The 119,277-nt window shown below is 53.6% G+C and overlaps 1 protein-coding gene across 2 annotated transcripts; it reads left to right on the top strand.

Moving 5' to 3' along the window:
* Positions 1 to 9,610: 9,610 nt before the first annotated feature.
* Positions 9,611 to 105,566, top strand: PTK7 (protein tyrosine kinase 7 (inactive)). Of its 2 annotated transcripts, none has more exons than XM_084624476.1 (20): positions 9,611 to 9,768; positions 85,185 to 85,478; positions 87,078 to 87,180; positions 87,597 to 87,787; positions 88,943 to 89,093; positions 91,776 to 91,906; positions 92,196 to 92,462; positions 92,986 to 93,119; positions 93,621 to 93,756; positions 94,187 to 94,306; positions 94,588 to 94,737; positions 95,310 to 95,460; positions 96,963 to 97,090; positions 98,601 to 98,804; positions 99,714 to 99,869; positions 102,093 to 102,325; positions 102,931 to 103,011; positions 103,201 to 103,352; positions 103,444 to 103,622; positions 104,571 to 105,566. In XM_084624476.1, the coding sequence occupies exons 1-20, from the start codon at positions 9,729 to 9,731 to the stop codon at positions 104,729 to 104,731; spliced, it is 3,162 nt and encodes a 1,053-aa protein (XP_084480602.1). In that variant the 5' UTR covers positions 9,611 to 9,728; the 3' UTR covers positions 104,732 to 105,566. The 2 variants fall into 2 exon arrangements, with proteins under 2 accessions (XP_084480602.1, XP_084480603.1); XM_084624477.1 differs by lacking the exon at positions 9,611 to 9,768 and adding an exon at positions 54,839 to 54,866.
* Positions 105,567 to 119,277: the final 13,711 nt, after the last annotated feature.

The following is a 119,277-nucleotide window of genomic DNA, read 5'->3' as shown; positions in this document are numbered from 1 at the left end:
GCTCTGGTCGCTCTGGTCCCTACCCTCAGGTGTCCCTTGGGGGCTGGCAGGACCTTACCCCTCCCTCAGCCTCGTTGCCCTGGGTGCTCTGTGCCAAGCAGCAGCAAGCCCTGCACGGAGCACAGCAAGGGGCTGGTGGGCTGTGCGGACAGGGTGCGGAGCTGGAGCGGTGCTGGGCACAGAGAGGATGGCAGGTCTGGTTGGGGTGGGCGAGGTGCTGTGATGTTCCTATTGCCATCCCCACAGGGGCAGAGTTAAGGGGGTGTGGTTGCGTTGTGCAGAGAGAGGGTTGAGAAGCTGCCCTTTTCCCGGCCCAGCGCTCCCCCATCAGGGTAGAACTCCGGGAACACAGCTACTGTGTCTGATATTGGTATTAGATTCATAGACTTTAAGGCCAGAAGGGACCATCATGATCATCTCGTCTGACCTGCACATTGCAGGCCACCGACCCTCACCTGCCCGCTCCTGTAATAGACCCCTAACCTCTGGCTGAGTTACTGAAGTCCTCAAATCATGATTTAAATTCACGTTACAGAGAATCTTCCATTTACACAGCTCCCCTTGGAAGACTGTTCCAGAACTTCACTCCTCTGATAGTTAGAAACCTTCGCCTAATTTCAAGCCTAAACTTGTTGATGGCCAGTTTATAGCCCCTTGGTTTTGTGTCCACATTTGCCCTTAAGTTAAATAACTCCTCTCCCTCCCTCGCATTTATCCCTCTGATGTATTTATAGAGAGCAATCGTATCTCCCCTTGGCCTTCGTTTGGTTACAGTAAACAAGCCAAGCTCTTTGAGTCTCCTCTTATAAGGTTAGTTTTCCATTCCTTGATCATCCTAGTAGCCCTTCTCTGCACCTGTTTCAGTTTGAATTTGTCTTTCTTAAACCTGGGAGACCAGAATTGCACAGAGTATTCCAGATGAGGTCTCACCTTGTACAGTGGTACTAACAATTCCCTGTCTCTACTGGAAATATCTCGCCTGACGCATCCTAGGCCTGCATTAGCCTTTTCCACGGCTGCATCACACTGGCAGCTCAGTCATCCTGTGATCAACCCATACACCCAGGTCTTTCTTCTCTGTCACTTCCAGCCGATATGTCCCCAGCTTGTAACAAAAATTCTTGTTGTTGGTCCCTAAGTGCATGACCTTGGACTCTGCACTATTAAATTTCATCCCATTTCTATTACTCCAGTTTTAAAGGTCTTTCAGATCTTTTTGTATGGTATTTCCATCCTCCTCCACATGGGCCATACCTCCCACTTTGTGTCATCTGCAGATTTTTATTAGCGCACTCCCACTTTTTGTGCCAAGGTCATTCATGAAGATATTAAATAAGATTGGTCCCAAGACAGGTCCCTGAGGAACTCCTCTAGTAACCTCCCTCCAGCCTGACAGTTCACCTTTCAGTATGATCATTGTAATCTCCCTTTAACTGGTTCCTTATCCTTTCAATGCTCATATTAATCCCCATCTTCTCTAATGTAACTAATAATTTCCTGTGTGGAACTGTATCCATTGCCTTACTGAAATCCAGGTGGATTAGATCTATTGCATTTCCTTTGTCTAAAAAATCAGTTATCTGCTCAAAGAAAGAGATCAGGTTGGTCAGGCATGATCTACCCTTTGTAAAACCATATTGTGTTTTATTCCAGTTATTATTTACCACTATGACCTTAACTACCTTCTCTTTCAAAATTTGTTCCAAGACATTGCATGCAATTGAGGTCAAACTAACAGGCCTGCAGTTTGGCCCACTACTAGATGGAAATGGTAGAATCATCCAGGATAAGGCAGCAGAGGTGTTCAATAAATATTTTTGTTCTGTATCTGGGAAAAATATGATGTAGACATATCATATGATAATGCTCTTTCTGTTCCACTAGTATCTCAGGAGGTTGTTAAACAGCAGCTATACAGTTAGACATTTTCAAATCAGCAGGTCCAGACAACTTGCATCAAAGAGTTTTAAAGGAGCTGGCTGAGGAGCTTGCTAGACTGTTATTGTTGTTTTGGAACACTAAGGAAGATTCAGAACACTGGAAGAAAGCTAACACGTGGCATTATTTAAAATGGGATTACATTGATCCTGGGCAAGATAATGGAGCGGCTGATAGGGGACTTGATTAATAAAGAATTAAAGGAGCGTAAGATAACTCATGCCAATCAACTGGGGTTTATGGAAAGTAGATCCTGTCAAACTAACTGGATATCTTTTTTGATGAGATTACAAGCTTGGTTGATAAAGGTAATAGTGTTGATGTAAGCTAGTTAGACTTCTGTAAGGCATTTGACTTGCTGCCGCATGACATTTTGATTGAAACAACTAGAAAGATATACAATTAACAGAGAACACATTAAATGGATTAAAAACTGGCTAACTGGTAGGTTGCAAAATGTAACTGTAAATGGGGAATCATCAGTGAATGGGTCTGTTTCTAGTGGGGTCCTGCAGGGATCGGTTCTTGGCCCTGTGTTATTTAACAATACTATCAATGACTTGGAAGAAAACAAAAATCACCACAGAGGAAGTTTGTAGATGGCCCAAAACTTGGGGGAGTGGTAAAGAATGAAGAGGACAGGTCACGGATTCAGAGTGAACTGGATCACTTGGTAAGCTGGGTGCAAGCGAACAATCTGTGTTTTCATACAGCTAATTGTAAATGTCTACATCTGGGAACAAAGGCTGTTGGTCACACTTGCAGGATGAGGGCCTCTATCCTGGGAAGCAGTGACGGGAAAAAATGTGAGAGTTGTGATGGATAATCAGCTAAACATGAGCTCCCAGTGTGACACTGTAGCCAAAAGGGCTAATGGGATCCTGGGCTGCGTAAACAGGGGATTTGGAGTAGGAGCAGAGAGGATCTATTGCCTTTGTATTTGGCACGGCTGTGATGGCTGCTGTGCAGTCTCTCTGTGACCTTCCCTGCAGAAAGGGAAGGCAGATAGTTAGACATGGTTACTAGTAGAAGTGAAGGGTACAGACATGTTAGCAGCAGCCTGTGGAAGCTGAGACTTGCACTCATATATCTCTGGCTCCCAGCCCGGTGCACCTTCCCCTCGGCTACCTTGTGAGGGAAGGGCTCTCTCTCTCCCCCTCTTTCTGTCTGCTTGCAGCAATCCAGCAAACCAAAAAAAGGATGAGCTCCGGCACTTTTGAGTTCTCCAGTGTTGCACTAAATCTCAGCTGTGGCATCCCAGGAACGTCCCTTTTACAGGGATCTTGCCTATCGCTTTCTACATTTTTGTGCAAAAAGCATTTTGAGGTTAATATTTTCAAATGCCGTTTTTGGAATACTGTATCTCAAGAACCCCTTGATTGAGTGGTCCCAGATTTTTCCCATAGACTCTACCCCAGACCGCAAACTGGTATATCCATTTTTAGATAGATCTGACTCTGCCTGTGGATTTTCAAGCCATTTGAAGATTTGTCCTTAAGCAGAAATGCAGATGCAGCCTTCACTTCTGAGTGGCTCTGTGTTGCTCCATAAAACACAATAAGTAAAGGAGAACAGGACAGTGCCGTGTGCTATGAAATGAAGAACAGGGAAATGGGCACAATGACATGAGACTAGCAGGTTATGGCAAGAGGAAAGCTCCCATGCTAACAATCCAGCAAGGAACCCTCCTGCTCTGGGCCCTGGGGGGTGGCCCCACAGCATCTTTCCCAGCTCGATTTTCTAGGCTTTGTTTAAGCTCCCATATTCGTAACCAGACCTGAGGTAGCTTGGGTACTCACTCTGTTTGGGTAGTTAGCTCCGCACCCTGGTAATAAGCCTGTGGCATACTATGCTACTGACAGGTGTGGTATAAAACCCAGCTTAGAGAGGAGATCTAGTTGCTCCATCATGAAGATTGCAACAGCATTTCTCTTCAAAGCCCAATTGTCCAACTTCTCTACGTGCTCAGTCAGATCTGCTTGAAATCTGGCATGCCGGTTGAAGGCCCGTTTGTGGTGAAAAATTGGCAGCATTGGGTCAAAAAGTTCCCGAGATACAAATCCCCCAAATGACTTTTTGTTGTTTACATTTTCAATTGCTTACAGTGGTTTTTGCTCCAACATGGAAAATCTACTTGAAACCTACATCCCTAAGCTGCTCCGACGGAGATCTAGGTCTGGTACGCAGGCGGCAGGTCTAGTACTTTGGTTCTTATCCTCCAGAGCAGTGTCTTGGACGGCTCCCCGCCTTCTCCAACTTCTAGTGCTGGGACTCACAGACGTGATCACGGCAGCTGCCAGTGGTGCCAACTCTCATGATTCTGTCCTGAGTCTCATAATAATTATTGCTTTCCTTAAAGCCCCAGCTCCTGGAGTCAAGTGGAGATGTGATGATTTCAACCTTCGTTTTTAAAGAAAAAGTACATTTCTAGCCCTCGTGGCTGTGGAGAAAGCCTCAAAACGTGACCCCCGTGCACCCGAAAGGCTCCAAAAGCAGAAGGCCAATAAAAACACCACCAAAGCTTTTATTTTTACATAATCTCATGCTTTTAAAGCCAACCTCCTGATTTCTGGTGAGCCTGACTCATGCTTTTTGAACATTTGGGGTTGTCAGTACTGCATCTCTGACTGTCACAGAAAGACGAACAGCAGTTTTAGGAAGAAGATGGGTGCTATAGCCACCAACGAAACAGGCCACCACTGCCCTGCTCCACTGACTGGGGCTGGGGGAGAGGAGTGTGTGGTGCATGGGGCGTACTCTGATACTTCCTCCGAGTTTATAGGAGACAACTAAACTTTGTGTTTACTCTCTTATGTTTGCAGTGATCTCGGACACGCCAGCCAGGCACGAAAGGGTGCCCAAGAGGGCCCAGAGCGGACTGTGGGGAGGAAAGGGTACTATCAGTTACTGCACTGAGGGGGGAAGGTGGGCATGAGGCAGTGAGAGCCAGTGGGGGAGGAGTTGATGGAGGGGCCACAATGAGGTTTTTGCCCCCAGGTGGAATGCCTTTGCACTTTTGTTGGGTGGATGCGTAGGTGGGGGTGGGGGGACAAAGTCAGGAATGGTGTGGAGAAAGTGGGCAATGAGGCAGAGCTGTTCCAGGCTGGGTGCTCAGGTCAAGCACAGTCTTTTGCTCACTGGGAAATCTCTAGGAGGAGGTGAATGGAAATTCACCCCCACAGCTCCCTTGTTATGCAAAAACCAAGCCTTTGGAAGCTATGCCTTGGAGAAGGGACCATTGTCTAGTCCTTACCTGTTCCCACAGTGTAAAGATCAAAGGTCCAAGCTGAATAAAGGAAAGACTAAGTGTGTATATAAAGTCTGCTGCAGTTTCCACGGCATGCATCCGATGAAGTAAGCTGTAGCTCACGAAAGCTCATGCTCAAATAAATTGGTTAGTCTCTAAGGTGCCACAAGTCCTCCTTTTCTTTTTGCGAATACAGACTAACACGGCTGTTACTCTGAAACCTATTCAGGGGTGTACTTGTGCAGTGACCTAGCCCTTGGCTAGGCAATGCCTACTATATGGAGAGGCAGAGACACTGGAGACACTGGAGATAACCTTAAATTGTTAAACTTTACAAAGGACACCCCAGAAATTTGGCAAAAACATAAACCATATGAAGTAACATCAACTCTTTCCTTAGGAAAATAATCAACCGTAAATTACCCTCATACAAATGTTACTGTGACACGCTGAGCATCTTTCCCAGCCCTGAAGTAAAGCTCTGTGTGGAAGGAAAGTTTGTCTCTCTCACCAACAGAAGCTGGTCCAATAAAAGATATTCTCTCCCCCACATTGTCTAGCACAATAAAAGAAACCTGTCAACACGGCGTTGTGCCACCCCAAGAAGGAATCAGGTCCTGCTCTCCCTGGCTGCAAAGTCCAGCTTTACACCTGCTGTCCCGCCTTCGTCCCTCTCTGGCCTACACCTCTGTCCAGCAGTCCCCGCCGTGAGTAACAGCTCCTCACCCGTTCACCGGGCGCCAAAACGGTATTTCCTCTGTCAGTGCCTCAGTGGTGAACCTCCCTGGTGATACGCTTTGTGCTCCTTGCGGCCAGGCTGCATGCACACAGCACTTCACAGCCCAGCTTCCTCTGTCCAAACCCCTTTTTAGCCAGCACTACCTTCTTTTGCCTCTTTCTGTAACTGCCGTCCAGCTTCCCCTATGGGCAGTTCCTGAGCCTCCCCCCAGCTCCAGCCGCCCTCTCACCTTTCTCTCTCCCCCCGGCAGCATTCTGAGTTGCTGCACTACGGCTGCAGGCCCTGTCACCTACCCCTCTTGGTCACAAGTACAGCAGGGGCTAGTGCTGGGGCCAGGGTAATTAGACTTACTCTGCGCCAAGGTGGTTATGAACGTGCAATCATTGGGAGAACCCCTGTGTGGGGTTTGAAGGACTGACTCCTACGTGAGCCCCTGGGACGTCTGGTAAGTCTTCCACCATAGGCGTCGGTTCTCTGATTGTTTTAATAGGTTTTCCCTGTAATGCTTTCACCGTTCGAATACGTGTGCTTGCTTAGAAAGAGCTAGTTATCACTCACCTATCGGTAACAATGCAGTTCCCAGCCTCGGAGGGGACAGCGGAGTGCAGACCCTGGCCTGCTTAGGCCGTCTGGCTTACTGGGGTACCAGAAGATCTGTGCAGCCTTGACATACCCTGGTCAGGAGGGCACGAGCTGCAGGCCTCTGCACCAGGGAGGTGAAGGCTGGGAGCCAGGAGCCCAGGGTAGGTGCCCTCCAGGGAGCAAGTGGGTGCTGTTGCCCTGCCCGTGGGCATGTGGGGAAGGGGTGGTGGTGGTTGGGGGTGTCGGTGCATCCAGCCAGGGCAGGGTAAGTGGGGGTGTCTGTCACTTAGGGTGGGGCCCGCGGGGAGGTGTCAGTTGCTAAGGGGGGAACTGGGGGGCAAGTCACTGGGGGCAGGGCCCCATGGGAGGAGGAGGAGTTACTAAGGGGCAGGGCAGGACCCCACTGGGTCAGTCGCTAAGGGGTGGGGCCGGAGGTGAAGCGGGGGGGGGGGTCAGTTGCTAGGAGTGGGGCTGGGGAGGGGGTCAATAGCTAAGGGGCAGGGTTGGGGGCAGGGTCAGTTGCTAGGGGAGGAGCTGGGGCAGGGGCCAGTAGCCAAAGGGCAGGGTTGGGGGGCGGGGTCAGTTGCTAGGGGAGGAGCCGGGGCGGGGGCCAGCAGCCAAAGGGCAGGGTTGGGGGGCGGGGTGAGTTGCTAGGGGAGGAGCCGAGGCTGGGGCCAGCAGCCAAGGGGCAGGGTTGGGGGGCGGGGTCAGTTGCTAGGGGAGGAGCCGGGGCGGGGGCCAGTAGCCAAAGGGCAGGATTGGAGGGCGGGGTCAGTTGCTAGGGGAGGAGCCGGGGCTGGGGCCAGCAGCCAAGGGGCAGGGTTGGGGGGCGGGGTCAGTTGCTAGGGGAGGAGCCGGGGCTGGGGCCAGCAGCCAAGGGGCAGGGTTGGAGGGCGGGGTCAGTTGCTAGGGGAGGAGCCGGGGCGGGGGCCAGTAGCCAAAGGGCAGGGTTGGGGGGGCGGGGTCAGTTGCTAGGGGAGGAGCCGGGGCTGGGGCCAGCAGCCAAGGGGCAGGGTTGGGGGGCGGGGTCAGTTGCTACGGGAGGAGCCGGGGCGGGGGCCAGTAGCCAAAGGGTAGGGTTGGGGGGGCGGGGTCAGTTGCTAGGGGTGGAGCCGGGGCTGGGGCCAGCAGCCAAGGGGCAGGGTTGGGGGGCGGGGTCAGTGGCCAGGGGAGGAGCCGGGGCGGGTGCCAGTAGCCAAAGGGCAGGGTTGGGGGGCGGGGTCAGTGGCCAGGGGAGGAGCCGGGGCGGGGGCCAGTAGCCAAAGGGCAGGGTTGGGGGCGGGGTCAGTTGCTAGGGGAGGAGCCGGGGCAGGGGCCAGCAGCCAAGGGGCAGGGTTGGGGGACGGGGTCAGTTGGTGGGTGGGAGCCAGGGCAGGGGCCAGCAGCCAAGGGGCAGGGTTGGGGGGCGGGGTCAGTTGCTAGGGGTGGGGCTGGGGAGGGGGTCAATAGCTAAGGGGCAGGGTTGGGGGCGGGGTCAGTGGCTAGGGGAGGAGCCGGGGCGGGGGCCAGTAGCCAAAGGGCAGGGTTGGGGGGCGGGGTCAGTTGCTACGGGAGGAGCCGGGGCGGGGGCCAGTAGCCAAAGGGCAGGGTTGGGGGGCGGGGTCAGTGGCCAGGGGAGGAGCCGGGGCGGGGGCCAGTAGCCAAAGGGCAGGGTTGGGGGCGGGGTCAGTTGCTAGGGGAGGAGCCGGGGCAGGGGCCAGCAGCCAAGGGGCAGGGTTGGGGGGCGGGGTCAGTTGCTAGGGGTGGAGCCGGGGCTGGGGCCAGCAGCCAAGGGGCAGGGTTGGGGGGCGGGGTCAGTTGCTAGGGGAGGAGCCGGGGCGGGGGCCAGCAGCCAAGGGGCAGGGTTGGGGGGCGGGGTCAGTTGCTAGGGGTGGAGCCGGGGCTGGGGCCAGTAGCCAAAGGGCAGGGTTGGGGGCGGGGTCAGTGGCTAGGGGAGGAGCCGGGGCTGGGGCCAGCAGCCAAGGGGCAGGGTTGGGGGGCGGGGTCAGTGGCTAGGGGAGGAGCCGGGGCGGGGGCCAGCAGCCAAGGGGCAGGGTTGGGGGGCGGGGTCAGTTGCTAGGGGAGGAGCCGGGGCGGGGGCCAGTAGCCAAAGGGCAGGGTTGGGGGGGCGGGGTCAGTTGCTAGGGGAGGAGCCGGGGCTGGGGCCAGCAGCCAAGGGGCAGGGTTGGGGGGCGGGGTCAGTTGCTACGGGAGGAGCCGGGGCGGGGGCCAGTAGCCAAAGGGCAGGGTTGGGGGGCGGGGTCAGTGGCTAGGGGAGGAGCCGGGGCGGGGGCCAGTAGCCAAAGGGCAGGGTTGGGGGGCGGGGTCAGTGGCTAGGGGAGGAGCCGGGGCAGGGGCCAGCAGCCAAGGGGCAGGGTTGGGGGGCGGGGTCAGTTGCTAGGGGTGGGGCTGGGGAGGGGGTCAATAGCTAAGGGGCAGGGTTGGGGGCGGGGTCAGTGGCTAGGGGAGGAGCCGGGGCGGGGGCCAGTAGCCAAAGGGCAGGGTTGGGGGCGGGGTCAGTGGCTAGGGGAGGAGCCGGGGCTGGGGCCAGCAGCCAAGGGGCAGGGTTGGGGGGCGGGGTCAGTGGCCAGGGGAGGAGCCGGGGCGGGGGCCAGCAGCCAAGGGGCAGGGTTGGGGGGCGGGGTCAGTTGCTAGGGGTGGAGCCGGGGCGGGGGCCAGCAGCCAAGGGGCAGGGTTGGGGGCGGGGTCAGTGGCTAGGGGAGGAGCCGGGGCGGGGGCCAGCAGCCAAGGGGCAGGGTTGGGGGGCGGGGTCAGTTGCTAGGGGAGGAGCCGGGGCTGGGGCCAGCAGCCAAGGGGCAGGGTTGGGGGCGGGGTCAGTTGCTAGGGGAGGAGCCGGGGCAGGGGCCAGCAGCCAAGGGGCAGGGTTGGGGGGCGGGGTCAGTTGCTAGGGGAGGAGCCGGGGAAGGGGGTTGTGTCAGTTGCTAGGGGAGGGACGAGGTCAGTCGCTAAGGGGCGGGGCCGGGGCGGGGCCGAAGGTCCGTTGCTAGGTGACGGCCCCGCGGTGGCAGTGGGGGAGGGGGTCCGCGTTCCAGAGGGGGTCGCGGCGCCTCCCCGGGGTCAGAGGTCGTGGCGCTGCTCAGGGCGGTTTCCGGTGCGGACCCCCCTCCCGCCGGAAGCCCCTCCTGTGTGTGGCGGGGCGGGGCCGGTGGGCGGAGCCGGCGGCCGGGTCGGAGCGCGGCGGCATGGAGTGAGCGCGGCGGCGGCGGGGACCCAGGGGCTGCGATGGAGGCGGCGCGCGGAGTCGGGCTCCTGCTGCTGCTCGGTGAGTGCGGGGCGGCCGGGCCCAGCGCCCCCCGGGGGCCATGGCGCCTGCTCCCCCCCCCCACGGCGCGCGGGTCACGCGGGCCCCGGAGGAGCTGCGGGGTCCGGGCAGCAGGGGACCGGAGCCCCCCCCCCCCCCGGGCGGGTCTGGACTGATCCCGGGCGGTCCGTCCTCCCCCCCCCGCCGCCCGGGGCTTCGGAGAGACTCTGAGACCTGCCCGGGACCCGCCTGCGGAGCGCGCCGCCGGGAGCCGGGCCGCCCGACGGAGGGGTCAGGGATTCCTGGCGGGGAGGGGGGCAGGAAAGACCCTCCCGGTCCGGCCGGCCGGGCCAGAGGGCTCGCCCGGCGGGTCCTGCTGCAGGCTCGGGGGCTGGGGTGGGCCCCCCCCAGGCCTGGGTCGGCTCTTCCCCCGGCTGTGTGCCTCTGTTCCCTTCGGACTGGGAGTGGGGTGGACCTGCCCCCCGGTTTCAGTCCCCGGCCGTCGCTTGTTCCGTTAAAGAACTTTTAATGATCAAGTCGCCTTTGACTTTTCGTTTGGGTAAATGCAGCTGACGGTGCTCTTGAAGTTTCTCATGATGAGGTGTGTTTTCTGGGCTGTGACTCATTCTTGTGGCTCTTTTCAGTTTTTCAGCCTCCTTTTGGAAGTGTGGACACCAGAACTGGACACTGTATTTATTCCAGCCACTTGTTCCCTACCTCATGTACAGAGATAACACCTCCCTAGGCTGTTCTTTGTTCCCTGTTAGGTCATGCATGCAGGGATCACCTTAACCCTTTTGGCCACAACACTGCCGGGGGAGCACGAGTTCAGCTGGTTTTCACCAGTCCTTTTCCGTACCAGCTTTCCAAATGATGTACTCCTGCCTGCTCATTTCTCTCTGTCACAGCCCTCCCCATTAATGGGGGATTCCTTCAGGTGAGGAGGAAGCAGTAGGAGGAGCACAGGGCCTGCAAAGCAGTGAGAACCCATGTGCATGGAATGGTCCATAGTAGCACTAGGCTAAAGACTGAAAGGAAGCCTTGTGGCCACTTGTGAAAAAGACTTGCTTTTTATCCACTTCACTGAGTGTTACTACTTGATGCCGGATGGCTGCATGCCGTGTAAACCTTAATGCCCTCTCTAGGGAACACCATCATATGAAGCTGTAACAACTTTAATAATAATCTTTTAGATCTTGCAATTTGGAACTTTGTTCTAAACTAGCAAGGCCTGAAGTGAGAGTAGAGGGAGTTGGGTTTAGCTGGCATGTTTTTAGGATTTGAAATATGTATTACGGTCAGGTAACTCTCCCGGCTTGAATTTTGCCCCCTTGGATCCCTACCCTCTCATGTTCATGAGAGAGATGACAGCATCTTACTTTCCTTTAGTGTCTGTGTAAAGTGTGATCTCTGCAAACCAGCAGCAAGTACTCCCTGGGTCAGAGGTGCTGTGCATAGCTCACTAAGAGTCCGGTTGGCTATGTGAATAGGAGTGCGGTGTTGGACTGGCGTGGGTATAGAGAATGGGGTGGTAAGGTACTGGATATTACCAGGTCCTGTTGCCATTTCCCTGAGGGCAGCAGTAAAGGTGGTGTGATTGTGGTATTTAGGAAGTGTCACCTAGCTCTACGTTTTCTAACAATTTTGGTTTGCTTTTCCTTGTAAGGGGACCTTAACTCAGGGTTTTCCAGCATTTAAGTTTTGGGAAGGAAATTCTAATATTCTGGAAGGGCTTGAGGAGCACAGGGCTGTGTTGACTGGCAGCAAATTTAATTCCACACTGGCTAAGCTTTTTTGCTTGTGACGCTTAGTTATAACTACAACCATAGTTTTGAAAGTGAGGAAATTAGAAGGCTGTTGGCGGGGGGAGGGAATCTAAGAATAAGTCTGGAAATACTTAGTTTTATAAAGCATGTGGGGTTCCTGGCAGAGTATTTCCAGACTCTTCAGTGCTTACGTTATTTGGATGACTCAGACAGCATTTGTTTTTTTAATATCTACAGCGTTCTAATGTGTGAGGTAAGACATCAAATTATTTATTTTACCATACTGTGACATGTGCATTGGAGAGAAATGTTTCCAATACCAATGATATAACTTATTTGTGCTTTCCAGTGAGGCTTTGGCAGAGTCAATCACAAGAGTCCATTAAGGAAATTAAGTAGTCCCAGGGTGAGAGGCAAGAAGAAACTTCCTCTGTGGACAGGTCATTCCACAGTTACCCAGCTGGAGAGTAGTGTTGTACCTTCCTCTAACTAAAGCATCTGGTAAAGACCACTGTTGGAGACAGGGCAGATGGGCCCTGACAGTGCCTTTTTTTTTTTTTAAATTAATTGGTAATTAAGATCTGATGAACACTCCATTCTGTAAAAATGGGAGCAACCAGATGTGAGCGGAGAGACCAGAAGCTGGAGCCCTTGGAAATGTCAGGACTCCAGCAACCGCCAGTGCTTTTAAATGCTTAATAGGAAAAGTTTAGTAACCACCTCCTGTTGCTGGTTTTAAATCTTACTTTAAGAGCTGCTATTTACATTCTTCTAGTAAGTAGCTAATACCTAATGCAGCCCCACAATGTATCTGAAATATTTAAATACTATGCTCCTTCTTAAAACAGGAAAGAGTGGCAAGAAGCCGTGCATGCAACAGGATAACTGCTACAAGAGTGTAGTGAAGATTCAGCTGGTATGATTAGTTACATTACAATACAGCAACCTGAGCATTGTGGGTGGAATACCAGAGGCTTCCGAAATAAATGAGCTGTTAAATTGTAAAGCAGCCCTTCTCCCTGCAGGAACTTGTACTGGGTTGAGGCTTGAGTATATTGCCTACTTGTTAGTGCAAATTGCATTCTTTGTGTGGTGGTCCTTTTGTTGTCTGGTAAGGTAGAGCCTGTGTCTTTATTTGATCAGTAAAGCACCCATCACACTTGTGAGCGCTGTACATATAGTAAAAAGGGTGACATTAAACCGTCTGCTGCAGTTACGCACTGAAGCGCTCCCTCTGTAGCTGGCACTTCATGGCTCAAATTTGTATTGATGTATCAAGTTTAGCAGAAGGAATTGAAAAGAGTTACTAAGGATGCATGATAGGCAGGTGCCTAAAACATTGATTAACACAATCCTCCTTGTGCTGTCCCCAAGCCTTGTGCTTTGCAGAGACCTCTGTGTGCTTCAAGAATAAAAGTTACTTCATACATGGGGTCTCAGAAAGCAGCGTCTTCATGTTGCTGGAGAATTTGATTTGTTAGTGAAATGCAAGGCACGCATAATGCAAAAATAGTATCCATGCAATGATAAGATTATGCAGTTAAAATCAGACCGAAAATATGGCAGTTAAGGCAACAGCTGCATTACTTTGATCCCATAAGACATACGGTGTGTTTTCAGGTATGTGTTCCATAGCATAAATAAGAACGTATTTATATATTTAACAAGAAATATAGTAATAGAAATTTCGCCTTTGTAGTGGGACCAAGTTAGTGTAACTGGTGGGTCTCTTAACTCTTGCATTTACTGGCTGTTTTGTGACTTACCTGCATGTTTAGCATGATATTACCATGGAGTTTTTTTGCATTTAATTTTGTTTTCATCGATCCTTAAGGCCCGAAGGGGCTATGGTGACCATCTAGTCTGACCTCTTGTGAAATATAGGTCATAGAATTTTATCAAGTGGCTCCCATGGCAAGCCCTGAACTCGTAGTGAAGGCTGGGCTAGAGTTTGCTCTGATTTCAAGCAAGGGTGAGTGTCTGTGGTGCAGACTGTGGCTTTATCTGGTCATACTAGGGGAGTGAACTGGGCTGCAGCTCTGAGGGTGGCTGTCATGGGGGCACATCCCTTGCACAGACAAGGCCTAGCTCTCCGTCCTTGAAATTGGCCCAGTACCAGCCCCTGACTTGAGGCCCTGCTTAGGCTGATGAGGGAGTACTTGTGATGTCAGGAAGAGGAGGAGCTTCACTGGGCTCCGCTAGGTCTTAGCTGAGTGTGTGGAGAGGGTCAGATTCTATTTTTGGTTAGCAGTTACAAACTGTGTAGGGGCGGTACAGGTTGGGGCGGGTCAGGTCCACCTACCCAAGCCTTAACAGCCTGGAAATAACAAGGGGGAAGACTTGTGTGTTCTAGCTTCGTCCAACATGTCCTGTCCAGTAAGGCATTAACCGATCTAAACAGATCAGCACGTCTGACGGTCACGTAGCGTGTGCATTTGGAGAGTTATTCTGCCTTAACGTTGCTGAGGTGACTGTTAAGGTTTTATGTGAGTCTTTACAGCTTCTGCTGAAAAGCCAGGCTCTCAGGTTAAGAGCTGTCAGACTCTCATCCTCTGTGGATTGGTGACAGAGGGGCTCACCACACAGGTACTGACTTAACGCCCAAGGGTTGTGGACGTAACACGCTATGTATTAGTCAGCAGTGGAACAGTGGTGATCATGAACCCTGTCCCTGGTTATGAGAGAGGGCTGTGGGTAATAGTAGCTAGGAATGGGATAATCCAAATGGGTTTAGTCTCTCTGGAAGGCATTTGGTGCAGTGGATATGACTGGAATTTGTTGTGTTAGGAAAAACTTTTTAACTCTAAGGATGGTTAGACACTGGAACAGGTTACCATGGACTTGGAGAGCGTGGAATTCCCATCATTGGAGTTGTTTAAGAACAGGTTGGACCAAACACCTGTCAAGGGTTGTCTAGGTTTACTTGGTCCTGTCACAGTGCACAGGGTCTTGTCAAGATGACGTCTTGAGATCTCTTCCAGACCTGCCTTTGTATGATTCTGTGTTAGAGACCTGGGTTGTGGGCCTGAAGTGATCTTGCACAAGCTCACGGCTAGCTTCCTTTTAAAGTGGTGCTCTGTGGCATTTCTAGTGTGGCCATAGCCTAGTCAGCAGTAAAGGGAGTAAATTGCTTGGGAATTTAAACAGAAGAGGTGAGATTTGAATGCCTGGTTTGATGATGATTGTCCTGCAGCTTGTCATCAGATTCTGCGGGTTTGCTTTGCCTCTGTGTCTAAAAAGTTTCAGAATGCTCTGTAGGTGCTCTTGATGTATGAGTGATATTGTAGGTCTCATTGAACCATCCTGAAAACTTCAAATAATGCTCAGTGTTTATTTCGTGTGATTTGGCTTGTGCCATTAAAAACCTTTTCAATGAAAATCTCATTGAAAGTTGCTGTTAAATTGAACTTTAGGTAACACAACCTTAAGTGTGGAGTTGGGACCAGCGCCTCCATAATCCCATGGACTGGGGTATAAATTTAGGCCTGTGTACGATCTTCAGTCAATCACAGATCCCCACTGTGATGTCAGTGGGAAGTTTGCCCAAACCTCAAGGATAGAATCTGGTCCTTAACTAAAAATGCAGTCAATATGTACCATTATTTATTCAGCACCTGATTGTCTAACTTGGCAGCATCACTGTTCACCTGTCCTTTGCTTGTCCTTTGTCTCCTCTTTTGTTCACTCTGCATCTTCGTATTTTCTTCCTCACGGCCCCTCCCAATTTCTGTCCCTGTTCGTTTTCCTCCCGCTCCCTTCCTGTTTTCATCGGCTCGGGTGCTCAGGGCTTGTGAGATGAATGGGGTGGAGGGAGTTCCTGCCTTAGAGAAGAAGGATGGGGTACTGGCCAGGGAGTGGGAAGACCTGAGTTTGGTTTCCTGCTCCACAGCAGGCTGCCTGTGTGATCTTGGGAAATCTCTGTGCCTTGGTCCCTGTTCGAGAGATGGGAACGGGACACAGCCCTCCGAGGTTGTGGAGGGTAAATGCATTAAAGGTTGAGATGCTCAGATGCTGTGGTGATGGGGGATGGAGAGATTGTTGCCCTTCTGTGAGCCAGTATTTCAGCCTCTCTATAGATCTGGGAAATCAACGCTGATGTGGGGCACTTGGATCTCGCGTTTTGAAGGCTTTACTTACAACCAGGAGGCACAGAAGCTGACCCTTTGAAATGAAAGCTCAGATTCTGTAGCTCCTGGACACGCCATATGGCTCTCAGATCCGTGAATCCCTCCTTATTTAAATTTTGCTTCTCTGGTGAAGCCATTCAGGGAAAACCCACCACAGATAAACATTTTGGGTAAAAAACAAAAACATAACCCCACTGAAACTTAAATTCTACCCTGTGTTGTTTCAACAGCCAAAAAAATATGTCTACACGGCAAACACAGCTGCTTTGTGACAGCGAGTGTCAGAGCCCAGGTCAGCTGTCTCGGGCTTGCTCTATGGGGCTAAAAATCACAGTGCAGTTGTTCCCACTTGGGCTGGAGCCCAGGCTCTGAGGCCCCCCAACCCCTTCACTGGATTTCAAAGCCCAGGCTCCAGCCCCAAACATCTACACTGTGATTTTTAGCCCCTTAGTGTGAGCCCAAGTCAGTTGATCTGGGCTCTAAGACTTCTGCAGTGTAGACATACCGTAGACGAGGGTACCTTTTCTATGGGGCTCCCAGTCTGAGCTCAGCCCTGGCAAACCGTAAGGAAGATGTGTGGGGAGTAAGGACAAGGGTCCCAGGATGATAATCATGCAGTCATTTGGGTCAAGGCATGGGGGCGGGGTTTAAAATATAAAAATAAGTCCCAAGTTACAAGTAGTAAAATGATTTTTGTAGCCATCACCACGGATGAGCACTTCAGCAGGGACTTAGCAAGTGAGCTTGGGCCTTTGCCTGTGTGCACCAGTTCTCCTGGCCTCCTGTTGATTTGGATTTGTGTGTCTGCTCTCTGACTTGTCGCTCTCACAGTGAAAGCTCCATGGGATGAGCGTGGGGAGGGCACAGACAGACTGCTTTCCTTACTGGAATGTGCAATGCCTAAGCTAGCTGTTAGCATTGGCCAGTGAGCAGCAATTCCACCCCCAACTCCATCAACAGCTGTCTGCCATCCTGCAACACCCTGCCAACCTGATGGAGCTGGGGGAGGCTGCCCGGAGAAATGCAGCGAAACTGAGAAGCTCAGTAGCACGTTATAAAAGCCTCTGCAATTCACAATGCTGTGAGAAGCCTCCAGTGTTAGGAATTGAAAGCAGGTTTTGTGTCTTTCCCTGGAGGATGCTTGCAGTGCCCACTCCGTGTTTCCCTCTCCCCTTTGGCTGGGCATCTCTTCTCTTGGTGCTGCTCTCTTCTTGAAGCCAATGGAGCCTCCCTTTCCTGTTCCGTTCCCACCCCACCCCTCCCCCCACCTCTTGAGGGGCCCTCTTGCCATGTCGAGAGCTAAACAGTACCAATCACCTGACTGGTAAGTGCCTCTCTGGGCAGGTCCTGGATAAAGGAGCCACCTAATGACTAGGAGCATGGAGCGCTTCTTACGCCCAGCTGCCTCTTCCTTCCCTACAGGTGCATGATCCCAGGCACCCTTCTTTCCCTCTGCCAGGACGCAATGGGAGTCTGCCCCACCTGCCAGTAGTTCCTGCGGTGGGTGAGCCTGTCGGGCCTACTTCACAAGGCGCCTGTGCATGCACTTTGTGCCGAAGTGTTTTGTTACCCTCTCAAACAGCTCTGAATTTTTGTTGCAAGATAATCAACTCCTTTCAATACTGCCTTTGGGAAATAGGCACTCTGTGGCGCTTTCTTTTCATCTGTTCCTTGAAGAGGAAATACGTTAAGATACGGGAGTCCTGGCCTGTTTATGCTACAGAGCTCAGTGTTTGTGTAAAGCTAAACGTCTCAGAGGCAAGTAACATTGCATGTCTGATGGAATGGTATTCAGCGCTCCAGCTTTACTCTTCACGTGTAAGGAGCTGGGATTGGGCGCTGCTATTGGACTGGAAATAACATCCAGTTTGGAAGCCGTGTGCACAAAATGCAGCTTTTGTTTAACTAATTAGCACCGGAATTGCTGACTGGCTCACAGCATCCTGGGAATCTGGTTTTAGAGCTCAGAACTTGACAAAGCTCTGACTAGTAGCTCTTCATTCTCCTATGTGTATTCTTAAGAACATAAGAACGGCCGTGCTGGGTCAGAACAATGGTCCAGCTAGCCCAGTATCCTGTCTTCCGACAGTGGCCAGTGTCAGATGCTTCACAGGGAATGAACAGAACAGAATTACTGTGTGATCCATCCCCTGTCATCCAGACCCCAATTCTGGCAGTCAGGGGCTTAGGAACACCCAGAGCATGAGGGTGCATCCCTGACAATCTTGACTAATAAGGTCCATCAGTGGCTATCCTCCATGAACTTATCTAATTGTTTTTTGAACACAGTTATACTTTTGTCGCTCCAACATGAGTTGGAGCTTTCCTGGCAAGGAGTTCCACAGAATGACTGTACTTTGTGTGAAGGAGTACTTCCTTTTGTTTGTTTGTTAAACCCGCTGCCTATGAATTTAATTGGGTGGCCCCTGGTTCATGTGTTACATGAAGGAGTAAATATCACTTTCCTATTCACTTTCTCCACATTATTCATGATTTTATAGACCTCTCTCATATGCCCCCTTAGTCGTCTCTCTTCCAAGCTGTGTAGTCCCAGTTTTTTTAATCTCTCTTCATATAGAAGCTGCTCAATACCCCTCATCATTTTTGTTGCCTTTGTACCAGTTCTGATATCTTTTTTTGAGACTGGGTGACGAGAACTGCACGCAGTATTCAAGGTGTGGGTGTACCATGGATTTTTATAGTGGCATTATGATATTTTCTGTCTTATCTGTCCCTTTCCCAATGGTTCCTAACATAGTTAGCTTTTTTGACTGCTGCTACATATTGAGTAGGTGTTTTCAGAAAACTATCCATGATGATTCCAAGATCTTTGAGTGGTAACAGCTATTTTAGACCCCATTGTTTTGTATGTGTAGTTGGGATTATGTTTTCCAGTGTGCATTATTTTGCATTTATCAACACTGAATTTCATTTGCCATTTTGTTGCCCCATCATTTAGTGTTGTGAGATCCCCCTGTAACTCTTCACAGCCTGCTTTGGATTTAACTATCTTGAGTAATTTTGTGTCGTCTGCAAATTTTGCCATCTCACTGTTTACCCCTTTTTCCAGATCATTTATGAATATGTTGAACAGCACTGGTCCCCATACAGATCCCTGGTGGACCCTGCTATTTACCTTTCTCCAGTCTGAAAACTAATAATTTTTTTCCTTCCCTTTTTCCTTCCTTTTAACCAGTTACTGATCCATGAGAGGACCTTCCCTCTCATCCCATGACAGCTTACTTTGCTGAAGAGCCTTTGGTGAGAGACTTTGTCAAAGGCTCTTTGAAAGTCCAAGTACACTATATCGATGTGATATCCTTGTCCACGTGTTTGCTGATCGTCTGCAAACAATTCTAGTAGATTAGTGAGGCATGATTTCTCTTTACAAAAGCCGTGTTGTCTCTTCCCCGACAAACTTGCAAAATGTCTTGTAAACAGGCCTCAGTATTTCATCAACTTGCTCATAAATCTTGTTCTGTTGTAAGCCCAGACCCGCTGCATTTCCAGGTTGGGCTTTTTTTCCCTCATTTTGGGCCAGAGGAGACAATTATTGTTGTTTCTGTGTTACTCTGCTAAAGTTCTGTTTTAAATGTATTCTTTGTATATGTCTGTGCTGCCTGCTCGCTAATTGCAGTATTTGTGAGATTGTCCCATGTGCACACTTGAAGCCATTGTAAATGTAGATCTAAACTTTAACTTTGACTGACCGCTTTAACAGAAAGGTTTCAGAGTAGCAGCCGTGTTAGTCTGTGTCCGCAAAAAGAAAAGGAGTACTTGTCTCTAAGGTGCCACAAGTACTCCTTTTCTTTTTAATAGAAAGGTTGACCTTAAATGTAGAATTTATTTGGTGATCAGTCTCATAGGTCCCAGAGGGAGGGTTTCTCCATTGTTCCTTTCCTGACTGAAGAGCTGTCATCCGACAGCAGTTGAGCGTGCTCAGTAAAATGGGACTGTCGTTTTGGAGGAAGTGTTGTATTGGTCCAATTTACACAGATCATTTCACCTTGCCCTCTTTTAGTTACTGAAGCAACTTGTATCTGACCTGCCAGTCTATCCTCTTTGGTTAGATCTTGTAGTGAAGTTACAGTCTTTCCCACGATGGCAGACTCTGGCATTCCAGATATGCGCTGACCAATATTGAAATACGCAGCTGAAATTACAAAGCAAAGGAATTATGGGCCAAGTCAATTTCTTCTGTAAATTTTCCAGTTTGCATCAGTGTGCAAGTCCTGCTCTTACCTATGTGGTGAATTGTCTGTTTGGTGGTGATGGCACCCTCTAGGTGATTCATCCCACCTATCAGGATCATGGTTTGTCCTCCATTTCACAGGACTTTTCTTGTTCATAGAGTCCTAGGCCATTGAGATCCTATAGTCTGACCTTCTGTATAAAACAGGCCAGAGAACGGCCCTGAATTAATTCCTTGAGCAGATCTTTTAGAAAAACATCCAATATTGATTTTAAAGACATCAGGATGGAGACTCCACCACGACCCTTTTAAATTGTTCCAATGGTTAATTACTCTCACTGTTAAAGTTACCTTATTTATAGTCTTTATCTAGTTTCAACTTCCAGCCATTGGATTTTACCTTTCTCTGCTAGATTGAGGACCCATCATCAAAGGTGTTCTCTGTGAATGGTACAGACTTTGTACCAACCATTTAAATGTTTTAAGCTGAGCAAAAATCCCTCTGGGCTCTGAATAGCTATTTTGTTCACAACTCAGTTGACGTGAAATTAAAAAATAAATCCACCTCATACTCCTGTGGGCTGCTCTGAACTGATGAGACCCCACTTCTGGCTTTGCAGCAGCACTGAACTGACCACCATCCAAGAGCTGAGTTGTGGATTATACAAACAAGGAATTAAACCAAGCAGCATTAAATCCCTCGTCAAAGGTGAATACCTAGTTTTGCTATGATGAGGAAGAATCAAAACCTGATGATTCATAGAAACCTATCTGAAGAATGGATGTTGGAAGAAATTCACATGCCTACACCTCCTGTAAATAATGGGCTCTTTTTTTTTTAAGGGTTAAACGCAACCCCCCCTGAGTTGAAGAAACATGCTGGGACATGCACTGAAGATACAGTGGGGGGGAAGCGTGTCTGAAGTTGGGAATTATTAATTTTTTCAGGGATTTTAAATCAAATGAACAACTTCCATAATGTTGCATCTCACTCAACCTCTTTTAGCTTTAAATTGTTAGTATTTTCAGGCAATTTTTTTTAAAAACACAAACTAAAAAATATGTAAACCTGCTCATCAAATTGGCTTAATTGTAAACAACTAAGAACCGATTCAGGACACTGCATGTTGCAGCTTTCTAGGAATACACACCCCAATGTGGAGTCATGTCTTCCTCCTAGATCTTGTGCAGCTTGGGTGTGAAGCATTCTGGCACGCTTTGCGTGTGTCTGTTAGCTCAGCCCGGCCTGATCCTTGCAGGATAAAGCAGAGTATATGTAACATCCAGATCTCTGGGGTATTTCTTCAGGCGAATAAAACTCTTCCTTCACTTATCAAAGCAGGCAGGGAGAAGGGTTCTGGCTCTATATAGTATCTGGATCTCTGTACGCTGACTCTACGTAGTACCATGTTCTGCATCCTTGGACCTCGCAGGTCACCAGTGTTTCAGAGCAGAGTGCCCAGTGGGCTTTTTGTGGAGAAGTCTGAATAAAGGCCATAAAACACCCCCCCCCCCTTGCAGGATCTGAATCGGAAACAATTAATTCCTTATCCCCAGCTTGCAGCTCAGTTCTAGGGGCTAGATCCATTTGGTGGCCGTTCTGGTCAACTTGGAGGGTAACTGTGTTTTGTCCTAGCCTGTGTGATGATCTCACCCCCAGAGATGGAGGCTTTGGTGGCCACTAATCTGACCTCCAGGTTTCTGTACGAAAGCCTATTGGCTACTCCCTCCTTTGTTCGGTACCGGCATGACGTGCATTGCTAGAGTTAAACTGACGTGTCTGACTGTATGCCTTGTGCCTCATTTGTGTGATCTGCTTTGCATTTGAGCCCCTGCTTGTAGAACATGGCTGCATGGGTAGGCATCCCAGAGTTCCTGGCACTGCTCTCAGGCTTGCTGAATTTCTCATGCCAGGAGTCCAGAGGAACTGTGGGAAGAAGGGCTGAGACTCCCCCCGCCCCTTGTGCTGTACCACAGAGCTCAGCTAGCTGCTAGTGCCAGTTCCAAACGAATCTCCATCCGTGTGGAGGAGGCCCAGGGGAGCCCTGCCCTGCAGCAGGAATCTTGAGAGTCACTCAAGGACCCAGAGGTGGAATGGGCACAGTCTGCTGAAATGTATGGTGTCGTTCTCTGTGCCCAGTGGTTATGGCATTAGCTTGGCACTCAGAAGACCAGGTTCAAGTTCCAGCTGCACACGGTGTGTGTGGGCAAGTCCCTTAGTGTATGTCTACACTGCATGTAAGCCCAGGCTCAAGCCTCGCCCCCTTCCATTACCCTAAAATCACACTGACCCAGGGTTTGAGCCCTGTTGCTTTGCAGTGTAGACACAATCTCCCCTGACTTGGGTGCTGGGAGTCCTCCAAAAAGTATCCCACAATCCTATGGGCCAACTCCTTTGTCCTTTCTAGCCCAAGAACTTCGCATCTACTCAGCTGAAAATGGCAGCAGCCCTTTCATTGGCTTCTGACCACCAAGCTGCAAATGCACCACCGGAGCCTTCTGTGTTTGCGATGGTGACTGAACAGAACAAGCCTTTTACAAATCGTGCTGCCCCATGGTCAGGGGAGCACAGCCAGAGTTTGGAACATTTCTGGCAGAAGGCCAGCAAAACTGCAGACTTCAGTAAGAGTAACAGGAGTGGCCACACAACCAGCAAATAGCTCAGCAGCTGGCACCTGCAAACTTACTGGACCTGTGACCAGCCCAGACAGTGGGATCAGCAGCTGAATAGCAAGTACTGGAAAACCAGGGACCACGCTGTGGGCAACTTGCCGACATTGTGCCCATTTGATGAGGTGTTTGGCTGCTAACCAAGTGGGGACAACAAAGTCACTCTGTTACTGACGGCAGTCCCAGAGCAGGCTCTGGACCACGGGTCCATGCTTGGAGGAGCTGTTTGGTGCCCCTCCCAGGAACAGGCAGTAGTGGAGCAGGCAGCAGCCACAGAAGGGACAGAAGCCGCCCCTGAGCCTGGTAAGGTTCTGGCTTATTAATATAGGAATGGGCGGGATTTCCGCTCTAGGAACAAATGCAAAAATTATGAGAAGCCCTGGCTAGCGGTGTGTATCTGCTAATGGGGAATTGTATGCCAATGCCTTGGTGTCCTCCCTCTACCTCCCTCGCCACCATGTAGAATTCAAAATGGCAACTGAGACATGCAAACAGTAAGGAACACCTTTACAGGGAACTTTTACTGGAAAGGTGCAGATTTTTGCTAGGGCCATTCCTGTTTCTTAAAGACAACCACACATTGCTTATAGGTATGCTGCTCTGTAACCAGTCAGTGGTCTACTGAGCGACCTGGAAACAGTGAACTGTGAGGGGTGGTAATGTGTTCCATTTACAAATCTAGTCCATTTCGGTTCAAGATAGTCCATGCAGTCCACAGGTGACAAAATCACTTGTCCCAAATATGACTGGGGTTTGTAATTTTGCCCAGAATTGTACCATGGGCAGGAAGGAGTTTTGTGTGTTTGCATGCAGCCATAGCAGGGTAAGCCACATGGAAGGTAGTGCTGAGCAGCATCCTGTTGATTCCCTCATGAATTCTGGCCCACTCCTGGGTGCTGATAGCTGCACACTTTTCCTGAAGCAGGAACTCTAGGTCAGTTGTTTTCAACCTTTTTTCATGTGTGGACCCTTTAAAAATTTGGCAGTGCGGACCCCTTTGGAAATTTTAGATAAAGTCTGGGGACCCCCGGGGGTCCACGGATAATAGGTGGAAAACCACTGTTCTATGGTAACAACAATCTTTTGTGAACCCCCAGGGTCTGCGAACCACAGGTTGAAAACCACTGCTCTAGTTAGGTAGTCACATCTCAGGGCACATTCCTTGGTAGCTGACCAGCCCACTCCACTCATTGATGTGCTGCTTAGCCACGTTTGAATACTTCGCAGGTTTCCCATCAGCAGCTTGGCATAACCTCTCTCTTTGCCAGTCAGGCACCACAAGAACTGTTATGTCCTCCAAAATGTGGAAGGCCTGAAATTATAGAAAAAGCTTTTATAGCACAGCCACTGATGGCAGCCTTCCTTTCCCCAAACCCAAGTAGCTTTGCAGTTTTCTCAAATGAAAAATGCAGCTTTGCATGGAATTAACCAGGCTGTGTCCAGGGAGCACCTGTGGTCTGAAGCATCCTCCTCACAATGTACTGAAATTCATTTTGGAGCAGTATCATTTTATGTCCTTGAAATTCCACAAGGATTTTTTCTGTGTTCTTGCAATGAGCTGTTGGACACTATAACTCTCTGGGTCTTGTCCTGTTCCAGGCTCCTTGCTCTCTACTGGCTACAGCACTTACACAGCAGAAGCCTGGACCAACACACCTGCATGGACTGTTCCAGGAGGAATTGTTTCGGTGATGAACTTACAGTTGAAGTTCTGGAGGTCCAGAACCAAAAGAGACAGAGGGACATGCAGCTAGAGAAGAGGCATTCTGCAAGGCAAGAGGAAAGTCTCAGGCTGGCTGCATAGCTTGAGGACAGGGTTTCAGCGCAGGAGCAGTTACTTGCTTCGCAGTCCCCGAAACAGGAACGGCAGCTAAGGAAGGAGGACAGAGCTGAGTGGAAAGAGCTGTTTGAGTGGCTTATATCACTAATGACTGCAAGAATGGAGGCTCGTGCTGCATCACCCAGACCACAACCCGAGTTCCTTGCGCGCTACCCTGAGCTGCAGTCCGGAAGCAGCTTGGAAGACTCCATGGTTAGGTGGCCCATGTAGTTAGGCCCCATGAGTGGCTGGCCAGGGCAACCTTGCTCCATGTAGCCCTCCATACTGACCCCTTTCCACAGTGCCATCTGTGCAGGGAATGAAGGGAGAGGAGACTGGGGGGGCCAGGGCCATGCCTCGGTAGGGGTTTTCTGTCTTGTACATGGTTTCACTGTTTGCACTTGTTCATGCACTTTGTTTTTCTGTAAAGGTCTGATGTTACTGGCGTTTAGGTCTGGTAATGGCAGCTGGCCTGCCTGGCAGTGGGTGAATGTTGTAATATGTTTACAAATAAAGACTTTTTTATTTTATCTGGAAAGTTTATTTCTATCACTGCTTCACATCACATGATGTGTGTTCAAAATAATAAAGGTAAACAACTGATTGTGGACAATTAGGAATTAGTATGCAAAGACTATCCCTCAGTACAGTTATCTATAGCATGTCACATTTCAGTCCCTTCCTTACGTCAGTCCACAGTGTGAATAACCCCTCTCCCCATTTCAAAAGTATCCTGTCCTTCATAAGTACGTTGCCTGAGACTAACATTCCCCACCCCTCTCAGAAGCACATTCACAAAGATACTATATCCCCTCTTCTATTGGGCCATGCATGTCTATTATGGGAGCACACAGCAACCCTGACTCTGTTGCCAGTTCCGGCAGTGGGAGGTGCCCTTTCTGGCTGAGTTTACCGGTTCTGCGACCCCCTTGCAGTCACAGGTCCATTCAGGGGGAAATGACTAACCTCTGGCTTTACAAAGACTGTAAGGGCACAGCAAACGAACAGCATTGATGCCACTGGCATCCAAACGGGTCTGTACACACCCCAAGTAGGATTTCAATCTGCCAAAAGCACATTCAGCTACCATTCTGGAGTCGCTGAGAGTGTAATTAAACTGTCTTTTGCCAAGGCATCTGAAATCAGGGTATGGTACGTGGGGTCCCCCAGAATACTGGTGGAGACAGTAACTCCATTTATGACCATGTCATTTGGTGGGAATCGTGTCCCAGCCTGTCTATGAATGTAGATTGCTGATCGGTGGAAAACCCTGGCATCGTGAACTTTCCCAGTGCAACCCATGTTGTCATTCATAAATCTCCCTCTGTGGTGCGCGAGGGCCTGCATAAATGTAGCAGTGTCTTCATGATCTATGTATTCATTGAGGAGGGCAAACTATGAGCACATGACTCCATCAGTGGCCTCAACATAGTTTGGAAACCCCATTCCTTCAAAGCCAGTAGTTTCTTCAAGAATATAAATCTATGGTACGCCCGCATCTTGAATACTGCATGCAGATGTGGTCCCCCCATCTCAAAAAAGGTTCAGAAAAAGGCAACAAAAATGATTAGGGGTATGGAACGGCTGCCATAGGAGGAGAGATTAATAAGACTGGGGCTTTTCAGCTTGGAAAAGAGACGGCTAAGGGGAGATATGGTTGAGGTCTATAAAATCATGACTGGTGCAGAGAGAGTAGATAAGGAAGTGTTATTTACTCCTCCTCATAACACAAGAACTAGGGGTCACCAAATGAAATTAATAGGCAGCAAGTTTAAAACAAACAAAAGGAAGTATTTCTTCACACAATGCACAGTCAACCTGCGGAACTCCTTGCCAAAGGATGTTGTGAAGGCCAGGACCATAATAGGGTTAAAAAAAGAACTAGATAGCCATTGATGGACCTATCCTCCATGTATTTATCAGCCAGGATGGACAGGAATGGTGTCCCTAGCCTATGTTTCCCAGAAGCTGGGAATGGGCGACAGGGGATGGATCACTTGATGATTACCTGTTCTGTTCATTCCCTCTGGAGCACCTGGCACTGGCTACTGTCGGAAGACAGGATACTGGGCTAGACGGACCATTGGTCTGACCCAGTAGGGCCATTCTTATGTAATATCTTTTATGTCCGCTACCTTGGAGCAAATCACACACCTGATTGCCTCAGAAACCTCCACCACTGCCGTCAATGTTTCATCACCAAACTGGTTTGCACCGGACTTGTAGCAGTCTGGGGGTAGCCAGTTTCCAGACCGTAGTAGCAACCTGCTTCTTGATTGGCAAAGGTAGTCTCATGCGTGTATCTTTATGCTGGAGGGAGGGGGCAGACTGCTCAGAAAGCTTCAGCAATGTAAGAGTGCTGGTCATCCGAGGTGTGCATGACTGTGTGATCCTACCAGTCTGTGCTCGTGGCTCTGCTCCAGACATGCTGGGCTACGTAGGGGGCATCCGTGGGTATAGGGAGTGTAATGAGCCGCACCAGCTAGTTCGAGCCTCCATGTCTGGGTACGCCTCTTCTGCTGCTGCCTCCTCCTGCTGATGGGCCAGAAAACACCGCATAAATGTCCACTGGTGTCTCATGGATGCTCTGCCTGTTTCCTGACCCAAGCAAGAGAAGTTCTTCAGAAGGTGCCTCCTCCATGTGGCTGGCTCCGGTAGCTGGGAGCACACACAGCAAAATGGCCACTTGGCGGGATTTGGTGGCAGGCTGTTCGTGACACCTGCCGGGTTGGGCAGTCAGGTTTTCCCACTGTGCACCGCGGTTAGAAGTCTAGCTCGGCCACATTTCAGGTGGACGCAGGGAGTCTGGGGTATGGCTGGTCTGGCTCAGGTCTGCATTCTGCAGTGTTGACACGAGCTGTGGGTTTGAGCCAGGGTTAGAAAATTCTTAACCTAGCGTTAAGAATCCGTGTTGATGCCCAGGCCAGGACTGGCTGATCTGAGTCCCACAGACGTTGCAGGGTAGACATACCCTTTCTCTCTGCCTCAGTTCCCCCACCTGTCCAATGGTGATAAGAATAGTGCCCTGCCCTCTGCTTCACAGATTTGAAGGCCTGAAGGGACCCTTCTGGGGATCTAATCTGACATGCCTAACACAGACATTAGGACTTCCCGGCATTCGGTCCTGTTGGAGCTCGTACTGCAGGCAGCATCCAGTGATGAGTGCACTGCAGTATGTTCTGTAGTATTCTCCATTACCCTTCCTTGATGCCCCTGAACATCTGCTTCCTTGACTGGAGCGGCACATTGCGCTGAGCCCTCCATTAAGCCTAATGGCTGGAATGGAGAGCAATTACGCTGGACCCCAATTACAATTAGGGTCCGTCAGTACGTTCTGGGAGGGCCTGTGGAATTGTAGGCCACAAGAAAAAACACAACTAAGAGCCCTCTTTTCTCTGAGGCAGTAGGAGAAAGTTCAGGGCTCCATCCAGGCATAACTGACAGCACCTTTCTGTAAATTGAGCTGAAAAGCAGCAAGATATCAGTGACAGATATTTAGTGGTGGAGCTGTACATGGCTTTTTCCTACTCTGCTTACAATTCATTTGCTACTTGAATCACCAAGATCAAAGCAGGACTCCACCAAGTACACATGGGCATAAGTAAATACCCTGATCTTTACCTCCAGCCCATGAATAAACACTCCTGCCTCTCTCCAGCCTTTGAAGCCTGGCTCTTGGTGCTGGAATGTGAAATATTTCATGTTAGCTGTGGGCTTGGGCTTTGGGTATTCATAAACTCCACACAGATGCTCATTGAGCAGCAGACAGACCTGGTCACAGATGTGTTCTTTGTTGATACTGAATCTGCCACATGTATTTGTAGAGAAATTCTACTGCAATTTTTGATGGTGTGGCCAGGCTGTTCGTTAGACCCCGAACCAGCTTCTCTTCTAAGAGCTGCCTTGAGTGCTGATGCCAGTCCTGCTGCGTTCTCAGGCGGGGCGCACCTTCAGGCCTCCCCTTGGGCCTTTGGAACTTCTGTAGGATCTTGTCAACTTACTGATGACCCTCAGGAGTGATTTTCAGCTGTGTAGAGGCTTCTGGTCTAGGGGCCATTGCTTTTTTTGTATGCAGCCCCTTCATTTGTTTTATTACTGGTAGCTGGTCACTTGCCGTTCTCAGCCTGTTCCACATGGTGTTTCCGTGTTGGTGGGGAGGAGGGATAGTGTGCATGCAAGATGTTTCTCCTCTTCATAAAAAATATCAGGGTTGGAAGGGACCTCAGGAGGTCATCTAGTCCAACCCCCTGCTCAAAGCAGGACCAATCCCCAATTAAATCATCCCACCCAGGGCTTTCTCAAGCCTGACCTTAAAAACTTCTAAAGGAGGAGATTCTACCACCTCCCTAATGTAACGCATTCCAGTGTTTCACCACCCTCCTAGTGAAAAAGTTTTTCCTAATATCCAACCTAAACCTCCCCCACTGCAACTTGAGACCATTACTCCTTGTCCTGTCCTCTTCTACCACTGAGAATAGTCTAGAACCATCCTCTCTGGAACCACCTCTCAGGTAGTTGAAAGCAGCTATCAAATCCCCCCTCATTCTTTCTCTTGATGAGGAGCAGATTTGGCTGCGTTCATATTTAAAATGGAATTTTTCAATTCATAATTGGTTTGAAACAACCTTCATAGTTTTGCAGTTGGTCTCATTTGACAAGTGACCACTCTCTATTTAAATAGCCTATCAGAATATCTTGACCAGTAATGTATGCCTTTTTGCCATAGTTACACTGTCTGTATGAAACTGAATATAACGATTGGTTTATACATTTCTGAGGGGCGTGGTGATCTGGGCTGGAAATAAGCAAGGTCAGTTCTTCTTTATTCTTGGAGAAAAGGAGGCACAAAACTACCCTGGCTCTTATAGGAGATCGAATAGGGTGTGGTGAAAAGGAGTGGGGGAAAAAATGCAGTGATAAAACCCTGCAGGAGGTTGCTACTAAATAATGGGCTAAGGGATCTTGTAGGCAGAGAAATAGTCACTGAATGTGTCACTCAAACTAACAGCCCAGAGCATGCAGCTGTTTGGAGCTGGGAAGGCAGCTTGTAGGCCAGTCAGTGTCAACAAGAAACTCTGGGAGAAAGGCAGAAGAAAACTTTGAGCCCTCAAGTCCTCAACTAGGGAAGTATCCAAAGATTGCATTGGAACCATGTGAGCTGGATACCAGCCAGGTGTGCAGGCGTTCCCCAACTGGGGGTCTTGACCCCTTGGGGTCACAGGGTGGTTACATGGGGGTTGTGAGCAGTCTGCTCTGTGGGGCTGACAGCCCCGAGCTCCCATTAAATTAAATGACCCCCCTCCATTTTTAATTTTTAAGGGGGGGGTTTACACTCAGAGGCTTGCTGTGTGAAAGGGGTCACCTATACGAACAGTTTGAAAATCACTCCACATGTGGAAGCATCTGGGGGCAGGAGGCCGTGTGAAAGAGGAATCCCAAGGCAGGGTGAGATGTGGGCCTCTGACTTGATGTGACTGTGCACATGAAGTGGAAAGTGAACTGGCTACGGAGGGGAAGGCAGGAGTGTAACCCAAGGAAAGCCTGACAGGTGCAAGGCTGAAGATGGGATAGAGCCTGGAAGGTGGAGCGTTACCCAAGGTGATTTAAGAGGCACTGAGAGTTCTACGGTGAGATGGATGTGAGGGGGCTTCAGACTAAAGCTGGGAGGATCTGGCTGAAGATGTGTGATTCTGGTCTTTTTTTAGGCAAGACATTGAAATCTCACTGCTTCTCAGATGGCCCTTAATTGCCATCTGCACATAGGGTTGCCACCTTTCTAATTGCTGGTAATCGAACCCCCGAGTCCCTGTCCGGCACCCTGCCCTGTCTCTTTCCTTGAGGCCCCGCCCCTTCTCCGCCTCTTCCCCCAAGGCCCCAACCCATCTATCACTCCTCTCCCTCTCCCTCTGTTGCTCACTGAATCATCTCCACCTCCCTCCCCACCCCACCCTTCAACTGGGCTCCCTCTGCTCTGGGGCTGGAATGGGAGCTGCTGCAGCCTGACCGGGGCCTGGCTGCAGATAGGAGGTGGCCCCAGTTGAGCAGGGGCTGGCAAGTTAATGGCCTGGAGTCTCCCTGCAGTAGCTGGGCTTTTGATGTCTGGTTAATACATGTGATCGGACCTTCTGGTCGAAAACTGGGCACCTAGCAACTCTAAATGGCACCTGAACACAGAAGCCAAAGACTGGGCTGTCCAGGTAAACCCCGTAGGTAGCAACCCTATTTGCACAACACATCAGAAATGTAAAATAGCTAGTGGGGGTGCACAAACCTAGAGCTTGCCAGCACCGGGCACGTTTTAGCTTAAATCGAGAACCAGGATAGTATAGCTGCTCTGAGTCCACTGCAAGAGCTCTGGACCCTGGTGGTTCCAGTACAATAGCGTCAGAAGTTGGAGGCTGAGAGCGAAGAGGCGGGATAGGTGAGGATGGGGTAGAAACAGAGAGTATATGATGGTGATGTGCCACTGGCAGTTAGAAGTGTGGGAGCTTGTCAAGAAGGCAAAGTATAGCTCAGCGCAGGCAAGGACTGGCTTTAACCCCCCCCCCCCCCCCAGGTCTGTGTGTCTGAGAGGCTGGGACCTGTGACTGTCTGTTGTATCGTGTGTCGTGGAGTTACTGGTTTGGTGGCACCAGCTTGTTTACTTTTCCAGTTGGCTTAAGGCGTCTGTGGAGCTTACTTAGTACAGTTCTGAGAAGGCTTTCTATAGTGAAGTGCTGCACACTTCAAGCACTCACTAATCTTAAATAAGCAGCCCTTCCCGAGAGGAGAAAGAGGGCAGGATCATGGGGAATGCTTTGTTGAGGAAATGTGTAGCCAAGAGCATGTGAGTTACTATTCCTACTACTTTAAGTCAAGGGGGAAGAGCAGGAAAGTAATTGCAGCCTTCCTCTTAGAGGAGGAATGTCAGGTGGGGCCACTGTCTCGCCTGGGCTGGGGGAGTGCTCTAAAGCAACATGGCAAGTCACCTGGCTTCTCACCAGGAGGTGGAGCAAAGACTAGTCATGTGGCATGTTATCATACTCCCCTGGAGCTGTGCTAAGCAATGTCGGTAGTGCTAGGAGAGGCCACCAAAGCCCAGCGAGCATTTCAGAATTGGGGGTAAACACCGCAACGTTGATTGGGCATTCTGGCCAGCTGCTAATTATGGCGGCCATTGCATCTCATTGGCCTTAACAATCTTAGCTGCTGAAACCAACAGTCTGCCCCTTGTTGTGACCCACCAAGCCGTAGACATTGGGTACGGGAAAGACAGGTGAGACAAGCCTGTCTTATCTGCCGGGGGCCAGTGCAGGTTTGGTCCCTGTGCTGGGCTTCTTTCTCAGCCTTTGTCCAGTATTAGAAGCCCCAAGTGACAGGACGTCTGCCTCTTTCCTTGGGAAGCTGCCCAATGCTCGTGCTGGGCACTGCAGTGGTGAATGCCTCCAGGTCTCCTGCCCGGCTGGCTCTAGTGGATTGGTTTTCACTTTCGTTTCAGGCAGCTTTAAAATAGCCAAATACTGTCTGTTTGTTTTAAACAGTTGTCAGCCTGTTAATCCAGTGCATTGTGGGACTGTCTGGGAAGCAGGGTTCTTGGACCTCCATTTCGTGTATATGGTGATCAAAGTGAGGGATACTTAACTCGTAAAAGCAATGATTTCTCTAAATTGTGGTGGCATCAGACCTGTATGTATCCGTCCCCTTCCCCCGTCTGCTCTCTGGAGGATCGGCTAGCAACACGTGGCTACAGACACCTTTTTCATAAAGGAAGGATAAATGGGCAGCAGTGGTTGGTTTGTTACTGACACCATCGTTGCTCTGTTCCTCTTTCTCTCCCTGATGAGCAGTACTTAGGGTAAGTGCTGGAGTGGGGGGATGTAAAACCTGTTTTATATCTCATGTCTAAGACTGACACCTAGGGCTTGACTACACTACAAAATTAGGTTGACTTAATTAAGTCCACCTGCAGCCACCACAGCAATTAAATCGGCTGTTGATGTCCACACTGCTCTCCTTCTCGTTGGTGTGCGTCCACACCAGGAGCGCTTGCACCGGCTGAAGTGGGGCATTGTGAGGCACTGACAGCTGTGCAGGGCTCACAGCTGGAGCTCCCTTGTCCCCAGGGCTGACAGTGGGAGCCCCAAACTAAATGGGAAATAATAGAAGCCCTGAAACTGACAAGAACGTCAGTTGCACTGCTGTTAGGCTCCCTGCTGTGAAATTGAGCCATGCTTGGGGCTCAGGGCTAGGTTATCAGCTATGGGGCTGAGGGCGGGTTCTCCCTCTGAGCCCTGCATGGGGCTGACAACCAACAGGTGATGTCAGTAACATAGTGTCTACATGGACACTGGTTCACCCTAACTACATCGACCTAAGGGCTACGCCTCTCATGGCTCAGTTATTAAGTTGATGTCATCAGTGACTTACATTGGCGGGAGCAATGTTGTAGTGTAGACACTTAGTTAGGTCGACATTAAATTTACGTTGACCTAACTCCATAGAGTAGTCCAGGCCTTAGATTGTAGCTTTTATTTCACCCCAACTTGGCCATACAGGCCCCCTTTGCTTGGGTCTCTGAACCAGTCTGCAGACCCCTCGGAAGTGGTGAGGATTGAAGAAAAAGGAGGATAAGGGGCCATATTCTTGCATTGATACCAGTGGACATTGTAAACCAATGACAGTGACTTTTGCGGCTGCTGGCTAAAGCTTGAAAGGAACCACACCATTGCCCATCATCTCAAAGCTGGAGCGTGGCACTTTCTGGCTGGCCATGCAGGAAACACTGCTGTTCCCCTAACCTGGAATGCCCTATTTTGGGTATCTGGTTTATTGAAAACGTTCAGCAGCTGTTTGGCACTGCATCTGTTGAAAACATTGAGCCTTATTTTTGTGGAACAGCCACTGGAATGTCTATGCCTGGGGCAACCAGCTGTGCTGCAGACGTGCGTGCTGGGTGTTTCTAGGAAAAGGGATTGATTAAGGTTCTCCAGGTTACCCCACTTAGACTAATGGGTAGCCATTTTCTTTGGCTTTAGGATGCTGATTCTATAAGAGAAGGCTATCCATCTGGGTTGGGTACCCAACCGTTGCCCACCATTGGATACAGTGGCAACTCACCAATAGTCTGAGACTTAGCAGTGTCCACACATGGGAATCTGACTCCGGCATGGGCAGTAGCATCTGCAAGTTTCCATCTTGATCAGGGCACCCTTCCCTGAGTGTCTTGGTTTCCCCTACTTTACCATGACACTTGAACGGACACTTGCATTGTGAAGGGTTCTGTAGAAAGCTGCGGGGAGATGTATCTTTGGCAGTCGTTGATCTGCTGTTCCCTGTACTTGAGGGTTTTGGTAGGTCCAAAATACTGCCTAGTGCAGCTGAGTAGTAAGGAAGGAGTTGAGAGATACTCAAAGCCAGCCTCGGAAAGCATTTGGAAGTGCATCACTAATATGTCCCTCAGAAACAGGCTGTGTCTACATTGCGGCTGTGTTGCCGGAGCGCCATACTGTAGACGCTTCCTACTTTGGCGAAAGGGTTTTTTCTATCGCTGTAATTAGTCCACCGCTCAGAGGTGGTAGCGAGGTCAATGGAAGGGTTTGTTAACAAAGGCCTTGTCTACACTGCAGCTTATGTCTCCCTGAGCGACATAAGTTTCACTGGCATAAGTGCTTGTGTGCACAGTGCTATGCTGGCAAGAAAGCGTCTCCCACCGACATAGCTACTGCCGGGCGTGGGGGTGGTTTAGTTGTGTTGATGGGAGAGCTCTCTCCCATTGGCTTAGAGCAGCTACATGAGGCATCTTACAGGGGCACAGCTGCATCAGTACCACTGTGCGACTATAAGCTCACTAGTGTGGACATGGCCGAAGTGTCACTTCCCCATTGTAAAGCAGGGAAAACCAAGATGCACGGCAAAGGATGCACTGATCAGGATGGAAACTTGCCGGGTGAGGTTGGCTTAACATAAGAATGGCCCTACTGGGTCAGACCAAACGTCCATCTAGCCCCGTATCCCGTCTTCCGACAGTGGCCAATGCCAGGTACCCCAGAGGGAATGAACAGCACAGGGAATCATCAAGTGATCCATCCCCTGTCACCCATTAACTACATCGCTCAGAGGTGGGTGAGTTTTTCACATCCCTGAGAGATGTAGGTAGGTCAGTCTAAATTTGAAGTGTAGACCAACCCATGGATTTCATACAGTCTTACCGTAAGCGGATAACTGTTCATGCACATCTCTAAAATACTCCTATGCGGAATACTGGTCAGTAAACACATGCACTTTACTTATTAGGGTTAGCATGATACAAACCAGTGTGATAGTTCAGAGAGGCACACACCAATTTACGACGACGGTGCTATGGCACTATGAAGTGTGTCATGTATTGGTGTGTTCAGCAGCCACAGCAGCTTTCATGCAAGACTTTTTTCCCCGTTTAACACACAATGGGGCACCTGCTACCTGGAGTCCTCCTCGGTAGGTGTGGAATCATTGCATCCCTACCTAGTCGTGTTTGATTCAACTTCACTATAAGCGGTCAACATGCTTTAAGGATCAGTTTCTCCTGGCTTCTCTTATCTGGAGATGCCGCTGAATCTGTGGCAGGTATTCAGGGATTAAACCCTGTGAGGAGGAGTCTGATAGTATCTTGACCACTTCTTTGTTTTACATAACAGTCCTTGGCAGCAGGGGATAGATGTTCTGCACTGACCTGTAGCTGTCTCTGTTGCCTCACTCCCAGCAGTTTGGGAAGATCTGAGAACACAAGTGGCCTTTGTCACAAAGGCATCAGTTTGAGTTGGCAGTCAAGCCCTGAGTGCATATGCTTTTCATTGAGTGCTCGCCGTTCCAGCTTCATACTTCCACTCCCTGTGCCAGCTTTTTTCTAGGTCTAATGTGAAAAAGTTTTCCCCAAGTTTACGTACAAAAAACAAGAACCCTTTAATTTAGCATTAAACGGATCCCTGAGCCATTATGGAAGTGTTCTCCCGGTCCCTGCACAGGGCAGGCCGATGCTCTCTTCTGTTTGAGAATTGCGTCTTGTGCTGATCAATTAAATTTTTTTTAGCACCTTAGTCATGAGGCTTCAAAAAGCACCATGTATACGAGATCAGTGATTGCTCCGTGTATGCCTACATTGAGGCTTAATCAAACTTATTCTTACAAAAAGGAATGTGGATTATGATCTAAAAACAATCGGTTGGGGTGGATTCTGCCGTGACTTTCAATACTGGTTCTTGAAAATGGTTTTTACTCTTGTGGCTTTGCTGCCTGGTGCTGGCTTGCTTTGATTTGAAAGTGGTCTTCCACCATCATTTTTAAAAAGCTTCCTCGGTCTACACAGGTTTCTTTCTACTAGCAACATGATTTCCTGAAGCTGTTGTCTAGACTGGTCCTTGTAAAACAGTCGGGACCCTGAAATATATTGTGGATGGTACTGAAGTGACACAGCAGCCCTGGCACTGATCTGAATGGAGTATACTGGGAGATGAGCTATGTACGGTAGAGGCGGATAAAGGGGAGCTGAGAGCTCTGTCTAGAACAGAGGTGGGCAAACTACATCCGTCCTGCGGACCGTCCTGCCTGGCCCCTGAGCTCCTGGCCAGAGAGGCCAGGCCTCGGCCCCTCCCCTGTTGTCCCCCCTCCCCCACAGCCTCAGGGGACAAGGAGCAGTGGGGGTTGGATGGGTCAGGGGTTCTGAGGGGGGGCAGTCAGGGGCTGGGAAGTGGGAGGGGGCGGATAGGGGCGGGGGGCACAGTCTTTCCTATCTGGCCCTCCATACGGTTTCTCAATGTTGATGTGGCCCTCGGGCCAAAAAGTTTGCTCACCCCTGGTCTAGAAGCTAGGTTTTCCGAATTGCATCAGGAATGTGGCTGTGGAAGGTATAACTGGCATTCCAGTTCATACAGAGGGTGACTGCTCATATTGTGATGGTGAATGAGGAATACTTGTATCTGCAGAATGAAATGCACTGTACTGTGGTCTTTTGGTCATCGTAAGAAGTTAGGGCGGAGGAGAGAGGCGACGTTGTCTTACTTCGGAAAGCAAGAAGTGAGTTGTTAGCATCTCTGGCCTATAAAGGGCTGGTGAACTGGAGGGCAGACATTGGGGCATATAGGGGAGTGTGTGGTGTGGGTTGAAAAAGTTGTAGCCCTTGTTGGAGATATATCTCTGAAGGTGGGTTCTGGTGTAAGTGGGCTTTTGGCCTGCCAGCTAGAGAGGGAATGATATTATCATGGCACCTAGGAACCCTTGTCATGGACCAAGATCCCCTTATGCTAGGGGTGGACAAACAGAACCAAAGGATGGTCCATGCCCCAGAGAGCTCACAGTCTAAGTGGGGACTACGTTGCATTGGGAGGTGTGATTGCAGCAATGTGAGTATATACCCAGGGTGGATTTGTACAGCCTGTGCTCAAACCCGGGCTGCCCCATCTTCACCGCTGGTGGTACCTGAGCTAGCCAGATTAAAGCCTACCTGAGCTGCAGTCACACCCTAAGCCAATAGACACAGCAGGCCAATGGGGGAAAACGAGAGACACTTGGTGAGCCTGGTAGGCAGTGGGCTTGGTACACCAGTGGCCTGTTAAGTTTTTATAAGCATCATGGCAGAGGAAAGTTTTAAGGGGCAGGGTGAAGCCTTTTTAACATGCAGTGTGATACTTTACACACTTCAAGAGACTGAAGTGTTGAGTGTATTTAAATCTCTCTTTATCTTCACTCGAATTCCAGGTACTAAAGGCTGACTACATTTAACTTGTTTCAGAGTAGCAGCCGTGTTAGTCTGTATTCGCAAAAAGAAAAGGAGGACTTGTGGCACCTTAGAGACTAACCAATTTATTTGAGCATGAGCTTTCGTGAGCTACAGCTGAGCTGTAGCTCACGAAAGCTCATGCTCAAATAAATTGGTTAGTCTCTAAGGTGCCACAAGTCCTCCTTTTCTTTTTACATTTAACTTGGTGGTTTTAAATCTGCAGAACAGAAATGCCCCCAAGCATTTTGCACACAGACTTCAATGCAAAACTGATAGACTGCTGCTTTCAAGATACCTTTAGAGCTAACAAATTGAATAACCATTGGATTAGTTCTGCTCCCTTTGTCATCGCTGCATCAAGTAGTTAGTTGCCCTGGCATTTATGTTCTTAGGTCTGAGTGCGAAGGTGTATATCGAAATTACAAATCCTATTGAGCCTAGAGCTCAAAATAATTAATTGCACAGACTGCTCTAATGGTGCTGGCAAATCAGATCCATTTTTGTCTGCCCAAAGGGGAAAATGAGACATGAATCCAGTTACACTAAGGATATGTCTACACAGCAAACAAAATGTGACTGTAGAACGGGGAAGCCTACCCGCGCCAGCCGTGGTCTATCCACCACTGGTAACACTTGCAGTGAAGACTGCAGCTTGGGGTGGCTGACCAAGTACGGTCAATGCCTGTGCTAGCCCATTGGGGGCCCTAAGCAGGAATATTTTGGGCTCCCCCCACAATGCATACTAATAATTAATAGGGAGGCCCCTTGAGCTGCTCGGGGCCCTAAGCAATTGCTTATGCCTAGCTCTGGCTCTGAGTACAATCCTGCTGGGGACCCTGGTTGTTAGCCTGCCTGCCTGTGCTTAATCACACCTTCATTTACTGGTAGATCTATCCAGAAGAGAAACCCAACCTCCCTAAGCTTCATCAGCTGGGAATCTGCTTGTCATCCTCTAAGCATTGACTCTCTCCTCAAAGGTGAGTGTAGACCAGTTAGCTACTGTATCCACTCTTTCAGTTTGTAATTTGCAGAGTGTTAGTCATTGCTGTTGAAAGCAGAGTTACTGTAAAGCTAATGTGTAAGCCACATACCCTATTATTTAAGATCCATCAGCAAACAGTCCTCTTTGTTAGGGGTTGTTAGTCTCTTAAGAGTACAAAGAAATGCTTTGACTTCAAAACAAGCTGCTGTTGTAAGAGATGTCACAGTTTAAAGCCAACCAGGATCTGACTGGCCAGTGTCTTTGTTGCTTTCTACACTGGGTGTGCTGTACCTTCTTTGTGCTTTATGGCTCTCTCTGGGTGTCTCTCCTCTCGGAAAAAAGGGCATGTTCTTAACTTATGTGAAAACTACAAATTGTCTTGTCTTCACGAGGGTGTTACCATGTGCCACCAACACAGGTTAAGGGGACATCCTTTTTGCCTAGTGAAGAGAGACCCTGAAAGACGTGGACTTGCAATACAATCAGCCTTCTGGCATGCTATGAAGAGTGCTCTGTTGAGAGAGCATCTGGGTTTGTTGGAAAGTGAGCATCTCAAACTAGCCCTTGTGCTGCAGGGTGTCCTCTGAGTTCTGGGCGTTCTCTAACCACCGTGAGCGTGGTGTGCACTAAGGGGCATATGAGTTGCATGGTGTTAGAATTAAGCTAGAAAATAGCTTTATGACTTCAGGTTGCTTCAAGGGAGTGATTTTTGTTGCTGAATTATGTACATTTGCTGAGAGCGGAGAAGAGTGAGGACAGCTAAGGCATCTGTATTGATTTTCTGAGTTTCCTGCCTTCAGAACTCATGAAACATTCATGTGAGCAGGATGGGGTTAGCACTGCAGAGGATGGGTCATTCAAATGCTTATTAAACTGCTGACTGCAGTGGAAAGGGGCCAGCTACTAAATATGAAAAATGTTTCCCCCAGCAGTTAAAAAGTTGTGCCAATCAGCTTAGGCCAAAGAAAACAGACGTTTCTAATCAGTTACTTTTTCTTCATTCACATTCCTGCTTTTCCTGTGACTTTTGGAATGGAATCCTGATGAAACAGGCTAGTTACCAGGCTGAGGTGCAGTGTTTAAAGTATCCTGCATGCTCCCAAGTCCTTGGAAGGTATTGATGACGAGAGAGAAGGGGGTTGGGAGTGCTGAAAGGACTCTTCGTGGGTGTGCCTATGCTTAAGTTCCCAGAAACTTTCTGCCAGGCTCTGCGCTTCATCCTGTGGGCCAAGGACAGTGGGCAAGCTGGCTGCAGGGGGACTGAAGACCTGTCTCTGGGATGTACAACAGCACATCTTAGCGAGCTCGTTAGTCTGAGTGTTTCATCTAGACTGGCTCAGGAAGGGGAGAGTGAGGATCTGTCCTTTGGGAAGGCCTCTCCATAGTCCCACTCTCTCAACAGGTCAGGGGAAGGCACTTTGTTATGGGACTCCTCGCTCAGGAGCTGTGTGGATCTGACACTGGACTGTTGGGCTTTGAGGCTCCTCTGCACAGCATCTGGAACAAGAGGGCTTCAACACATACTGACTGTCAGGCCTTTGTTAGCTCCCATAAGAGTTTTCTAGTACTCTTGCACTCCATGGGGGGAATTATATGCCAGACTCTCCAGGATGTGGCCTTTCTTGCGCTGGTTCTTGAGCCACGTGTGGGGATCCTGGGTAGAACAGAGAGAGATCTCCAGCACCAGAAGAAGCTAGCTAGGAGAGCCAGCTAGTTTCCTGGCACTCCCTGCAAGCTGCACATGGGGCCTCACTCGGCTGTAAGATTCATGACCAGAGACGCATGGCTTCTTCAGTTGGGGGTCTCAACAGAAGCACAAACTAATACTGTGGAGGTGTCCTCAGTGCAGAACCGGAGGCTCTTCCACACATATGAGGAGAAGATGTGCAGTTGCTGGGATCGACAGAAGCTCCCGCAGCTCAGGAGCTTTCCTTTCAACTCAGGATTTGGGTGCCAAGTCAGATCTCTGGCTGCCTCACCCTGCCGTCACGAAGAACTAGTCTTGGCCCCAGCTGCCACAGGCCAGGAGAGAATAAGGGTAAAAAGGCATTGGGTCATCTCTGGTCATTTGTGCTCCAGTCCTTAGATATGACTCATGGAGGCCACAGAACCAGCCTTCAGTTTCCCCTTTCAGCAACCACTTGCTTTGTGGACTGGCCAGTTCCATGCTGGTCCAAAGAGTGTGGGAGTGGTGCTGTGTGTAAAGGGCGGACTCTGGGGAATCTAGTGAGATTAAAACCTGAGTGGAGACAACGATGCAGTTGAATCTAGATGGGGTGAATCCCACAGTGTAGGCATGTGAATGTATTAGCAGACTTACACGCTCAGCTGCCCAAGGAAACTGGGTGCGTGAGGTCAAAGAGGCAGCAAAATCTACCAAAATGATAAGGAGAGACTTCAGCTGTCCACCTAGAAGCTGTCCCATTGGGCTGTCCCACCAGTTGCTAGTTTCAGTTGCTCACTGCTTTTCAGCTTCTTAGAATCGTTATTTCTAGGACACCAAGGAGGAGAGGTTTCAACTTAGCTCCTGTGTGTTGTCTAAGACGAATGCAAGAAGTGACTGTAGCTGAGCCAGTAAGTATCGTAGTAGTGACCACAAGGGTCACCATCCTAGGGGCAGGTGCCTACTAAAAAGTGACACTTGAGAAAGGGTGATTTCAGTAAAATGAAGAGCCTCCTGAAAAAGGCCCTGAGTTAAAAGTAAAAAGCAAAATCCTTTATTATGTGGCTTGAATGCTACTTGAAAAAACAATAATAGTCTCACAAGACCTGCGTCCGACTGAGCTAAAGGGAAACAGGAGGGCAAGGAGTAAGCCAGTATGGTTACATGGCAGGCTCCAGGAGAGGTATTTAAGCCACACAGAAATCATTCAGAACTTGGAAATCTGACTCTAGTGAAGCCAATAAACAGATGCATAAATATAATGTATTATTGCTGAGAAGCTAATGGATTTCTTTGCCTCACTCTTCACTGCTGAGAACATTGGAGAGATTCTTCTGCCAGAACCTCTTGTTCCCGATAACACAGATGAGGTGCTGTGAGGGACTGAGGTGACAGAAGAGGAGGTGCTGGAGCAAATTGATCATTTTAAAGTGCAGTAAGTCACCTGGCCTTCCTGATCCATCCCTGAGCTTTGAAGGAGCTCAAGTGTGAAATATCTGAGCCAACACCAAAAGTGTGCAATCACATTAAGAACAGCCACTGTTCCAGAGGCCTGGAGGGTACCAAATGTACCTTTATTTAAAAAGGGCTCTAGGAATGCTCTGGGGAATTAGACCTGTATGTGGCAGATTGATTGAAATTATAATTAAAAACAGAACAACAAAATACCTGGAAGATGATGATATGATAGGGTCTAACCAGTTCTGCAAAAATAGGGCCTCACTAATCTTAAGAGTTCTTTGACTGTGTCAGTACAGTGCGGGATAAAGCAGAAGAGGCTGTCATAGTTTATTTAGACTTCCTAAAGGTCTAGATAAGTTCCCAGACAAGAACTACTACTTGATAAGTTCCCACACAAGGCTACTAAAGAAGCTAAGCGGTTAACGGAAGAGGCAAAGAATTTTCCAGGATCAATAACTGGGTAAGAGACAGAACGCAATGAGTAGGATTAAATGGTCAGCTTTCATCCCATGGCAAAAAGTTGACACACTAATTCCTCTGTTACTTATTGGTCTGGTAAGGGGAGTGAGAGAGAGAAAAATTTGCAGAGGACATATAGTTTGTTAGTCAGGACCAGAGCACTGTGAGGAACTTCCAAGAGCCCTAACCAACCTGGGTGAATGGACAGCACAGTGGTAAATGAAATACAATGTCAACAATATGAAGTAATGGATATAAGAGGGAAAATGCAAAGTACTCTTAAACCTGGCAGGGTTCTAAATTTCCTGCATCAACTCACAAAGGGAGCTGGGTGTCACTGGAGACTGCTCAGTGGAGACCCTTGTTCAGTGCCCAGCTGAGATCAAAAAGCAAACATTCTGATGCATAAAGAATGTGATCAGATGCGCCGACTTCCCCAATTTCCCCTGGGTGCTTGACCCCTCCTCTGCCCCCGGCCCCACCCCCACGCCACCCCTTCCGTGCGGCCCCGCCCCCATTCCAACCCCTTCCCCAAAGTCCCTGCCCCAACTCCATCCAACTCCTTCCCCAAATCCCCGCCCTGGCCCCGCCTCTTCTCCTGAGTGCACCAAGTTCCCACTCCTCCCCCTCCCTCCCTCCCAGGGGGAAGCGCTGGGAGGTAGGTGGAGGAGTGGGGACGCGGTGCGCTTAGGGGGTGGGGGGAGGAGGAGGAGGTGGGGCGGGGGATTAGGGGAGCTTGGCTGCCAGTGGGTGCTAATTTTTCCCTGTGGGTGCTCCAGCCCCGGAGCACCCACGGAGTCGGCACCTATGAATGTGATAGCATCATCATGTTCTTTGTACTATTCACTGTTCTATAAGTCAGCTGTGAGGCCTCTTCTGGACACAGTGCAGTACTGACCACCCCATCTCCAAATGGTTATTGCAGAACGAGAGGGATTCAGAGAAAAGCGACAAAAACAATCAGAGGCCTGGAAAGCTCTCCTGTAAAGGCAGATTGAAGAGGCGAACAAGTGGGGGGGAGGACATGCTAAAAGTATCTGAAATTACACACAAACTCCATTGCAAGAACATTATTCAGATTGCAGAGTCAAGCACTCAAAAATAAGTACATGGCAGAATTAGGGTTGGCTGTGCAGCCTCCGTCCCCTTGTCCATATGCATAATGATACAGTCTCTAATTACTACAATCAAGTACAGGTTTTCTACAAGCCTGTGCCTCATTCAGTGCGTGGAGTGGATGGTGCTCGCTTGATGAGCAGCCAGTCAATATTTTGTTCTGTTCTTATTGTTCCGTGTGTGATCCCGGCCTTATTTACTGTTACTTTTTAGCCTCTGCTCTGAAGACCGAGTTATTAATTCCCTCATGGGCTTTTCTCTGGTGCTCATCACTCTTACACTGAGTACGTCACAAACATGACTTAGGAGGAGGGGCATTATCCTTGTTTTACAGGTGGGGTACTGAGGTACGGAGCAAAAAAGGCTTATGGAGAAGGGGAGCTGGCAGTCACTTTCAGGTCGGGGCAGGTTGGGCCAACACATTCACAGGAGGGGCAGTAGAAGGAGGGAACAAAGCTGTCCCTGAGCTAGGCTTGTCTTCCTTCTCCCTTCCCTTCTAAGTGCATCTCCTCAGGACCCTGTGGAGGGGTAAATAAGCAAAAGGGAGGGAGGGGCACGGAAGAGAGGAAAAAGCAGGAATGTCGAGAACAAAGCAGCCTTTGGCCAGCTGCTCGCTTGGTGCTGAGACCATTGTGGGTCATTAGAAGTACCTGGCAGGAGTGAGCGGAAGAGGAAGTAGAGAGACAGGGCCCATGGAGTTGGCTGGAGCCAGGACCTGGAGGACGGGGGTTTGGAGCGGGACCCAGAATAAAGGTGGGGAACCAATGGAGATTCGGAGGTGGGAAGGGGTTGTGTTTCTGCTGCTGAGTGTACGTGAGAAGGTGGCAGCACAAGTCTGGAAAGCTGGGACATGGGGAGGCCCCAGAAGGAAGCTGTAATGTTATTTAAACATGTAGGGTCACAGGGAAGTCCCAGCTGGGGTACTGTGAGCCTCAGGCCCCCTCAGAGCTGCCTGTGAGTGGCTCTGGAGACTGGTCACACCTCTGCAGTCTGTTCACCTACCAACAAACTGCGTGTTCTGTCTGTGCACCCATACCTCACCTCCTACCAAATATCGGCAAGGTCCCCTCGTGGCCCCAGTTGTGCTGATCCAGTCTAGGTACTTTTAACCAAATGTGTGTCTGGACCAATCTGGTTGCTTTAATCAGAAGCTTCAGAAGTTGTTCCAGGAATCCTTGAATCTAAGCCAAGAGCTTGGCAATATGCCTAGAGAAAATTACAGGGAGGTCTACAAAGTGTCTGTTCTATGGGAAAGGACAGAGTTATTTCCAGCTGCCAAGAGTTGTCCAAATGCATAACAAATCTCAATACTTCTCCTGCTTGTAAATTAGTGACTGAAATAGAAATGATTAATTCTCCAGATCTCCTGGTGATCAAATGAGCTGATGCTGTAATGAGGGAAGCGCTTGTTTTTCAGGAACACTTGATTTAATGTGCATTTCTATCACTGAGAATCAGTTATTCTCGGTTCTCCTGTTAATTGGTTATTGGGCTCTCTATCAGACTGTACGGAAGTAAACATTCTGCCCACCTATTGATTTGTAAAAGCACTTCAGAAAGTGCCCTGTTTGCATATCCCAACTGCTATCTAATGGCTTTTATCCACTTTTAGAGGGGTGGAAATGCATTAATGTTTAGCAGTAGAGCATCCTTTTATTAAATATTGTATGAGCACACGAAATACTAGCTTCTCTGGCTGTTCACTAATTTTGTGGCTTTTAATATAGATTTTTAAATTTCTATATTAAAACAAACAGATTTGAAATGGCATGTCCCAACTTTCCCCTGTCCCTGTAAGCAATTGATGGATACTAAAGGTAAGTTTTGAAAGTAGAGGCCATTGACTCGCTATCCTGGCATCTGCAAGCCTGCAGAGAGAGCTTACTCCATTTGAGTGGCTGTCTGACAAGTGGCCCAAAGGTGGCCTTTCTGCTTGAGAGTTTAGTCAGCAGCTTGGGCTGGGTTTGAGCTGAGTTACTTGGTGATGCTTTTCTGGACCGTGGGTTTGGGAGCAGGCTATCACTCCCCCGGAGAATGATTTATACTAACCCACTACAAAGATTGTCTAAAGCTGTGGATGCCCTTGGTAATCTGTACACATAATTTATCGAATTATTGTAACACTCCCTCAGTAACTGCCAGATAACAATACACTAGTACAGCATTTTAGAGCTGAAACTCTCTGAAATGCCTTCAGTCTCCGCTTCCCCTTCCTCAGGGGCATGGAGAAGAGGTGGGCCCTTGTGCCCTGTGCTAAAGGCTGGAAATTTGGACTCTTCTGGACCAGCAATGAGTGAATTTCCAAAGCGCAGGACACCTGCCTCTCCTTTCTTTTGTCTGCCTGGGGTTGCTGGGAGTGGCCCAGGGAATTCTGGTCAGGATTAAAACAGAATTTTAAAACCTGGAAGTTCATGATATGATAGGGACAAACTAGCACAGCATCTGCAACGTTTGCGTTGGACTCATTGGCTAGAATCTTTGACTGTCTAGAGAAGAGAGGGGGTAAAGGAGAACTGTCTGACCATTTAATTAGGCTTTCAAAACTACGGTGACAGAGTTCCTTGCAGTAGGCTAAACCCAAAATTGTACTGCTTTAATGAAGGTGTCCTCTTAATCAATTTAAACGGTGCAAGAGCTGTATGTCGAGCAGACCTGAAGAAACAAGGTAGTCCAGGGCCAAAGGACAAAGCAGTGTCATAGATCAGAAACTGGCCAAGGCAAATCAAAAGAGTAGGAGTCATGGATCAGTTTTCATTGTGATAGGATATCACAGGGAGAGGCACTCGGTTAGGGAGGTCCCTGCTTTTAGTCTTTCAGTCTTAAGTCTTTTAGCATTTTAAGGCTTTAAGTCATAGCTAGTACCTTAGGCCTGGGCTACACTGGGGGTGGTGGTTTCGAACTAAGATACGCAACTTCAGCTGTGCTATTCGCGAGCTGAAGTCGAAGTATCTTAGTTCGACTTACCTGGCCGTCCTCACGCCGGCGAGTCGACCGCGGCGGCTCCCCCGTTGACTCCGCTTACTCCTCCTGCCAGGTGGAGTACAGGCGTTGATTCGGGGATCGATTTATCGCGTCTAGATGAGACACGATAAATTGATCCCCGATAGCTTGAGCACTACCCACCCATCCGGCAGGTAGTGAAGATGTACCCTTACACTCCACCTGGAGACCAGCAGGCAGCCAGTGTAGATCTCAAAGCATGGGGGCGTGTGTGATGGCTTCTGTGCCAGCTTCGATCTCCAGAGCCAATGGTGAAAAGCTGTCTTGGTTGGTGCTGTAATATGACCATCCAGCTGCAGCTGGATTCTGGAGTCCTCCAGTTGTGAACTTTGGTGATCAAAGGGATTGCCTCCAGCTGTTTCCTCCTCCCTCCATCCTCATCCCAGTGTAAACTTCAGCCAACTCACTCTTATCTGTGCCCCAATCTCAAGTAGACGCTGGCTGAGGCCTTGAGCCGCCCGCCCGCCCCCCCCCAGAATCGGAGGAGACGGTACAGCTGGGTGTCAGCATAGTGAAAACCTCACGCCTCCTACTGCCCCCCTATGGGGAACAGCAGGGGGACAGAACAGCTCCCTGCAGAACTCCACACTTGAGAGCTCTGAAGGAAAATGGACAATTGTTATGATCTTTCCAAGGCAAAAAGAACAGTTACTGAAACACAACCCTGTCCACTCCTGCCAAGCTCTGCAGGCACATCGGAGCATCTTGTGATCCATTGTCTCAAAAGCAGCTGATGGAGCTAATAACTTCATGGACACCTGGACTGCATCCGTTGTATTAATGATCTGGAAAAGCCAGTGAACAGTGTGGGGGAAATCTTGCAATTATGTCTAGGGTAGTTTAGACCAGGGAAGATGTGAGGAGCATCAGTGGCCCTCACTAATTTAGCAGCATCATGGTGGATGAAATTCAGTATTGACAAATGCAAAGCAATGCAGATTAGAAATTTGTAAGTTAGCTGTTAGCACTCAAGAAAGAGATCTTGGAGTCATTGTGGATAGTTCTCTGAAAACATCCACTCCATGTGCAGCAGCAGTCAAAAAAGCGAACAGAGCGTTGGGAGTCCTTAAGAAAGGGATAGATAAGAAGACACACTGCCTCTTGGTGGCCCTCTGGTCTTTCCCAGTCTGGCAGTTCCTATGTGCCCTGTGCTACTCTTTCATAGAGTCAGTTGCTAGCTAGAGTGACCAGCAGAGGGGACACCATGTTTGTGCAGCACACTGCACAGTTGGGCCCCAAATCTGCCTGAATCCTTTGGTCACTACCCCAATAGAAATGGTTAATAATGATAAACCCACATTGCCTTGGCCTTATCTGTATGACCCTTAGCCAGCTAGCTCTTATCCAGACCCTGAGCACTGCAAGGGACTGCTCTCAGGGGGCTGGACAGCTGGACTCCTCGTCTCTTCTCTAGCCCTCCCATGCAGCTACACCCCTCAGACAAGAGGGAACCTGGTAGAACCCTGCCTGATAACATGCGGACGCCCTTTAGGAAATCAGCAAGGTACCAGTGGAGAAACCCGTGGGCAGCCCCACATTTACAGAGACCTATCAAAGCTCATCTCACATGTGTGTCCACACTGGAACTCAAGCCTGGTGGTGAATGGACAGCTATTGATCCTCTCCATCACGTACTCGTATGTGGACGTGAGGATAGGTTGAGCGAGAGAATTCCTGTAATTGGGCATCTTTCTTGAACATGGGTGCCCAGATCTGTACACAGTGTTCCAGAGGAGGTCTCACCAGTGCCTTGTTTGGGAGCCTTCCAACATCCTGCTCTGCACATGCTGCCAGCACTCTCTGGTGAGGAGGGATTCCCTCCTCTAGAGCTCAAAGAAAGCCTATCAGTAGTGTTGCTTGGGTGCTTCTGTTTGAATATTGCACTCGATGAGCTGCATCCTGTCAGTCAGAATTGGACATTTCTGCCTCTCCCGTCTCTTTATCAAGTGAAAGCGTGGTCCCAAGTTCCCCCGGGGATTGGGGCAGGTGGCACTGACCGATGAGATCAGGGTCTTCCCAGATTTGTTGTAGAAAGGTTTTGTTTGGTCTCTTGTGCTGTAGGGACTGAGGCCCAGATCCTCAAAGGTATTTAGATGCCTGCCTTCCATAAGGCACCTAAATATCTTTTAGGATCTGAGTCGTAGTCCAAGCAAGGGAAAGAAACCGTGGGGTGGGGGAACCGTGAAAAGTGTAGTGAATTTGTAAAGAGGCGGGTGGCACATTTGGCTGCATCTCTTCCCTCTGTGTCCCAAGCACTTCCCGGGTTCAACTCGAACAGTGTTTCTATCCTCCAGCCTAGCGTCCCATGCTGGAACTGCTTCCGGCATCTCGTGTCTGTTGCAAATGGTGCTTCTTGCTTAAATGTGGGACGTAGACTTTCCGTGGCAAGTGTTGTCATGTGTATCCTGCAAAATAACCAGGGACAGGAAATAGGGCCTGGTAAATACTCAAGAGACTTGCAGGCATCCTGGCCTGGAGTTGAGCAAAGGTCATTCACCAGAACAATATGCACACTGGCAGTTGGTCTCAGAGCTTAGCGAGCATGGCTCTGCAAAACAGCATGCCCACTAGTCAGAGCAGCAACAAGCTGTTCTTAATTGCCTCCCCTAGCCTGGAGTTTTAGAAGCGAGGGCAGTGGGTAAAAGCAGCCAGCTAGTTAATCTGGGAGTTGATCTCCCCTGGATTTTGAGTTTGGTAAGCAGAGAACAGGCAGTTGCTCTCAGCCAAGTGTGATACAGAAGGGCCAGGGAGCAGCGGGAGAGTGCTAGAGGGGAAATATATAAACTCAAGGCTAATTAAGGTGTGGTTCCCTGTAGACTAGGGAAGGTGGCTGCAGGTTAATTGGAGCACCTGCAGTCAATCAAGGCCCTGTCAGAAACCTAATAAAACCTCCTGCTTCAGGCAGACATGGGGGGAGGAGGAAGGAGATCCAAAGAGAGTTTGGAGGCGTGTTGAGAGATTTAGAAGACCTGAGTACTGAAGTAAGGGAGACCCTGCCCCAGCAGGACAGGGAGACTCCCTTCCCCCCAGCATCTAAGGAGCGAGGGTAAAACCCCACCTAAGAGGGATGAGGGTAAGAAACCCGCAGAGGTTGAGAGGGGCTGGGACTCAGAGCGAGGAGCAAACCCAGACCCCTGCCCCGCTTCGCTCCTCTACCACCTTCCCGGGCTAGTAGCGGGGGCCCTCGGCACCCAAGAGCAGGGGCAAGGGGTGGCATCTTAGCTCCCCACCAAAGAAAAGCGCAGGACCCACCAGACTAATGTCCGCCATCTTGTCACACAAGTTACAATAGAGCAGCTGTGTGCAGGAATTCAATGGCGACTCCCTGCAGCTGTCACTGAGATCCAGAAGTCTCCTTTTGGAATCTCTGCAATTGGAAGAGGCTTTTCTCCAAGGCCCTGTAACCCTCTCTGAGGCGCAGCCAGATGGGTCCTTCTGGCTTCATGTTAAATCTGTCTGACCCTAGCAGGACATTTCCAGGCATGTTGTTAAATGAGAGTTACAGTTGTAAATACCTATCCATGACTTCGGGAGGGTGGGGGAGAAAGCCGTAAATAAAATATTCATTTAAAATCTGCGTTTGCGAGGTGGGGAATTGAAAACAAAGGTTACAGTTACCACCCCAACCATGGAAGAAGAAAAGGAGGACTTGTGGCACCTTAGAGACTAACCAATTTATTTGAGCATAAGCTGTAGCTCACGAAAGCTTATGCTCAAATAAATGGGTTAGGCTCTAAGGTGCCACAAGTCCTCCTTTTCTTTTTGCGAATACAGACTAACACGGCTGTTACTCTGAAACCAACCATGGAAGAGTTAGCATTGCCCTGGTGTTCTCACCAATCTGGGCCCTCCCTGTTTGACAAGTTTCACAGCTAATTGCCGTGTTTAAATTCTGAATTTCCTTGATGGCTCAACCAGGAACAGCTGGGTTATTTTAAAGGTGAGGTGCCAAATGGGGTAGGGAATTGCCCTTTTCAGCTGCGTTATGATAGCTAGAGAGAGCCTGAATGGGTTGGGGGAGGGGATTCCGCCTGTTTTTTATACTGTACTCTGGCCTTGCCTGCCCTGGAGGTCTTGACTGTAGATCTAGGAAAATGTCATCCTGAGGGTTGTGTGAAAGCTGCGGAAGGGAGTTTACTAGTTATTTAACTCAATAACTGAGTAAACGATGGGCTATTACCAGCAGGAGAGTGAGTTTGTGTGGAGGGTGAGAAAACCTGGATTTGTGCTGGAAATGGCCCAACATGATGATCACTTTAGATAAGCTATTACCAGCAGGACAGTGGGGTGGGAGGGGGTGTTGTTTCATGGTCTCTGTGTGTATATAATGTCTACTGCAGTTTCCACGGTATGCATCCGATGAAGTGAGCTGTAGCTCACGAAAGCTCATGCTCAAATAGATTGGTTAGTCTCTAAGGTGCCACAAATCCTCCTTTTCTTTTTGTTAAACTGATCCCCCTAACAAAACTGATTCTCCAGCAGAACTAGGGAAGAGCACACTTCATTCTTCAGACTTTTCCAGTGAAAACAAGCAGGAGACAGAGAAAGAAGTGAGAATGGGCACACTACTTAAGTGGTTGCTGGCCTCCTTTAACCCTTGTGTGTGCTGGCACTTGCCTACAGTTGCAGACAGCTTAAACTGTTGGGGTAGTTAATGTAAGTATTGGAGATGCAATTGGCATTGCTACAGTATTGCCTAAAGGCACTGGGCACACACGAGACAGCCCCTGCCTCCGAGCGCTTGCAGTGTAAATAGAGGGTGGCAGACTTGTGCTGTGGTAAAGGCTGAATTGCCCTTTCAGTGAGTCTGTGGCTGGGTGTGTAAGTTTCCCTAGCAAGAGGCAGGTATTGCAGCCTTCTCCAAATGCAGGCTGTGCCCCTCGACTGGGTGAAGTTAAATATTGCATTCAAAGCCAGTCAAAGCCTTTTTTTAAAAAAGTACACGCCCTCCCTGACTGTCCATGAACGCAGCTCCCTGTGCATTCCCACTGTGACCAGTCCCCCGCCATCTGTGAGCGTAACCCCTCCAAGTGCCACCCTGCCTTCTGGAGCACTTGGCTTCTCTTTCTCTCACCTTCGTTCCCCTTTGGGCCCTTGTGCGGTGAGGCTATAGGCAAGTCTACACGAGGCGCCGCAGTGTAGACACTTCCTGCCGCAACGGAAGGTGTTATTCCATGGCAGTCGTCAATCCGCCTCCCTGAGCAGCGGTAGCTAGGTTGAGGGGAGAATTCTTCCATTGACCTCACTGCGGCTGCATTGGAGTTTAGGGCGACTTAACGATGGTGCTCCTAAGTGTGCATTTTTCTCCCCTGGGAGTGATGTGGCTAGGTCGACCAAAATGTTAAGTGTAGACCAGGGCTCAGGGGGGAGAGGCTGGAAACTTGCATCCTCTTCGAGTCCAGGGAGTGGGCTGTGTGGGGAGCTCACTTGCCTGTGACCAATTATCAGTGAGTGCCCTCCGCAGCTCCTGGCACTGGGGTCTCTGGCCTGCAGAGCAGGCAGCCGGTGGCAGGCCATGTGTTTGACACCTCTGCTCTGAGTAGACAAGGCCAAGGGTGGGGGACGGGATGCAGCTCCCCAGAAGGGGGTAGGCTGCTGGGATGTGCCTGGTGTGCGTGCACAGAGCTACTGGGGTGTATGTGCAGCGTGCTGGTGGGGAGGGATGTGGTGTGGAAGGAAGGCAGAAGGAGATTAGTTAGCAGGCAGGACAAAGCAGCAGCCAGTGAAGGGAGGGTGGGAGCGATGGTGCACAGGGGGCAGGCCAGGCAGAGCACAGCTGATGGTGAGGGGACAAACAGCCACTCCATAGCAGAGGAGAAACAAGAGGGTCCAGGTGTTGGGGGAGGGGTGCCCTGGCTCTAGCTTTGCCCCCTTCCCCCCCAGCACCTGTTGGGCCCCTCCCTGGCTGCTGGGATGGTTCCAACCTGGGAGTTTCTCCTTTCCCTGGGGCCTCTTGGCTGCGGCGTCCCCAGAGAAAGAGGCTCTCAGCTGCAAGACACTGTGTTGCGTGGTTTCCGTGGCCTAGGCACACGGGTATACATCCCAGGCCTCTTGGCCATGCTGTTTGCCCTGCTAAATGAGCTGCCTGTTTTACCAAGGGGTAGCGAACGCACATGAACCACCTCAAGGAAAAAGGACAGCAGAGACCAGGCACCTTAGTAAGTTTGTATCATCTGCAGACTTTTTCCACCTCACTTGTTACCCCCTTTTCCAGATCATCTGTGGATATATTGAACAGCACTGGTCCCAGTACAGATCCCTGGGGGACCCTTCCATTGTGAAAACCTGACCATTTATTCTTACCCTCTGTTTCCTGTCTTTTAACCAGTTACTGATCCATGAGTAGACCTTCCCTCTCTTATCCCATGACTGCTTACTTTGCTGAAGAACCTTTGGTGTGAGACCTTGTCAAAGGCTTTCTGAAAGTCCAAGTACATTGTAATGATGGGCTCACCGTTGTCCACATGCTTGTTGACACCCTCAAAGAATTCTAGTAGATTGGTGAGGCGTGATTTCCCTTGACAAAAGCCAGGCTGACTCTTCCCCAACATATGGTGTTTATCTATGTGTCTGATAATGCTGTTCTTAACTATAGTTTCAAACAATTTGAATGATGCGTGTGGGGGAAACAGCTCTGTGCTGCTGTGTAGATAAACAGAAGCCTTCTTTCACCAGCATTGTATCCAGGCCATTTTTTAAGTAAGAGTTGATGGTTGTGTGTAAATTAGCCCATTAGATAATTTGCATAGAGGCTCACCTGGAGCTGCCCAAAACTCTGCAGCAGTGCTGAATGGAGATCTCGTTACCTGGGAAGCGCTTGGTTACTACAGTAATGGACATTCTAGAGTGTCTGGTCCATGGGGATGTGGTGCATCGGGGGAGGACTGTTCTTGGGGCAGCTCCCATGGAAATAGATTGAGGGTGACAGTGAATAGTAACAACAGTTGCTTAAAGGTGGGAGAAAGCTGTATGAGACACTGTATCTGGGAAATAGTATGTGATCATGTAATGAAAGACTTGCGTGGTGATGATGTACAACACACCCAGGCGGTGATAGTCTGATGGGCAATCCCCAGGGTAGCACGCCCTGTCTGAGGGTGAACTCTACAGCCTTCCGGTCGTGTTACACGGCAGTGCCATCTCTACTGGAGTTACGGTTGGGTGGACATAGCTAGCCTCTCACCTTTATCGTAGTGCAGAAAGCTGCAGTTCCACTGGGAGGTGGGTGAGTGTCAGTCACCCCCATGGGTCATGCTAGGGGCTGAGGATGGACATGGGAATTGCTGGCTGCCCGATCACCCACTCAGCCCATTAGCCTAGGCTGCTTTTCAGTGGCACGGCGTTAAAAGCTGGAGAAGTGCCGCGGATTGGTGAATGATTCTTTTCTAGTAGCTGCTCCCTTCATAGCCCCATTGGCCCCTTTGCTTGTCAGCTCTTTGTGCAGTTGACTTATCTGTGAAGCATGGAACTTGGCATGGTTACAGACCCAAATCCTAGTACTGGACCCGAGCAGCAGGGGGCTGCTGTGTCGGGGGGCTGCGAACGGACCCAGAGCGAGACTGGAAATGGGATAGTCAGCAGCCTCGTCTCTTCCTGCCTTCTCCTTCCAAGGAGATGCAGCTGCGTGTTTATTTGGTGGTGCTGTGCATGCAGCTAAACCTTCCTTCCCTAATGCACATTATAAGACTCCAGGAAGTTACTGACCTGACAGGAACACAGAGGAAACAGCCCCTTTTAATCAGTGCAAAGCTTTTACAGCGACACACAATGGTCTCAAATTAGGTTATTCTTGGCCTAGTTTCAAATGTGCCTGAGGACCAGCACCGCACTGTGTTCCCCAGAAGGCAGAGCTGGTGTAGCTAAATGGGACTGCTGCTCAGTTTGAGAAAGTTGCTGTGTTCAGATTCACTGGTCATGTGCTTTTAGACTAGAGCTCTGGACAAATGTCCTTTTCAGCACGGACAGATTTGCTAGTTATCACATTAAAAGAGTGGCTCAGGGTCCTGGCACAGATGGCTGCTGGTTCCTCTGACCATGCTTGCACTCTGTGCATGCTTTTGGTACATCCGCTCCGCTGCTGGCAGATCACAAGACAGCACAGCCAGCCAGATGAAACAGTTGGATTGATTCACATGCATTGCATTCATGCTTCCTGTCCCCTTTCTCTTCCCTTCTCTTTCCCTTTTGTCTTTACAGCCTTGTAGCAGAAGTTTCCATGCTCCAGCTGGCCACAGTTCTCATTTGCTGGAGGTAACACCTGGGCTGCTTTATTGGCTTGGTTCTGATTTTCCCATTGTCTCCTAGTGAGGCAGTTCTGCATGAACAGGAGAATGTTAAACAATTGGCCAGAACTGTGCAGTTGTGAAATTGTGTGTGTCACTGTCATTCCGTTCTGGGGTGTTCGGACTGTGCAGAGTCCGAGCTGGCTCTGAATAACCGAAAGCGTTTTCAGCGCTCATCCTTTTGTGTGAACTAAAAGGAGACAACTTAATGGGCACGTCCTGGTTTGATGTATGAGGTATTGACCTTGATTCACTTGGGTACAAACCCTGGTTTCTATACAGGCAAGTCATGTAGCTTTACCCCGTAGGCTCTGTGTTTTCTCAGCCGGCTAGGAACACTCCACAGGGAGGTTCCAGGCCAGTAGACTGCCTCACCACCAGAAGGTACATGCCTGCCCCCTCAGGCTGTGGGAGCCTTCTGTGGAGAGTGAAGTGTTCTACTCTCTCTGACTGCCCTTTGTGCAGCATCTTCCTCCACTTCCTCCATTTTCCTTTCTGGTGACTGTTTATTTCCTTAGATCATTGTAAAGTCCTTGTTTAAAACACAGGATATATGCTATCCCATCTGGATCGTTCACTCTTCTTCTGGGGCCCTCACGCAAATTCTGGTTTCACTTGGTATCCTGTCTTGTCTTTTCCTGTCACCGGTTTTTGTCTTGTTTCCTCGTCCCACTTTCAGGCTTATCCACAGCAGAGCTGAAACTGGACAGTGACTTCAGGAATCAGAGAACACAAGCAAAATGACATAAGAACAGCCATATTGGGTCAGATCAAAGGTCCATCTAGCCAAATATCCTGTTTTCTGACAGTGGCCAATGCCAGGTGCTTCAGAGGGAATGAACAGCACAGGTAATCATCAAGTGATCCATCCCGTCTCCCATTCCCAGCTTCTGACAAACAGAGGCTAGGGACACCATTCCTGCCCATCCTGGCTAGTAGCTGTTGATGGACTTATCCACCATGAATTTATCTAGTTCTTTTTTGAACCCTGTTATAGTCTTGGCCTTCACAACATCCTCTGGCAAGGAGTTCCACAGGTTGGCTGTGTGTTGTGTGAAGAAATATTTCCTTTTGTTTGTTTTTAAACCTGTTGCCTATTAATTTCATTCGGTAACCCCTAGTTCGTGTGTTATGAGAAGGAATAAATAACACTTCCTTATTTACTTTCTCCACACCAGTCATGATTTTATAGACCTCTATCATATCCCCCTTAGTTGTCTCTTTTCCAAGCTGAAAAGACCCAGTCTTATTAATCTCTCCTCCTATGGCAGCCATTCCATATGCTTTCTTAATGATGCCCAGCATTCTGTTTGCTTTTTTGACTGCTGCTGCACATTGAGTGGATGTTTTCAGAGAACTATCCACAATGACTCCAAGATCTCTTTCTTGAGAGGTAACAGCTAATTTAAACGCCATCATTTTATACGTATAGTTGGGATTATGTTTTCAGTGTGCATTACTTTGCATTTATCAACATTTAATTTAATCTACCATTTTGTTGTGAGATCCTTTTTTAGCTCTTCACAGTCTGCCTGGGACTTAACTATCTTGAGTAGTTTTGTATCATCTGCAAATTTTGCCACCTCACTGTTTACCCCTTTTTCCAGATCATTTATGAATATGTTGAATAGGACTCTCCCATTACAGACCCCTGGGGACACCACTATTTACCTCTCTCCATTCTGAAAATTGGCCGTTTATTCCTACCCTTTGTTTCTTATCTTTTAACCAGTTACCAATCTATGAGAGAACCTTCCCTCTTGTCCCATGACAGCTTACTTTACTTAAGAGCCTTTCTGAAAATCTAAGTACATTATATCCAATGGATCCCCCTTGTCCACATGCTTGTTGACCCCCTCAAAGAATTCTCGTAGATTGGTGAGGCATGATTTCCCTTTCCAAAAACTATATTGACTATTCCCCAACAAATTATGTTCATCTGCGTGTCTGACAATTTTGTTCTTTACTATAGTTTCAACCAGTTTGCCTGGTACTGAAGTCAGGCTTACCGGCCTATGATTGGTGGGGTCACCTCTGGAGCCCTTTTAAAAAATTGGCGTCACATTAGATTGACGTGCTGGCTGTAAGTTTTGCCTTGGGGAGAGAGGCGCATAGGCTCTCTGGATCTGCAGTGATCTCGTCAGGCTGTCAGGTGCTCAAGGTAGCACGTCTGGCTATACATCACCTTCTCTGCAGCAGCTTGATTTGGTTCACAAGTCAGTGCAGAAGCCCTTGGAGAAGTCCCCTTCTTTTATGCTGGGAGTAGAGCTCAAGTAGCAGAGTCGCGAGGTGTAGCAGAAATCTGCCTTGTAGTGGGGCTGGGGCAATTCCAAAGCAGCCCCTGTTTTGGGAAGGGGCACGTCTCCTGGGACTTTGTGAAGAGTCTGATGAGCTGTCCTCAGTAGCACTCTGTGTGCCCTGTGCATTGAACTGCAAAAGCTTCTTTACTGAACTGAGTCGGCTCAGAACCTCAGACCCCATGTGCGTTGGGTCAGGTGGCTTTGTCACATCCATTTGTTCTTGAGGTTTGTGTTGCAAGAGAGTCCAAGCGTCCAGTGCTTCAGCGGGTGATGTCACTCCCAGGTGCAGTGCAGTAGGTGCGCCTCGCTTGCAGGGTGCTCTGCGTGGGGAGATGTTGTCTGGAGACACTAGGCGAGTACCACCAAGAGCACTTTGAGGAGTCCAGTCCTCCCGAGACTGGAGGTTGGGGGTAGAAAGCCACAAGCCAGCACCTGAAAGACCCACGGCTCCTCATCTTAGTGACATGGAAGTAAATGTTTTAAGAGACTGCAAGGCTTGCAGCCTGGAAATGTTGGTTCTTTCCAGTCTTGCTTTGTTCATCTAAGAATCTAGACCAAATTCTGGAGGGACAGGCCACCCCAATCACTCTTAAGCAGGTAGAGTATAAGTGTCAGCCTCAGAGGGACAAAATTAACACTTTCTCCCAATCTCTCCCCAGGAGATTGGCTGCCAAAGTCCACCGGGCAGATTGTTACTGTCTGGAAGTCGTACGTTATTAAGAATGTATCAGCTACTATCAGCCCTATGTTATTATGTACCTGTACACAGTGATGAGCTGCCAAAATCTTAACAACTGGTTCCCTATAAAAAGTTCTGATTTTAGGGATGTGCCCCAATATGTATTTTTTGTACCAACAGGGTTACCATACATCCGTATTTTCCCGTATTTAAAAATTCCTCCCGGACGGCGATTTAAGAACCAAAAAGCCTGACCTGTCTGGGAAAATACGGGTGTGTGTTAACCCTGCCTAAAGTTCTTTTTTAAAAAGATGGGCCTGAGCTAGAAATGAGCTCCGTTTCACATGTGTGGGGCCCTGCCACGCCCTGGGGGTGTGCTAGGGTGACCAGATGTCCCGATTTTATAGGGACAGTCCCGATTTTGGGGTCTTTTTCTTATATTGGCTCCTATTACTCCCCACCCCCTGACCTGATTTTTCACACTTGCTGTCTGGTCACCCTAGGGTGTGCACATGCATGGGTCCCAGCTGCTCCCTGCCCCCCTCATTGAAGCAGGTGTGCAGGGTTACTGCCTTGGGAACATGAGGGCACGAGTGGACGTGGGGCCAGCTGCAGACAGGGGCGTGGGGCAGGGCTAGCTGGAGGCAGGGGGTGCAGGGCTGGCTGCGGTCAGGGCAGGGGGTGTGGAGCTGGCTGGAGACTGGAGGGTGCGGGGTTGGCTGGAGGCAAGGGGGTGTGGGGCTAGCTGGAGACAGGGCAGGGGCTGACTGGAGGTAGGGGCTGGCTGGAGACAGAGGCTGGCTGCGGGCAGGGCAGGGGGTGCGGCAGGGGCTGGCTGTGGGCAGGGCAGGGAGTGCGGGGGTGGCTGGAGACGGGCTAGCTGTGTGCAGGGCAGGGGGTGTGTGCGGCAGGGGCTGGCTGTGTGCAGGGCAGGGGGTGTGTGCGGCAGGGGCTGGCTGCGGGCAGGGCAGGGGGTATGTGCGGCAGGGGTTGGCTGGAGACAGGGCAGGGCGTGTGCGCGGCAGGGTTTGGCTGCGGGCAGGGCAGAGGGTGCGGGGGTGGCTGGAGACAGGGTCTGGCTGCAGGCAGGGGGTGCGGCAGGGGCTGGGGCTGGCTGCAGGCAGGGGGTGCGGCAGGGGCTGGTGTGGGCAGGGCAGGGGGTGCTGCAGGGGCTGGCTGCGGGGGTGGCTGGAGACAGGGGCTGGCTGCAGGCAGGGGGTGCGCCAGGGGCTGGGGCTGGCTGCGGGCAGGGCAGGGGGTGCGCCAGGGACTGGCTGCAGGCAGGGGCTGGTGCGGGCAGGGCAGGGGGTGCGCCAGGGGCTGGTGTGGGCAGAACAGGGGGTGCAGGCAGGGCAGCGTCTGGGGGGTGGCTGGAGGCAGGGGCTGGCTGTGGGCAGGGTGGTGGGTGCTCATGGGCAGAGTGGCTCGGAGCAGCCTGGGCCCAGCAGAGCAGCCGGGGACCCACCAGGCAGCAGCGGGAGCCCCAGGGGCAGGGGAGCAGCAGCAGCACCAGGGCTCGTGCCCAGGGCCAGGCGGCAGCCCATGTGGCTCCCGCAGCGCAGCGCCCACCGGTGGCAGGAGGAGGAATTACATCACTTCCCGGCCGGAGCCCATCAAAGCCTCAGCGCCCCGTGCAGGGAAGTGGGCTAACAGCTGGATCTACAACTGCTTCAAAATTTAACAACTGGTTCGCGCGAACCGGCTCCAGCTCACCACTGCCGCTACATCGGTTCTCTGCTTCCGGAAGCCAAACGCACTCGCGCTCCTTCTCTGTAGCGGGTGGGAGTCCTGGCACTCGGTTGAGGTAGAAGGCAGTAATGAGAACAGCTGTCTGGAGGAAGACACTCAGGCCTACATGCTGGAAGTCTTGGGATCTGCCGTGTGACTGAGAACCTTTTGTGGGGAGAGTAAGGCCACCCATGGGTCTCTGCAAGCTCTTAGCCCTTCTCTTGCCTTACCTGGGATGCTGAACCCTTAAGGAAGCTAGTTGTTTATAACTAACTGCTTGTTCAGCAGAGCTCTAGCGGCCTGATTTCCATTTCCATCACTGCCCCTTTACACGGCTCTGCCATTTAATGGCATCCCACTTCTGGGCCTCCCAGCACGCAGGGTGACCGTGCTCAGCTTCCCCAGGAACTGGGTGTTGGAGAAGAAGAGCAGGGTCATGCCTTGGGAATCTCTCTCCATTGCAGACACTCCTGCGCTCGAAGTACTGAAGACACGTATGGCTGAGTGTACCGGAGGTATCTCTGGGAGAACGACGACATCGACATGGGGACGCTTGGCACCTCCTTTCCTGGGTTTGGCTGACTGAGAGAGCATGGAGAGCAGGTTTGGGAGGCAGCCCTGGCCCTGGGGCAGCCCAAGCAGTAGCAGTGACCTACGCGTTCAGGATGGAGGCCAGTTGTTCTGCTTAGGCAGCTCTTCTTCTTGGCTGGTAGATCTGCAGAAGAGTTAGACTCCTGAAGGGATATTTTGCTTAACCCTCCTCTTCTCCCTGCCCCAGCACATGTTTGCAGATGACATGGTAGGGTGAAAACCATGGTTAGCAGTTCAGGCAGAGGATTGTCTGCCTGGAGCCAAGACACTTGTCCCAAGCCTGGGGTAAGATGGCTCTTTGGCTGTGTTTGAAAGAGGGTTGCCTTTTCATGGGATGCGAGCTGTGGCTGTTCTGCTGTGTAGCAGGTCCTTGGCCGTGAAACAAGCTCCCCTGTGCGGCTGGAGGTTTCTCTGGGTGTGGATCTGGGCTGTGAAATAATAATGCATTGCCCGTTAAGATTGTCTGTCTGTCTGCCGGGAGTTAGCAGTGAGCATCCCCAGCAAACGGGATCTCTTCAAGGAGGTTTGTTTAATTAGATGTTAACCCCCTGATGACCTGTTCCTTTGCCTCCCTGCTTGAGGATGCTTGAGGAAACCATCAGGAGGATGTGGGGATTAGTCATCTCTGGTCAGCTTTAGGAATGGTAACAGCGTCACAAACCCTCTGTATATTGTGGCCCTCTCACCTTGTGGGCATCACACTAAGTCCTTGTGTTGGTCCTGCACACTGTCAACGTGGGAAACATTTTCTCTGATCGTTCACACTGTTGTGAGTGGTCAGGGCTCTTGCAACTGTTCTCACCGGGCTGCCAGGCTCCGCTGCCATGCCCAGGCCGCTGCATAGTGCAGTTGCTGGCCAGTTGGTCTGGGAGACACATATGACGTCCCCTCCTTGTCGCCCTTTGGCTTTTCCCTTCGTTATGGCGGATTTGCTGTCATGTTACCTCCATAGCTCTTTGTCCTTAGGGTGCCATCCTATGTTCTGCTGCGCAACATGCATCCAGAGACAGGGAGAGAGTCCCCTGCTCAGCATTTCGTCTTGCAGACAAAGATGAGGTGCGCAGGGAGACCAAGAAATGCTCTTCTGGAAGCAACATGAGATTGAGCCGGGTTAGTCTCTGTGGCTTTTTCAGAGGAAGTGAGTCTGTAGGAGAGATCTGAATGGGGAAGGGGTCAGGGCTTGGCACACTGATTTTGGAGGTCACACCACACATGGGGTGGCATTGTTACCTGCACGCTCTAGGGCACCCCACCTTTACCCTTCCGTAGGCTCAGGGCGTAATCTTCTGCAGGTTTGCAGGGCCTTTTACCAGTGAACAAGCCTGACCCAGTAATATCCTTAACCTCTATTAACAGTTACCAGACAGAATACACATGCTAAGCGTACAATGCACACCACTCCCAATAAGGCAGATGAACCTTTCCTGGTGGCCAGTCAGGATTAGATCGTCCTGGGCTCCTCCAGCTTCTGCACAGTGTGGTTGGCAGGGTGTTGAGGTCTGGCAGCTCTGATCTTGGGGCTGTGTCCTGGAGTTCCTTTTGGACCCCAGTTTATATAGTTAAACTTGGGTCCTGCTTAGCTGTACCGTAACCAATCATTGTAAACTAAAGTCCTACAAAACAGTATTTTTCAACAATCCTAGCCCAGTACAAAGCAATTCTTTAACCAATCACATCCCACCATCTTCGTTGATTTAAATACTGTAAAAAGTTAGTTACACAACAGACAGAACCAATTAAAGAACAAGACAGACCCTACAGAAGTGAGGACCATAAAGGGCAAACAATAGAAGTAGAGATTTCACAATCACAATGGTTAATAAGTGGTTTCTTGCCAGACAGAACGCTATCAGAGTTTTCTTTAAAAATCCTAAGATCTGTCTCTTTACCTGGTGGTGGTGGGTACTATTACTACAGGAGCCTTCCTAACAGCCCAATTTAAATTTTTTATTAAAGCTAATGTTAAAAATTTGTATAGTACACAGGTTAAGAAAAGTGTCTGGACAACTGGGTATAGTGCTTAGAATATCCACAAATACAAAGTTTGTTTTTAAAAGTAATATAATACATATAGTGCATAATCAGCAATAACACAAATTTAGGTGAATAAATTTAAGAATACGTTTAGATATTTGCATCTAAGTATTCGGGTACATCACTCATGGAAAGGTGTACAAAGTGGTTGTGGAAAGGTGTACAAAGTGGTTGTGGAAAGCAAAATATAGCAATGAGTGAAGATTGTCCCCCAGGAATTCAGCATTTAGGGTAGGTTGTCCATTTAGAAAATACAATCTGTGTGGGAAGTATTTCAGTTACTTTTCCCACTGCGCTTCTCATCAGCACTCCAGCTCATCCCTCCTGGTATTGCCAATGTCCGGTGATGTGTTCTAGGTAGATGTCTCTTGACCATCTGATGGCATCCAACACCATGAGTTACCACATCAGCCGAGTGTAGCATTGACCAATTCCGCATTCCCGCAACATTTGCTTGTTATTGGAGTCCCATGTGTCCAGGGCTCCAATGATCAATGCCTCTGTCTGAACCTGGTAACCCTTAGCTCTCAAGGGGTCAGACAGAGGGACATATTTCTCTAGCTTTCGAGCTCGGGTGTTGCAGAAGGCCCAGGTCCTGTTCTCAAAGGGCACTGTGACATCCACCATGATGATTTTCTTCTGGTCCTCGTCGGCGATGACAATGTCCAGTTGCAGTTGGCTGTCGGTTCTGGGGATGGTGGAGTTCATGGCAACCTTCCCTATGGATGGTGGGATGGCTCTGACCGGGCTATCTTTGATGGCGTCATGTTGCAGCTGCCAGACTCTGGAATGGTGTTTGCAGCTACACAGGATGTGGGGTAGTGTCTCGTTGGCATAGCTGCACTTCCTGCATTGCTTGTCCCAATTCCCATGGCAGGAACAGGGTTTTGATGCAATTTAGATGGAATGTGAGAATGTGACTCTCTGCTTCTTAGCTCATGGTTGCTGGTGCCCTAATGTGACTGCTGCTGCTTACTAAAGAGAAATGCCTCAGCCCTTACAGCATGGAAGATTGCAGGGAGAAGGGAGATGAAGCGGGTAACGTTTGCGGGGAGGGAATACTACGGATCAGGTCCTGAGGGGTGACTGGAGCAGAGAGCTCTGCAAGGCAAGCGCCAGTACCTCGGATTGCACTCTCATGGTCCGGGGGGATCAGTGAGGGGGTTTCTGGAGGCTGCAATCCCTGCTCCAAGGTTCCTGCAGGGATTTTGTCTTCAGGTTGCTCTATGTAACAGGATCAGCATTTAAATGCTCTTTGGAGGCAATTGTTACAGTTGGAGGGGGAGACGTAGGAATCGGAGTTACCATGCAGCAGTGAAGGAGAGCATGTGTGAGCAGGGGCTGCCTGCTTTGTGATGTTAACCATGTGCAGTGGAGACTGCCCGTGCTTCCCTGCTGAGTGTGGTATTGAAGGAATTCCTCTAGGAACCCTTTGGGAGGCCAGCTGTTTTCATACATGTTACTGGGTGGGTTGCCTCAGCCTTGTCTTCAGCGATCAGTTTACAGGCCTGAAACTATAATTGCTTTGTTCTCTTTTTGTTGTAATGGGTAGAAATTCAGCTGAAGGCTGCACAGCTGTTCCTCGGTACAGGGCACGAGGAGGTAGAGAGACATGGAAAGCAGTTGGTTACAGCATCTCTTAATGAGCAGCTTGGAAGAGACTGATGGGAACTAAGGGCTTGTCTACACTTAAAATGCGGCTGTGCTTCACTGGACAGGCTCCCTACGCCAACAGGATGGCTTCTCCCGTTCGCGTAGCTACTCCGCTTCCCTGAGACGGGGTAGCCGTGGTGATGGGAGAATTCTCCTGTTGATCTCTCTAAACCAGGGGTTAGGCCGGTTTAACTGTTGCTCAGGGGGGTTGATTTTCACACCCCTGAGCGAAGTTGTTCTCCCGACCTAGCTCCCTGGTATAGACCAGGCCTAAAATTGTTCGGTGGTTGTGGTTTTTGTTTTGAACTCTGGCTTGAAGATGTAGCTGGCTTCTCAGCAGTACATTCGGAGCCTGTTTTTAAAAGACATTGCCCACTGGAGGCCCACAGAGCCAAAGTCTGTGATGGAGATGTCAGCCCTTTGCTCCAGCCCAGCTTCTCCTGCATGCTGCCTTCCTAGGAGGGCTGCTGCTGCGATTGTCAGACCAGCGGAGGGAGCAGAGAGGTGACAGCAGTCTCCTGAGTCTACGTATCCTCTTGGGGGATCCCTGGGACTCTGGCGAACATCGCAGCTAATACATGCAGAGAATACACCTGTTCTAAGTACTTAGAGTTTTACCAGTCCAGCCCGTTGAGAAGGGGGATTGAGTTTCAGGGCCCTCCTTTCTCTCTAGGTAGGATGTGGCCAGCGATTTTAACATTCCAGTTTCGTGACTCCTCTCACCACCTCTCAGCAATACTAGTTATCTCAAATTTCATACATCAGTGAGCATTTCTAATTCCTCTTGTTTAACCAGGCTTCCAGCATTGCTGTACCAGTGATCAAAGAATTTCTTCTGTGTCCCTTGGCACCTCGAGTCTGAGCCACAGGCTTGGGTTTGTCCTGTGTTACCCTGGTCCCCTGCCTCTTCTGTTGCTAGTCTAATGCCCGCCTGGCCTGTCTAGCTAGTCTGTCACCCAGAAGATTGGTTTCCCTACCACTGTGATGGAGCCGTCCACCTGGTGCAGCAGCCATCTCTCCCATGGTAGAGTTGTGTTGTGATCCAGTGATCCCTGGCCATAGACTAGCTAGATCAGTACGTTTCTGGGTGCAGAGAAGATTTTTGTTCCTCTTTTTCCTCCTAAAGTTCTGGTTTGGATGCAGTGTACTCTTAAAAAGTGAGCCTGACGGGCTTTAAAGGAATTTCCAGATGTTGAGGTTGATTAGAACAGGCCAGCCGCATCCAGAAATTCTTCCCTGCCTTTAAAGTAGTTCCATATGGCCTGGATGGTTAAAATGTTTTATTGTCAACTCCGCAGGTCTGAGGGGCTTTCTAAACCGGAGACCCTCGCACTGAGCAGCATGGGGGCTGGAAATCATGTTGAGTTTCACATCACTCTCAATGTTTAGTTTGGCTCCTGTCCCTGGACTAGCTGAGCATCTCTCCATCCTGCTAAGCTGTAGCATAGGCCTAGCACAGAGCAGGCTGTCATGCTCTGAGCAGTGTTCTTTATGCGGATGGGGAGACTGCCTTTCGAAGCAAGGATTCGTATTGTACTGGTAAGCATGCCAGGGATCTGCCGAACCTGCTAGCTTTCGGCACTCGCCTCCACAGCTTCCAGTAGTGAAAAACCAGGGACGTGGTTTCACATTTTTCTCAAGAGGGGAGCTAGACTCAGGAGTTTTGTGCTGTTCCTTGTCCCATCATGCTGAAAATTAGCAGCAAGAGAAGGAAGTTCATAACATCCCGCTGGCCGGTGCCAGGAAACACATGGCTCACTTGGCCGTGAATGAGAGGTCTGTGGGGGGGGGCTGGGTGTTGGACTTGCTCAGAGGTGTCCGGCGCTCATGAGCCTTACAGTCTGGGAGGGCTGGGCAGAGGTGGAGTCAGGAGGGCTGAAGTGGGGCACAGAAGTCTGCTTAAAACCGGTGGTTGAGACTGAAGAGGGTAGCGCTGAGGGTGAGTGAATGTTTCCTCCAGGCCTTTCCCTCCAGCTCTCCGCGCTGAGTGTGCTGGGCTGGGAGTCATGAGATCCGGGGTTTCGTCTGCTTTGGGCTGGCTGGGTGGCCAGGGCAAGTCACATCAATGCCCTCACCTGGGAAAATGGGGTATCTGTTTGTGGGAAGGTGGAGCAACTAATGTCTGAAGCTCTTCAGCCAGGAGGCACTAGAGAGAAGCGCTTAGTTTTTGGGTTTAGCTGGGCCGAGCCTAGCACCTCTTTTTGTTCCTCGCCGAGGGGGCGGAGGACAGCATCCATTATCTCAGCGTGACCTCTTGGGGCCCCAGGATTGACGCGCCCAGCCCTTCTGGAGGGTGGTTTACAGCACCAGCTCATCCAGCACTCCTACTACCCAACTGGCTCAGGGAGGAGGGGGCTTTGCCTCTGCTGTGCCAGAAAGAGAGCGTCTGTGATCGGGGATGCTGGCACTGTGAGGACGGCTGCTCCAGCGTTGGTTAGTTCATGTGTGTACAGGCCTTAGAGGCTTGTCAGCCATCGGACATGTGCCAAGGAAAGTATTTCCAGGCTGGGCTCTGTTTCTGCGATAGGCTCCCTTCACGTGGTGGTTTTGTTGAGCCCTCCAAGATGACCAGCTAACAGGTTGCGTTGCTGGTCATTTAACTGACAGACCTCTCTTTACCCTGCCAGTGTAACCCAAGCTGGAAACACGGAGTGCTAAAGATGCTGGGGAGAGCGTTTACCGTAAATCAGGTGACTGAATCGTTAACCTAGTTGCTCAGATTACAACCTGCTGCCGCTGTCTCCGCTGTTAGTTGGGGTTATGTAATTAGCAGATGAGCCCAAAGTTGTATTCTGTGCCTCGAAAGGTGTGGAGGTGTCTCTTAATCCTGTTCTTTAAGGATGCAAAGCTGCAAGGAGCACTTTCTATTCCTGCTTATAGGGCATGTCTGCTGCTTCTGTACTAAGTCCTCCAAAGAAAGCATTATGCTTCAGACTACAGCTTGGTGTACTGTGGAAGTGCCTAGGCTCCGGTCAGGACAGGGGCCCTGTTGTGCTGGGCACAACACAAATGACTCTGTCCTTGCCTAAGGAGCTTACAAGCTAATTTGGTCTGTAAGTATTGAAGTGTCCCACCTTTGCTGGGATAAATGGCATTCAGGATCTCTGGGCCACGGGTAAATGACTGGGTGTGAGGCAGGCCGTGGTGGTACCATGGGTCAGTTCCACGTGGTGGGATCGCACGGAGGCCATGGGCCTGCAGTCGACATTTTGTTTTCCCTGGTGGCTGAAGGCTTGTGCCGCTCTCAGGACTCTAACTGTGACATGGCTTCACAGGCCATTACTGATCCGGAGCTGTTCCTGAGACTGAGATGTGCTGACACTTCGCAATTGTGTGACTCCTGCAAAGATCTGACAGTTTTGAAATCCCTGGGGCTGTTCACTGGTCGTAGATAGCTAAAGCTTTTTGGTGTTGTTTGTAAAACTCAAACACATATCCTGTTTGAGCTGCTGGTTCGCTGTGTGCAAACTGAAAAGGAGTACTTGTGGCACCTTTTCTCCTTTTCTTTTTGCGAATACAGACTAACACGGCTGTTACTCTGAAACCTGTCATTATGTGTGCAAACTGACATTGCACCACGAGATCTGTGCATGCTTCGCAGTGCATCTCCAGAGAGAAGAGTGCCGGGGGCTGGCTCTGTCTGGGGACGACCTGGGGTTCAGTGTTATCAGCTGTCGGGAAAAGTCCAGTCTCAAGAGGAAAGTCTGTCTGTAAATGTATGGGCTGATTCAGGGCACAGAGCTCTATGGTGTTAGCATCTCTGAAACAAGTTTTCTCTGTTTAAAAACATCTCTTCGCATTTGATGTTCTTTGCCATTCACCTGATTGTATAAAGGAATTGCCCTACTTATGTCTCTTGCACTGTTGCTGTGTAAGACCTTTAGCATGTGCCCAAGGCAGGCACTGAACTTGTTTAAAATGGACCAGGCTGCAGCCAACCTTCTTAGCCCAGCAGGCAATGTGGCTTTGCTCAGGTCACAAAGGATAATCCTAAGCTAGGACCCGTAGTCCCCGCCCTGCTGCACCTCTGGCAGGGCGAATAACAATCCATGGCTTCTTCATTACAAATGAATTTTTAATTTAAATCAGATTTTTAAAATTTAAATATTTTTTAAAAAGCCTTATTTAACATTAACTTTAAAATTATGACAGCCTTTGTTAAGGCCTTAATTTACTATAGTCTATTAAAATCATTTCAGTTTAAAGCAAATAATTAATTTGCAAGCAATACATATTTTCTGTCTGATGTTTTAAAGATAATCAAACCACTGAACTGCTGGAAGTCACTGGCTCAGCACCTGCAATCCAAGTTTGAATAGCTAACCCAGATTTTGACAGCACTGTGCAAATAGAGATTTTTTTTCATTTCAGTTTATTCAACTAGTTCAGTTCAATGGCTAGTTTATTTCCATGCCTAGTCTATTCCAAGCTAAGAAACTGATTGGGAATTGAAAAAGCAGGAAAGTTTGTTTTCCTCTTCCAATCTATGAATAAGAAGTAGGTGTGAGAGGATGAGATCTGTTAGTTCTAAATTCTTGAAGGATGTGGTGACCAGAACCAATCAGTTAAACTTGTTAACTACAAATAATATTTCCTTTGTTTAATAAATCACTTGGTTTTAACATGTTTTGAAAAACTTACTTATTTGTTCTTATGTATCCAGTACATTTAAGGTTTATTTACTTTAAAATGATGGTTTTGTGCATTTTTATTGAATTTTGAATTTCCATCCAAATAGAGCATGACACAAATCATGAGTCAAAAAATAAAAAATAATCTAGTAAAAAGATTTTTCTAATGTAATAAAAAATGTAAAATTAAGAATCTGAATAAATATGTGTTAAGCTAGATATAATTGCTTAAATACATGTGTATAGCTATAGTATATCCTCCTGGTTAGCAAAATGAAACACCAAATTTAGTGTAAAGGTTATATTTAATTGCAAATCAATGTGTTTTAATGGATATACCAACTGATGAGATTCAACCTTTCTTTAAGAAAATGTACAAATGCAAAACAAGATTAAAATCTGTTATTTAAATCAAGGTTTCTTGCTTGCTGCTTTAACTCATGATGAAAATGGACTGATGATGGGTCGTCGTGGGCCATAGGTGCATTGCTCAGGTAGTTCTACCTCTGACACTTCCAATAGAACAGGGGTTCTCAAACTGGGGGTTGTGACCCCTCAGGGAATAGAGAGGTTATTACATGGGGGGTCGCGAGCTGTCAGCCTTCGCCCCACAGCCCACTTCATCTCCAGCATTTATAATAGTATTAAATATTTTGTAAGTGTTCTTAATTTATAAGGGGGTTTGCTGTGTGAAAAGGGTCACCAGTACAAAAGTTTGAGAACCACTACAACAGAACATAAGTATCGTTTGCAAGGCAGAATGGCTAGAGCCTGGACTCTGGTGTGTGTCTAGCTGGCGGGACCCCTTGGTGATCTGATGCTCTGTGAGCTTTCCTTGCACTAGAAGAGCTTTTCTTTCTTGCTGGTGTTGTCTGTGTCAAATCGGAAAGCAGCCACACTTGCTCGAATTGCTTCCTAAGCCGGGCTTCTGGAGCTAGTCCTGTGACTTTGAGAGGGAACCGTGTATGCTGAGCCCACCGTCTCTGCCGGCAGTAGAGCTCCTTGGAGAACCTGGCTCACATCAGTTTTCTCCATTAACGTCCAGGGTACGTTTATTTATGGAAAAGACATTTGTCTCAATGCTGTGGAGCCAGTTAGTCTCGGTTATTCTCATACTAACTGTGAGGAATTAGCCAGCCACTGTGCCAGCTGCTGAGCTCCTCCTCTGAACCAGAGAATGGAGGGTGCCCCATGCTCTGGGAGGAGACAGGCTTCTGTTGGCTTGTTGTGTCCTCTGCGTTCTGCAGCCTCCACACAATGGTCGTTTTCTAGTGCTTCGGATTTTATCTTCTGCGTTGGGATTGGACTAACGTTAGCTGAACTCTGCACGTGGTCCCACCCTGCCAGGGCGCACTGCGAGCCGGCACGGATTCTCTTCGCTTTGGAAGCGAGCAGCGGGACGGTAACGCTCTGGTGGCTAGGTCCAAGATGGGCTTGGGGCATCCGCTGAGCCTGTCCATTGCAACTAGTGTGTGAAAGACTCTGTACTGTTGTGAACACGCAGCCATGCCCACTTCACCCCAAGGGCTGACTGCCCGGCAGCTGGCTGAGAGACCAAGCTGTCTCATCAGTGAATAAAGCTAACGCCCTCAAGCAGTGCAATGAGCACCAGGAAACGGCAGGTAACTTCCTAACCCTGCCTTGTGGGTCACCCCCCCGGCTTGTCTAATGTGATGTGGGGAGCTATTACATCCTCTCAGCCACTAACGGAAGGAATGGGGTGACTTCCTGCTGCTCCCTTCCACACCTGTCCTGGCGCTCAGAGAGGTGTCTGACTGAGAGTCGTGGTACGGCTGCCGCGGTGCGTGGAGTCACTGCACACCTCTGATTCTGTCGATCTGGGGCACTTCTGAGGCCCCCAGCAGCATAGTGCCTGAGCACCTGGCAGTCGCTCCTGTACCTAACCCCACACCACTGGGGGAGGCAGGGCCAGGCTGTTATCCCCATGGGTAGGGCCCTACCAAAATCACCATCCAGTTTGGTATATTTCAGGGTCATAGGATTTTTAAAATCTTAAATGTCATGGATTCGGATATTTAAATCTGAAATGTCATGGTGTTGTAGCACAGGGGCTCACAGCACCACGTGGGTTTGGCCCGGAGCCCATCTGTGTGCCAGGTCACAATGCAACTCACTCAGATTTGGCTTGGCTGCCCCTTCATCATGACAGGGGCAGTTGGGCCAGGGCTGAATGGTGCTGAGTCTCTGTGTGCCAGCCTGGGGCTCAGCCCCGCGGGATGCGAACAGCTGCTGCAGGGTAGATGCAGGGGTCCAGCTCACTCTCCAGCCCTCTCACCCCTGGGGTCTCCCATCTGCACCAGACCAGCGACCCATCTAGAACCATTCTGGGTCGCCACCCACAGGCTGGGAAACACTGGGCTAGACTCCCATCTGGCTCACACCACACAGGGTCGGGACTGCTCGGGGCTCAGATCAGAGATGTGCAGGCTGCTCCAGGTGCTGGCTGGGAGTGACAATCCTCTGAATGAGCCCTGAGCTCCATGCTAGGGCTGGGGGAGGTCTCCCGCAGGCCACATGTCTCCCCGGGGGACCTTCCAGGTTTCTTGCTTGCTGATTTAACTCACTGGGGTTTAAATCATCCCTCCTGGTGGGAGGAAGGCCTGAGTCAGCATCCAGACCTGTGCTGGGCTGGGCACTGCACAAACACAAAGGCAGGCATGGTCCCGCATAGTCTGACTAGCGAGAGTGGCTGCTGCTCTCAAATGAAGCTACAGGTCAGCAAAACGTCAGCACACATTCCAACCTGGCGTGTTTCTGGCTCCGCTGAACGGCTGGAGAAATTCCGGCACCACCCTCTGGTTTGCTCTGTGTACGTGGTCACTTTAATAACATTGTACAAGTGGTATTGAAAAGTCCCCATTACTGCATCCTCTGGGGCTACAAACAAAGGCTGGGGCAGTTCCCACACAGCTTAATGTGACACTAAGTGTCTGGAAGGGGCAGCTGATCCTTGAGTGCAGCTGCAATGTCCCCTGCTCCTTCTAGTGAGAAACTGTAGGTGAGGAGGGTCCGTGCGAAGACAAAGGAGAGCCCAAGCTGTGCAGCTGTGTCTGGCTTGTGGTCAGGCTGCATTCCCCAGAGATGTCACTGAGGAAGTGGGAGAGACGGTGATTTTCAGATTGTTTCAAGCTGTTGGCGATTGTTCAGATCAGACGCAGCGGGGGGGTAGGAGAGATGCTGCCCTGCACAGAAAGAGGGTCCCTGGAGCGCCTGCAATGGGAACCCTCACTCTGCATTTGCCGATTAGCCATGCTGGGGGCAGCCAAGGAGGAGTTAAACAGTGGGTGCAGAAATAAGCATTGCCTCTTATTTTGAGCCTGAGTCTTTTTGTGCTTCTCCTTGTACAGCTGCCATGAGCAGTGCTTCTGGCCTAGCGAGTGTTTCGGAGAAGCTGGCTCTTCCCAGTGCTTACTTCTTGCTTGTTGCCCCGGTACCTGAGCCTCCACTGCCAGCCCCACCTTCTCTCTGGTACCGTGCAGCTGTGAGAGCAGCTGCTAGTGACCCAGCGGGCTGCCCTGGCCGGTGGTGTGGTCAGTGTCTGCCTAAATCGCCTTTTGGCTACTTCGTTCTACTGAACAATTCAAACAACTGCGGCTTTAGGCCCTGCTCCAGCGGCCTTATTAAACGTGGGCACTGCCTGAAGTGATGTCCCGGGGGGTAGCACTGTGACTCGATGGACACATGCAGGCAGGGAAAGCTGGGGTTAAAAGAGAAGAAATGGGCCGTAACGTGTCAGCGTTTTCCTTCCCTTCAGAGGCTCTGGCAGATTCCATGGGGCTCTTCCTTAGTTTCCTTGTGCCCTGCAGTATGGTGAGTCTTTAATACTGCTCGGGGTGACGCGGGGGAGAGTGGCCCTGTGAGGGGGAGGACGCTGCTGGGGCTGTAGGCAGAGTAGAGCCTGGAGCAGGAGGCGTGTGGGGCTCTGTGTACATGTGCTGGGATGTTCTGAATACGTGGCGGTGTTTCCCTGCTGGTGCCTCGCAGACTGGTGTTTTGTAAGCCCCCCGGTGCTGGCAGGGGGTGCTCCGGGAGAAGCCATGCGTGCGTGAGCGCCAGGGTTGGAGGAGTTCTCTGGAATGCTTTGTGGTGTCTGTTACTGCAGCACTTAAGTCAGTCGCTTCCCCGCTCCGAGCCGAGCCCTGAACCCTGGCGCCTCGGGCGCTGTCTCCAGGCCCGTGACTGGTGATGACTCGCTCCTGACTACAGCGGAGCGCTGGGTGTTTGGATGCTGAGGGCGGTGTGGATCCAAGTCCTGCTCGCTGCCAGGGGGTACCTGCAGTATCTCCACAGTGCTGGGGGCACCTGCCCTCTTCCTCTAGTGCCCATGCTCAGCTCCCTTCCCTCCTCGCGCTCTCAGGGGCCGTGGGCCAGGACCGCACCTGCTGCAAGGGGAGTCTCTGCAGCCCACTGTTAACACGCAGGCAGGCCCCACTTATCATGGCTGGGGGGCTCTGACCTTCCTCCATGGGGTCATGAGCTCCTGGGCTTCAGTTCAGTAACAGCAGCTCCCTTCTCCTGTCACCAAGGGGCAGTTACAGTGGGAGAGCTGGTGGCTTGGCCTAGGTCACTTGGCAAGTCAGGTCAGTGGCCATCACAGCAACAGAGTCCTGGTCTTCTGACCGGCAGCCTGGTGCCCTCTTTGGAGGGTTAGCACTGGGCAAGCTGCTGCTCCGTTGCCCCAGCTCCTCCTGACTCCTTCCCTGCCCTGCACTCTGCTGCAGCTGGCCATGGGGAGGCCAAGGCGAATTGCTGCAGCTGCCAGGAGCCCTCTCTTGTCCCCAGCGCCATGCCCTGAGTTATGGGCCCTAGGTTATGGCCAGTTCCAAGGAGCCAAGTCCCTTCACGCTGGCCAGTTTTTTGAGGGCTAAAACAGGCTGCCCTGCTGCACTGTATCCTGCAGCCCGCAGCACCCGAGGAGGCTGGAGGGTTAGGTGCACTCAGCACTGGCTGCCATTAACTCTGTCTGCAGAGCACACAGATGTGCTTACTTAAGCTCACACTTTTGGGATCTGTCATTACCAACCCGAAGGCCTGGACAGGTTTCCCCTGGAATAAATCCACCCACTGGGTTTGGGGTCACTCCCATCCCATAACTCAGAGGGCATCAGGCCACAATGTTCCTGCTGAGGGGAGCTCGCCAAGGCCACGGCAGCGTGGGTGGGTGGGAGAAAGGAGACCAGGCGTCCTGGGAAGGTGATGGCCATGTGGTTGGCTACTTCCCTCCCTCCTGGGGGAGCCAGGCTGGCACAGCAGATGCAGTTGGCCATTGATTTCTGGGCATGACTGCTGAGATTTCCAAAGGCCCGGAAGGCCTTTTTCCATGTGAGGGAAGTGCTGCTCCCCAGGAACAGCTGAGCCCCCCATTCCCATCTCTGCAGGAGGCTTTTGGCCTTTGCTGTTGGATTTGACTGTGTCCAGATCCCCCCCTCCTCACACCTCACCATGTGCCAGCCTCACTCGGCCAGGTGCTGCTCCTGTGTCACACCAAACAGCGTTAAAGAAATAATTCCCAGCACCAATAAACCAGTGTTATTCCTTGCTAACCCACGTGGTTAGCCAGCAGTCAATATTAGACAGCTTGAGTCCGGGTCTTGCAGTGGTTCTTATTGAGAGCTAATGCACAAGATGTTCCCATAGGAAGCCACCTCCACTGTCATCTTCTTTCTTGCCACTCTCCTGTTCAGGGTCGGTGGCTTCTATAGACTTTGCTTATGGAGGGGCCTGCTGTTGTCAGGAATGTACCAGGCCTGAAATTGCAGAACTCACCAAGCATGTGGTATAATTTCACTCTGAGCTACCAGCCACAGAACTAGATCTCCTTAACCTCAGCAGGGAGCCGGGGTCCTCCCTCAGCTGTCTCACTGCTGGTGCAGCTGGGTGAATGCTCACTCAGTTGGATACAGCTTGTATCCACACCTGTCTGCAGAAATCTTGTGAGTCCTTTTTTGCCACATGAGAGTGGGGTTTGTATTTCACTCCTCGCTGTCCCATGGACTGAAGGGACAAGGCCACTCTCCTGGCTGCTCAAGAGTAGAATGGCCCTGGCCCTCAACCTTCGCTAAGTTTCAGAGTAGCAGCCCTGTTAGTCTGTATTCGCAAAAAGAAAAGGAGTACTTGTGGCACCTTAGAGACTAACCAATTTATTTGAGCATAAGCTTTCGTGAGCGATGAAGTGAGCTGTGGCTCACGAAAGCTTATGCTCAAATAAATTGGTTAGTCTCTAAGGTGCCACAAGTACAACCTTTGTTAACTAGCTCAGTTGGAGGCTTGTACCTTTCAGTCAAACGTATTTAAAGTGAAATACCCCCATTTATTTTACAAAGCACCAGAACTTAAGGCTTGCTTCTCTGATCAGTCAGAAACTGTCCCAAAATGCATTCCTCCGGCAAGAGGCCACAGAGAAACAATTCAGGCGAAAACCAGATTTTTGAGTGGTTTTTTTGCATAACACGGGGGTGAGTTATTGTGGTACGCACACATCATAATACTGTGGGGGGAGTGTGTACGCAGGTTTAACAGAGCTGTTTTAGCACTTGTGTCCCTGGTCTTGTGGGCTGCACAGTTACATTTCACTCCTGAAATGCTTTGGAACTCAGCCTCGACTTTTAGGTTAACTCCTAATTAAGTTAATCAGCTTTTTCATGACTGTGTTTTTTCAAGCAGCCCTTTCGGTTGAAGTCAGAACAGTCATGCTATTCATCCCTCAGTTTGCCTTGGAGCTGATGCTCAGCCCCTCTCTGACTTTCTGAGAGTACCGATTGCCCAGGCCTGCCTTGCCGTCTGGGTTGTGCTGGGGAACAGTCTCCTCAAGTCACTCTGGTGAGTTCACACACTGGGCACTCATGGCAGAGTGCAGAGAGCCTGCTGTCCATTGGAAGGGATTCCCCTGGTCTGACATTGGTCAGTGTGGGGACTCAAATGCTGCTTTTCCCCAGTGCAATTATAAAGGGCTTGTCTTGTCTGAGTTGCATTACCCCTGGCCTGCAGGGAATATCCGGGCGTGATTATCTAGACAACCCCTCCTGTGCAGGGTGCTTTACAGAGAGCTGAAACTGACAGCCTGTGGTGCACAGAACATGCAGTCTACCTGACCTACCCCACAAGAGGCAGTGGCCGGAAAAGGGGGGCTGGTGTGGGAGGGGGAGAGATGGAGCATGTGGGATGCAGCTCTGGTACTAGAATTTTTCATTCCACAGGAATCCAAAGCGTCTCTCAGACCGTGTGCCTGGCTCTGCACGTGGGTCGCTGGCCGGCCATTCTGCACCCGCAGCGCTGCAGGCCGGTGAAGGACTACGAGTCAGTTCAGTGAAGTGTAACAGTGCCGTTAGAATGTGAGCAGGACGCTGCCACCTGGCGTCCAGCCGCCTGCTACGGGGTCTTTACTGGCCCGAGGAGTCAGGACTCCACCACCGTGGCACCTCTGGCAGGGCAGTGCCCTAGTGCCACACTGAGGTGTCAAGGGCTGACTTGAGGGAACCAACACCACCTCTGCAGCACCTGTGTTTCCCTACCGAGTCCCCGTTTGAGTGTGAGCCTGGGCTCAGCGGGAGAGGGACCTAAGGTGAGATGTCTGTTGCAGGAGGCCAAGGACTGGTCTCTGCAGTGCTATGCTCTGAAAGCCTCAGAGAAAGTTTCTCTGCGCAGAAACAAGCCCTGTCAAACTCAGTTTACCTTGACATTGATACTGTTGGGTCTCTATGTGGGGAGACAAAACTATTTACTAAGTAGGTGGGCTCTGATGTCCTTTACAGAATGTGATCTGAAACATTTATTTTTCTCTGTGATTAGTCCCACCCCTGCATTATCTCCTTGTATTGCTGTTTATCAGCCACAGGGTAGCAGCCACAAGTATATGGTGTCAGATACAATTGTTCATGAAACTGGAGAAGACAAAGAAATGCCTTTGGGAAGGTTTCAAGTGCTAATTGTGTCACACCAAACTGAGTGCTAAAGAAATTGTTCAAAACACATAAAAAACTAGTGTTACTCCTCCTTAGCCCAAGTGGTTAGCCAGTATTCAGGGTGTTGTAGGTTGCCTCCGCTAGGAAGAGAAATTGATACGGGGATCGTGTATTTCTTTGGTGCAGTCCTGTTTATTTTGTTTCCTTGAACATAGTAGGAATCAAACAGGAGGCTATTTCTTTGCTCACAATTCCAAGCCTCTTTCAGCCAACACTCTGCCCAAAAAGCATTCTCTCTTTACTTTCTCTCATGGCCAGACTACAAGAACTTCTCTTGTCTCCTGATTTTCTGCTTGCTTCTGGCTGACGCAGCTCCATCAGAAAAGACCCAGCCCCATGTTTGCATTCAGTCTAATCTCTGGGCTGTGGCTTCCATTGTAATTGCTCCCTTGTGTAGTCTGGATGGAAGGTAGCCAGCATGCCCATCAGCTGCAGTGAGGTTTCACTCAGGACTAGATCAAAGCTCATTAGCCAGCTGTTAATGCGTGCCAGCAGGGTCCACAGGGACAGTTAGTCCGTGGTGGGCTAGTGCGGGGTAGAGTCACACCCCAGCTTTCTGTGAACTAAATGTCTGTGTAGGCAAGCCCCAAGTCTGGCTGCTGCTAGTTCACTCTAAAATTCAGACCCTGATGAGTCCTTGCCATGAGCCCTTAGAAAATCTGTTATCCAGCTCCTGGATCCACTCAAGTTCTGGCCCGAAATTCTATCATTGAAGGAGAGCACAAGGGTTGCTGCTCCTGTTGCGTTTCACGCGGCGGGTTCCCAACGCGTCCTGGCGCTAGAGTGCTTAATCCAGCATGTCACTAGGATCTACCATGGCCCAACCAATGTTTGCCTCCATTACCCTCCAAATATACTATAAAAATAGAGGACAAGTGCGTCGTTTCCCCTGGTTCACCAGAGAGGTCCGGCCTCTGACACATCCTGGGCCCTGAGTATGTGTTTGTAAAATCCGTAGCCAGCACCTGGATCAGGCTGGCCCTAGCTCATTTTTCGCACAGACCCCTTCTGTTCAGACAGCAAGTGTATCCACCCTAGTACGTCAGAGAATCCTGTGCTCCAGAGCAGCCACAGTATCATAGAATCATAGAATATCAGGGTTGGAAGGGACCCCTGAAGGTCATCTAGTCCAACCCCCTGCTTGAAGCAGGACCAATTCCCAGTTAAATCATCCCAGCCAGGGCTTTGTCAAGCCTGACCTTAAAAACCTCTAAGGAAGGAGATTCTACCACCTCCCTAGGTAACGCATTCCAGTGTTTCACCACCCTCTTAGTGAAAAAGTTTTTCCTAATATCCAATCTAAACCTCCCCCACTGCAACTTGAGACCATTACTCCTCGTTCTGTCATCTGCTACCATTGAGAACAGTCTAGAGCCATCCTCTTTGGAACCCCCTTTCAGGTAGTTGAAAGCAGCTATCAAATCCCCCCTCATTCTTCTCTTCTGCAGGCTAAACAATCCCAGCTCCCTCAGCCTCTCCTCATAAGTCATGTGTTCTAGACCCCTAATCATTTTTGTTGCCCTTCGCTGGACTCTCTCCAATTTATCCACATCCTTCTTGTAGTGTGGGGCCCAAAACTGGACACAGTACTCCAGATGAGGCCTCACCAATGTCGAATAGAGGGGAACGATCACGTCCCTCGATCTGCTCGCTATGCCCCTACTTATACATCCCAAAATGCCATTGGCCTTCTTGGCAACAAGGGCACACTGCTGACTCATATCCAGCTTCTCGTCCACTGTCACCCCTAGGTCCTTTTCCGCAGAACTGCTGCCTAACCATTCGGTCCCTAGGCTGTAGCGGTGCATTGGATTCTTCCATCCTAAGTGCAGGACCCTGCACTTATCCTAATTGAACCTCATCAGATTTCTTTTGGCCCAATCCTCCAATTTGTCTAGGTCCTTCTGTATCCTATCCCTCCCCTCCAGCGTATCTACCACTCCTCCCAGTTTAGTATCATCCGCAAATTTGCTGAGGGTGCAATCCACACCATCCTCCAGATCATTTATGAAGATATTGATTCGAGGCCAGGATTGGAAATGGCGGCGTTCTCTTTGGATTGGGCTCCCAGAGCACGGTACCTGGGCAGATTGAGAGTGCTGAATGCTTCTGTGCCGCTTCCAGAGGCGTTGTGAGGAGAGCCAGGCCTCAGCCCGGGGAGCTCAGGATGGCCAAGGGTCTGGTTTGGATGCCTTGTAGTCCCAGCAAGCCAGACATGCAAGAGATTTTCCCCATTGCCTGTCTCAGCAAGGAGCAGCCATTCAGACGTAGAGAACTGCTGTGGGTAGGCAGTTCCACCTGGCGGACGCCCGTTAGCCCTGTGGCCGTCACAGCGCTCTGCAGAGCAGCCAGCCGCCCTGCGGGCCATCCTAACCAGGCAGTAGGGCTTAGTCTTTAAAAGGTGCTCACCCGGCGTCTGGACATAGAGAATCGTGTTCTAAAGCTCCAGCCACGGCCGGATACGGATGTGACTCGACACTGGGCACCAGGCTTTGTAGTCTTCACAGCCATTGTCCAGGCAGGGTGGGGAGGCTCCTTCTGCCTGCCCTTCAGTTGAGCTAACGAATCCCAGGCTGGGCGGGGCATGGTGGTGCAATGCCCTCTGTCCCCATGGGCTGAGGAGTCTCTTCTGGGGGATTTTCCTCTCCCTGGGCTGTGCTGGGTGTTAAGTATGCTGGTGCAGGCCCTGGCAGGCCAGCATGGCCCTTTGGGTGCTCTGGGATGGCGCGGTGACCCAGCAGAGCAGTTCCTCTCATCCCCTGCCCGTGCGAGGCTCACTCCGAGGAGTTTCTGGGAGGCTGAGCTCACTGGTCGAACGGGGCCAGCTGTAGATGAATATGAAAATGTCAAGCTCAAGCATGTGGCCATCAGGGCCTTGAGCTAAGGCGCTCCCTCCACGTTAGTGTCTGTGAAACCTTCTCTACAAGTCGGGTTTGCTTGGGTCTGGAATGTGTTCTGCTGTCTGGCATGTGCCCCCTGCAGCTATGCAGCGGGGCCGGGTGATTGCCCTCGCTGTCTCCGTGAATTCCCCTGCTCCTGGGCAGGATGGCTGCACAGCCATCCCCGCAGCTCCCAGGAAGCTGGGCCACTAGCTGCATGTGGTACGAAGAGCTGTTTGTGCAGATGTTGTGCTCCTTGTGGGGGTCCAGGAGCTCGGAGCTGGGCCTTGTGTTCTGCTCGTGTGGGCTGAGTGCAAGGAGCTGCAGTGTGGGTATCGCATGGTGACGGCGGAAGCAAGCTGTGGGCCCCACGGCTGGGCAGGGCTTGCGGTGGGAATGCAGCTGGGATGGGGCCCTGAGCCATCTCCGCCAAAGGAGTGTCCTACCCATTGTGCGTGGGCGAAGGAGGATCCCCCTGGTCTCCCTGCGGAGCAGCAGTGGGTGGGGCAGGCAGTGTCACGCTCCATCACAGCCCTGGCTTTGGTTCTCCATTTCTGTGGCCCCTTCCGAGGGGTGATCTGCGGCCAGCAGACTTCCTGTGGCCCAGATGCAAGCTGCGCTGTCTGAGGGACCCCTTGTGGGAGACACCTCTGTTCGTTGCCTCTTCTCTCAACGCTTGTGGGTGTCCGCTGTGCTGCTTCCTCCAGGCTGGGCGGGCTGGCTGGCTGCGTTTTCTCCCTAGCCCCACCCCAGCGGGTCCCTGACCACCACTTTTAGGTAGGTCTGGAGCTTGTTGCTGGAATACAGGCAGGAATCCTGTTTCTGAAGCCATTCCCCCTGCCGGAGCAGCTGGGGGAACTCGGCATCTTGGGCGCTTCGCTATTCACCTTCGATGTATAAAGTACTCAACATCTGCCTCGAGTTGGACAGCCCCCCAAGCTCTGCGCTGCCTTGGCCTCCCTCCACGTGAGAGCGGGAGGCTGGGAACGGGATCGGGTAGCGAGCAGTAAATGCTGAATTGCCCTTTGTCCGTCTCTCTTCCGATTGCCAGCTGGTAGCCTGAGCGGCGCGTACAGGCAGCTGGCTGCAGACAGGCCAGTTTGCACGCTCCTGGGTGGACAGTTAGACCGACCTTGCTTGGGGGATGTTCAGCAGTGCCTGGCCTGGCCCCGGCCAGTTCTCCAGCCACGTGGCCCGTGCCTGGCCAGTGCTCTCCTTGAGCTAGGTGGGCTGTGCTGGGGAAGACCTGCTCAGCCTGCATTGCCGGCCCTTGACACGGTCTCCTTTTCCTGTCGCGTGGCTCCAGGTGCCGCGCATTGACGCTCAGCCCCCGCAGCAGCCCCCGTGCGGTTCTGATGGCTGGACCCTGTTCAGGCTGAGAGGGCTCGCTGACTGCATCGCTGGAGGGGTGGGGAGCAGGTGCTGCTAGGCACTGGGATTCCCACAAGCTCCCCTCTAGGGAAGGGGCTTTACAGTGGCCATCCCCCCTGCACCTGTTTGCAGATGGGCTTGGGGGGGAGGGAGTCTCCCAAGCGTTGGAGCAGTGGCTATCATCTGCTGCAGGGATGCTCCCCTCTCCTCCCCCAGATGGGCCGCCACCGCTTGGGCACACCTCAGGCTGGGGTGTCCGCACTGCTTGCCCCACCCTGGCCGAGCCAGGCTGGGGTGAACAGCCCGCAGGAGAGAGCGGAGTCCTTGTTCACGCTGCTTCCCCCGTTCCTGTGTGCCCTCCTGACATGGTACCCGAGGGGCCTAGGCAGTCTCTGAGCTCTGGGACTGTTTGGCAGGGGCAAGGCAGGAGTGCCCCCTTGGTTAGCCCTGAGCAATGGGCTTTGCCCCAGAGCCTCGCAGACCCTCCCTGCTGGGGTGATCCAGCCTCTCACTGGGCCTTCGCCAGTGCTCCTGCTCCGCCTCTCCCATAGCTCTGTGCTCATCTCTCTCCTCTGGCCCGCGGCTGCCTGGTGCTGGCTGTGACCTCGCAGGGCTTCAGCTGGGATTTGAACTGGTGCCATGGTGTTTTCTTGCCTAGCTGTGCAGCCAGGTATTTGCCTCTCCTCTGAGGTGCTTTGTTCTCTTCCTGTGGCCAAAGCTCCTGCCGGGTCCTGTCCCTCTGGGCCACTCCTGTTTCAAACCAGGAGTTGTGTTTCTGGGTTAACCCCTTCCTGTCCCAGGCTGTGTCAGGTAGAGATAAAGCCGAGGTGTGGGTTGAAAACTGGCCCTCCGGGTATGTCAGAGAGAGGAGACAGTTTTTCCGAAGTGGGGGATCATTTGGGAAGGGGAGATGCTGGAGCGGAAAGCCCAAGAACAGAGCTGGTAACAGACAGACATGTCTGCTCCTGAAATGTAACCTGTGAAATCTGGGCACTTGGCAAGCAGGTTAGTGCATGCCAGGGCGGTCGGAGCCTCCCAGTGCCCTGTGTGTGGCACGGAGAGGGTGGCCTTCTCCTTTGGCCTAGTTAATGTCCTGACTGCAATTCTGGGCACAGGGCTGCTCCCACGTAGAGATGAGAAAACAACCGTGCCGCCTTTTCAGTGCGGGTTTTTTCTGGAAGTTGAGGCTCTGAGAATTCAGATTGAGGTGCTCGTTTGTAACAGGGAGGGGAGTTAATCACTGGACCAGCTTCCTTAGCGACATGGCGGATTCTCACCACTTGGAGTTGTTAAATCCAGCCTCTAGCTCCAGCGGAAGCAATGAGCTCCGTGAGGGAATCACTAGGTGAGGCTCTGTGGCCTGTGTTAGGCAGGAAGCCAGCCTAGTCCCTTTTGATGGTGAAGTCGGACTCCCCTTGAGCCAGAGCGCTGCTGGCTGTTGCATTGGCCAGGCTGAAAGCTGTTGGCTCCAGGAGCTGGATTCAGAGCCCCGGGCTCACTCCGCAGGAAATGAGCCCCAGGAGGCAACTCAGCGGGTTCTCCAGGAAACAGACACGGGCTCAGTCGCTCTGAGGATGAGGAGGAACCTGCTTGCTGGAAAACTGCAAAGCAGAACACTTCAGAGTCACCGAGAAGGGCCTGAACTCTTTGACGAGCTCCTTGGGAGACCAGGTTGGATATCCCCACCCTTTGGGGCCTTTGAGCACCCGCCCTAACACAGCTAGCCAGCTCCCCCTGCTTTCCCTCCCCAGGGTTCCCATCTTGTTCCTGGGTTGAGCAGACTCCATCCGAGCCCGTCAGCACCTGTGCAGTCCCTGGGGCGCAGCAGCTATGGCTCCCATGGGGAAGTCAAGCTACAGAGGCGGCCGTGGGCCCTTAGTTTCTTTGGCTGGGATTCAGCAGCTGGAAGGGAGAGTTACAGCCTCAGAGACCAGCCCGCTCTGGGTTAGGAGCAGCAGCCCAGACAGAGGAGCTGGTTGGAACGGCCTGGCACTGGCCTTTGATGGTGGAGGAGAAGCCAGCCGCTACCCGGCTGGGCATGTGCCGCTCTTCTGGCGCACAGAGTGGCTAGTCCTCAGCTTTGGCATGCTGCCTGCCTCTCCTGCAAACTCCCTCTGGGCCCAGGCTCTGGAGAGACTATGCCAGGGCCCTGACTGCTGCTCCCTTAGGCTCTTTTATTGACCAGATCAAAGCATTATTGATTATCTCCAGTAGGCTTCCTTCAAAGGGCACTGTTTGCTTAATTGCCTTCCCCTCCCCCGCTCAATCCCTGCCTTTGAAAGGGGCTCCCAGTGGGGGAGGATAGCACCATAAGCACAGAGGCACTGCAGGAGAGTTCCTAGTAGGGATACAGTCCCCGGACCCCAGTTGGGGCAGGGCTCCAGACTGAGCTTTGCAGGGGGAGCCATTGCGGGATAGAAGTCAACGTGCCTTCGGGGGGGATTCCAGGCTTCAGAGACTCTGACCCTCCACTCGATGTGGCTCGGAGCTGGGGTGTTCCTTTGTGACTCCTCTCAGCAGCCCAGCCCCGGGCTCTGCCCCTTCTCTGCCAGCGCTCCCCCGAGAGAAGGGAGCTTTTCCAGTTGGCCTGTGTTCAGGACAGGCCATCGGCATGCAGTTCATGGGCTCTGCAGCTTGTGTGCGCTGGGGCACGGCACCCCTAGACTGCCTGGGCGGAGCTGCAGGGAGGGCCATGGATTTGGGCGACAGACGATCCCTCTGGGGCTTCAGATGTAGTAAATCCAGACTGCTCGAAGTCCCAATTCTGAAGGAAATTGAAACCGTCTGGGCGTCTCTTACCAGACCGTGTTTAACCCTTGCTGGGCTGGACTAGATCATGGTGCAGTGGTCCCGAGGGCTGTATGGACGTCTGTAGTGTTGGGCACGGAAAGCGTGTGGGTGTGTATCTCACTTTGCACAGTGAAGCCATTGTAACAGATGTCCCAGTGCACACCGGGGGTTCCCATCACAGCAGTTCCCAGCTCCTGAGCGTTGGGATCAGGACTGTAGCGTTGAAAGTGCAGCCTTGTTCAGCTTCCGGGTTCCACCAGGGCCTGGGTGTTGGCGTCCTGGCCAGGAGGGTTCCCTGCATTCCCCCGTCGGTCAGGCCTGAGCTTGCTGCCTGTCAGCAGGACAGAGAGCAGTCGGGGCAGAAGGCGGACGTGTCCTGCACTGTGTTCCCCAGGCTCAGGCGCTGTGTGGACGGGGAAGAGCAGTGAGAAACGTCGCCTCGGGCAGTGGAGTGGCACACGGAGCTGCGTCCTGGTGCTAGCTGGGAGGCTGCTCAGAGGCTGCTTTTCACTTTGGCCTTCTCTTTTCTGAGCTGGAAGGACTTGTTCTGGCCTGGCACGAGCTAGCGCGGGGAGCCTTAGTGCTGACAGGGCAGTTTGCGGCTTAGCCCGAGCGTTTATCACGCCCTTCCGACTCGCGGGGAAGCTACAGTGTGCCCTGTCGGCACTATGGCTGCACCCCATGATGGTTGTGGAGCAGATATTGGCTAACGGGGTAAAGTCCTAGGCCGTGTCTTCACTACAGAAGGGCAGGGTTTGCAGTGAGGTGCTTACTGCGCCTTTGCTGGGCTGCTGAGCCGAAGCGCAGACGGGGGCGAGGACAAACCTGGGTGGGGAGGTAGTTCTGACCTGCTTGGGCAGTGAAGTCAAGTCACAGCCTGGTGAGCGGGGGGTCCTGGAGCCGGGCCTAGGCAGAGCTGCCCACAGGGGGCCCCCAGCACCTTTCTCCCCCACCCGTTAACCGAGCCGTTCCCCAGCCGTTCTGCCCCCAGGCCAATCTCTGCGCTCATGGGGCTGAGTCCTCTTGTCAGTCTGGCCCCAGTTGTGGGTGCTGAGCCCTGGGAATGTGGCCTGGAGCTGGGGGGAGCCCCTTGCCTGGAGTGGGAGCACCCCCTCCCTGCCCTGCTGCCCCTTAAGCGTGGCAGCCCTCTCCAGGGCGCTCTGGGTCAGAATGCTCTGAAGCGGGTGTGTAGTGAAAGAAGCAGGCTGTGTTCCCAGTGTCTCTACTGTTACTGCTCCCAGGGTGACCCCAGCACATGCCCAGTCCTGGATTCCCCCCAAAAACGTTTGTTATGCGTGTCCAGCCCTCTCCTGGGCAGCCCAGATGTGTTAGGTGTGTAGCCCCTCTCACGGGATCGGGACACAGCAGTCTGCCTCAGCTCGAGTTACCCACCCAGTTCACAACGCTGGGTTAGTTCTAATTAAAGAATAAAACGAGTGTATTTAATTGCAAGGAGAGAGCTGTTCAGGGTACAAGTAAAGAGGCACGAAAGTCAGAAATGGTTCCAAGAGAAATAAAGATAAATCGCTTCCCAAGCTGGGCTTGGCTCACGGTGAAGTCCATGAGCACGTGTCCAGTAACGCTGCTGACCAAACCCTCCGGCCAGGATCTGCTCCCAAAGCCCAATAAGCATTTCTTTCCTGGTCTTAGGTGAACAGGAGAGAGATGGGCGGGGAGAGAGAACCAGGGGGTTGCCCCTCACTTTTATAGTTCAGTCCTCTTTTGAAATGCATTGTCCTGAGGGTGACCCCTAGGTAAAGGTTTTTCTCCCTGAGAGCCAGGAGACAAGGAGTCGGGGGTGCGGGGAGAGGTTCCATGCTGCTGTTTGCTGAGATCAGATCTGTTTGTTCCTGCCCCGTCCTTGCCAACGAATGGCCACTTGGTAGTCGATGGCCCGTCAGCTTTGATGGCACCTGCCTGGCTGGGGCGACAACTTGTCCTTTGTCTTTGAGAAGCAGGTTTACCTCCCCTCCCCCAGACTTGCCTGGCAAACGCCCTTCAGTCATGAGTTCGGCTTCTGCTCAGAGCGTTACATAGAATGCTGCTCCAGCCCTGTCCCTGAGATGTCCCCAGGCGTATCTGTACACAGATTACTGCCGTGGTGTGCAGGGTGTGGCGGCGGGGGCGTTCTGTCACAGCGGGGCACTCGAGAAATGGGTCTACACTTAGAATTCACATGTCCCTCTCTAGGTGTGGAACTGTTATGCTGACCTAGACCCCGGTGTGGGTGTGGCCAGGACAGCAGCAGGATTCTCCCACCAGACTAGCTATTGCCGCTCAGGGAGGCAGCTTAACTGCAGCCATGGAAAAACCCCTAGGAAACGTCTCCGCCCCCCAGGCATGGCCTGCATCTCCCCAGGTCCTGCTGGGGCCTGTTTCACGCTGTCTTCCCCTGCTGAGAGCTGAGAGGCTGACCCCTTCCCCTGTACGCTTCCCGCGGGAGGCTGCTCTTGCTTCATCTGAGCTGCACCCCTTCCCCAGGGTACCCCTTGGCCCCACCGGTGACCTCCTTTCCTGCCTTCCTTTCAGCCGTGGGCACTCGGGCGCGGATCCTCTTCACCGAGGAGCCGTCCTCTCAGGACGCCTTGCAGGGCCGCAGCGCCATCCTGCGCTGTGAGGTGGAGGAGCTGAGCGGCGTGGAGTTCGAGTGGCTGCACGATGGGCTCTTCATCCAGGACACCGAGCGCCGCTTCCAGGAGGGCAGCAACCTGAAGTTCACCGCCGTGGATCGGCAGCAGGACGCCGGGGGCTTCCAGTGCGTGGCCAGGAGCACGGTCACGGGAGAGGAGGCCCGAACGGCCAACGCATCTTTCAACATCAAGTGTGAGTACGAGAGCAGGGCCAGTGAGCCTGCCCCAGGCACGCTCCTCCTGACCCAGACTCCCGGGGTGGGCACATGGGAGCGGGTACAGCCCTCCTTCCTGCTGCCTTTTCCTTGCCGAGACATCCCCTCAGCTGGTGTCCGCTTTCCCAGAGCTTGCTAACGGCCTGGCTCCTTCCTTTGATGTATGCTGCGGAGCGGCACGCACCACGGCCACTGGTCTCCAGGCCTGGCCCAGTCACCCCTCCCCTCCGCAGAGAGACACAGTGACCCAGTGAGTCCTCAGGGATGTGGCCGGGGTGGGGCCAGGTTGTTCTTCCCTTGGAGCTGTCAAAGTGAGTGAAGAGCTGGGCTGTACACAGAGTGGTTCCTACAAGACCCAGCAGATGTGCTGTCTGACTCCTCGGTGGGTAAGTGGGAGCAGAGGGACTGACCAGGTTAGGAGGGGCGATTTCTAGCTGGGAGCTGTGCCAGGCTGTGGGACTATGGGCTGGAGGAGTGGGTGGGAGACCTTGGCACTTTGAGCTGCCAAACTGGACCAAAGCCTAGGCAGGGATCTGCAGTGCCCACCACCCGGAGAATGGGCTGGGAGCTGGGATAGGTCTTTCCTGTGGGCGTTACCCTTCTCCTGCTCTCCGCCTTCCCTCCACCACACCAGGCACAAGCCTTCAGACATGGCTATTAGAAAAGAGCTCCCCTGTTACCATGTGAGGCCAGGCCACCCCCGACCACCTGCCAGCTCGGTGGGGAGCTATGCCCCAGCCTGGCAACACTCCCGCAGTGATGTCGGCATGGAGAGCTGCGAGCTGGAGTCTGTGCAGTGTCTGGAGTAATCTGATGCTGGTCAGTGGCCCTGAGCTCCGCCAGTCCTTAGCCCAACTCCTTTACCTCCAGCAGGCTGTTTGTCTTGGGGTGCTTGTCTCCATCTTTTGCTGACTCTCCTTATGAGTATTTGCTCCAGGCTATGCTGGACTTTTGTCCCCTTGGATGACATTGAGCACAGGCCTCGGCCCAACGTTTAAACCCTTCTCCTGTGCGCCACTCCCTGTCAACATTACAGAACACCAGAACGGCCATGCTGGGTCAGCCCAATGGTCTAGCAAGACCTTATCCAATTCCTTTATAACCTAGTTCTACTTTTGGCCTTCACAATATCCCCTGGCAGTGAGTTCCACAGGTTGACTGTGCGTTGTGTGAAGAAATACTTCCTTCTGTTTGTTTTAAACCTGCTGCCTATTAATTTCATTGGTTGACTCCTGGTTCTTATGTGATGGGATGGGATAAATTACACTTCCGTAGTCCCTTTCTCCCCACCAGTTGTGACTGTATAGCCCGCTAGTGTGTCCCCCTCAGTCCTCTATTTTCCAAGCTGAGACATCCCAGTCCCTTTCATCTCTCCTCAGACGGAAGCTGTTCCATCCCCCTGAAGGTTTTTGTTGCCCCTCTTTGCACAGTTTCCAATTCGAATGGGTCTGTGATGAGCTGGGCGACCCCCGTGGTTTGGCTGAGCCCTCTGGGTGCGGCTGATAGGGTTGCCCCTCCCCCACGTTCCCAGCGCAGCCCCCAGGCCAGGCATGGTCAAACTCCCTTTCTTTTTGCAGGGCTCGAAACGGGTGGCGTTGTCCTGAAGCACCCAGCAAGCGTGGCAGAGATCCAGCCCTCTACCTCTGTGACGCTGCGTTGCCACATCGACGGCCATCCGCGGTAAGGAGCTACTCTCGCTTCGCCAGCGTCCGGGCTGGGCTCTGCCTCGCCTTTCACCTGCGCGCTCGCTCTCTCTCTCTCTCTGTCTGTCTCTCCTGTGAAGATCCACCAAAGCCTAGGGGGAAGGTGAGAGGCAGGAGTAAGCATCGGGGGAGAGAGCAAACGGCGGGAGCACAGTAAGGGCGGGCCTAGAGCCCGAGGTCCTGGATCTGCTTGGTGTTGCTGAACGGGGTCACTGTCTGTCATTGGAACGGCTGCATGCCTCATGGCTTCCCGAGCTGTGTCTACGTGTGTCCAGGCCAGCGGGGTGCAACGAAGGGTCAGCCGAGCGGGCCATTTCCCGGCTGCTTTCCTCAGTGCATGTGCTCTCAGGCCCGCTGCTGGCCACCACACTGACATGCCTGTCTGTCTCCTAGCCCAACGGGCCAGTGGTTCCGGGATGGCAGCCAGCTCCTGGATGACCGGAGCAGCTACGGGATCAGCAATAAGGAGCGGACACTAACCCTAAAGAGCGCCAGCCCCGAGGACAACGGCATCTACTACTGCTGTGCTCGCAACGCCGTGGGCATGGTGTGCAGCAGCAACAACTTCACACTGAATATCATCGGTAAGGGGCGCTCTGCCCTCCCGGGCTGCCGGCGCGCCCCACAGGCTGGGGGGCCCAGGGAGAGGGCTGGTCAGTGCTGTGTCAACTGCCTTGTCTTTGATGTTGCAGAACATCAATGAGGCTGTGACCTCAGATCTGCCGCAGCTGGGGAAGTGTCAGGCTGGTGTGATTTCCTCCGTCCCCCAGGAGGGAGGGGAAATTGTCATTCACAGGGGCCCTGCCTGAGCTAGGGACTGGAGCAAGCACCCCACCTGCATGGCCACATTTTAGCCCTGCCTCGTCCCCGAGGCAGGCGCAGACAGTGATGTTTCTAAATACCTGCCGCACGGCCCCAGGACCCCAGCAGGGAGCTGGCGGGTTTGTCGGCCCCGCTCTGCTCTGCGCACAGTGCTTGTATCGGGCAGCAGGTGCCGTTGTATCCGTGTGTTAAACCCCTTCAGCCCCAGCGCAGTCACACTTATACCGGGATAAAGGTGCCATGTACCGGGTCCACCAATGTAGGCAGCGTGAAAGCAGCATCCACCCAAGGGGCTGGAGTGCTTTCTCCCTCCCAGTCCAGGTGAAGCGATACGCCGTGTGTGTGTGTAGACAAGGCCTTAGCCACCACTCCTGTTCCCAGTCTTGGCTGGTCCTTGCAGAGGGGCTGTAGCTGGCAGAGGGATGGCATGCCCAGAAGGGAGGTTGGGTGAAGGTACATTTCTGCCATGTGGGAAGGGAGCAAGCAGCTTGGTGCCAGACCCTGCTGTGTCGGACAGGCCCCCTCTCCGTGGCTTCTTGGAAGGCTCCCCAGCTCTGCTGGCCCTGCCCATGGCTGGGCTGGGCTGCGGCAGCAGACTGACGCTTGTGGCTCTGGCTGTGCTTTCCAGACTGGTCAGCATTCCCGAAGGGAGCTAGGAGCCAAAAAGCCAGAAGCGAGGACCCGGCAGCCTCCCCAGGAGGCAGGGCTTGTGCCGGGACAGGAGTATAAGCACCTACTGGCGCGAGGGTCCCTGTCCTGGCAGGCTCTTTGCATGCTGCAGCCCAGCCCTGTGCGGGATTCCCGCCAGCCCCTTGGCCAGGCCTCCCTGCGTCTTGTGTCTTGCTGGAGCTGAGCTGGCGTTCGGGGGAGAGGTGGGACTCCAGCCACCCTAATGTTCCTGCGGTCTCCCCTCCCAGACGAGAGCTTCCCTCGCCCGGTGATCATCCCACAGGACCTGATCGTGAGTAAGAATGAAGAGGCCATGTTCCACTGCCGGTTCACAGCAGTGCCTCCTCCCACGCAGGAGTGGGTCTTCGAGGACAACTCTCCCATCACCAACAAGACACGGTAAGTGCCCCCGCCCCCACCGCGCTGGGGAGGGCGAGAGGACCCAAACTGGCAGAGGAAAGGAAACCCGTCTCCCATTTCATCGCGTGCTCCTGAGACCTGCAAGGCTGGAGGAGCCACGAGCCCTGCGAGTGTGAGAGGATCAATCCCGCTTCCCATACTGGTGCCCTCCCTGCCCTTTCCAGCCCCAGTCCAAGGGCCAGGCTCGTTCTGGGTCGGGTCCCAATTCCCATGAGGCGCGGTCTGTGCCGGTCACTTGCCAAGGGCCTGGAAGGCGAGCAGCAGCCTGGGGGCTTGTCTCCCCGGTTGAGAGGCGGGATGAGGGAAAGCAGTCTGATTGCTGGCTAGGTCAGGTCAGGAAGGAATCAGTCGAAGCTGGCTTGACCCAAGTCACTCTTTGCCTGCAGGCAGAGCGTCCGCACTGCGCTTTGCACGGCCTTAACGACATTGGTTTAAAAACACCCCTATAGTTAAACTACTGCCAACCTGCGGGTATGCCAGGCCAGGCCAGGCCTCAGTGTGGCTTGTTACCATCCCCACCCTGTTCTTAGGGCACCTGCCTTGTGAACCGTGATCCCTCTGTTCCCTCTCTCCCCCAAGCTGGCCCAGGCTGTTGCTGCTGGCCCTTGGCCTGGTTCTCTTCTGTCATGTGGCAGCACGCTGGGTTATGGGGCAGCTTGAGAGGGGCAGGGATGGCAGGGAATCACCTGGAAGCCTGGGGTATCTCAGCGCTTGATTCAAGAGCTGAGGACATGGGCAGCCAGCCCCAGAGTGGCCGTGCTCAATGGTACTTAGCACACGCACCGTGACTGAATAGACACGTGCCTGGCCATTGCTCTGTGCCAGCATCTGGAGTGAAGAGCTGAGGGCAAGAGGGAGCCATTTGCAGCACATGGCAACAAGCCTGACCCGCCCTCCAAAGCCTAGGAATGGCACTGGAAGTTCTCGAGCACCCTCTGCTGGGCACATGCCGACAGCTCTGTGTGTTTTGTGGAGCACTGCGGTGACGCTGGGTCTGGCAGGCCTGGGCTGGGGGTGCCCAGCCAGCGCTGGTGCCTGATCTCTTGATTGGGTATCAATGGTATTGATTGCTTAAGAATCGCCAGCTGACAGATTTGCACTGTCTGGTGGGTTCTAGGCCCCAGATCAGGCTGTGGTGTTGGCATTGCTGTTAAATTGGGTATCCCGACTTGCACCTTTGGGAAAAGGCTTCTGAGTTTGCAATAGTTTTAGTAACACCAATAGCAAAATCACAAAAACTCCCACCCAGCAAGGGGGGTAGAGAGAGCGAATACAGAGTGACTGTCTGAGCAGCCATGTACTCGCACCGTTCCCCGTGCGAAAACCCGCAGGGTCAGTCATTGTCCTCACCATCATCCTGCCGTCTCCCAGGGTACACAGGCTGGGATCAGCTTTCCCAGTGTGAGACGCTGGCGCCCCTGTGCCTACTGCATATTCCGTAGGGGTTCAGCCCCTTTTCCTTATTTGAACTTCTGCCCCCCACTAATGTTGGGGTGCCCATCTCCCACAGGTTACTAGGCCTTTTACCTCAAGCTTCTTAGCATGTACGTCAGTTACCGTGGCATTGTGGTGGTCAGACGTCTGCTGATGTTCCGGACCTGGGAGATCTAAGGCTGATATCAGCTGGTATCCTGTGGTTACCTATCAGCATTTCAGTCCTCCTTGCACTACAGCACCCTCGCCCGGGCTTGCTCCTGGCCAACTGCTTATGCCCTAGCCGCTGTTAGTTTAGCTAGTGTCGCCCTGGCCCAGAGGGCGAGGTTTTCGTTGTGTTTCAGTTTGGGTTTTGTTTTATTCCCTGTTATTTCCCATTTGTGAAGACCCCAGGCTCGATCTTTGCAGCCTGGGGCACAGGGGGCTTGCCCAGAATCCCCGCTGGCATTTCACAGACCTGATGGTTCTTGCCTCCAACGGAGCTGAGTGTAGCCGCTGTGGGGCTGTCTGCAGCCAGCCCGGCCCCATGGCTCTGAGGGGTGGAAACCTCCTGGGGGCACTGGCTCCAGGTCCGAGCTGTGACACCAACAGCCCACTGGAGCCCGGGGGCTAGGAAGGGCAGAGGAGACGGCAGTGGAGGGGAAGGCTAAAGCAGTGTGGCGGGGCTTGGGCCGAGCAGGTTTCCTCACTGGGTGGTGCTGAATGTGTCAATGAGGGACCGAGTAGCTTGAGGGTCAGGTACTCACTCAAGGTGCGCTCTCCCTTCATCCCCGAGCCAGCCCCGAACCCCAGTGCCATGCACCATCCCGAAATGGGGCCCTGCTCTGCGCCCGCTCAGGATGGGCACCCACACTGCCTGCCTCAGGATCCCCTCGCAGACCTGGGGCCTGTGCGTCCGGGACCATCTCCCCCGGGATTCCCCGCCGGCAGCCCCTGAGCCATCAGAGATGCTCCTGCACAGCGCACATCCTGGGGCAGCAGCAGCTGTGAGCCACCTCCAGCCCTCCTGAGGTGGGCAGCCAGGCCTGCCCCCTGTCCCAGGTGGGGAAGAGAGCCTGCCCCCCAGCCCCTGTATTTCGTGTTCCAGTGCCCAGCAGAGGGGATGCGGGGAGGGAGCGCGTGGCCACTGAGCGTGTTGCTTAGACAGGGCCGTGCTGCGGCTTTGCACGTCTGTCCCTCCTGTCTCAGCCCCTCGCTGATGCTCGGCCACTCACTCCCTTTGTGCAGGATCACGGTGTTTGCCAATGGCTCCCTGCTGATAACCCAGGTGAGAGCGCGCAGCACGGGGATCTACAGGTGCATTGGCCACGGGCAGAGAGGGAAACCCACCGTCCTGGAGGCAAGTCTGCGGCTGGCAGGTAAGGCCCTGGGTGGCTGGCCAGGTACTCGCGTGGCCCTGGCCGTACTCTGAACCAGGCGGGCGCAGCACTGCCTCTGTCCAGTGGTTGGGGATGAGCCGTTCGTTCTCCAGGGCTGCCCGGCCATGGGAGAGCAGTCCTGTCCCACTGCCCAGCCAGGGCCAGGAGCTCTGCTCTGCTCCCTGGATCCCTGCCTGGATCTGCGCTGAGGCCCAGCGCCTGGGGCAGCAAGGCACAGGGCCTCGGGGCACGGCTGGGGGTAAGTCACCTCTCCCCCGGTTTCTCTCAGAGATCGAGGACATGGCGCCGTTCTCCCCGAAGGTTTTCATAGCGAGCCAGGAGCAGCGCGTGGCCTGCCCCGCCCCCCGCGGCATGCCCCAGCCCCGTGTCTGGTGGGAGAGGAACGGCCTCCCGATACCTGCTAGCGGCAGGGTGCACCAGGAGGCCGAGGAGCTGGTGTTCACCAGCGTTACCGGGAGTGATGCTGGCACCTACGTGTGCCACGCGGCAAACAAGGCTGGGGAGAAGAAGCAAGACCTCAGTGTCACCGTAGCCAGTAAGCATTTTCCACTGGGGGCTGGGCAGGGGGCTCTGGAGATGGGCTGTGGGGGGCTGGGCAGGGGGTGGTGGGTGCGGGGTGCTGGGCAGGGGCGGTGGGTTGAGATGGCAGACGGGCAATGCCCCGTGGGTCACTGACTCTGGAGCAAAGGCTGAACGAGGGCAGGCTGCGTAGCAGAGCCTCGCCCAGCAGACCGCCCCAGACGCAGCAGGGAGGAGGCTGTCTTGGTTGTCTTTGGGGTGGCCTCCGGCAGGTCTCCCCAGCCCGGGGGCAGTGCCCAGGTGTCCCCGTGGCTCTGGGAGGAAGTGGGGCCTTTTCCCAAAGGCCCTCTGCCCCACCCCCACATTACAGAGCAGAGCTCCTGTGGCCCCGAACGTCACGTCACCAGCAGTCCACGCTGGGCGGGCGGGTGGTGCAGTACCGCGGGTGCCCGAGCTCTCCAGGCCAGCCAGGGGCACTGCCCGGTGTGGCTGAGGCAAGCACGGCAGGAGCCCAGGTAACGCTGTGCCCTCATCCCCAGCGGTGCCCAGGTGGGTGGAGATGCCCAGGGACAGCCAGCTGGAGGAGGGGAAGCCGGGCTATCTCCACTGCCTCAGCAAGGCCTCCCTGAAACCCACTGTCACCTGGTATCGCAACGGCGTCTCCATCTCCGAGGTGAGTGTGACGCGTGAACCCCAGCCAGCCCGGCCGCAGCTCCCAGCACCCGTGCTCTTCCACCGGCCGGGCAGCCCTGGGGACCGGCTCATTCCCAGCCGCGCTCTCCCTGCTGCCTCTGGGCTGCACGTCGGTCCAGGGCAGCTGCAATCCATGGAACACTGAAATGAACCTTGCCCAGTGCTAGGACCCCCTGCATGTCTCCCCCCGCCTGCCACTGTCAGCTCCCTGGGCCCCAGGCCACTTCCCCTGGCTCTGCCCCACACCTCAGCCCCAGTCTCTACCCCCTGCCCCGCAGCCCCTCCCTGGCCTGCTCCAGTGGGCCAGGTCCCAGCCTGAGCCCTGGCAGGGGAGGTGGCAGAGCCTCAGGGGCGGCCGAGCCAGCCGCTGACTGCCCCTGCAATGGGCCTGCGGGCCAGGGCAGGGCCAGTTCCCCAGGGCCAGCAGCATGCCCGGGCAGGGGAGGGCAGCAGGACTGATGCTGCTGTTCTGGTTGGGCAGGACTCGCGCTTTGAGATCTCGGAGAACGGGACGCTGCGCATAAACAACGTGGAGGTGTACGACGGGACTGTGTATAAGTGTGTGAGCAGCACTCCGGCGGGGAGCATCGAGGGATATGCCCGCGTGCACGTCCTGGGTAGGCCGGGCGGCTGCGTGCCGCTGCGGGGACCCCCCGTGCCCCTCCTCGCCCTGCTTGGGCAGGCGCTGCACTCCTGGGTTGGGACACCAGCTGCTTTGGCCTCTCCCTCCATGGGTCCTTGGCTCTTCCAGCGTGAGCCCTGCTCCTATGTGAGTGTGCAGCAGGGCCGGGTATCCGGGCGGGGCCCCTGCTCCCTGTGTACGTGTGCAGCAGCACCCCCGGGGTCGGTGCAGGTCTCCAGGCACGGCCCCCGATGCCAGTGCGGGTCTCCAGGCTCTTCCCTTGGTGCTGGCGCGGGTCTCTAGGCATGGCCCCCGCTCCCGGCACGGGTCTCCAGGCACGGCCCCTGGTGCTGGGGCGGGTAGGCAGTGGGGTCAGTTACACTCAGGGGTCCCTGGGCTGACTGCCCCGTCTGTGTTTGTTCCAGAGAAGCTGAAATTCACACCCCCCCCGCAGCCCCTGCAGTGCATGGAATTCGACAAGGAGGTCACCGTGTCCTGCTCGGCCACTGGCCGTGAGAAGCCCACCATCCAGTGGCTCAAAACAGGTGAGGGGGGGACGTGGTCTATTTCTGGACTGCCTGGGGCTTGACTTCCTGGCGTGGCGGGGGCTGGGCTCGGCACCAGGGATCATTCTGGCCTAAGGCCTCTGGCCCGGCTGTGTAGCTCGGTGCCCTTCTTGAGCGCCGCAGCAAGGGGGAGCCCAGGCCACAGCCGTGCTGCAGGATACATGCTGCCCATGTCCTGGGCACAGCGCTGGAGCCCGCAGGGCCCAGAGCCTCCTGCTACTTTGTGTGGCTGCAGTGTAACCCCCGTTTCTGCCCTCCAGATGGGAGCAGCCTGCCGGCTCACGTCAGCCTCAACGCTGGCGCCCTGCACTTCCGCAAGGTGAGCCGGAGTGACGCTGGTAACTACACCTGCATCGCCTCCAACAGCCCCCAGGGCGAGATCCGGGCCACGGTGCAGCTCACGGTGGCAGGTGAGTGCTGCGCTCCTCCTGGGTCGGTCCCTGCTCCAGAGGGGCATTTCCTGGGCACCGCCCCTTAAACATCCGTCCTGAGGAAGGGAGCATGCTCTGGCCTCAGGATCCCAGCACCATGAGCCCTTCGCACCTACTGGTGCTGCAAGTCATGGCCTCCCAGTCAGCTGAGCTGCTGGCAGCGTCTGTTCGTCCATGTGCCGCTGGGTCAGGGCGCGAGTCACCCCAAAACCCCGTCCTGTTTGTGCAGCTCCCTCTCCCGCCCCCAGCTGTGCCAGCCCCCCGCTGCAGCCTGTGGTACTGGGAAAATGCCACCGGCAGGGAGCTGTCCTGCCCCACGCTGACCCCTCGCACAGGCCCTGCTCTGACCTTCCCCCTCGCCGGCCCCAGGACAGGTCCCCCTGGTAGTGCTGGACAAGGGGGACATCTGAGTGCTTACCTCCTGGTTTGAGGGTCCCCCCCCGGGAGCTGGGATGTCCAGGGAGCCTGTGTAGACCTGGCGGGGGGGGTGGGGAGCGGCAGTAGGAGAAGAGCTCGCATTGGCACTGAGAAGCTGTGACCTCTGTGTTCAGTTTACATCACCTTTAAGCTGGAGCCGGAGCCCACGACGGTGTACCAGGGGCACACAGCCGTGTTGCGGTGCCAGGCAGAGGGCGACCCGGTACCACACATCCAGTGGAAGGGGAAGGAGAGGATTTTAGATCCCAGCAAGCTCTCACCCAGGTACGGAGCCATCTCTCTGCCCCCCTGCCGCTGGAACCTGAGCTCTCCTGCCTTGGGCATGTGTGACGCGTGAGGCTGGCTGCCTCCAACCCATCCTGGAGCAGTGTTGGGGGGCCAGCTGGGGGCACCATCCCCAGCCTTCTGCACTCCTGTGCCAGGCCCCAGACCTGGAGACCAGACCAATCCACGGGGGGATATTAGTCATTGGGCAGTTTCCTGCACTGCTCTGTGAGTGACAGTTGTGACTGGGAATCCCCTGCCTCCAGGAGCTGAGGCTTTAAGGCAAGGCCCAGGTATGGAGGAGGGTACCTTGGGCCCAGGCCGTGATGACTGAGAACGCTGCTCCATCAGAGCTCACCAGCTGAGCCTCTGAGGCGCTCAGGAGTGGGGAATCTCCAGGGAGCAGGAGAGTCCGTTCCCTTGCAAGGCCACCACCCAGCAGGCCTGGGAGGCCACTGGAGTCCCCGGGGGAGACCCGCCCAGGCCGGTGTGCTCAGGAGGGCTGTGTGCTCGGTGTTGGTACCAGTAGAGCTGGCCATCAGGTGCTGTTCTCCAGCTGTAGTTATGCCCTAGGACTCAGAGAAAGGTGGCTTCTCCAGGGGTAGGTACAGCCCTTCCCACGCAGCACTGCTCGGGGGCTGCACTGGACCAGTCTAGTTACAGGGCTGAGTGGAGACAGGCCTTCGGTCCGGTTCCCCAAGGGCAGGTGCCCACATCTGACAGGGCAGCGTCACCGCTGGCAGCTACAGCAGAGGGGCTGAGCGCAGGGTGGGCAGTCGAGCGAGGCCCCGAGCAGGGCTGAGGCTTGAGGAGTGGTGCCTGAGTTCAGACTTTCTGCCTCCTGGCCCCTTTCACCAGCAGCAGATCAGGGAAGTGAGGCAGAGGGGAGAGCGCTGATGGGGGCCGCCAGTGCCCTGCATGCCTGACCCAGCACAGACCTCAGTTACGCCCTTTGCTGGGCCCCTGCCCTCTCCCGCGGGGTGTGCAGGGCGCATGCCTCTCAGCACCCAGCCGGCGGTGAGAACCTCTCCCGTCTCAGCGGGGTCAGTCGCAGTGGGCAGTGCCGGGGGGGTCTTGCCGGGCTGACGGATTCGAGGCCCGAGACAGATGTTCGGCTGGATCAGGTGCATGCACAGGCGTTCTGGGAGCGTGCTGGAAAGCCATGGAGGGGCACTTGCTCTGCACAGAGCCATGCTGTGTTGGGGGGAAGTGCTTTGCAGAGGACTGGGTGGCTGCCAGCTCCGTGCAGGCCAGGAGGCCCCTGGAGGAATATGGGGGTAGCAGAGCTATTTTGAGAAAATATCACAAAGAATTCCCACGGTCTCCCTCCTGCCGTCCCTGGCTGCACGGACCCAACAGGAACGCTGGCCCTTGACCCCTGCCGCTTCCCTCTGCTCTGGCCTCACGCACTGTGTCCCGGGAGGGCCTTGCCTGGGGTTAGCGCGGCGCCTAGCACACAGGACACCCCCGAAGTGCTGCCCTGCGGGTGCCTGTCGTTACAGGATCCAGATCATGCCCAACGGCTCCTTGGTGATCTACGACGTCACCACGGACGACTCCGGGAGGTACACGTGTATTGCTGGCAACAGCTGCAACATCAAACACCGTGACGCCATCCTCTACGTCGTAGGTAGGATGCGCCCTCGAGCCCTGCTTGGGGACTCGGGCAGGAGCAGCTCAGCCCCCGGCGGGGAGGCCTGGGAACAGCGGCTGGGGAAGGCAGGCGTGTGTTTCCCCTCTGTATAGGCACCTCTGTGCAGTCGAGGGAGGGTCTCCTGTTCCTATAGCACCGTTTGGCCATGCCAGCAGGCCACCATCGTTGCACACGGTGCCATGAGGGCAATGCGGAGACAGCCAGGTGGGGTTTGGAGCTGGACCACTGGGGCTTCAGGGGCTCCCTGTGGCAGCACAACTAAGGAATTGGGGTCAGGACTCACTCAGGGCAAAGAGCACCCCCCATTGAGTGCCCGCCCAGCCAGGGGCTCCCCTGCCACACGCACCCACTCAGCCGCGTCCCGCCCAGCCAGGGGCTCCCCTGCCACACGCACCCACTCAGCCGCGTCCCGCCCAGCCAGGGGCTCCCCTGCCACACGCACCCACTCAGCCGCGTCCCGCCCAGCCAGGGGCTCCCCTGCCACACGCACCCACTCAGCCGCGTCCCGCCCAGCCAGGGGCTCCCCTGCCACACGCACCCACTCAGCCGCGTCCCGCCCAGCCAGGGGCTCCCCTGCCACACGCACCCTCTGAGCCGTGTCCCGCCCAGCCAGGGGCTCCCCTGCCACGCGCACCCTCTGAGCCGCGTCCCGCCCAGCCAGGGGCTCCCCTGCCACTCGCACCCTCTGAGCCGCGTCCCGCCCAGCCAGGGGCTCCCCTGCCACACGCACCCACTCAGCCGCGTCCCGCCCAGCCAGGGGCTCCCCTGCCACGCGCACCCTCTGAGCCGCGTCCCGCCCAGCCAGGGGCTCCCCTGCCACGCGCACCCTCTGAGCCGCGTCCCGCCCAGCCAGGGGCTCCCCTGCCACGCGCACCCTCTGAGCCGCATCCCGCCCAGCCAGGGGCTCCCCTGCCACACGCACCCACTCAGCCGCATCCCACCCAGCCAGGGGCTCCCCTGCCACACGCACCCTCTGAGCCGCGTCCCGCCCAGCCAGGGGCTCCCCTGCCACACGCACCCTCTGAGCCGCGTCCCGCCCAGCCAGGGGCTCCCCTGCCACACGCACCCACTCAGCCGCGTCCCGCCCAGCCAGGGGCTCCCCTGCCACACGCACCCTCTGAGCCGCGTCCCGCCCAGCCAGGGGCTCCCCTGCCACACGCACCCTCTGAGCCGCGTCCCGCCCAGCCAGGGGCTCCCCTGCCACGCGCACCCACTCAGCCGCGTCCCGCCCAGCCAGGGGCTCCCCTGCCACACGCACCCTCTGAGCCGCGTCCCGCCCAGCCAGGGGCTCCCCTGCCACACGCACCCTCTGAGCCGCGTCCCGCCCAGCCAGGGGCTCCCCTGCCACACGCACCCTCTGAGCCGCGTCCCGCCCAGCCAGGGGCTCCCCTGCCACACGCACCCTCTGAGCCGTGTCTGCCCAGACAGGCCACATATTGAGCTGTGCGTTGTGCTGTCATCTCACACTGCGTCATTTGTCCCCCAGACAAGCCGGTTGCAGAAGGGGACGAAGGTCCCAACAGCCACACGCCCTATAAGATGATCCAGACTATCGGGCTGTCGGTCGGGGCGGCCGTCGCCTACATAATCATTGTGCTGGGCCTCATGTTCTACTGCAAGAAGCGGAGGAAGGCCAAGCGGCTGAAGAAGCACCCGGAGGGCGAAGAGCCCGAGATGGAGTGTCTGAATGGTAAGGCCTTAGCTGCCAGCCGGGGCTTGGCACAGGCCTCCCACACAGGCCCCAGTGCGTTGGGAGTGGGGACCGACAGGGGCTGCCTCCGTTTCCATCAGCACAGAGCCCTGTCTACCCCAGGCAGGAGCGTGGGGTGGGTCCCCAGGCTCTCCCAGCAGGCTGCGCTGGAGGTGTTGGCAGGGCAGTGCCAGCAGAGGCTGGCTGGGCTGCCCCATGGCTCAGCTGGCGGTGGCAGGTTGTGCAGTGACCCAGCGAGCGGCACGGAGAGTTCCCCGCAGTGCGTGGATGCAGTGCCCTCTGGTGGGCACGGCAAGGCAGGGCCCGCTCTGTGGCTTTCCCTAGCAGTGGGGAGGGTGAGAACTGACCCCCATGTCAAGGCATTCCCTGCTCCCCCTCCCCCAGCCTGCAGGCTGAGCTCCCTTCAGGGGGCACATGCTGGAGGGCTGCGTTGGGCATGGCATGCTTGCTGGGCCAGCAGCCATGTGCTGTCTGCCCGGGAACTCAGGTGCCGGTTCCTCTGGTGATCGGTAGAGCCCATGCAGTTGGTGTGGTAAAGGAAGGTCTCCCAGGGACCAGGCCATTAGCTGACCGGGGCTTGGAGAAGCCGGTAGCACCCTGCAGCCCATAAGGAGCCTGGTGAGGCTTGCTGTTGTGCAGGGGGACGCTGGGCCACGGGGTGGTTTTGCCCAGCTTTGGTGTCAGGCTCACAGGCCCACGGTCCCTAGCGTCACAGAGGGCTGCTGAGCTCTGACAGTACGTCCAAGTCTTGCTTGGGTCTGAGTGTGGGGAGGGGCTGAGCGCTCGCTTCACACCGTCTCCGAGTCCCATCTGTGGCATTGAACTGAGATCCTGGCCGGGTTCCCTGGCTGCCCGCGCTGGGTATGATGGCCCCTGTTTTCCTCGCAGGTGGCGCTCTGCTGCAAAACGGGCAAACCACGGCCGAGATCCAGGAAGAAGTGGCCTTGACCAATCTGGGCAGTAGCTCCGGCGCTAGCAAGAGGCACAGTGCTACGGACAAGATGCACTTCCCCCGCGCCAATCTGCAGACCATCACGACGCTGGGTATGGGCAGTGGGGCTGCTTCAGACCCGGGTGCTAGGTCCGGAACCAAGGTTCAGCCAGGACGTGACGCTTCCCGGGCTGGGAGCCACCTTCTGCTGCCTGCCCCCAGCCCGAGGGCGTCCTCCTGTGCCAGATGGGTGTTCGCTCCTGGGTGTCTGCTACTCAAGCACTCTCCTCTGGCTGCACCAGCCCTGCCTTTGCCCTGCAGCCTGCCAGTCCCTGAGTCTCTTCCCAGTGTCCCCCTGTGGTGTCCAGCCCCTGATCATGGGATACCCACAGAAATCCCAGCTCCTCCCTGCCCACATGAACAGGGTACCCCAGCTCCCGGGTTTTACCTTAGACACACACAGTCCTCCAGTGCGGTTCCAGTCAAACAGGAGATTTACTGCAGAAGGAACAGAGATTCAACTAGAAACCAGCGTGAGCAATGGATGCAAATGGTTACATCCGAAACAAATCGTAACGCGCAGTAGGCATCCCCCTGGCCTGTCTGTTAGATTCCACCCCCCAAAGTTCAGTCTTCTGCAACGTCTGCCGGTCCCCCCGCTCCCCCCTCCGCAGGTAGGCACCCAGTCTTGCACGAAGCATTAAATCTCCCCCCGCACACACAGCTTGCAGTGGTGATGGGAATTGAGAAGTTACAAGCTTCCAGCAGAGCCCTCACATGCTCAATGCCCTGGGAGCGGTGCATCAGGTGCAGTGAGTTTGTAAGGTCTGAGACAGGAGTTGCTTGTAAAGACTAGTGAGCCCTTTGCCAGCTGGCACCAGTGGGCCTCTGTCACCCGGGCACGGCTCTCAGTCCCTAGGGGCTGTAACCCCGAAGGGCTGTTTCCCTGTGCCATGTTCTGGGGTCCTGCAATCAGCCGCAGCACCAGCACAATGGAGAAACCTACCTGTGGGGCCTGGAGCACACAAGCGACGGACCAGCCCCATCAGCATGCATGGGGCGTGACCCCCTCTGACAGAACACTGGGGATGAGACCTGTCGCCCTCCCCTACCCCCTGGGCACAGAAATGCCCCCAGCTGGCTGGCCTACAGCCTGTTGCTCCTGATGCACAATCAGACTGTCCCGTCCGGCCCCTGGCAGCGCTGGCTCCGGGAATGCCCACTCGTACAGCGTTCGTGGGCCGAGCCGACTGGGCCCTCTGCGGATCAGCGGACAGGAGCACCCGGCGGAAGGGGGCGTCGGCCGTATCGCCGTAGCTTTACCGCTACCCTGGCTGCTTGCCCTAAACATGGCTGTGACTCGGCCAGCCATACCCTGTGCATGCAAGTAGACGCACATTGTCCCAGTACGCTGCATGCCGATCTCCCTGCTGGCCAGACTGCCCCAGCGTGCTTACCCCAGAACCGGGGCTTGTGAAAACCCCAGGCTGGGCACAGCCCTTTAATCTGCCATCCAGGGCTGGCCCCTCTTCGTCCAGATGGGACTGCCTAACTGCGGCATCTGGGATGGAGGGGTTAGCTGCCCCCGGTGACGCCTGCGGTCCTCAGGCAGCGATCGCCCCTCCCTGGCCACACAGTGGCAGCCGGGCTGCATGTGCACGGAAGGGATAGAAGGAACGATCGGTGACGCGCTGGGAGTGTCGTGCGTGTGGCTCTCCTCGCACGCTGATCCCCGATTTATTATTTATTTTCTTCCTGGGGAGTTTCCTTCCTTTTGAACGGAAACGAGATGATGACGCCAGGGAGCGTCCCGCAGCTCCCCACCCAATGGGTGCCGGAGAGGGAGGGCATGCCCCCGTGGACGTGAGTGCCAGCTGAGCCCATGCCAGGTGGCTTCCGCCCTGGGGACCAGCCGCCTGTCCCGTTGCGTGGCCGCCGTTCCCTGCGCCCGCTGAATGGGCCATTCTCAGAAGCGCCCTACAGGGTGGTGTGGACGGCCCTGTCTGCGTTGTCTGTCCCTCAGCCCCCTCGTTTTGGGGGTGGCAGTCCTGCTGGCTGCTTCGAGAGTAACGCTGGGTCAGCCTTCTCCTCCCAGCTTAGCGTAGGAAACCAGGGCGGCAGCGTGGCCTAGTGGGTAGGGTGCTGGACTGAGTCGCAGGGGACCTGGGGTCTTTCCCAGCTCTGCCCCTGGGCTGCTGGGTGACTGAGGTGAGTCATCCCCTCTCTGGGCTCCAGCTCTCCTGTTTGCAGCAGGGCAGGGGTTCGGGCTGTGCAGAGGTGGTCCTGCACACGCCCTCCGGCCCGCCTCCCGGTGACCCGCTGCCCTCTGCTTCCAGGGAAGGGCGAGTTCGGGGAGGTCTTCCTGGCCAAGGCGAAAGGCCTGGAGGACAGTGAGAGCGAGGTGCTGGTGCTGGTGAAGAGCCTGCAGACGAGAGACGAGCAGCTACAGCTAGACTTCCGGCGCGAGGCAGAGATGTTCGGCAAACTGAGCCACCCCAACGTGGGGCGGCTGGTGGGCCTGTGCCGCGAGGCAGAGCCGCACTACATGGTCCTGGAGTATGTGGATCTGGTAAGGGAGGGGCCCTGCTGGCTAGGGATGGGGCTGTTCTGGGATGAGCGCGGGCTGGGGGTTGCCATAGGGGGAGAGACCCTCTAGCGCCCAGGAGAAGAGGAGGGAGGCTGGGTTTGTGGCCAGGCCCTCCCTACCTCTGTCGAGAGGCCATTTGGCCAGCTTTTCCCTGGGGGGTCCAGGCAGGGCTCCTCTCCAGGATGGTCCAGGAGGGAGCAGAGACTCTGTGTGGGTCTGTCTTGGGCAGGGCCCTGGGCTAGTGCCGAGCCGCTAGGCCTCCCCAGTCCAGGGGCGCAGGGCAGGCAGAGCTCTCCGAGGGCCAAGGCGCGGCTGGGGGCCAGCTGGCCATGCCCATGGCTCGAGGAAGGGCTGAGCTGCGTAAGGGGCTCTGTAAGCTGGCCCCCAGCAGCCAAGGGGGAAGGGTCTAACACCTGGGGCTGGGAGGACGCCAGTCTCTCCGGAGCCCTCGCTCCCCAGCGCTGGCAGTGCCAGGGCCCCTTGCTGCCGCTCTCGCCTGCTGCCCAAAGGGCGGGGAGCTCGTGCCTCTGGCAGACAGCCCCTTGCTGTCCTGAGCCGTGCTGACGTGGCGATTTCGGCCTCGCCAGGGGGACCTGAAGCAGTTCCTGAGGATCTCCAGGAGCAAGGATGAGACGCTCAAGCCTCAGCCCCTCAGCAGCAAACACAAGGTAAGTGCGGGAGCACCGGTGACCCCTGGTGGGCTAAAAGGGCCAGTCTGCCCGGCTGAGGGCCCCGATCCTCCCCAGGATGGGCCCTGGAGCCTGCCCCCACAGGCACCGGCCCCGATCCGGCCCAGGCTGAGGGATGGGCCATGCTGAGATGCCCTGTGGCTGGCACTGATGTGTCTCTCGTGGCAGGTGTCTGTCTGCAGCCAGGTGGCCCTGGGGATGGAGCATCTCTCCAACACCAGGTTTGTGCACAAGGACCTGGCTGCCCGGAACTGCCTGATCAGCGCTCAGAGGCAGGTCAAGGTGTCGGCCCTAAGCCTCAGCAAGGACGTGTATCACAGGTACGTCAGGCCAGACCCTGGCTGCCTGCCCGCGGGTCCCCTGGGTGCGGGCGCTCTCCGGCCGGCCTGACCCCCCTGTCTCGCTGTGCAGTGAGTACTACCGCTTCCGCCAAGCCTGGATCCCGCTGCGCTGGATGCCCCCGGAAGCCGTCCTGGAGGACGAGTTCTCCACCAAGTCAGACGTGTGGTCCTTCGGCGTCCTCATGTGGGAGGTCTTCACGCACGGGGAGATGCCCCACACCAAGCTGGCGGACGAGGAGGTGCTAGCAGGTATGTGGGGCACCGCCCGCACCGAGGGCAGGCTGGGCTGGGCAGAGGAGGTCGCTGAGTGGGGGGGATATTCTGGGCTGTTGCCTTCTCTCCCGCTCCTGAAAAGACTGCTGGAGCAGCGGGTCCTGGCCAGTATCTGAGTCGGGCCCAGGGCTGGACAGGCCCCACGGTGACCCCACAGCGATCCCTGTGCCCTCCCTCAGACTGCTCAGTGCCTCGGCCCTGGCTGGCTCTCTAGGCTCCCTGCACACAGGCTTGGCGAGCGGCACGGTGCTGTCATCCGCCCTCCCCCCACGGGCCTTTGGCCAATGCCCCGCCCCGGGGCCTCCTGTCCCTCCCCCCACGGGCCTTTGGCCAACGCCCCGCCCCGGGGCCTCCTGTCCCTCCCCCCACGGGCCTTTGGCCAACGCCCCGCCCCGGGGCCTCCTGTCCCTCCCCCCACGGGCCTTTGGCCAACGCCCCGCCCCGGGGCCTCCTGTCCCTCCTCCCACGGGCCTTTGGCCAACGGCCCGCCCTGCCCCGGGGCCTCCTGTCCCTCCCCCCACGGGCCTTTGGCCAACGGCCCGCCCTGCCCCGGGGCCTCCTGTCCCTCCTCCCACGGGCCTTTGGCCAACGGCCCGCCCTGCCCCGGGGCCTCCTGTCCCTCCCCCCACGGGCCTTTGGCCAACGCCCCGCCCCGGGGCCTCCTGTCCCTCCTCCCACGGGCCTTTGGCCAACGGCCCGCCCTGCCCCGGGGCCTCCTGTCCCTCCCCCCACGAGCCTTTGGCCAGCGCCCCGCCCTGCCCAAGGGCTCTCCTGTCTCTCACCCCCACAGACCTTTGGCCAATGCCCCGCCCTCCCCAAGGGCTCTGCTGTCTGTTCCCCCTCTGCTGTCCCTGCAGGGGGCTGACACCCGCCCTGCCCCAGGGCTCTCCTGTCTCTCACCCTGGGCTTTTGCTGTCCCTGCAGGTTTACAGGCTGGGAAGATGAAGCTGCCTCACCCCGAGGGCTGCCCTTCCAAGCTCTACAAGCTGATGCAGCGCTGCTGGGCCCCCAGCCCCAAGGAACGCCCCTCCTTCAGTGAGCTCGCCACCGCGCTGGGCGACAGCCCGTCCGACAGCAGAGCCTGAGCGGGGAGCCAGCCCCTTGCGGGGGGGCGGGGGGAGCCCGGCTCCAGGATCGGACTGGGACGAGTGGGAGCCCAGAGGGACCATGGGTTATCACAGCTGGACTGGGCGCTGGAGGGGGCCTCTCCCCGGCCTGCCGGCATGGTGTCCTCCAGGCCCTACCTCGGCTCCCCACGGTGCTCCAGCCAGCCATTGTGTGCCAGCAGGGAATGCTGGGGGCCCCGGGCCACTTCCACACCCCCGACCAGGGGCTCCTCTGCTGCCCTGAGTCCCCAACACAGCCAGGCCCCGTCCTGGGGGGCTGGGCTCCATGCCCCTTGGCGCTGGGAACCTGGCAGGAAACCCCCGTTCGGCTGAGATGCTGTGCAATGCAGCCCTCCCCTCTCCCCTGCGTGCCCCCGCCACCCTCTCCTTTGGGGCAGCCTGGCGCAGAGCTGTGGGCTGTCTCCCTGTGCCACGTCCCTGCCCGCTGTCAGACCAGGGGAGCCATGCACAGCCGATGCAGATCCTCTCTCGGAGTCGCCGACGAACCTGTGTATTTATTCAGAGGTTCTGCTCCCCTGCCCCGCCCGTCCGTGCTAGGCCCCAGCGTGGCCCTGCACAGTGAGCTGAGCGGCAGGACCACCAAGTGCCTGGCATATGAAGGAGATTCTCACTCGCTTTCCTGACTATCCAATGCCTTCTTTTGTATGATTCCCCAGGGCGGCGCCCCTCTGGCCCCAGTGTGTCGCGCTGACCCCTCCCCGCTGAGAGCCCTGGTGTTCGTTTGGTTGCGCGGGGGCTGTGACAGCCAAGAGGTTTTTTACACGCTGCTCTCAATAAAGAATCCCTTTTTGTAGCTGCTGTCGTCAGCCTCCTTCCCCCCTGCAGAGGCTGGGCGGATCCTGCACCGGCTGTCGGCTCAGCCAGCTCTCCAGCGCCTGTACCTCGCACGCACCGGCTGTGGGGTGAGGCAGTGCAGCCCTGCTGGGCGAGGGGCACGCGCGCTGGCTGGCATCCCTGCTGCTGGGATGGCCTCCCGCCTCTCCTGGGAGCAGGGCATGGAGCTGGCTGGGAACCAGGGTGCTCTGCAGGACGTGGGTTTGTCTTTTCCAGGGAACAATTCAGGTTTGGGTTTTTGGTGAAAAGCAGAAAATCAAAAGATTTCCATCCCAGCATGCTGCCACAGAGCCTCCTGGGCGTTCTGGGTCAGGGAGCCAGTCCCCACCTGCAGGCCTCTGCTAGGGTCGCCCTCTCCACTGGCCAGCCCCAAAGCTTGCCCCCCCCCCCCCATGCCTTGCTCTGCACCCAGAGCCCCCAGTGCTGGAGTCGCCCGCAGGGTGCCTGGCAGTCCCTGTGGCAGGTGGCACTGGCCCGGCATGTTCCCAACACCTGGGCGCAGGGGGGAGCAAGGCAGTGCTGTGCCTGTGGGGCCTGAGGTCCAGACTGCAGTGCTAAGAGGGGAGGGGGCACCAGCCCCACGGGGACCTGCAAGGGGCTGAGCTCTTGGGGCTCCCCGCGCTCAGGCATGGAGGCTTTTCCCTGAGTGACGGCAGGGGTAACACCCAGGTGCTGGGACATGGAGCATCCAGGCTGGGCAATTCCTCCTCCCCAAGAGATGGATCTGTGGCCTCTGCCATCTCCCTGCATGGGCCATTCTGCTGCCAAGGCCCTGCGCTGCCTGTACCCCTGCCTGCCAGCCACAGGGCGCAGTGGGGTCTGCTCCTGGTCGCTATGCTCAATACAAACCAGAGAGACTCATAGACTTTAAGGCTAGCAGGGACCATCATGGATATCCAGTCTGAGCTCCTGCATATCACAGGCCACAGAACCTCGCCCACCCCACCCCCTGCTGGAATAGGCCCCTAGCCTCTGGCTGAGTGACAGCCTCAGAGGCAGGCGAATCTCTCCCCCAACTGCCCAGGTCTCTGCCAATCTGCCCTGGGGGAGGATTCCTGCCTGACCCCAAATACGGCGATCAGTTAGACCCTCAGCATGTGGGCAAACTCCACCAGCCAGACACCTGGAAAAGAATTCTCTGTGTAACTCAGAGCCCTCCCCACACTGGGCCATCTCCAGCTGGGAGAGATACTTGCTAACAGCAGTCGATGGGCCACATGCCATTATAGGCAACATCAGACCATCTCCTCCAGAGACTTCTCAAACTCAGTCCTGGCACCAGTTAGGCTTTGCCCCCACTGCTTCCCGGGGAGCCTGTTTCAGAACTTCACCCCTCTGATTATTAGAAACCTTCGCCTAATTTCAAGCCTAAACTTGTTGATGGCCAGTTTATAGTCATTGGTTCTTGTGTCCGCATTGGCGCTTAACTTAAATAACTCCTCTCTCTCCCTTGCATTTATTCCTCTGATGTATTTACAGAGAGCAATCGTATCTCCCCTCGGCCTTCATTTGGTTACGGTAAACAAGCCAAGCTCTTTGAGTCTCCTCTCATAAGGTTAGTTTTCCATTCCCTGATCATCCCAGTAGCCCTTCTCTGCACCTGTTCCAGTTTGAATTCATCTTTCTTAAACCTGGGAGACCAGAACTGCACACACTATTCCAGATGAGGGCTCACCACTGCCTTGTATAATGGTACTAACACTTCCCTGCCTCTACTGGAAATACCTCCCCTGATCCAGCCTAGGATTACATTAGTCTTTTTCACAGCCGCATTACATTAGCAGCTCATAGTCATCCTGTCATGGCCTAATACACCGAGGTCTCTCTTCCTCTGTCACTTTCAAATGATACGTCCCCAGCTTATAGCAAATATTCTTGTTGTTAATCCCTAAGTGCTTGACCTTGCACTTTGCATCATTAAATTTCATCCCATTTCTATTACTGCGGTTTTCCAAGTCCTCCAGATCTTGTATGATATTCCGGTCCTCCTCCGTATTGCCCATACTTCCCAACTCCGTGTCCTCCGCAAATTTCATTAGCTCACTCCCACTCTTTGTGCCAAGGTCACTAATGAAAATGTTAAATAAGACTGGTCCCAAGACAGGTCCCTGAGGTCTACTGTATTAATTTACAGGGAAGAGATGGGCCAAGGGTGCTACCTAACCCAGTCGCTGTCCAGCACGGAACAGTGGTAAGGTCTGATCCTGTTTCATCCCAGGGCCTGGTTGGAATTCAGCTGGCGCTGGTATGGGTGGGGATGCCACCTGGGTCCCTCTCTCTGACCTGGTCTTGGCAGGACGGCTCTCAGGATGGGGATGCTGAAGGTCTGGGTTTCCAGGACATGGTCGGGGTGGCAGCCATGGGGGAAGCTTGGGGAGGGGCCAGGGAGCTGGGGCGAGCCAGGGCCAGCGGGTGGCTGGGAAGGGCAGCAGAGCTTGGGCACAGGATGCTCAGGCTGTCGCCTTGCATATGTTTTTCTGCCCCCTTCCACGGCCAGGCAGCCCAGCGGCTGGCATCTGCCCACTCTCCCCCGGCCCAGCCGCCTCCACGTGCTCCATGCTGGGCTCTGCCAGTCTGCAGACGGCTCCGGGCATCAGCGCCGGCCGGGCAGGCCCCTGGGCGGCAGGCATGTTCGGCACTCGTTTCCATGGCAACATCATCCCAGGATGCACCAGGAACTGAGATTAAAGCATAATTTTAGCACCTGCTAAAGTAACAAAATTCTGCCCCCCTTTCCCCCACCCCTCAACCCACCGCTGATCCTGTAGGAACCAGGACTTCAAATTTCCTGATATTCGTGCTCAGAATCAGACCTAGAAAACCAAGGGGCATGGGCTGGTTTCGGGGGTGTGGGGACAGGGAATGGGGCCTTTCCTCTCTAGGGGGCACCGGCTCTGATCCGGCCCCAAGACATGGGACTGGCTGATCGGGAGGGTGGGGTGGGATTGGGGTATTTCCCCTCTAGGGGTGTTGGCTCCATCTGGCCCTAGAGTGGGGAACTGGCTGGTTGGGAGGGTGGGGTGGGAATGGGGCATGGGGCATTTCCTCTCTAGGGGGTGCTGGCTACAATCTGGCCCCAGGGGCACTGAGTTCAGTTCTCTTGTTGGAAATCCCAAGCAAGGCTCCCTGGCGGCAGGGTTGCCTAGAGCCTGAGCAGGGCTCCCCAGGGAATAGAGCCATTTCCGTCCCTCAGCAGTGACAGGTCACCAAGCAGCTACTTCGGGAAGCAAATTCACCAATCCAGCAAGAGCAGCTGACAGAGCAGATATGAACATGTGAAAGAACAGCCACACTGGATCCATCTATCAGTGTCCTGTCTCCAGTGCCAGGTGCTTCAGAGGGAACGAACAGAACAGGGCAATTCTCGAGTGATCCATCCCGTCATCCAGTCCCAGCTTCTGGCAGTCAGAGGTGTAGGGACACCCAGAACATGGGGATGAGTCCCTCACCATCCTGGCTAATAGCCACTGGGGGAGCTATCCTCCAGGAACGTATATAATTCTTTTTTGAAAGTTATACTTTTGGCCTTCACAACATCCCCAGGCAGTGAGTTCCACACGTTGACTGTGCGTTGTGTGAAGAAGCACTTTTTAAACCTGCTGTCTATTCATTTCATTGGGTGATCCCCTAGTTCTTGTGTTACATGAAGGAGGAAATAAGACTTCTTTATTCACTTGCTCCACACCAGTCATGATTTTCTAGATCTCTAGCATATCCCCCTTAGTCGTCCCTTTTCCAAGCTGAAAAGTCCCAGTCTTATTAATCTCTCCTCAGACGGAAGCTGTTCCATGCCCCCAAGCTTTTTGGTTGCCCTCCTCTGCACCTTTTCCAATTCTGATACCTCTTTTTTGAGACAGAGCAACCAGAACTGCACACAGTATTCCAGGTGTGGGCGTGCCATGGATTTATGGAGTGGCATTCTGTTGTTTTCTATTTTGTTATCTATTCTTTTCCTAATGGTTCCTCGTAATCTGTTCGCTTTTTTGACTGCTGCTGCTCCAGCGCATTGAGCGGATGTTTTCAGAGGCCTGTCCACAATGACTCCAAGATCTTTCTTGCGTGGTCACAGCTAATTTAGACCCCTCGTTTTATATGGATAGTTGGATTATGTTTTCCAATGTGTGCTTTTGGCACTTAAAACATTGACTTGCATCTGCCAGTCTGTCACCCAGGCACTCCGTTTAGTGAGAGCCCTTGGTAACTCTTTGCATCAAAGTGAAAGTACCACCAGCACCCGGAGCCCATCCATGGACAAACCCCGGCAGCCCAAAGCGCACAGGGTAGGAGAAAGAGCAGTAACTGCAGCCTCCCCACAGCAGCCTGGGTCCTGGGCTGTGACAAATGCCTGAGCTCGGATCTCTCAAGGGTTCCACAGGGTCCGTGGAGAAACACCCAGGAGCTGTCAAATTCTTCCATGTGCTGCAATATGTCCTGGTCGGCAAAGGCGTGAGGGGCACCAGGGAATGTGTAGAGGAGATGAGCTACAGCCTGCTATCCCTGCTTCAGCAATTAGCAACAGCCTTCCAGTCCCAACGTCCTTTACGACATGCAATCCAAGAGCGTGTGTCCAGCCACCAGAGGTGGGTCACCAGGCAGGCAGCTCTGCAGGACAGCGACCCCCTCCCCAATCTGCAACCAATCGAATGAAGCACGGGAGTGCTGACCAGACACCCAGAGTGCCTGAGGCCAGTGATGAGCTGCCAAAATCTTAACACCTGGTTCCCTGTAAAAAGTTCTGATTTAAGGGATGTGCCAAGAGGTGGAGGGGGCGGGGGTGTAGTGGCAGGGAAGAGATTGCACAGAGGCAAAAGGGGCTGTTGCAGGGGTGTGCAGTGGCAGGGAGGGAGTGGCACAAGAGAGAAGTGAGCAGGAGTGGGTTGTTGCAAGGGGCTGGCAGGTGGGGGGGTGTTTCAGGAGGGCTGCAGTCTCAGTGGCTCGTGCACTCCCTGGGGAGGCAGGAGATCCAGGTCTGACCCCCCTGCTCTGCCAGAAGGGGGAAGAGGTTTGACCAGGGCTCGAGGGAAGTCGAGAGGAGGCTAAGCACGAACCCACCACACTTGTCAGGTTTGCTCTGCCTGGAGAGAGAAAGCTTAGAAGGGGGAAGCCCCGGGCACTAGGGGGCAGGCTGCAGGGACAGCTCAGCCAAGAGGAAGCCAGTTGCATCCCTGAGATAGGGGCAGGCTTCTGAGAGAGCTCAGCTCACCTCTGGTGGGGACTTGGGGGGGCACCCACCACCAAGGGGTTCCAGCCTCTCAGGAGAGGCTTGAAGTGCGGAGCTAGGGGATACGCTGATGGGATGCCCTCAGTTGCCCCTGGGGAAGCTGCTGCCTTGTGACTAAGTAATGAGAGAGCAACTGGAGCAGGGGGAATGGGAGCAGGGTGACCCACCTCCCGGCTGGTTGCCGGAACCACCAGCCCACAGAGTCATTGGCCCAGTGGCTAAACCACTGTTTCCCAGCGGCTAAACACTCACCTCGTCATTGGGCCAGAGCGAGAGAATGCGACGACCGAGTCTAAGTGCAGACGGGGGCCACAGATGCTGTTCCTTGTCTTTGGGTGGGCAAGGTCAGGGATGAACTAATCTGAAGTCTTGACCCTTTGGGGCCAGATCCTGAAGTCCTTACTCAGTCTTTGTTGTATGTCAATAGTCCTGTCTACTAAGTGGCTCCTTTCCTGTCTGACCAGCCTGACCTGATGACTGATCTTTAGTGTCTCCTGGGGTAGGTCTCTGTATCTGCAGAAGCCATCTATCTATCTATCTATCACACAGAGGAGTTCTGCTTGCTCAATGGGATCAAATTCCTCATGGACCCCTCTGGGCACACGCCGAGGATTTTATAAGTAAGGGGCTCAGACGTCTTTTGTGGGCTTTTGTGACTCTACAGATCTGGAAAAGAGCGTGCAATGAGGGTTCGATAGAGACCCTCTTGGGGTGGGCATCCGAGCGATATTTGTGAATTTGCAGTAGCTTGCTTTGCAGATGTTTTGGAGATGCTAGGGGAAGCTTTTGGAAGACGAGTCCAAGGGTTTGTGATCTGTGTCCATGTGGATATGATCACATCCTGGGATATACTGATTGGTCAGACTTGGTGCATGCAAAAATAATGGCTAGCCGTTCCCTCTCTGTTTGAGTATAGGTTTGCTCTGCTGGAGATCATGTCCAGAAGCAAATGCTACAGGCCAACCATTTGGTGGTAATGCTGCCCCCAATCCGCATTCACTGGCATCACACTGAATAGTGACAGGTTCCTTTATATCATATCTTAGGTCTGGATAATTAGTCACTAACTTTGGGATCTGTTTGAAAGCCTCTTGCGGCTGGAATTTCCAACACTATCCAGCATCCTTATCTGGCAGTCTCCTCAGGGTTCCCTGACCCAGGAGAGGTGTGGGTCAGAGACCCTGGACAGATAGTTAGCGAATCCCCCAAAGGGCTGTGTGTCTTGCTCATTTTTGGGGCAGGGCTTGTCCAGAATTGCTTGAACCTTCTCAGAGTCTGGGTTTAATCCCCCTGCTGCTACAAGGTGTCCAATATATGGCACTACTGGTCAGATTTGTTCCTTACCCGGTTTGAGATCCCTTCTAGGTGCTCTGTGGAGCAGTGCTATCATGTTACAACCACGATCAGCCGTAGGCTCTTGAAGGGCGTCTCCACAACCAAACACACAGAGATGTTTTCAGATTCACTTTCATTTTTTCAGCCTAAATTGCCTTGCGCTGACACACACAAGATTTTTTTTTTAATTACCTGGTGTCTCATTTCCCAATCAGGCCCTCAGTGTCAGAGCACTGCCCACCCTCCCTAGGCCTGTCTGTGAGGTTTTTTTCTACCAGACCCCAGTCACAAGCTGGTCTGTTATCAGTTAGCTCCTCCAAAATTGCAAGATTCGCTCTTCAGCCTTAGCTCAGTGAAACTCTCCTATTCTTTCACCTTCTTTTGGTACTCTGTGTAAAAACATACCATGTGATTCATTTTGACATGGAGAAAAGTTCTCTGCAAATTTCTCTAATACAGTTTCACAGTTAGCCAAACTATTAACCACATCAAGTGCTGCAGAACCAGCTATCGGAAGTTACTGTCGTCATTTTTGCAGGCCCTGTCACTTTTAGATAGAGAGTGAAGATCTCTTTAAATCTTCTCCAGTTGTTTTCCAGTGTTTCAGTTCAGGTGGCGCTTTTACCTGCTCCATTCTTCCACTCAGACACTTTTCTTAGGCCATGGCTACGCTACACATTTTGCTGACGCAAGGTACATTGGCATAAAGCCGTCAAAGTTGGTACATCGCTTGTGCATGTGCATACTTGGCTCCTCGAGTCAGCGCTGCGCATACTCACCAGGAGCGCTTGTATCGATGTGCAGTGCACCATGGGTAGATATCCCAGCATGCAACCCACCCCTATCCAGTGCACTCTTATGGAAAGTTTTGGCAATGCATGGTAGGGCAGAAATGAGTCGCACAGGGGTGACTGGGAGCCAGGGGTCAACTTCCCAGCATACAATTGTCTCCATCCCATAATGTCACCTATATCCATATTTTTCACCTTTTAAAAAACATCACAGGAGCCCTTGTGGCCTCCTCGCTATCTGCCATCTCCAACAGAAGCCTGGAGCCTGCGCAGCTCTGCACTATTCTCATACGCATTGCAAGCACAGGGGGTTAGATGACCCTGGCCATCCCTTCTAACCCTCTGGTTCTATGATTCTATGACACACGACCCTCCAGTTTTTGGAGAGCCGCACGAAGAACCGCATGAGGGGGGAACGTGACGATTCCTTGGAGGATGGATTGCTGTGGGACATAGCAAGAACCAAGATACGGTTGCTGGTGGCGTTCATGGAGCAGCTGCAGATGGTGAAGCGCTGCTTCTGGGCCTGAGAAACAGGCACCGGTGGGTGGGATCGTATCGCGATGCAGGTTTGGGATGACGAGCAGCAGCTGCAGAAACCCCCCCTTCCTAGATCTGTGAGCCGAGCTTGCCCCAACCTTCCAGCACAGGGACGCCAGCACGAGAGCTGCACCGACTGCATCGTGGAGAAGCGAGTGGTGAGTGCACTGTGGAAACTTGCAATGCCGGATTGCTGCTGGTCAGTGGGAAATCAGTTTGGAGTTGGAAAATCCACTGCGGGGTATCGTCATGCAAGTCTGCAGGGCCATTAATCGTCTCCTGCTACGCAGGACTGTGACTCTCGGCAATGTATAAGACATAGTGGGTGAATTTGTAACAGTGGGGCTCCCAAACTGCGGTGGAGCAATAGACAGCACACACGTCCCTATTTTGGCACCAAACCGCTTTGCCACAGAGGGCATCGACAGAAAGAGCTACTTTCTATGGTGGTTCAATTGTTGGTAATCAATGGGGATGCTTCACCCACATCACCATGGGCTGGTCACGGAAGGTGCATGACGCTCGCATCTTTAGGAACACAGGACTTTTCAGAAAGCAGCAAGCAGGGACTTTCTTTCCCAGTCAGCCGATTACCACTGGCGATGTATAAATGCCAATAGTGATTCTGAGGGACCCAGGCTACCCCTGGTTCATGAAGCTGTACACCTGCTAAATTGATAGCACCAAGGAAAGATTCAGCTACCAGCTCAGCAGGTGCCGAATGACAACTGAATTTGGTTTTGGTAGGTTGAAGGGACGCTGATGTGGTTTACTCACAAGACTGGATCTTAGTGAAAAAACATCCCAGTGATTATAGCTGCCTGCTGCGTCCTGCTTAATATCTGTGCAGCAAAGGGGGAAAGTTGCTGCTGGGGTGGAGGTGGAGGGGCTGGCCTGGGTTGGGGCACCTCTCCCCTGGCTGTAGCACGTCCGGGGCAGGGCTAGGGCCGGCGGAGACAGGCGGCAGGTCTGGTACTGGGGGAGAGGCATCTCTCCCTGCCGCAGCCTGAGCATCTCTGCAGCACTTAATAGGTTGCTGCACAGCCAGGCAGCTTAAAGGGAACTTAGCATCACATGTTCCCCATCCTCTTCCTCCTCCTCCATGTACCCGCTGGCCATGCCAGGGGCCAGTGCCTCAGTCTCCTCGGAGGAATCCTTGGTGGTCGGCAGTCGACAGGGGAGTGATGGGGTCTCCAACTCTGGCACATAGCTCTTTGTCCAAAGCGGCAGGGCTGTAGCTCTGCACCAGATCAACTGTTGGCCTCCTTGGCCTTCTGATAGGCCTGCCACCGTTCCTTGGCTTTCCTGGCACTGCCACTGGCCCTTGTTGTACCCCATCTCCTGCCCCCCGCCCGGGGAGATGTCCATGTGTCTATGGCTGGTCTGTAGCTGGGCCCGCACAACCGCTTCTCCCCACAGGCCCCGGAGATCCAATATCTCCTGTCTGCTCCAGCTGGAGCGCATCTGGAGCATGGACCCAGCATGGTCAGCTGGGCAGTTGCACACAACAATGGAGAGCTGCTAGGTGTGCTCACCACGCTGGACATTTCCAAAATCTGCAGGGCTTTAAAGGTGCGGCGGTGGGAGACTTCTGATCTCCATGACCCTGGGCAGTGGAGTTCAGACTTGTGACCAGAGCGGTCACTGTCGGGCATTGTGGGACAGCAGCTGGAGAACTGTTAGTGATGACTTAGGTTACGCAGTGTCTGCACTTGTGCTGTCTCGACCTCAACACACTGACCACGGCTCAAGGCTGCTCGGAGAGGCAGCATTACCGTGTCGCTGCAAAGGGGCACTTGCGTGGGTGGGAGAGAATTTTAAGTGAAGACACGTAGGTGGACGCAAGGCAGCTTAAGGCGATAAAACGATACCTCTAGCTTCCTTGGACTTCGCTTCTCCCTGCTGCCTGAGCCACACATTGAGGCAGAGTCTCCATGAAATCGCTCTGTGTCTCAGACCCTGCCACGCCAAGCCATCAATACACACCTCTTCCCCGGCAGGACTGCAGCTAGGGGACCCATCCTCAGGAGAAATGACAGGAACCTCTCCACAGCAATCCTGCCCTGCCCATGAGTCGGACCCTGGGACTGCAGCACCTCGCAACCAGTGTATGGAAGATGGCCGGTGCACCCACAGGCATTACACTTGGTATGTGGAATAGTGCCCTCTGTCTAACACCAGCACGCCGTCCCTGCGGCTCGGATTGCCAGGCCTGGTCCCGGACCGCACGTTCCCAGCCTGGGAAGCTGTATTATGTCCATCACTCAGAATCGTGAATGGATTGCACAGTCCGAGGCCCCGTCTAGGCTTTCATACCACTCGCACGGGGGTGGTAATGTTACTGCCTGGCAGGGAGGTACCAAGCAACCCCATCCTGGCCAGATAGCCCCGGAATGGTTCAGCCCCCTCTCCCTCTCCATCAGCTCCTGCAAGGAGGGAGGTGGGGGCAGGGCACGAGATGGAGTGAGACCGGGACACACGGCAATGGCTGGGGCTGTCCTGCCATGCAGCTCAGCCAGGCCAGCAGCCTGCCCGCCTCCCGAGCCAAGGGAACGTCTTGCACAAGCTACAATGGGCCAGGATTCTGCCCGCAGCTCAGGAATCTGAGCCTCCAGGAGCCTCTGAACAGCCTTGGGCAACTCCTGAGGCAGGCAGGAGTGACTGCACCTTGCTCGGACCCTGTCTGCCCCCGGAAGGCCGGTGCTCACCTAGGGAAGGGGCTCTCGGCTCTGCGCTCGGGCAGGCGTCTGCGTCCCAAGGGGTGAGGTGGTGAGCGGTTCACTCCCCTCCAAGCCCATGATGATTTCTCCCACACTGCCCTGCTGCTGTTTCTCCCCAGGGAGTAGAGAGCAGCAGGCCCCCGTCCTCTCCAGTGCCATGAGATCCATGGACTTTCCCACAGCCCTGCCCACTGTGGGCCTTGTCCCAACGCCACTGCAGTCAACGGGCTCTGGGCCAGGATCTCTGCTGGGACGTGAATGCTGACACCAACCCCACAGTCACGTTGAGGCCTCAGTGTCTGGCATTTCCCATGTAACTCCAGGTACAGCCCCACACCTCCACTGGAAGGTCCAGCCCAAATTGACGCTCAAGCCTCAGCTTGTGTAAGACAGTGGGGTTCGTTCACCCCTTCTCCTCTGTGGGGCCCTATAAAGGGCTTCCTTGGGTGAGCAGTCCCAAGCAGCGCTGTGCTCCCCAGGGCCGTTTGCACTCATTCCCAAGCATGGCAGAGGGCTCCTTCTCCCCTGTGTCAGAGGGTTGGGTACCAGAAAAGGCCATTCCTACCTGCCTCTCCTGCTGATCAGACAAAGGACCCCTCCGCCCCTTTCCGAGGCTGCTTGGTCCCTTTCTCTTGCACGGGGTGAGGGAAAGGGGAGATTACGGTTAGCAGCGGTGGGAAAAGAACTAGCCTAGAGATGAGAGCCATGCTCCAATAACCCCTCAGCCCCGGCTGGCTGCTCAGCCAGACCCAGGGGCGGTTCTCTCTTTCTCCAGGCAGTGATCTGTGGACTCAAGAGGAGCTCTCGCGTGGCTACCGTGAGGGCTCTGTCCCAGGCTGAGCTAGCCCTTTAAGAGGGTATCTTCAGCCTCACCTGTGCTGGGGTAGCCGGCCTCCCCAGGTGAAGGGAGGGAGACCAGTGCTCCTGTGATGGGAACATGTGACCAAGAACCAGCTCTGCTGGGCGATGTAAGGGGCAGCCTGAGCTCAGGCCAGGAGGGCTGGATGTGTTACTGCTGGCCCAGAGGCCAGCCTTGGCTCTCGGGCAGAGGGCCTGGGGAATGGGAGCCAGCAAAGAAGTCTGGGGGAAGTGTGTGTGTGTCCTGGTGAGTGTGATGGAGCTCAGCCAGCCTCCCTCTGAAAACAAGGGCGGTGGGTGCTGTGATTCCCTCTGATGTTATTGGGGTGGCAGCAGCAGGGTCAGATGCTGGAGGAGGTAAGAGCCTGTTACAAGCTCAAACTAGGGAGTCGGATAGTCCATCCTCTCTCTGTGTCCCCCGCCCCCATTGAACTCTCCTGGCCAGCAGCATCTCTGTTGCAGTCTTTCTTGTATCTGACCTGTTCCCTGTGGCCCACCCCCAGGGGAGGGCTGGCTTGTTCCCTTCCTCTGGTCTCTGTACCCTCTGCAGTCCCAGCCCTTGTCCTTAGAGTGGCTGAGAGTTATCCCACTCCTGCTCCTAGCATGAATGATACGTATGCTGGCTGTCCCCTCCTGCTGGGGCCCCTAGCTTAGGTTCTGTTGTGGAGCTTCCCATCCTATCGCACCTCTCCCTGGGAATACCCCTCCTCTCCCTGCCCCCCTCCCCTGACTGACACTGGGAAGCCAGCCCCTCCTATCCTTCCCCTTCCTGTGCTAGAAAAAGGATGCAATATGGGGGTGACTGGTTCTGCTGAGTGGGGGAGGAATGGGACAGAGAGTTGGGGCCCCTACTTCCCCACCCCAAAGATAGCTGCTATCCTTGAGGATGCTGGGGGAAAGGGAACGGGGCCCCCTTTTTTGCTGTCTTTAGCTGGTTGTAGGGTAACTACTTAAGTCTCAAAGAAATAAAAGGACCTTGTGTGAAACACATGGGACGCGTGGGTTCTAGCTCCCCACCATTTTTAGGCACGATATGAAGCCATACCTTTGTATCTAGCTGTATAAGCCTTGGCATAGGAACTGCCAGGCTGGGTCAGAGCCAGGGCCCAGCTACTCTGATAGCCTGTCTCCACCAGTGGTCAGGATCAGCTGCTTCACAGGAAGGTGGGAGAACCCTGAGAGTGGACAGCTTCAGAATAAGCTGCCCGCCCGGGGAATTTCTCCCAGCCCCCATCAGTTTGTGGCTGCCTTCTGCCCTGAAATGAGCATTTATGGCCCTTATTTTCATGTTGTCTATGGTGACTGTGGATGTTCCTGTGCATATTTGTGTCCAGTTGCTTGCTGAACCTGTGTATGCTCCTGGCCTTAGTGATATCTTGTGGTACTGAGTTCCACAGGCTAATCAAACGTTAAACCTTGGCATGACTTGGTGAAACAGGGATGTGAGAGGTTGCTGGACAATAGGAAGAGGAGGGCAGTGGCTGCTTTCAGCTCCGCTGATGGGCTCATGGCAGGTCTTTAGTACTGGAAAGTGCCGGCCCAACCCCCCAGGCATCCACTGGGGTGGAGGCAGTGTTTTCCCCAGGAATGGAAATTGGGGGAGGGTGTTCAAATTTACAGGGGGGCGGTCAGGGCCGATGAGGGGTGAGACCGTGAGGGTGAAGATGGGCTGTATGGCACCATAGTAAAAACTGAAAAATGTTTCATGACCATTTTATTAGATTTTAAAATCATCACACCAATTAAAGTTGGCTACTCAAGCCTTCTATGAAGCACATCATCTTCATCCTTCTTGGTGTTGTTATAATTTTGCACAAGTTGTTAATAAACTTCTTGAATGCAATGCGTTCATCTTTGGTGGCTTCTCGTGTGTCCGGTACTTCCAGTCCTTCAACTGATCTGCCTGATCGTGTGGATGAACTAATGGGCGTAAAACGGCTTCTTTCAAAACACAAAATTCTATTCAATGATGAAAAAGGATGCTCAATTGTAGCTGTTGTGACTGGGAGCAGCGAGAGATGAATTCCTACTTCTGTCAGCCCAGGAAACAGAGCACAAAGATCGGGTCGAGCCACTAGCGATGATAAAAAAAAAGTTGAAGTCAAATCTTCATTCATTCGTCGTATGATATTCCACTCTGAGTTCAAATTCTTTATTCTGGCCCGAGCACACGGCAGCCCCATGGCTGCTTGTGCCTCACTCCAC

This window comes from Lepidochelys olivacea (genome assembly GCF_965140295.1).
Source record: "Lepidochelys olivacea isolate rLepOli2 genome assembly, chromosome: 3".
Classification (NCBI taxonomy): Eukaryota; Metazoa; Chordata; order Testudines; family Cheloniidae; genus Lepidochelys; species Lepidochelys olivacea.
The sequence above is the reverse complement of the archived record's forward strand: the minus strand, read 5'-3'. Positions and strand labels throughout refer to the sequence as shown.

What these genes read in the sequence shown, in the direction of transcription:
- PTK7 (XM_084624476.1), top strand. Translation starts at nt 9,729, where the DNA reads ATGGAGGCGGCGCGCGGAGTCGGGCTCCTGCTGCTGCTCG. An exon ending in CCCATCACCAACAAGACACG is followed by an intron (nt 89,094 to 91,775) that starts GTAAGTGCCCCC and finishes CCCTTTGTGCAG; the next exon opens with GATCACGGTGTTTGCCAATG. An exon ending in GCAGACCATCACGACGCTGG is followed by an intron (nt 99,870 to 102,092) that starts GTATGGGCAGTG and finishes CTCTGCTTCCAG; the next exon opens with GGAAGGGCGAGTTCGGGGAG.